This window comes from Natator depressus, chromosome 8 (assembly GCF_965152275.1).
Source record: "Natator depressus isolate rNatDep1 chromosome 8, rNatDep2.hap1, whole genome shotgun sequence".
Classification (NCBI taxonomy): Eukaryota; Metazoa; Chordata; order Testudines; family Cheloniidae; genus Natator; species Natator depressus.
In genome coordinates, this window is record NC_134241.1 from 6,147,672 (window position 1) to 6,267,691 (window position 120,020).

General features: G+C 48.6%; 2 protein-coding genes across 2 annotated transcripts; both read left to right on the forward strand.

Annotated features, from left to right (window-relative positions):
• Nucleotides 1-10,621: 10,621 nt before the first annotated feature.
• FAT2 (FAT atypical cadherin 2) lies at nucleotides 10,622-92,366 on the forward strand. Its single transcript, XM_074960267.1, has 24 exons — nucleotides 10,622-10,830; nucleotides 25,516-28,810; nucleotides 29,560-29,874; nucleotides 42,771-42,832; nucleotides 45,133-45,444; nucleotides 46,213-46,423; nucleotides 49,632-49,771; nucleotides 51,535-51,810; nucleotides 52,280-52,490; nucleotides 54,330-58,382; nucleotides 61,321-61,517; nucleotides 62,615-62,768; nucleotides 63,614-63,847; nucleotides 64,656-65,045; nucleotides 66,870-67,084; nucleotides 68,047-68,184; nucleotides 68,808-68,951; nucleotides 72,509-72,706; nucleotides 75,222-76,029; nucleotides 78,026-78,171; nucleotides 84,316-84,757; nucleotides 87,012-87,165; nucleotides 90,030-90,622; nucleotides 91,744-92,366. Exons 2-24 carry the CDS (start codon nucleotides 25,546-25,548, stop codon nucleotides 92,271-92,273), a joined length of 13,188 nt encoding a protein of 4,395 aa, XP_074816368.1. The 5' UTR covers nucleotides 10,622-10,830; nucleotides 25,516-25,545; the 3' UTR covers nucleotides 92,274-92,366.
• An 8,529-nt stretch (nucleotides 92,367-100,895) lies between these two features.
• LOC141992728 (melatonin receptor type 1A-like) lies at nucleotides 100,896-105,771 on the forward strand. The gene is made up of 2 exons (XM_074962069.1): nucleotides 100,896-101,079; nucleotides 104,615-105,771. The coding sequence occupies exons 1-2, from the start codon at nucleotides 100,896-100,898 to the stop codon at nucleotides 105,397-105,399; spliced, it is 969 nt and encodes a 322-aa protein (XP_074818170.1). The 3' UTR covers nucleotides 105,400-105,771.
• Nucleotides 105,772-120,020: the final 14,249 nt, after the last annotated feature.

Genomic DNA, 120,020 nt, shown 5'->3' on the forward strand with positions numbered 1-120,020 from the left:
AGCTGGAAGGGTCTTTTCACCTTCCTCTGGAGTATTCAGGTGAGACCATCACTAGGACCAGGTGGGCATATTGCTTGTGACCATTTCCCTGAGACTCAGGGAGCTGGTGATCCCTTGCCCTTCCCACTCCTTTCTCCTGCGCGCCGAGGGAACGCCCGCCAGAAACCGCAGCAAGAGAACACTCTGTTTTCAGTGACAATGACAGGAGCCAAAGATGACATAAGTGTTCCGGCAATGGATGGAAACCGATTGGCTGAAGGTGAGGTAATGGCTTATGAAGGAAGACTGATGATGGAGAAACATGCTGACTAGCCAACCCGTCCCACAGTGATGTCCACAGTCAGGCTGCGTCCTACCTGCTCCCACCTGGGAGAACGGTGGTCGGGGTCCATCGTCCTGACACATCTTTGCTTTGAATGGAGGATGAAAATGAGACTGTAATGCACCCAGATGCCCAGTGCCGGCAGGTCTGCTGTGTGTTTGATTGCATTCCCCACAGAGTCCCGCCTTCTCCTGGGCTAAATTGTGGCATCTCTCTTTCTCTCATCAGGGTCCCATCTGTTTGCAGGAGTGATGACATCCCCCTCAGCATGCTGACATCCCAACCTGCACTAAACCTTCTGTTTCTCTGAGTTCCTGAAGCCGTCGTGGTGCCAGATGGCTTTGTCTGAAGATGACTTCATCTCCTTGAAAAGCACAGCATTCCCTTCTGCAGTGCATTGTGGTACCTACGAAGAATCGTGGGTTGGATTTAAACTCCTTGCTCATTACACCATCCACAAAGTCTATGACCTGGCAAGGCAGAAGCTGAGCTTAGGAAACATGGTCTAGCGGTTAGGACATTGGACTGGGGCTAAAAACTGGGGTTTATTCCCAGCTCTGCCAGTGACCTGCCATGTGATCTTAGACAAGTCATTTCCCCTGCCTCGTCTATTTAGGCTGTAAACTCTCTGGAGCAGGAGCTGTTGCTCGTTATGTGTTTGTATAGCACCTACCACAGTGGGTCCCGATCTCAGCTGGGCCCTCTTGATGCTTCTGCAATATAAATAATAAAAATAAGAGAAGAGAAGATCAATGCACTGAGTTTAGTACCAGGGACCAAATTTATCTCAGTGGAACCAGGCTTGGCCAGGGGCAAATTTGGGAGAGTCTGGTTTGCCTCCCATCTATTTCCTCTCCCAAATCATTATTATTCACTTGTATATACTTACCTCGTACCCAACACCTGAGCAGATGTTCCCCAAATTAACCATCTGCTTCCAGAAATCAATTAGCACTAATCAAACTCGTCCCCAACCACTAATGAGATGATTCCTGCTGGATCCCAGCCTACGGTAAGAATGAACAAAGGCGCTTAAATGAACAAAGGAGTCTTGCTCTGCATCCTAAGGCATCCCCAAACCTGACGTGGGTTGAGGGAAAATTGCAGGAGATGAATCTCAGAGCATGCCCCCCAGACTGGGCCCTATGAACAATTTAGAGGTCACCTTTATAGGGGAAAAAATGTGTCCGTGCCCACTTTTGCTCTTCGTAATGAATAAGGAGGCACCACAAGTTATCATTTTCTGCTAGTCTTTTATATTAGGAATTTAAGTCTTATCTGCCCCACTTTTCCTGGAAGACTCTATGGAGCACAGGGGAACCAGTAGGTTTATGGTTTCAGAGACACCCATACAACTGAAACCTGATCAATTGAGAAGGAAACTAAGAGTCAGGGAGCCTCTGCTTTTTGTTTGTCTTTGCACTCAGCACTTAGCAGGGTCAGGCCCATGGACAGTGAAACCTCTCTGCCTACAATATATGGGGAGAAGTTTCCATCAGAGCCTACTCCCCAAAGCCCAGGGGCAGGAGCTCCACAAGGAGTGATAGATACTAAGTTCAACCCAGGGCTACTCTAGCTGCACCTCAGGAGGTAAGCGACAGTTTTAGCCTTGGGATGTGAGCAGGAAGTAATGTTATCCTGACTTGAAGCTGTAGAAAAGGGAGGATACATGAGCGACAGAAGCTCTGTTTTTGGAAAACAACCCCCCCCCCCCCGTTCCCCTCCTTCTCCGGCTCCCCCAAAGCTAATCTGTTCCTATTGTTTCACTCAGGCAATGCCCCCTGCCCTGCATGTTCCTGCAGGTTCACACACTGCCTTACGTACAGAGCAGGAAAGTACCCCAGAGGCTGAGGCTGGTAGGCCAATCCGGTAGAAATTATGTACAGCAACAAAGAAAACAAGTTGTCTGTCCCTGAGAGGTAAAGATCTCCCTGTCTGGTTGGTCTCAGCCTGTCTCTGTTCTCCCTAAATGCTTATCAGACAACTGACTGCACCTCCACATGGGTTGTACTATCACAGAAGACATATCCCGTGGGTTTCAGGTCTAGCCGACAGATCAGCCTTGCTGAAGTAAGACACCTTTAAAAAACAAGAGGACACAGTACTGCTCCACAACTGATCCGTTACAGGCAGATCATGGGTTAAGAAACCAGTTCTTACTTACAGAGACAGGCCAAGATTGTAAAACAGTCAGACTCTGAAGTTTTCATTTAAGCAGCTAAATAAGTGGCCTGATTTTTAAAAGTGCCGAGCCCCTCCACGAGGACATCGGCCTCTAGCTGTAGGTGCACCCAGTTTCGAAAAACTCAGCCACACTGACGACAGTCATGAGATATTGGAAATGCCCACAATGCGCTACGTGCTTTCTGAACATCAATGAAAGGACCCTCTCGGCCATGACCTGGATTCTCATGGGTGTCCTACCAGCACTGAATGAGAAATGCACCCATCTGGAGGAGGATAGGAGTTACAACCCTCAATGAAAGACGTGTGGACAGCAGCAGGGTCCCTATAGCAGTCAGTGCAGTGGGGGTACTGGTGATTTCCAAAGCCCTGTTGGAACACTCTGTTGCTCTTTAAAAATGCTTTGCAGGAATCAAACTTGCAAGACTGTATCCTGAATGTATCAAATGGAAACCCTGGAGAGGAGCCAGGAAAGGCAATAGCTACCAGTAATTAAATCTTCTAATTGTCAGAGAAGTGACAAAACCTAGGACATTCTCCATGCGCTGCGAAAGGCTCCATTGGGTCCAAGGTTGGGTTTGCATCACGGGATTTGGATGGGGGTGAGGGAAATGTCGGCACCAGCTAAAGATGGTCAGTTTTGGTTTGTTTGTTTTATCAGCTTAAAAAAGTCAGAGGGCAAGTGTGGGTTGGATAGCCCCTGTCAGAATCAGACAGGATGGGCAGACTCTGTTTAATCTTCACACACACAGCCCTGCTAATGCCCTTTGCTTGCAGTCACTGGTAACTTTGCAACCTGCATGTTTCTGCAGAGAAAGGAAGACAGAACTATGGGTTCATTTATCTAACCAGAGCCAATGGGTCTCACTTTGATTCAGTACTGGTCTGGATGTAGCCAGGGAGAGGAGAAGGTAGAGCCAGATAATTGCAACAGGTACCATACTCCCACCTGCCACAAAAGGTCAGTGTAACAACCAGAACTCACTAAAGCCTTTGATTCTCTATACAGAATTTCTCCTTCTCTCCAACAACTCCTGTCCCTGCCTTGAGGACTGGGATATCAACGCAGGGAGTCACTAAGGACTGGGGTCCCCCTTACCCCAAGGGCAGTCTCCAGTCCAAACCATCCATATCTTTGAATCTTGGTTGCCTTTTCATTAGGAATTTCTCTGAGCTAGTCCCCTCATCCTTGTCTGGTGGATACAAGTGTTACTGTCTCTGTTCCCTTTTCACTTGGAGAGAGGAGAGGAGTGGCTGACACTGGTGTTTGCACTGACATTCTTTGCCTGTGTTGGCTAAGTCAGACAAGGCCCCATCAGTAGATGTGAAGCTCAGGCCTGGTCTACAGTACAGGATTATGTCGAATTTAGCCCCGTTAGGTCGAATTAAAACGAAATCCGTCCATACAACCAACCCGATTTTGTCGACTTAAAGGGCTCTTCAAACCGGTTTCTGTACTCCACCTCGGCAAGAGGAGTAGTGCTAAAATCGACATCACTGTTCCGGATTTGAGGTACTGTGGACGCAATTTGCCGGTATTGGCCTCTGGGAGCTATCCCAGAATGCTCCATTGTGACTGCTCTGGACAACACTTTCGACTTAGATGCACTAGCCAGGTAGTCAGGAAAAGCCCCAGGAGCTTGTTGAATTTCATTTCCTGTTTGGCCAGTGTGGCGAGCTCATCAGCATGGACGGAACGGAAGGTACTGGATCTGATTGCTGTATGGGGAGAAGAATCCATGCAGGCAGAACTCCGTTCCAAAAGACGAAATGCCAATATATACGCCAAAATCTCCAAAGGCATGGATGGAACTCTGGGCTGGGCTAAGCGGGGCCGCCGGCCGGGACTCCAGCTGGCAGGAGCCGGCGGCCAGAACCCCAGACCGGCAGCAGGCTGAGCCTCTGAGCCCGCTGCCGGTCTGGGGTTCCAGCCGCCGGCCCCGCTCAGCCCGCTGCCGGCCTGCATTAAATGTGCCGCAGGTTGCCGACCCATGCGTTAAATGAGCGCAATGAGAGGAGGCAGGAGCGCGATGAGAGGAGGCAGGATGGAAAGCTGAGGCTAATGGGGGAGCAAACTGACATGCTGAGGGGTCTGGGGGAGCTGCAGGAAAGGCAGCAGGAGCACAGACCGCTGCTGCAGCCCCTGTATAACCGCCTGCCCTCCTCCCCAAGTTCCACATCCTCCTCACCCAGACGCCCAAGAACGCAGGGGGGAGGCTCTGGGCACCCAGCCACTCCACCCCAGAGGATTGCCCAAGCAACAGAAGGCTGGCATTCAATAAGTTTTGAACTGTAGTGTGGCCTTGTCCTTCCCTCCTCCCCTCATCCACCACCCCACCCGGTGCTTCCCTCCTCCCCCACCCCTCCCAGGCTACCTTGCGAGTTTCCTCCCTATTTGTGTGATGAATTAATAAAGAATGCATGATTTTGAAACAACAATGACTTTATTGCCTCTGAAAGCGGTGATCGAAGGGGGGAGGGCAGTTGGCTTACAGGGAAGTAGAGTCAACCAAGGGGGCGGGTTTTCATCAAGGAGAAACAAACAGAACTGTCACACTGTTGCCTGGCCAGTCATGAAACTGGTTTTCAAAGCTTCTCTGATGCGCAGCGCACCCAGCTGTGCTCTTCTAACCGCCCTGGTGTCTGGCTGTGCGTAATCGGCCGCTGGGCGATTTGCCTCAACCTCCCACCCCACCTTAAACGTCTCCCCCTTACTCTCATAGACACTGTGGAGCACACAGCAAGCAGCAATAACAATGGGAATATTGGTTTCGCTGACTTTTCCTTTCACTTTTTAACCACGTCCTTGTATGATTCTTACAGAGAGTAAGAGATGGGGAAAAGGGAAGTTAAGAAAGTGGGGGAAGGGGACAAAGGGGAAAAAGGAGTGGGAAAACACCTGCAGCTTCTTGTATAGCACTAGGGGCTCAGAGTGAAAATTTCCCAGGAGTGGAGGGCTCTCAACCTGCCCCTGCTGAATCCTTGGTCTAGGACTTGCTATAACAATATCCAGCTCTCTGAGACCTAGTCAGGAAAGACAACTCTTTCTGCAGCCCCTGAGATTGGAGATTGGGATTCCTGCAGGCTTTAGAACCTGCTCTGCTCTCCTCTGATCACTGCTACACCATCCCCAGCTTCTCTGAAAAACTTTTTCACCAAGAGGGTGGTGAAACACTGGAATGTGTTACCTAGGGAGGTGGTAGAATCTCCTTCCTTAGAAGTTTTTAAGGTCAGGCTTGACAAAGCCCTGGCTGGGATGATTTAGTTGGGGTTGGTCCTGCTTTGAGCAGGGGGTTGGACTAGATGACCTCCTGAGGTCCCTTCCAACCCTGATATTCTATGATTCTATGATTCTATGATTTTCATATTGAACAGCTGCTGGGTCCGTGCTTCGAGAGAAGCCTGTGTCCATGTCCTCATCACTATTGTGCTCACGCTATCCTCGCCTCCTCGCCTGCTTTTGCAGGTTCTGCACGTACTGCAGGATAATGCGTGAGGTGTTTACAATGCTCACAACTGCAGCGGTGATCTGAGCAGGCTCCATGCTTGCCGTGCTAGGGCGTCTGCTCGGGCAATCCAGGAAAAAGGGCGCGAAATGATTGTCTGCCGTTGCTTTCATGGAGGGAGCGAGGGGCGACTGACGACATGTACCCAGAACCACCCGCAACAATGTTTTTGCCCCATCAGGCATTGGGAGCTCAACCCAGAATTCCAATGGGCAGCGGAGACTGCGGGAACTGTGGGATAGCTACCCACAGTGCACCGCTCCGAAAGTCGACACTAGCCACGGTACTGTGGACGCACTCCGCCGACTTAATGCGCTTAGTGGGGACACACACAATCGGCTGTACAAAATCACTTCCTAAAAATCGACTTCGATAAAATCCACCTAATTTCGTAGCAGGGGAGATAAGACAGGCTACTCTTTGAAACCTGAGACTAAACCCACCAGCTGCCCAACTGGGAGCACATGGCACTAGCAACTTGCTCTGTCTGGGAGCCACTGTTTAAGAGTGAGCGGGGGATTCTTGCTCCCTGATCTAGTGGAAACTGGCTGGGTGTCTCCGTGACTTTTTTGCTTGCCGTCAAGGAAGTCTGGGTGTGCATGTGTGTTTGTGTGAGCATGTGTTTGTATGTGAGAGCACTTGGTGCCAACCTGCGTTTGCCCATGTTGCAGCATGGGAACCTCATTCGTGGGACTATTATGCCCAGCGCTTGCTGAAATGGTATTTTAACACAGAAACCTGGCAAAGAAAAAGGACTGAAATAGGGAGACTGACAATCTAGGGTAGCAAATATACTACACAGGTGTTAGAGTTGGGGGTGGGGGTGTCTCGCAGATGGCGCTGTATTGTCCAGAATGGTGTTTCCAGCTGTTCTGGCTGAGAGCATATGATTTGCTATACTAGATCAGACCATTTACCCATCAGCTCTAGTATCCTGTCTCTGCAGTGGCCTGTCTTGATGCTTCAAAGGACGGTGAAATAAAACAATGCACCTGGCCAATTGTGCAAGGCTTTAAATGTGGGAAAATTACTTTCCAACTCTTGTGGCAATCAGCTGATGCCCTGAGGCCAGAGATTTGATTGTTTGTACCTTAGCCCGTCGAAATACAATGTCAGTATTGTTCATAAAGTGAGCTAACCTCTTTGAAATCTAGGCACCAACCCCTGATTCTCTCACCTTATGTGGCTGTGAGGGTCACAGCTGTGTGAAGTAACCTGGCCTTCCATTTGTTTTTAGTATACCTACCCTTATTGTTATTGCGTGAACCCTTGTTTTCTTCTTATGAGACATCCCAGAAATGAGGGGCTGATTGCTTTTTTACTACACCCTTCATTAATCCTAAATACCTCATTTAAGTCCCCTCTAAATAATCGTATTGTCTGTATATGTAAACCCTGTCATGTTTGTAACCCTTCTTGGGACTTATTCAGTCCAGGGCATGATCAACTTGAAATCCAAGTCAGTTTCAAAAACTGAGCCAGATAAGTAAGTTGCAGGCCTCACACCATCCTCCGTCATTTTTTGTGGCTCTCCACTCACATTTTCCTATTCCCATGGTTCTGTGAGAACCTCCCACACAAACAGCAAAGGTTAAGGTCCTGGTCTGGAACTCTTGAGTTCAATTCTCAGCTTTGATGCTCTCCTGTTGTGACCTTGGGCACAATACTTAATCTCACCATGACTCAGGATCCCATGGGGATAATAATACATACTTCCCTGCCTCACCGGGGTGTTGTGAGGATAAACCTATAACTACTTGGGAGGTGCTCAGACATGGCAGTGCTGGGGGCTATATGAGCAGACAGAGAGAATTAAAGGTTGGGATCTCCATGGAGGGACCCTTATGGCTCTGTGGAGTCTCATCGACTTCCTTGGGACTCTGTGTGTGGATAAGAGTCTCCGCTTGTAGGATAGACCCTTATCTGATTATACGGGGGAAACAGTGAAACTGGCTATACACAAATGTACCGCCAACCGCATGTGTTCGGAAATCATGAGTCATGCCCCCGAAATCATGAGACTGTCTTAAAAATCGAGGGATTAAAAAAAATTACGTTGATGTTCTTTTTATTTGCCTCCTGGCGTTGGCTCATTTTCAAGCTTTTCTCCACATCCATGAAGGCCAGAAGTTTCCTTTTTGTTTTAAATGAAAGCTCAGCTTCTCAGGTAATACCCGGATTCCAGCAGCCGAAGCTTTAAGAAAAACACCAAGTATCATGGGATTCGGATAAAATCACAAGAGCTGGCAACGAGGATGGGGTTTTCAAAAGCCCTTACTTAGCACTGGCCGAGTTGTGCCCCCGCTGAAGTCCCTGAGAGCTTTATGACGGACTTCAGGGAGAGCAGAAGACTCCAGTACTGATTGAGGGCCTTGAAAAATCCCATCCAAAGTGCTGATAAAAGAGAGACCTATTTTCTCTCTTACCTCATTAGTCTGTAGGGCTGTTTGTGCAGAAAAAAGAAGGGAAAATATCTTCAGACCGGTTTAGACCTCCGCTGCTGGAATGCTGTTTGTGCTCAGCGGTACGTGCAGCTAAGCCGCGATCAGCATTGTTTGAGCTGCATCTGCCACCACCTTAGAGCTGGTCAGAAAGCGGTGATGACTTTTCACAACATTTTGAAATTGTTCACAGGCTGCAGACTAGGCGAAAGAGGTTTTTTTCACCCGTTCAGAATTGTTATCAACATTTGCTGGTTTTCATGGGCCAAATTTCAGGGCTTTCCCTACAGCTGGTCAGAAAATGGGTTTGTTTTTCTGCGGAAAATGTAGATGTTTCATTAAAAAAAAAAAAATCCAAAAAACCAGAAAGGGTTTGGTCAACCCCGGAACAGTGTTCAGGTGCTTGATGAAAAGGAAATTTTCCGAGGAAAGGAGGCGCCGTCAGTGAAGATTTTGTTGAAAACCGAGGTTTCCACTGAAAACCAGCTTCAAGCGAAAATGTTCATCAAGTCCGTAGTTCCCCCCCTTTTCCGTTTTCCCTGTAAAAGTGACTGAAAAGGGGAATGAAAGGGGGGGGAAAGAGGGAGGAAGTGGAATCCAAACATCAACAAAAATTCAGTTGTGGGTTCGTACAAATAATTGAAAATTTTAAAACAAAAATACTTTTTTCACCAAAAACCCTCCTTTTTTTTTAAACAGCCATTTTCCGACAACAACAAATTCACTGAAAACTGCCAGCCAGCTCTCCCTGGCATGTAGCATAGTCAAAAGCATAAGTCAGGCATGTGACTCTAGGTTAGGGGTGGGCAAACTTTTTAGCCCCAGGGCCACATTGGCGTTGCGAAACTGTATGGAAGGCCAGGTAGGGAAGGCTGTGCCTCCCCAAACAGCCTGGGCACCGCCCCCTATCCGCCCCCTCCCACTTCCCGCCCCCCTCAGAATCCCTGACCCATCCAACGATCCTTGTCCCCTGACCACCCCCTCCTGGGACTCCGGCCCCTAACCACCCCCCAGGACCTTACCCCCTATCCAACCCCCACTTCTCCCTGTCCCCTGACTGCCCTGACCCCTATCCACACCCCTGCCCCCAGACAGGCCCCCCTGGGACTCCCACGCCTATCCAAACCCCCCAGTTCCCTGTCCCCTGATTCCCCCCCCCAAACCTCCACCCCATCCAACTGCCCGCTGCTCCCTGTCCCTTAGGACTCCTTGCCCCTTATCCAACCCCCGCTTTACCATGCTGCTCAGAGCAGCAAAGCTCTGCCGCCTGGCCAGAGCCAGCCACGCTGCCGCTGTGCTGCCCGATAGGAGCAGCGAGCCAGAGCGCTGGTGTCGAGTCGCGCTGAGGCTCCGTGGGAGTGGGGAGAGCGCGGGAGGGGCCGGGGGCGAGCCTCCCCGGCTGGGAGCTCAGGGGCCAGGCAGGACGGTCCCGCGGGCCGGATGTGGCCCAAGGGCTGTAGTTTGCCCACCTCTGGGCTAAGATCTGCCCTTAGGTGCACCTGTGCAAGCCCCTGACATCTAGGGGGATGTCTGGGGGTAAACGAAAAGCCTTGGGAGCTAGAACGATGTAGCGTACTTTTTAGCCTCTGTACAGCAAAGACTCATCAGAAGTTCCAAAAGGCTGCCGTTTGTCTCACTGTTTCCTTGTACTCCTCTTCCACCTGTTGTATCCGCCTGTTGTTTCTTATCTTATACTTAGATTGTAAGCTCCTTGGGGCAGGGACTGTCTTTTTGTTCTGTGTTTGTACAGCACCCAGCATAATGGGGCTCTGGTTCATGCCCGGGCTCCTAGGGGCTACCACAATACAACCCATCAATAACAGTAACATCCCAGGAGGCTTTTCAGCCTTCAGCTCCTCCGTGATCAGAACAGGATTCTCCCCCCTTACCCCATCCCTGACCCCGGCACCTACCTGGCTCCTAGTCAAAAACAACCACTGGTCTTTTAAGCTGCAGTTCTGGATTTCATGGCAATGCTGGCTAATCTAACAGTAAAAATCTCTGCCATTATTTGGCTCTGAGGCTTGGGAGTCTGCCAAACTCTGACACTGACACACACACACACACACACACACACACACACGTGTTCCTTTCTCCAGAGTGAGAGCAATGCCTCTCCTCCTCCCCTAGTTGGTCAGGGAGGGCTGGAACGTCAGGGAAACGAGTTACACCTACTGCACCGTTCTTGCTAGCTGCTTTCAACCTGTGCTGCAGGGATTTCAGCCAGCAAAATCTCCCCTTGCCGGAACTTCTCTGAGCGTCTCCACAGCCACCATGGATCTCCTGCAGCTTGTGGGGTGCTGCACCCTGACTGAGGATTCGGCTGAAGGGGCAGCAAGACGATAAATTTCAGGAGAGGTCTCTCCTGCGGCAACAGGTAAGGGCACGCTGCTGCTCGCTGCTTTTGCAAACTCTAAATGACTCAGGGAGCCCTGTGCAGCGTGGTCTGGGGAAAGCCCAGGGAGGATGGACAGACCTAAGATCGTCAGAGGCGACTTCATGAAACGGTGCTTGTATGTGAGTAAAAAGATGTAACCTTCAATTTGAAACAAACAGCCCAAGCCTGAAGATTTATACTTTGAGCAAAAAAAAAAAAATCCCCAACGCAACCAACAGCCTTTTGTTATTCTTTCATTCTTTCCCTTGGTCTTGTCAGTCCTAGTACGAGGCATTGTGAACTGGGCCAGGGAAAGCTGGTGTACGTTTGTATTTGTTGCCCCGGGTTCGAGCAGGGTAATAGCCTTTTCAGTTCACTCCTGTAAACTTTACCAAGAGTTAGGGGCAGACTGTCACATCCAGTGAATGGACTCTGTACAGCACCTCAGACTGAACCCACCAGGGAATGCAAGCAAAACTGAAATGATGTTAACGATGCATTGTGTGCAGGCTGTATCTACACCGTGCTTTTCCTTATTATTTCCTTGTTCCACTACCACCAGGGCCAGCTCTGTTGCAGCGTGCACAGGACGAGCCCTAGTGTAGGCAAGACACTGGCATTTTTACTACCCCGATGGCTAACCGCGCTCAGAGTGAATCTAGACAGCAAGGTGGTGAAGACGCCAGGGTGCCTCGCACCTTGCCTACCCTGGCGCTCCCACCACTGTTGCAGGTAGGGCTGCAAAGGTGGGAAACTAAGGAAAAAGCTCAGCAGAAACAAGGCCTCAGTGTTTGCTCTGCATTCACGTAGGCGTGGGCATATATAATGTGTGTGTGTGTTTGTGTCAATGTATGTATGATTCTTTGGGCATTTATGGAGGCCTGACAGCAATCTACACCTAAATCCCTTCGTAAATGCAGATCAATGGACATGCAGCTGTTCTTCCCCCAGCACACATGTTGCACTGCAGAAAAGAGAAAAAGGGGCACTCATGCACTTGCAGCATGGAGATAATATATGAAAGCCCTTAGCAGCAGCAGGAATCAGGTAATTAACCTCCTGAGGGAATTAAAAGCAGACCAGGTGGAATGCAAGAATCCATAAGGACAAAGATCACCTCTCAAATGACATCTGTTGCTTGGGAGCGTTAGCAAAAACCTGGCTCGGTGGAGCTTTCTTCTAAAGAAAAGGCTATAACATTTACAAACGTTTGAAAAGCCTGACTTCTCCTGGCCACTGATAGATCCAGGGACCTTCCATGCTGCAGAGGGGAAGGTGTCCAGATGACTGGGCTCTCCAGATTGCTAGCTAGCGGAGGCAGGTCCCGCTGCGAGGCTGAGAATGAAAAGCAAACACTTTGTATCCCAGCTTTGAGGAAAGCTGGGCAGTATCAGCATTTAGTGATGCTGAAATCATTTGACTTCTTGTTGGGCTACCTTATCATCTCGTAATATCCAGCACTCTCTGGATTATCTGAAATAGTTCAAGGACATCAGACTTTGAGATAAATGAAGTTGGGGGTAATTGGGGGATTTATTGTGTGAGAGAACCAGTTTAGGATTTTGTTCTGTAGTTACAGTCTTGATCTATATACTGCCCTTGTTTGCATCACCTACACACGCACACAACCCCTTCTTATAATCCAGAACGTCTTTTTTAAAATGATCCCAACCTGCACTCTCTGCAGGGGCCATTCTTTGCCTAAGCGCTTGCCGCTTGCTCATATTTTTACTCTGAGTGAACTTTAAAGAGGAAGCTTTTGCAGAAGCTGCTCGGTCTCCTGGCCCTTTAAACAAATAAGCATCACTCTTATGGGGGGGAGGGGGGGAAGGAGTAACTAAATCACACCTGGAATAAAACATCTACTAGAAACCAATTCATTTTGCATTATGCTTGGTGGACAACAGCTCTTGGCTCCGGTGCAAGTCACACAGGATCATCATGCCAGCCCGTTGCAACCAAAATGGTATTTTTGTTGTGTGCATGTGTTTATTTGTGTGCACCCCTGTGCATATGTATATGTGTGTGTGTGTGTGTCTGTGCATATATCAGTGCACATTTGTACAACTCCACCAGTGCAAACACATAATAGGATTAAGAAGCATCAGACCTTTTTTGGAAAAGCCAGTGCCTCATTGTCCTGCTAGAAATCTGATTAGCTGAACAAGCAGTTTGTCCTCTCTGCTGCGGTTTTCCTTGGCAGGCGGGCAAGTTTGTTGCAACAAACTTTCCTTCCTGGTTCTTGGAAGAAAGAGCTGGGCGGTGTTTGAAGAGTGCAGAGCAGATTGTGGGGTATTTTTAGGAAGCAGAAAGGTTTGCAGCTAGGAAATATTATGGACTGATCATGCTTTTGATAGAAACTGAAAATAAATTCTTCAGCTAGAGACACTGTAGGTATAGTATAAAGAACAGGAGGACTTGTGGCACCTTGGAGACTAACAAATTTATTTGAGCATAAGCTTTCGTGAGCTACAGCTCACTTCACTGGATGCATTCATCCGATGAAGTGAGCTGTAGCTCACGAAAGCTTATGCTCAAATAAATTGGTTAGTCTCTAAGGTGCCACAAGTCCTCCTTTTCTTTTTGCCAATACAGACTAAGACGGCTGCTACTCTGAAACCTGTCATTATGTAGGTATAGTATGTATGTCACACTTAACAGGTAGGCAGAGATCGCATTATAGCTTTCGCTATCTAAGATACTTATATCTATTGCTAAGCAATAGGTAGATGTAGAGAGAGAGTGAATAGATACCTACTACTCCATATCGATCTACTCAGATAAATAGTGTAGGGAGATGGATACAATTTAGAAGCAGATCTTCAGTAGACAGTGTAGAGAGAAGTTCCGAGGACACACATTTTGCTATTGTAAATCCAGTTGATAAGATCTCATTAAGACAAAGTGTGACTGTGACAAGCAGCCCACTGTGACTATCTGCAAACATGCTAGCTTGCCATCCCCACCACATTTGTCACCGATCACACACTGTCACATACCCAGATGGTGAGCTCTCTGGGTCAGGGACTGTCTGTGTTGCTTGTACAGCATCTAGAAATAATTAGTGAGAACGATAGTTTTACGGCACTGCTTGGGGAGACGATCTCCCTGCATTTACTAACGGCATGCAGGACTGGTATTTTTATAGGCTATCTGGGCAGCTAGTCCATTGACTGAAACATCTGCCCCTGTGGAATTTGACAGCACACATCTCTGTAGAACAGCTCCCCAGTGATCGGCCTGTGGATCTTTTGCAGCACGCAGCTGAATTTGTTGACTCATCCCCATTACCCTACTTTACACACACACTCTGAATGCAAGGAAGCGTCTGGAAGAACCAGTGCAGAGGAGCCAAAGCTGCTGTAAACCGAGCAGAAAATTGGCTTGATGGGGCCCATGTGCCCTGGGACCAGAACTAACAACCAGCAGGTGAATTGGGTTGCTGACGAAGAAAGTCGGCAACGGAGATGGGTCATATAAATGATATCAGTCAAATGATATCCCTGGGAGAGAATCAGAATTCTCTTGGGAGTCTGGTTGGGGAAGAGAGGCTAGGAAGGACGCGTAAGTGCTAGCAGTATGCCTGCACAGCAATCGGGAGGTGCAAATACAGCGCATACGACGCTAGCTACCTAAGCTCGCTGGGATCAAGTTAGCAGTGTAGCTGTGGCAGCCTGGGCTAGCCCCCCTCGTGCATGCTGGGGGTCCCTGGAGGGACTGCACTCCCATCGCTCTCCATGCCACCCCTGCTCTGGCTGCCACGACTAACCTGCTACCCTGCATGGTCAAAGCTAGCTCAGGTATGTCCACACACACTGCATTCACACCTCCCAACTGCAGTGCAGACAGACATACCCGGGGTTACAGATCCCTTTTCTGGGGCCAGTCCTGCAGGCGGATGGCAGCTCTGGGCATAGAGGGTTGGCAGGAGTGACTCCCAAAAGATTCTGGACAAGTGGCTTTTAAATAAAAATAAATATGAAATAACGTGTTAGCAGCCGGAGCACAGAGAGACAATGATTGATACACAAGGAGTTCTCTCCCGGCCTGAGACTTGCAGGGGCTCACTAGCGCCTCCTACAGCTTTGTATTGGCTTGGTTTGAATTTGTGGCACTTTGTGGCTGAGGTGCAGGCAGGCCCTAGTAAATTGCCAGGGGCAGGCAGCCCCTCTTCCCCGCCGTGTCGTCCAGCTTAAGGGAAGGAGCCACTGGACGCAGGCGTCAAAAAGAGTTTGGGGGCAACAAATGATAAAACAGGAACGGGAGTGAGGTCAGAGGGTCAAAAGCAGGGATCCAGAGCGGGACACCGAGCAGAGAACCCCGGACAGTGCTCACTGCTCCTCGAAGGCATCCAGGGAGCCAGTGGATGTGGCCCAAAGGAACGTGCCCAGAGACATGACCCAAGGGAGGATCAAAAGCAGGCCCCACATTCGCAGAGCACCTCCCTGTTCAGCTTCCTTCTCCTGGTGTGGTGGACGGCTACCTTGGAGGAGGTTGACGAGAAGGTCTCGTGACTTTGTGGGGCCACAGATGGCGTGTGCAAGGAGCGGGAGGTACAGGGGAGAAGTGGAGCCAGAACCTGAGGAGAAGGTTCGGTAGGAGCCAGAAAAGGGGCTGCAACCTGGTGCACTCAAGGCAGGTGTGCGCCAGGGCCTCCCTCACACCACAGAAGGGGCAAGTGTTGGGGAGGGGGATGAAAAGTGCAGGAAGTATTTGCAGGAGCAGAGCGGCTGTTGTGGACGAGTTCGTCCTGCACGTCAGAAATGGAGAATCCTGAAAATCAGACTTTTCCAGCCCTTGCCAAAACTAGGAGTACCATCAACGTCCCAGCGCAATGGGATTCCCATCCTGTCCTGTTACAGGCTATTCCACAGCCAAACCTCTCTCACTCCCACGGAGTGTTCCCTAATATTCAGCCTACCGGTCGCCTTTCTGAATTTCTTCCTGTGTCTCCTAAGTATACCCGTGTGCACTGTACTCAATAACTCCTCCCCATGCTTGGTATTTACATGCTGCACATATGAATAGGTTCCCATGTCTAGGGGCAGTCATCATTTGGCTGCGCTAACCACAGTGACTCCCTCCATATTCCTTAGCCATTTACATTGCCCATCTCCAAAACCACATTCCAAGTTCTCTACCTTTTGGGCAATGAAGTGCCCATGACTGACCCCAATACTCCAGGTGCGGTCCCACGGGAGCCATAAAGAGCCACCCTGCTCCCTGCCGGAATAAAGCTATTACTCACCTCCCTCTGTGAACTTGCTTTCCAGGCATGCTCTGTCTCAAGCTCTCATGGCTGCTGTCCTCAGCATCACCCATTCGAGGTTGCACCTCGCAGGTACCTCCCAGGCTCCACCGTGGTATCTAACTGCTGGAATAGGAAGGATCACTGGCTCTGGAACCCAGTAGAACAGGGGATAGGTTGCAAAAGCTGCAGATTGCAGACTATGATCAGTGAGGAGGAGGAGCTGGGAGATGAAGGAAATCAGGCCTCTAGGAGGGAGAGAGAGCAAGGGGGAAGGGGTTTAGACTAACACACCTGCCCACCGACTTATGTGGCACAGACTCAGAGTGCATTGTTGCATTCACACTGCTAACCACCCACTCAAAACCAGATGGCATTCCTGGGAGTAACACCAAGCAGCGCAGCTGCTGATGCTGGCCAGTGCTCAGTAGCCCAGCCGCGGAGTCTCTACTGCATGGGGAGGCTCCCACCCTCCTTGCCCTGTGTGATGAAATGATTGATGTCAAGACTGGCTGGCTAGACCTAGGCTGGTTGCTCTGTGGGGTTTGCGTCATTCCGTCTTGCTGGCTGGGCTGGAAGAAGCTGGAAAGGCTGCAGAGGGGCCAGGTCACTTAATTGCTTGATGCCTCCATTTCCCTGTCTGTGAAATGGGGGCAGTGATGTTCACCTTCCTCCAAGGGGTGTTGTGAGACTTCATCAGATATCATTTATAAAGTGCTCTGAAGGCCTCATGAGAATGGAACCAGATCAGTGCCAAGCAGCATTAACCAGTATTCACCTGGGCTGTTGTTGCTGAGGTTCACTGACCCACCCAGCGATACTCCAAACTCAAGCCTCCTGACCTTCTCCTATGGATAGCAGACCAGCTCACAGAGGGGGTATAAGAACAGTGACATCTCTGCAGGCAATCATCTTCTCTCTACTCCAGGCATTTATACAGGACTCACTGCCACGGCAGTGCCCTGTAGCTGGTGGTCTTATCGGTCTCTTTCCTTAGCTGGACTCCTTCAGGACCATGCGCTCTTACAAACAGCATTAGATCAAACTGTCCCGGTGCTGATGGCATGCTGGTACTAGAAAGCCTCCTGAGTGGTGCATGTGTTATTCACAGATAAAGGAGACAAGTAGCTTATGTTTGATGCAACAGAGAAAGGGGAGCCACTAGCAGGTTGCAAACAGCGGGGTGACATAGTCAAAGTGATCAGCTAAGAAAGTTATCTTTGCAGCAGCAATTTGAATGGACATGAGTGGGGTGAGATTGCATTTGTTAAGGCTAGAGGATGTAGTAGTGATAGACACAAATTCTGAGAGTTTTAGCGGTGTGGACGGATCAGAAAGGCCATATCTTAGAGCTCTTATGCAGGAAGAATCAGCAAGTTTTAGACACAACCTGGATGTGAGGATCTAACCAAGGGTGTGCTGTCACCCCAACAAATTCTAATAGGACTGAGGAAGGCCCTCTGGAGAATAAGAAGGCCGTTGCTTAAATTAAATACCTCCCTAGCGGGGAGTCATTCATCCACCTGCAGGATGTTCAGCCTAGCTGGAACAATTATTTAATGGGTCATTCCAAGCCAGGGCATACCTCGGTCATAAAATGCCCATGCACCGGGTTTTAAATGACCAGCCATGCTGTTCCTGGATGCTTAGCAATCAGGAAATGATTTTCAGTGCTCTGGCCAAGCTGTTTGAAACACACTGCTCGTCATTGAAAGGCTGTAGAGGGTAGCGGCATTGCTGCGTTGTTGTGAAATCAGCTATGCTATTTCTTTAACGGGATACTATCCAGTCAAATCTGCCCCCAAACAAGCTTTCACTTCACATACAGCATTGCCAACCCCAAATGTTCAAAAATCATGAGTCAGCTCCCCGCCCCCCATCACAAGATTGGCTTAAAAATCGTGAGATTTTAAAAATAATAAAACAGGGGTTCTTTTTATTTGTCGTCTGGTGGTGGTGTGCTTAGGGTTCGCATTTTCAAGTTTTACTTCACAACTCTGAGGGCTAGAAACTTTCTTTTCTTTTCAAAATGAAAACAGAGATTCTCAGGTCAGCACGTGAATCCAGGAGCTGGTGCTTTAAGAAAAGCCCCAAATGTCAGGAGACTACAGTCACGATAAGGTGGTGCGAGTTGGCAACACTGACACCTAAGCCGAATGGAAATGGTTCCCTCACATTGTTTTTATTTTTTAAAGTCCAGTGGAACCCTTTTATTGAGCAGCCACAACATGGCTCTTTCGTCCTGGTAACTCCGACATTGCAGGGTTATGCTTGTGCATGAGCACACAGCAGTGAAACTGACTAGAAACCATCTCCATACAAGATAAAACTGACCTGCCTTTTTAACACGGACCAAGCAGAGAAAATGGCAAATTGTAAACAAACGGCATGAACTGTGAAAAGCAAATAAGATTTTTTTCAAGAGGGTTCAGTGTTCATCCAAGGTGTTATTAGCGACATGGATAAATGTCCTCTTTAAAAATATATATACTTTTTAATCCTACATTTTCTATACTGAACAACGTTAATTATTTTCTGATTGATTTAATTTTGCAATGTTTGGCCCTAAATGAATTTCTCATGCTGTGTCCCTCCTGTTCAGGTACACACTGAGCCAGGAGAAGGTGCATTCCTGGAGTCCTTCCCCCCTCAGGCTTTGCTCCCACCTTGCTAAATAATTTGCTCCCTTAGCTCCCTCCCTTCTTCCTTTGTGACCCTTGCACTTTAAAACCACAGTAAAACTGACCCTGTCATATGTAATTTGAGCAGCTACAGGGCTTTTTCCCCCCCTAACAACCTTTGGCAAAGAGGTAGGCGTGTATTTACCTGTTCGTCCTGTGAGAACTATTCTGGCAGGGCTTTGTGCAAAGTTTTAAACAGGTGATTGGGAAATGAAGGGGAGGAGTAGGGCAGGAAATATATGACAAAGGGTGGGTAGATCTCTTGCAAGAAATAAAAACGGCAGGGGGTGGGGTACTGAGAATGGGAATCCCAAATCCAGTCTTTCCTCCAGGTGTCATGGAAAAAGGACATTTCTAGGAGCAGAGTGCAGGTTGCATTTCTAGGAACAGAATGCATCCCTGGAGTTCCCCAAGGGATGAATTCACTTCAACAGCTATGTTCAGAGTTAACTTGCTTGGGGTGTTTTTTCCTGCTTCCCTTGGAGGGGATAGAACTCAGGGAGGTACCTGGCCCTTACCCCACCTCCTTTCTGCAAGGCTGTCCCCACTTTTCGGAGGCACTCCCAAAAACCATTCAAGCTCTGTACACTGCATTATGCCGTCCCTTGCTACTGCCGTATCACAAGCTAGCATCATTCTGGGAAATCACGAGAGGCAGTTCACAACTTTTCTTTATGTCAAATGCTTGCTGTGAGTCACACAGGGTAACGGGGCCTGGACTTTATCATGCAGTTATTAGTTATCATTTAGTTTCTGCATATCAAAAGGATTTCCCCCTCTGAGCCTCATCACCGCGCCAGTCTTTTTGTTTCAATTTGCCAGACTTCTTGGACACACTTTTAATATAGATTCACCAAGAGCGTTCCTCAGTTAAAATGTAGCCTGACTAAAAGCATAATAGAAGGGTTTACTAGGTATTTGAGTCTATAAGACTCAACCCTTCCAGAAATTCTGATCCCCTTTTGGTGCTCATGAACAAAGCTTGAATAACCGAGGAATGATCTCCTGGCATTTGGCTACTGGCACTTTAACAGGGAGCAATGTATAGAACTGTAGAATCCCTTCAACTGTATGTGCAGGGAGGATTGCGGAAGCAGAACACAGCAGTGAAGACTGTAGCGTTGTCAGGTCTTCTGCAGCCAGAGAGCAGAAATACACCCACCTCCCATGTGCGCCCCGGTACCAGAAGGTAAAGGCCTCAGGAGGTGAATGGATCCTGAGAAGGGAAGTAGGTGAAGGAGAGAGGATGTGAGTTATGTCTGCTGGGCAGTAAACAGCTTCCCTGAAACTGAACGCGAAGTGTCCTCTGAATGTCTGGGGCTGCAAATCATGGTACAGGGCATGTGATTTAACCCCCATAGACAACTTTTGCCAGAGACAGGTGTATAGCCCAGGTCACAGGGTTCCTGTGTCTCTTCTTGAGTCACTGCTCCAAAAGACATGGAAGGGATTTGTTTTTCTTGCTTCCTGTAGAAAATAACCTGCTGAAAAGCTTGTCCATTTTGAATATTAACATTTAATAGAGAATAATGTCACTCCTATAGAATCCTACAGGGTAATCAAATCACAGAAAGGATTTCATTCTCTATTAATCTATCGGCAAAACACAGACCCTATGCAGCACACTACACCTAAATCTTGATTCAGGGATCCTTGAACTAGGCAGCAGAAACCTCAGAGTTATGAACTGCCCCTCACCTTAAAGTCTCTTCTCCCTTAATGCCCTACTCCCTCACCAGGCCAGTGCAGTACACCCTGCACACGATTTCCTGTTTATTGTGATATTAAATTCAGTCTATTTTACACCCTTCACATACACAGCCTCATCTGTAGGGTTTCAAAGTCATAGAAACCTACTACGGTTCTGCAGAACCTTATTGGTTCCATTGCTGTAAAATTCTATTGGCCTTTTCCTAAAGGATTTTCCCTTGAGTCCTAGGATAGGCCATAACGGACCAGTTTTGCTCCCGTGGGCAATTCATTTTCCCCAGCTTTCTGGCTGAGCTTTGTCACTGCTTTCTCAGGTGTTCTGGTTCCTCTCTGAACCTTTTTTCTTGTGAGCTTAGTCCATGTGAAAGATATCAGGTTAACAGTTCCAGGGACAGAAGTCATGCAGGAGCAGCAGCAGTGTTGTGGAAGCAATCCTTTTGCTTCCTGTCGCATGTGTCTAACGCTGATCTGTAGAAACCTGCCCTGTGGGAGTGAGGGTAATCCCAGCTGTGAACACACTGACCTCTGCTGACACTAGGGTGCCAACAGTGGTGGTGGTTCTTCAAATGTTCTGCTGCGACCTGGCGACTGGGGAGCTACCAGATTCATTGCACATAAGATACCAAACAGCTAATAGCTAATGGTAACTTTTGGTCATTACCAGCCTGGGCTTGATTTAAAGCAGCAACAAAGAAGCCAAATGCTCTGTTTCCCGTTACCAACGGCCTGTGAAGACCTGCCACTTCTTCAGGAATGAGAAAGAAGGGGAAGCAGGGAAAACCATAACAGAGGTTAAATATGAAAGGGAAGGAAATGCAGCCTAGAGAAATCAGATGCAAAATGGCCACCTTAGGGCTGCCGCTGCTTGTTTCCAACTACCAGAAGAGCATGTGTAACCCACACACCTTCTGGGTGTGGTGGTCTGTCCCATCTAGTGGCACTGAGACCACTTAGAGAGAGAGATAAAATGAGTCTTCTCTACAGCCTTAGCTACTAGGCAGTTGGCTTTGAGCTCATTAGAGGCTCATGCACTAAGCTCCCGAGGTTGCTGGTTCAATCCTGCCCGCTCATGACCGGGATCTGTCGGCGTTACACATGCTGGGAAAGGCTCCTATAAAAGGGTGAACCTACACTAGGGAGTTTAGTAGCCATGGGACAAACACAGTGACTACAGCTCCTAGGAAAGAGCTGAAGCTAGAGATCTGAGTGGAGGCATCTTAAGATCTTAGAGCCAGATTCCGAGATAGTTAAGGTTTTTTTGTGTTCAGATTTGTTTAAAAAATCTGCTGCTTCCTATGCTTGAAGTTTGGCACCAGTGGACGGACCCCTAGAACACATAGTCTCTTCACATCAGAACCTTTCTCTTAAGAAGGAGGAAGTGAACTTGGACGGACTGCAGCACACCCTATCTTAAGGAGCACCATATTCTATTCTATTCTAGTGTATTCTATTCCATGCTCCGCTCTGCAGTAGCTGAGCACCATCCAGTAATGCATTAACCAACATGTCTACACATCTGTCACCTGTTTTTTTTTTCTCATCCTCTTTTCCTATTCCCACCTACCGAAAAAAAGATCCCCAGCTAGTTCCACCTCATAAGCTCTGGGGAGATCTTTACTGCCTGAATTATATGAAAGCTTTGTCAGAGAAACAGAGCCCTCCCAGGATGTCCCTGGTTCCTTTCCCTTCCATCACCTTACCTAAGTAAAGGCTGACCTCACCCTTGGAAGCTCCAGAAACCATTTGTCTGAATCTACCAATTTGGCTAAAGCCTAAACCTAAAGCCTACCCAGCACTGAGGAAGCCAAGGTACTCTGCCACACCTGAAGGGAGAACAGAATAAATGGAAACTCCATTGAGTCATCTCCTTGCACTGGAAAGTAAGAGTTCTGGTGAAAGCGAAAGGATGGCCTCATAACACTTCACTGGAAGAGGCTGTTTTTTTAATAGCATTGACACCATCCGCTCTTTAAATTCTATGTGTCTCGTTACTCCTGCCCAAGGATAAACTAAAAGACAACGTGAGGGTGTGACTAGGTTAGGGATTCACACTATGATTTTCCTGCATGCTCAGCTTCAGAGCTTCCCCTTTTGGAGAAGTCCAATCAAATTTAATAAGGAAGACACCAATGGGTGCCATAGATATTTAGTAGGGGTTATAGAAATTACTCTGCAAACCTATTGAATTTGACACAGGATGTTCTCTTTTCTATAGATGTCTTACGTCATCCAATAGAAGAGATAGATTCTCCATTACATTCTATAGAATGGATAAAAAAAACCCCAGAAAGATTACTGTTTTCTATTAAATTCTATAGGGCTTTGTCCCAAATGAACCTTAGCTTGGTAGTTCTCACAGTGTGGTCCGTGGATGCCTTCCTTGTAATCTGCAGAAAGGAATTTTCAGGAGGATAAAGCAGTGGGAGCGTGGGGTGTTGGAAAGGCAGGTGAGTCCATGAGCAGCTCTCTTAGGAAGTGGTCAGTAGAATGAAAATGTTAGAGAACCTCTGGCTTCAGTGACTGTGCTTCCCTTGGGCGCACAGGTGGGAGAGTTTGAAAACCGGGATTATTGTCCACTTACAAAATGAAAAGGTGGAAAAAAATCTATAGGAATTTAATTGCTATTTCAGGAGAGTAAGAAGGGAAGGGAACGTTCTAGTATTGGCTAAGTGCAAAATTCTGCTTCTATGTTTGCAAACACAGCTCCTATTGACTTTAATGGGAATTGCAGAAACACACACGTGGGGTTAGAATTCGGCCATGGTTATGTATGTAAACATAATATCAGTAGTTGTGCATGCTGAGATAAGGGTAATTAAATTGAATGCTTTAGGGCATAGGTTAATAACGGCGGGAGTCAGGAGGAATGTTCTGCCATATGCTAAAGCATTCAGCATTGGCCCTGCTAGAGAAAAGATACCAGACATGAAGGTTAATGGTGTGATGCCATTTGGAAAATCCTGCCTTCTTAAGTGATGTCCGTCTCTTTCACTCTTTTTAAAAAATGCTGGCTTACTCTCCTCACATGGATTGTATGAGACAAGAAACTCTTCCTGCTTTGCAGACCTATAGGACACACACACACTCAAACACACCCACATGTCCTCCTTCTAGCTTCCGCCATGACAATGTTGTAAAGGAGCAGCTTCAGACAAGTCCCTACACGCTGCCAGACTCTTTCGCTCTCTTAAGTAACAAGCAGCTCTTTTACCACAGCTCTCAGGCTTAGAAGAAACTGCACGTCTCTCTTGATAGATTGGCCTTGTCCTATGAGGGTTTTTTAAGCACACGTGTGTTGCATCGTTTGCTCAGGACTCAGTGAGTGTCGAGTTTTATAGCAGTAAAGACTTTGCCAGCTCTGTACCAAATCCACATGACATTGGCTTTTGCTTCTCATTCTGATATTTGCACTTCCCTGTGACCCAAGCCACATATCTGAGTTACCCAGGAAAGAATTTTCTGTAGTATCTGGCTGATGAATCTTGCCCATATGCTCAGGGTTTAGCTGATCGCCATATTTGGGGTCGGGAAGGAATTTTCCTCCAGGGCAGATTGGAAGAGGCCCTGGAGGTTTTTCGCCTTCCTCTGTAGCATGGGGCACGGGTCACTTGCTGGAGGATTCTCTGCTCCTTGAAGTCTTTAAACCACGATTTGAGAACTTCAGTAGCACAGACATAGGTGAGAGGTTTTTCGCAGGAGCGGGTGGGTGGGATTCTGTGGCCTGCGTTGTGCAGGAGGTCAGACTAGATGATCGTAATGGTCCCTTCTGACCTAAATATCTATGAATCTATATGCAAAAGCTAAACTTCAGTTGTCTTGTTCCAGTCAGTCAGACTGCTGGATGACAGGCTTTTACTTATTCATGAAGGCTGGGTGTGAATGATAGTGTCTAGTGTATAGCTCTTTACTGGCCATCTCAGCAAGAGAAGCTGACACACATGCGCACAAACTTGGGTTCAGATCATTTGTTCCGAATGTTTGGTTTAACTAGGAAATTGAACCAGTCCCGTCTTTTAAAGAGATGAATCTTGAAAAAGCATCTGGAAAAACAAGTCCTTCTTGTTTAAATTAGTAAGGTGCCGAACAACTGGCAGGTATTGGTACTTGATATGCAATTTGAATTTAAAAGAGGAAGGAACAGTCCCAGATTGTGATCTCCTGGGATATCCAAGGGAAATAGAGGCGCCTATAAATAGCTTGAATTATCAGTGAATATCCCCAGTTTCATCCCTTAATGCAAAAAGACAAGCATTCATCTAGCTTCATAAAAAATACCCTGGCCATTTAAAAACCGTTGTCACCCTCACTAATAACATTTCTCCATATTAATGACACATCTGCCGCCCCATTCCTTCAGTGACGTCACAGTCACGTCTTTGTGAGAGTTACATTCATGATGATAGCGTTATTACTCCACAGACCTGGGTGCAATGCTAGTGAAGGAACCTGGCAGCAGGGGCACTAGGATTGTAGCGACTGCAGAAACACTCGTGTCTTGGTATTCAGCAAGAGGAAGCACACAACAGCTCAGCAAGGTTTCAGTAAAATACGGGACATTGCCTCAGCAGGGTTCAAAGAAGGACTTTGAACGTTTATAGGAAGAAAAAGGTGACCCTGAGTTATAATAGCTACTGCTGAAAAAGACAGTTTTGGAAGGGACAGAAAACCTCATGCACCAAGGTTTAATGCAATCTCTAGCTATTAGGGATTAGGATGAGATTAGGGCAGATTGTCCCACATCTCCCAACGGTGGGGTTTCCCTGAGGCACCTGGTGCTGGCCACTGTCAGAGGCAGGACACTGGACTAGATAGACCAGGGTTCTGATCCAGTCTGGTAATTCCTGTGTTCCTATTTTGTGACATTTCCTGGAGAGTGATCATGGTTCTTTAAATCAGGTCCTGCTGGATGTGAGCATAATGCATAGTTCAATCACATCCTTAGTTTTTGTTGCATCTTCTCTCATGCTGCAACATGCGAGATTTAATATAACTGCCCCCATCCATGTTAGCTAACACACTAATTGTTTGTTCTTTGCCTCGCTTCAGGGCCCAAGGAGACATCCCGCCTCACACACCATGGATGTTGCTACAAAGAAGCGTGTCCTGAGCTCTGCTTGTTTTCTGATGCATTGTCTGGCCTGCTTGGGGAGCTCTGAGAAAGGCAACTCCTCCCCCTTACATTTTACTCATCCCTTTTATAACGCCACAATCTATGAGAATTCTGCCCCCAAGACCTATATAGAGAGCTATGTCAAAATGGGCATTTACATGACAGACCCAGAGTGGGCCGTCAGATACACAATAGCTTCCGGGGACAGCGATGGTCTCTTTAAAACCGAGGAGCACACGGTCGGGGATTTCTGCTTCTTGAGGATCAGAATGAGGAGCGGGAACACGGCGCTTTTAAACAGGGAGGTCAAAGACAATTACATGTTGATAATTCAAGCCACAGAGAAAGCCTTTGCCTATGAAGCGTGGGCCAAAGTGCTGATCCACATTCTGGACAGGAATGACTTGAAACCACTCTTTTCACCCCCCTCGTACAAAGTCACCATCAGAGAAGACACACCTCCGAAAACTGCCATCAGCGTGGTCAGTGCCACGGATGCTGACCTGGGTCAGAATGCAGAGTTCTATTACGCCCTCCACACCCGCTCACACTTGTTCACAGTGCACCCCTCCAGCGGAGTAGTGATGACGGCCGGGAGGCTGAATGGTACATACCGAGGGAAACACCAGCTGCAGGTCCTGGCTGTGGACCGAATGCGAAAAATCTCCGAGGGCAATGGATTCGGAAACCTAGCTAATCTGGTGGTCCAAGTGGAGCCATCTGCCAGGAAGCCCCCGGCTATTGCCTCAGTGACGGTGACACCAGCTGACTCAGCTGAGGACCTCCTCTATGCTACATTGTTTGTGGAAGCTAGTGGTTCAGAACCCGGGATCGATTCAGTTGATATTGTAGCCGGAGATCCAGGAAGGCATTTCAAAGCCATGAAATCCTTTGTTGGGAGCAATGAGTTCATGATTGTGTCAACCAAAGAGATCAATTGGTTGGCTAACCCCTCTGGTTTCAATCTAAGTCTGCAGGCCAAGGACAAGAGCAAACCACCTCTGTGCTCACAGATTAGAATTATCCACATACCTCCTTCCAAGTATGTCTCTGCCAGATTTCAGCAGAAAGTGTACAGAGTCCAGCTCAGTGAATTTTCCCCACCTGGGAGCCAAGTTGCTATGGCTAAAATCACCCCAGTCTTTCCAAATCTGAAGTATATTTTGAGACCCACTCCTGACAGCACAGGGTTTAAAATCAACCCTCAGACTGGGCTCATAACTACAGTCAGAACGATGGACTTCCAAGACCAGTCTCACTTTGAACTTGAAGTTACAACGGCCAACAGCCAGGCCTACACCACTGTTGCCATTGATATCATTGATTGCAACAACCATGCTCCAACTTTTACTCAGTCTTCCTATCATGGCACCTTTGATGAAAACGTCCCACCTGGCACCAGTGTTTTAACAGTGATGGCTACAGACCATGACCATGGGGAGAACGGCTTTGTCACCTACACCATAGCCAACAAGAAAGAAGTTCCATTTGTCATTGACCCATACTCAGGCATCATCTCCACCTCCAAGCTAATGGACTATGAACTGATGCAGAGATGGTACCATCTGCGTGTGTGGGCATCAGACTGGGGATCCCCCTTCCGCCACGAGACTGAGGTTTACGTTTCCCTCATTCTGAGCAACCTGAACGACAATGCCCCAGTGTTCGAGAAGGCAAACTGCAATGGAAGCATCCCATGGGACTTATCTATTGGGCACCCCGTGGTCACAGTATCTGCCATTGATGTAGATGAACTGCAGCACGTAAGATACCAAATCACGTCTGGCAATGAGCTTCAGCATTTTGACCTGAATCCTGTCTCTGGAGTCATTTCCCTTAGAACCTCTCTCAGAGATCTTCCTGCTTGGCAGTCACCCCTCTACTCTCTGAAAATAACTGCAACAGATGGAGAGAACTATGCTTCACCTACATCTGTTAACATCACTGTGGTCAGCCCTGGCTTCCCAGTCCACATGCAGTGCGAGGAGACGGGGGTGTTGCAGCAGCTGACGGAGAATATAATCCACTCCATCAAGTCTCTGTCTAAGGACCAAGGCTTGGAGGAGGAAACCTTTGTGAACCAGTATCATGTGAATCATCATTCACCTCAGTTTGATGACAACTTTCCAAGGTCTATCGATATCATGGAGACTGCCCTAGTCAACTCAACCATTGTTGACCTTGCAGCTGTTGACCCCGACACTGGCTTTAACGGCAAACTGGTCTATGTGATCACTGATGGAAATGAGGACAGTTGTTTTACAATTGACATGGAGATGGGTCTCCTCCAAGTTCTCTCACCTTTAGACCATGAACGAACCAGTTTCTACATCCTTAACATTACTGTGTATGACCTTGGCACTCCTCAGAGGTCATCATGGAAACTCTTGGCGGTAAATGTGTTGGATGCCAACGACAATGCTCCTAAATTCCCACCAGGTGCATATGGGGTGGTGATACCAGAAGATGTAACAACAGGGACAATTATAGCACAGGTGAAAGCAGAAGATGCTGATATGGATGACAATGGGAAGGTAAAATATTCCCTCCTCACCCCCACTGATAAATTTGTCATTAACAGTGTCACTGGGGAGGTGACAGTGACTGGCCTCCTGGACAGAGAATTGTGGCCTCGCTATGTGCTAAAAATAGAAGCCAGGGACCAGCCTAGAATGGGCCACCAGCTGTTTTCAGCCGCTGATCTGGTTGTGACTTTGGAAGATGTAAATGACAACTCCCCACACTGCATCCCAGCCCTGAACCATGTGAAGGTCCCTGAGGACCTGCCCCTGGGGACCATTCTGCTCTTCCTGGAAGCCTTTGATCCTGATGCTGGCTCTGGGGGAGAGCTAAAATACAGTCTTATCAACAATGAGGAGAGGACATTCCACATGGAGAGGCTGACCGGGGCTCTCTGGCTGGAGAAAGAGCTGGACTATGAGATGAGGAACTTTTACAATCTGACCATACAAGTCAGCGATGGCGGGAGGCCCATCTCTCGCTCTTCATTCTGCCACGTGGCGGTTGATGTCCTTGACGTCAACGAGAACCTACACCCTCCTCACTTTGCCTTCTTTGTGTTCAGCGGTGGGGTGCAAGAGAACAGTCCCGAGGGTACATCGGTGATGATGGTAACAGCTCAGGATGGAGATAAGGGGCAGGATGGAGAACTCCAATACTTCATCCGAGAGGGCACTGGCCTGGCTGTCTTCCGCATTGAAGAGGACACAGGTAATGACAGGCCAGTGTAAGGGTATGTCAAGGGGCACCGTGAAGGTTGGCTTAAATGACATCCTGTGATTGGTCTGAATTTTGACCCACTGGAACCTTTCCGTATTCTGTTTGCAAAGTCCAAAAGCTCAAATCACCCTTGCTTGCGCAGGGAAGTGCAACATGCAACCCCATGCGCTAGCAGGGGCAGCTGCTCCCAATGGGAATTCACCAATGTGTGGACCTCCTGCCTCCCTAAGGGGCTCTGCAAGGGGAAGATACCTTGCAAGAGCAGCCAAAGTCCCATAACAGCCCCGCTACCTGAAGCTGCTCAGGGATACTTGGGATTGGTATATGTCCCAGACACACTTTCCCTGCCCCCGTCCTGGTTTTCATTGCCCACATCTAGGGCTGCCTGGGCCAGCCATAGGCCCCACAGCAGAGTGAGGTTTGCATGCACCTTGTTCACCTGGACTGATAGAGTATTAAATCATGACTCACTTCAGTCATCAGGGTCTACTGCTGCAGCATTTCAACCCTTTTTCTCCCCCTCCACCACCCTAGAACCCCAAGGTATGCAAGCTTCATCTCCGAGATAAGCCTGACCTCATGCACCAGATCCAGTGCTGAGACTCAGATCTCCTGCATGGTAACACAGAACTGCTAGTGGACCACACACAAATTCCAGCCCAGAGTTTTTAAGGGGATTGTTGTGCAAGTTTATTGGAGTTCTTGGAATCCATTGAAAGAGCTTTTGGTAATTCTCCTAGGTACAATTCAGACTGTGGGACCACTGGACCGAGAATCTACATCTCACTATTGGCTGACAGTGTTAGCTGTTGACAGAGGTTCAGTTCCTCTGTCCTCTGTGACCGAAGTTTATATTGAAGTCACCGACATCAATGACAACCCGCCCCAGATGTCGAGACCAGTCTTTTATGCCTCTGTCATGGAGAACTCCCCAGTGAATACCTCTGTCCTTCAACTTGATGCCAGGGACCCAGACAGCAGCTCCACAGGGAAGCTGACTTTCCATATCGTAAATGGAAATCCTCAAGGCTTCTTCACCATTAATCCTGTCACAGGTAAGGATTAAACAGCCTCAGTGTCTCCATAGCACACATGGAGTGTTGCACAGAGCATACTCAGTTCAGGAGAGTGCACAGCTGCTAAATTACAGCTGGCCTCTGATGAAGTAGGGCAGTTTAATGGTGACTTCTTTCAAATATCCAAATCCCCAGATACAGTGTCTGCTAAGAGGCCGATTGTCTGTCACTGGCACTCCCACAAGCTGTAACAATCTTTATCTGCAGCCAAATGGCTCTCAGAAAGAAACAAGATTGTTTTACCTCTTTGAGAGCATCAAAGAGACACAAAGAATTTGTTTTTAATATTTACAATCAACTGCCCCACTGAGCAGCGTAAGCCAGTGGCAAGTGTATCGGCACCAGCAGGAAGTGTCCTTTTGGAAGGTACTCTTTGGTTGTAGAACAGAAGGATCACCATACGACAGGCTCAGTAAAAACAAATTCTGTTATACCTGGGGGCTCCTCTGGTTCGCCAGTGCTATTAGTGCAGTATTGACTCAGCCTCTTTCTGCCATCACTCCAGACTACATCTTTCATCTCAGCATTAATTGCCAGATCTGTGAGAGCCTTCCAAAGCCCACCGATGCTTAGTGTAAACAGCTTCCCCAAATTATAATAGTCTGACATGGGGCCGGTCTGAAAATGAAAGCTCTGCCAGGCCTCTCACTATATCAGCTCTTGGGAACTGGAGCAAGGAGGGCAAAGAATCTGACTATGGTATGGGGTTGATTAAATGAGTCTGGCATGGCAGTACCAGGATAGTGCAACAGGTTAAAGTTCCTTGCTCTCGGTATGCTACGGCAGCTGGATGTACTGAAGAGGCAAGTGAAACTAACTTGGCTCTTGGCAATGTGTGTTGCTCATCAGTCTCTAGTAACCCCTTCCCTGGCTTGTTAAGATGTTGAGCTATTGTAGGGTTGACCGTGTAGGGGAGGCAGGTATAGTATAGTAAATGGTAAGAACCTCCAGGTTTCAGTAGAGACTCTTTTTGTACTCCCTGTAAGATGGTACTGTATGTTGGCCACAAATGGCGACATGCTAGATAATATCACGGAGTCCTCCCAACCATCTGTCTTCTTCAGCAACTGCAGCTCTACATTCCTCTGCACCCCCGGTAACTATGCACTCTGCTAGAGAGTTGCAGCATCCATGTAAAAACAATATTCTAATTTTACGTTAGAACAACCAGGCTAAAATGCAAATGAGCCGACTCACCTAAAAGGGAAATGTCTGTACACAAACAAAAAATGCGTGACTCACATATAAGCCATCTCCTATCCCTCTCTCTGTATTCTCCATCTCAGGGGTTGTGTGCATCTGATGAGAGGTGACCTTATCACTTGGTGGGAGGACTCTTCTTTAAACTCAGAGCTTGGGAGCAGTGAGAGGACGTGCTTCCAAACTTGATCTAGCTTCCTTTCTCTTCCCCGTTACTTGCATGTCATCCAAAACGAAAACGATTGCCTGGAAACATTGGTATGCACCCCTAGGTTTACATGCAAGTATATACAGAATTTAAAAAGAAGACATTGATTGCTGTTGCCAGATAAAGTCACAGCTTGTCTAAATTTCTGGGCTGTAGACAGTTTACACAATGCTGATTTCACGATGAGGAAGGGAACGTGTTGGTTGCCCCACTAAAGTGGCTACAAATACAATCTTCTTGTGTCTCATCCTGAGGCTACCGATGGCTGGAAAGTGGTGGAAGGCGGAATCCTGATCTTTGTCGTCAGTGATGATTTATAGTGTGTTTGACATGGGGATCTACTTGACCCTTTCCGGACAGTGAAAGGCATCATAGTTGTGCAAGAAACAACCACAAAAAATTCACTGCAAAATGGGTGACTTTACCTACATTTTAAGAGAGGGGAAAAGGGCCCAGAGAAGTTTCTGGCACCATGAATCCTCTAGAGCTTTTAACACACTCTGAAGAGGTTTTTCCAATATTCTAGCTCTTTATTCTACATGCTTTTTCAAAGGCAAAAAACGCCTCTCTCTCTCTCTTTACTAAATGGAGGAAAGACCATGAAAGGTTCTAGAAGGGTTTACATTCCAAAACCAGTGATCGCTTCCAAATTCTACCACACTTACTCTGAGATCACTCCAACATTCAAAGACAGAAGAATATTTTGAGTGATTGAATTTGCTGAGGCAAAAGTGTCTGTGACTGGACATGACTGGGAGTCTTTACTTTCTTTATGTTCTCCAGTTACGAGCTATGAGTAATTTCAAGCGGAAGCCACAGAGCCTATTGTTGTTAGTCATGCAATTTGAGCAAATACTGAAGAGATGAGAGTCGGCACAAAGGTTTCAGAGTCATGAGCCAACAGCACACTTAGAAGGAAACTTCTTAAACTTGAAGAACACCACAGTCTAGGTCTCCAGAAATACATAGCCCATCATCTCCCTAGTAAAATGCTTTTGTTCAATGGACAAATACGAGTTTATGTTACAGTGGCACTGGAAACAAATCAGAAAGATTCAGTCTCAAGGATCAACTAGGCTGAAATGCCCCCACATCTCATAGAGAGGGAATGACCACCTGAGTACGGAATGCACCCTAAAGGTCCCTGCCCCACATCAGTCCATAATTCACCCTCTCCCCATTTCTGGTTAAGACCCTCCCATAGCTGCACTCAGGCACCAGCCAGACACCGTTCTGAAAATCAACCAGCAGGAGGGCCTGGTAGATTGAGGCCCATCAAAACAGTCCTCCCCCACAAGCCCAGCTTCACCTTGTCAGCAATGCCCATGCATTCTGGCAGCTAGCGGGAGAGAGCCAGGCATACTGGGGCTTTGGCTTGCACTGCGAGGTTAGTGCTGGGTCAGACTGAGAGCTCTGTGTACTGAAGGCATCTTCTGACCCACACAACAGACAGCAACCTCTCCTTAGCCGCACTGCACTCACAAGCCCTCTGTGTTACCTCCCCCAGCCAGGAGGGCCCCCTCCTCCAAAGGCTAGGTGGTGTTTCAGACTCCATGCCCATTCAGTCCTTATCTGCTGGGAATGCCAAGAAGGGCACCAGTATAGCCCAACCCCAATCCAACCCCTTCTTGCTAGCGTACCAGGCCTAGCCCCGGAAAGGTTTTGTAACCATCTGGCATTTGAATTCCCTCACCTTTACTGATAACGTTGTCTATAAAGAAAGGTTAATTTACTCTCTGCCCTCAGCAAGAACCCCATCACCTGTAACAACCAATCAGCTTCTAACCCTCACCCCATGCTATGAGATGTGGCAGCAGGAGATAACATGTTCAAGCAAGCCCGTCCACCACAGGGCACTACAGATCTTAAGAGTGCAGGTGCCTTGCCTGGGAAAGAGAATTGCTGCTTTCATTTACTATATTCTTATTTGCTCTTTTCTTGATAAGTTTTCCTGTGCCCTCCTGAGCTGAGATGGGCAGGTCTCAGTATAGTTCCCTGTGGACAGAGGGCCCCCTCCCCACAGTTGTCATTTTGCTGGTGGTCTCAGAGAAGCCAAGAATTGCAGGGGCCACAGAGGTTACGCTCCACCTCTCAGTCCTAGAGGGAGGTTCCTCCTGTTTGGAGTTGAGACACACTAGCAGACGCAACCCACACTGGAGCTGTTCTGTGGAGGGATAGTCCCCTTTAAGTCATTCTCTCAGAGCTACAAGGTTTACAGGGAACAGAAAGGGCCCCCCTAAGAATGACCCCTTAACAAGGGGCTTTCCCAGACAGCATAGAGCAAGTATAAAGGATTCAACCCTGTCCCCCTTCTCGGATACCTGAGAGAGGGTGGAGAAGAGGGGTAATAAACGAAGGTTAATAAGAAGAGGGAATAAACACAGTGAAGATGAGAGCTTCCTGCCTCTGGCAATGGAATATCCCCAGCCCAGCCTAGCAGATGGTGCAGTGGAGTTTTTGTGGGTCATAGTTTTAGCTGGAAACTTTTGCAGACATCTACATTGGATATGCCTAGAATTCAGAAGTCATTCTTTGATGTAAATTGTGTTCTAGTGGATGGGGAGTTTGCAAGTGGAGAGGGGGTGCTATGGAGGGAATGAGGATGTCGGTGTTACAGAGTGGTTTTGGTCACTTGTCCTGAAGACAAGCAAATGTAGAATACGTGGTATTCACTTTGCCTCAGAAAACTGGTATCTTCTTCCCTTCCCCAACTACTCACTCAGCCAGTATCTCTTCATCGGAAACACCCTCCATCTCTGAGCTCTCTGCTACTACTGGGTTCCTGTATCCGGAGGGGCTACTGCTTCCAGAAACCAATTTCTTTCCCTGTGTGTTTCTTACCATGGAGGGAACCAGAAAGACTTGCAGACATTGCTCCCCTCCCTCTTTAAACCTGAGTTCCTCCTTTCAGGAGACCAGGGCTGGGGAACATGCCTGTCTCTGAATGCATTCTCCTTATCCGCTACCTATCAGCTGGGCTCCCAGCCCATTCCCTCTGTGCAGATCTAAGGGTGCTTTGAGACATATGGGCACCTTATTCTCAGGGAGGAAAAGGTCACTTTCTGCTTTACTGCTGTGAGCTCGAATGGTGTGTGGTCTTGTAAGTTAGCTACATTGGCTATAAAAATCCCCTGAACAGGAGGCAGCTGGGAGCCTAGTACCTGAGGATCACTGTGGTTTATGCTTACAGGTAGGCATAATTTTCTCCAGCTCTGCCTTTTCAGAGGACAGCCGATATTCTCTATGACTTGCAGTAGCTGTGTGCCCTCAGATATGTATATCTTTGTCTTGGAGGAGGCGAGGCTGAAAGTCTGGCCTGTGAAGCCGCCTGTAATGACCCTGCAGCAAGCAGCACCTGCCAATCATGCTCAGCATGTTGTCTTCTGTGACATCCTCCTACAGACACAGTAATCAACGTCATTTGTGGGTCTCCAGACTTTGATTTTAAGAAGGACATCTGAGCAACAACGCATTTGCTCATGGGCTGCTTTGGCGTATAACATCCCCAGTCTTTCCCCCTTGATTTTGGGCTTTGTTTTAACCCAGATCTAATACACCTGTTTTCGGCTCGGTCCCACTGAGCACACGTTGCCCATCTGACTGCGAAAGGTTTAGGAAACTGCTGACTGTTGTAACATCAATAGCGCAGTGTCGTTACATGATGCTGGCAATACTCGTGGGGTGGATTTTTCTTTGTCACCTCTAAACAGAGGGCTGCATACAGCACTGACTTGCAGATGAGACTGGATTTAAAGTCCTTGTATAAGCTGAAGCCAGAATAAGTCTTGGGTTTCTATCCCCATGCTCCTGTGACAAGCCTTTACATGCGCGGGTTTGTTCCAGCTGCAAATCCTCCGGCTTTTATTACCAAATCTCACATTCCTGGATTTGACTCTTGGAATTAGGAGCTGGAGACAAGCCAAAGAGGTGTTTGTGAAACCACCCCTCGCTCGGATCACCTTTGCAGTGACCTTGGTTGACCCGAGCACAGGAGGTCCCTCTCTTCAAAGACAAACCATGGTTCTAAAGAGCCCTGGAAAGCATTTGCTTCTTTCCAAATGAATTACAGCCGTGAAGACCGTGTTCACTCCTAATCAGCAATATGCAGGGCAGATCTGATGGTGTCAGAAATGACCCTGATACCAAGGAAACCCTTCTCATCATGGAAAGCACTCACTGCTGACTTCACTCAAAATGCTGAAATTCAGTGCAATCATCATCTCACTTGGCATCCTTAAAGGAACAGCACTTGGAGCAATAGGTCATCTCCACACACTTCTTCCACTCACTGCATAATCAGTTTGTGGAACTCACTGTCACAAGACATCTCTGAGGCCAAGAGCTAAGCATGATTTAAAAAAAAAAAAGGGCTGGATATTTATATGGAGAACGAGAGCATCCACTGTCACCTTAGATGGAATCATCTTACATTGGATAAGGGATATACATTCTCATGCTTTGGGGAATAAGCGAACCATGAACAGGTTAGGAAGAAGTGTCCCCTGTATAAGGGACTGGCAGCTAGAACCCAGGTGTGCAGAGCCTGGAGCAGCTGATATTCCCACAGTGCCGCTTGGCGGCCACAGAGAAGTACAGCCAGGGGACAGGATGGAGGATAGGTGCCACAGGAAGTACAGCCAAAGAGATCCAGAGTGACAGTGTCTGGTTGGCCCAGTGCCCCTACTTAACCCCAGGAAGTTGTCTGGGCAACCACACAGACCTTGGCCTGCTGTAATGCCAGACTTCACCTGGTCTCTGTCTCCATCCTGACTTCGACCCCGATTCCTGCCTCTCGATTCTAACCCAGTACTGCCTCTGATCTCCAGTCTGACTCTGATTCTTGCAGACCTCAGCCCAGCTGTGACTGCTAGGCCAGACTTCCTGCACCCCCCGTCCCTTATACCTGCTGGCGAGCTTTGTCCAGAATTGTCCACTTAGGGGTGGTTCTTGAAGCTTCCTTTCATGCGTGTGTTACTGGCCACTGTTAGAGACAGGATGCTGGAATGTATGGACCCCTGGTTACTTCCAATGTCCCCATGTTCCTACTGGGCTAATGTCATCCCAGGTGTAACTTTTTAAGGACCAGTTGCACAGCCCTTACTCACCCTGGTGAAGATATGTGTTTTCCCCCTTCTGGGATATCACAGTCTTTCCACATGAACTGTCTCAGGCAGCCTTCCCATTCACTGCCCAGGCTGTGCCGCTTCCCCAGAGGCTGACAGGGGAACCTAGGCCTGCCCACTACTCTGGGTTCCAGCTCAGGGACCCTCTAATCACCAGCCAAAGTCTGCAACATCCCAAACATTGCTGCCGTTTCCCTGAGCCTTTTCCTACTCCATCCCTATCAGGCTTCTGCTCGACCACCCTTCTAGGTAAACTCTTCCTTCAGGGCCAGGATCCCAGTTCTTTCTCTCTCCCCCTGGGTCTCCTCCTTTCCCTCTCTAAGCCCAGAGAATGACTGCAGGCTTCCACACTGCATCCCCTTTCTGCTGTAAACTTCCTTGCTTTATACTAGCCCCACCTGCTCCTACTCAGCTGGTCTCCATCCTTAATCAGGGCTTGCTCATCAAGGCTCATTCTCCCTCAGATGTGGCCTATTGGATTACTTAACCCCACCTGGGCCACATTAACCCTTTGTTGTCTAGTGTGGGGTGAGCATTCCATCACAGGGCGATATAAGGAAAGAGGGGACCGTTAGATTGTCTAGTCAGACCTCCTGTATGTCACAGGCCATTAACTTTCACCCAGTTGTCCCTTTAATGAGCCCAATAACTTGTGTGTGGCTAAAACATATCTTCCAGAAAGGCATCTAGTCTGGATCTGAAGACACCAAGAGATGGAGAATCCACCATTGCCCTTGACTGTTCGTTTCAATGGTTGCCGTTAACAATTTGTGCCAAGAGAAAGAAAGAGGGAGAAGGGTCTAATGAGGGGGTAAAATGGGAGAGCAGAATAAGAGAAAGAGGGTGAGGTAGAGTAAGAAAGCACATGAGAGGGGGGGAAATGAAAGAGGGAAGGGGACAACAGAAGGGAGAAAGAGGATTTTAGTCAAACTACCTTCTCCTTTTTCAGGGCCTTGTGGTGAAAAGCTCAGGTGCCCTTGACCTTGGAGCTCCCTGTGTTAACTCTTTGGGTTCTGCTCTTGCCCGAGCTGGGCATGAGGTCAGGACCCTATCCCCAGCTCTGCCAGCAGAAGCTGTTGTTTTCTGTTGGCTGATACCAACGCACTGTTGCTTGCTGCTCCTGTTCCAGCATGCCTGGCTTTCTTTCCCCTTATTCTGACAATGAGCAGGAGGCATTCTGTCACCGCAGGCAGAAATGATCTGTTTCCATTGTCAGCACGTGGGCTCGGACAGGCTGCAAGCACAGGGCTTGTGCATTCCTGGCCTTGCAAACTTTTCTTCCAGCTGGAAAAGAACTGTAAAGCCGATACAGGACCTCAGTTAGTTTGCAAGTGATCTTCAGGACCAGCCTGGAGGAGGAGACAACCAAGGAGTAAACATGTTTGTGATGGTTCTTGTCTGGGATTTTGTAAAAAGGCCACCCCGCTCAATGATTAACCCAGGCAGTAAGAGCTCGACTCCAGTGGCATCTAACCTCCATGTTGTGTGTAGGAGCTGAGTTGGCCTCTGGAGCTCCAGCCTCCTGGCTAGTCATTGTGCCTTTCCAAACCGTGACAAGGTACCTTAACCATTATTGTGCACTGGGGCACAGACAAGGAAATCAGCCAAAAAACCCAGAGTGGATTTCAAATCCCATTAGAAAGCCTGCTCAGCGTTGGCCAAATCAGAAAGGAAAACAACAATTATCTGGGGGGAGTGGGGGAGGGGGTGCTTTTTTCCAGCGCCTAGGAGGAAGTGGTTCAAACAGCTGTGTGTAAACATCTCTTCAGAGCACAAAAGCTAATGGAAGTTTCCCTTCCATAATGGTTTTGCCTTCCACTCTAGCCCTCTGATTTCAGAGTGTGCCTAACAGAATGGCAACAAAGAAAAAATTCCACCTGGCTTCCCCTGAACTTCGTGTCCAGTCTCAGCCTCTGGGGCTCCGAGTGCTCAGCTGCCAGAGTTGTGTGAACACACTTTGCATTTGTGTGTCTTGGCAGGCATGCAGCACTATAGCTCTGTTTGGGAATAAGAACAATTAACTGTTAACCACACGTGCTTTCTGGGCTCAGGACAGGCTGGTTAACAAACCATGGAGAGGCATCACTAGCTGTGACTGGGCACGGGGTGGGGGGCACAGAAACATGTTTGCCCTAGTGGAGCTTGCCCTGGGGTCAGAAAGAGAAGCCAATGGAAGAGAGACCCCCCATTGTACCCAGGAGTTATGGACATAAAGCAAAATCAGCCCGTGCTGGTGAGCAGGGTCCTCCATTATCCACAGAGAAGGTTTAGTCTGGGCCGTGATACATCTGTCATAGAATAATGATGATCAGTAGGACCCAGTCCACCCACCCTCTAGTCCTTCATTTCTCTGTTACTGTGATGCTTAGCTAGAACCTGGTTTGTTTTCAGTTCCACCACCATCTCTGTCTGGCCTCCTTTTTGTGACTAACCTTCTACCAGTGTGACGAGGTGAGGGAATATCTTTTATTGGACCAACTTCTGTCGGTGAGAGAGACAAGCTTTCAAGCCACACGTTGCTCTTCTTCAGGGCTCGAAAGCCTGTCTCTCTCACCAACGGAAGTTGGTCCAATAAAAGATGTGACCTCCCCCACCTTGTCTCTCTAATATCCTGGGACCAACATGGCTACAACTACACTGCACCCATTTCACCCATGTTCCCCCTTTCACATCCACTCACCAACCTTGCGTCCACCTACCTATCCCATCTCATCAGACGTAAGCCATGGCTACGGGATTCAGCAGTCTCACCAGGCACCATTGCTTATGACTCAGCATTTAGGCCCTGATTCAGCAAAGCACTTAAGCATGCGCCGAAGTGTTTTGCTAAATCAGAGCCTTACTTGTTCTCCTAGACCTGTTTGTTCCTGTCTCAGCGTGGGGGGAGGCTTTGATGATTTCTCGAGGTCCCTTCTAGCGCTACATTCTGTGACAAGGGGCGGATTCAAAGACTCCTTGATTGCTGTATTATTGCTTCTTGCTCTTCTACCTCTGCTCAGATGTAGAAATGATGACTGGGGGAGGGGAGGGGGAATCCATCACATGTATCCAAACATAGTCCGTTAAGCTATGGCTTAAGGCAAAAGACCTATCTGGCTTCAAGATTAAACTCGATATGTTTATGGAGGAGATGGTATGATGGGATAACATGATTTTGGCAATTAATTGATCTTTAACTATTCATGGTAAATAGGCCCAATGGCCTGTGATGGGATGTTAGGTGGGGTGGGATCTGAGTTACTACAGAGAATTCTTTGCTGGGTATCTGGCTGGTGAATCTTGCCCATATGCTCAGGGTTTAGCTGATCGCCATATTTGGGGTCGGGAAGGAATTTTCCTCCAGGGCAGATTGGAAGAGGCCCTGGGGTTTTTTTGCCTTCCTCTGTAGCATGGGGCATGGGTCACTTGCTGGAGGATTCTCTGCTCCTTGAAGTCTTTAAACCACGATTTGAGGACTTCAATAGCTCAGACATAGGTGAGAGGTTGATTGCAGGAGTGGGTGGGTGAGATTCTGTGGCCTGCGTTGTGCAGGAGGTCAGACTAGATGATCATAATGGTCCCTTCTGACCTTAATATCTATGAGTCTATGAAAGCTACTCTTGTTATAAGATACATTAAGGAGACCAGGTTTACTGTTTTAAATGCATCGCATAAATGTTTACCGTGGCGGCTGCCACAGCTGCAGGGTGTTTCTCGCAGCCGCACGCGATTTTCCACTGCCTGTGGCACTTAGACACTTGTACACAAAGGTAACTGTGACCAAATTTAAAACAACAGTATCTATCCAGTAACTGTGTTAACCCTTGGATCAGAAACAGGATATAAAAACATTTGTGTTGTCAGTTTTGACACCCCTGCAAATGGCATTTGACGCATTCCACTCTCTTTTTAAAGGCAATCCAACTGACCACAGGTGGTAGAATGAAAGAAGGGGTGATGTAAGCACAGCTTTGCCAATGAGAATGACATATCCCTTAGACAGACTGCTACAGGCACACACATGCTGACAAATATACACACCTACTACCACCCAGGCACACTATTCAACAATTCGTGTTCCAAAGTCCGAGGTCAAGCCTCAAAAATCATGAGATTAACTTAAAAATCACAAGTGTTTTTAACTATATATGTGGGGTTTACTTTAATTTGCCTTCTGGTTCCTGAGCCTTTGGGGTACACGCAGTTGCATTTTCAAGCTTTTATCCCTAACTGTGAGGGCTAAAAACATACTTTTTAAAAAAAATGAAAGCTGAGATTCTCACATCATCATTCAACTCCAGGAGTTGGGTCTTAAAGCACCATGTGTCTCAAAATCACAGGAGTTAGCAACACTGCATCACACACACACATTCAGTAGTATATGAAAAATATACAAGGTCTGTTCCCATATGGGATCTGGAATATGCAAGGTAAAGTCTAATCTTTCCCCATTTATTTTCAAAGGTACTTTTCTCATATGGAGATATTTCACCAGGAATTGGCATTTGTGTAGCAGACAATGGGTGAGATTCAGGGAGGCCAGCCAGTGGACACAGCTGCTTACTGAGGGCAGGCAACCCCGTGAAACAATCTGGTTTTAAAAAGGTGCCTTTGTGGTTGTTAAGCCAAACATGCACTTTAGCAATGGCCTCGTCTGGAATCTCTCATACCCTGTGCTCTCCCCACTCTGCAGAGCAGTCATGCCAATAAAGAGAGACAAGGAGTAGAGAACATTTTTGTCATGCTTATTATAAATAATAATAAATAATAATACCTAGCTTTGCAATGGCAGATCTCAAAGTGCTTTTCAAAAGAGGGCAGTATCATTATCCTCACTTTATAGATGGGAAAACTGAGGCACAGAGAGGGGAAGTGACATCCAACAGGCCCAATAGCAGAGCTGGGACTAGAACCCAGGTCTCCTGAGCCCTAGTCCAGGCTACTAGGCCACATTGCCTTGTAACAGGGTGTCTGGTCTTAAAGCAGGGGACTGTCAGACAGGCTCCCTGAATTCTATTCACAGTTCTGCCACTGACTTACTCTGACCTTGTGCATGGTCCTCAACCTTCCCTGCTTCCATTTGTCCATCTGGAATAAGGACATAATAATATCTACATTGCAGAGATATTAAAGGTGCCAAAGCACCTTCATGAATGCCTGGAAAGCTGTTTGGGATTCTCAGATGGAAAGTGCAATAGATTGTAATTACACTTACTATGATAGTTCATTATCATAGAATCATAGGACTGGAAGGGACCTTGAGAGGTCATCTAGTCCAGTCCCCTGCACTCACGGCAGGACTAAGTACTATCTAGACCATTCCTGACAGGTATTTCTCTAACCTGCTCTTAAAAAATCTCCAGTGATGGAGATTCCACAAACTCCCTAGGCATTATGATTGGTTATTGTAAGTACTATTATCGGTCCAAATCTGAGGTCCTCGCTCAGTGTTCACACAAATTCCCATTGACTTCAGTCGGAGTTTGCGTGAGTAAGGGCCCTCAGGATTTGACCCATAATGAATACATAGTAAACCAAGCAGTGACTGCTGGCCGTGGCAGACCCAGGGCTGTGACACAGAGATCTCACAGGCAGGAGGCTGTTCATTGTCAGAAAGTCATGCATTATATATAACATTTCCATCAGCTGGAAGAGCTGGTTTTGAAAACAATGCAGAGCTGGCAGCCCTTCTGAACAGGATCACTGTTAAGACAGGAGAGGAGTCACCACCAGGATCCAGCTCTCCTTGGCTAGCTGCTTGTGAATATCATCGATTTAAAGGCCAGGAGGGACCATTATGATCACCTGGTTTGACCTCCTGCATAACACAGACCAGAGAATTTCACCCACTAATCCCTGCAACAAGCCCATGCTAGACTATATTTTTTAGAAAGCCATCGACTCTAGATCTAAAGACTTCAAATGATGGAGAATCCACCATGTCCCTTGGAAAGCTGATCCAATGGTTAATTACTGTCACTGTTAAAAATGTGTACGTTATAGCCTGGATTTATCTAGCTTCAGCTTCCAGCTGCTGGCTGGGAGAGATATTCTTCCCCTCCATAAAAGGGAACTTCAGACTTTTGCCCAAAATACTGTAACATTTAGAGATCAACGTTCAAAACGGAGAAACAGGAGGGAACATTTCCACATTGTAAAACCACTTCTACTCGCAAGCATGGGAAGTTTGCTAGTTTGGGGCCAGGAAATGTTCTCTTCCCACAGTCCTCTTGCTTTTTCATCCATTTACTTAAGGGGTAACATTGGCACTGGAATCTCTGGCTCTGGCTGGCGAGTTGGAAGAGCGATTTGTGCCATCCACTCCTATGAGGCTTGGAACTCAAAGATTATCTCTCTCTTGGCAGGTCTGATTTCCACCACTTCTCGGCAGCTGGATCGAGAACACAAGGCTGAACATATCCTAGAGGTGGGTAATGACGAAGCTGTAATTAGTTTTATTTACCTGAAGTGTTTCAAGTCCTCAAAGAACATTGCCTTGCAAGTTGGCACACAGAGAAAGAGGCTCGTACCATCAGCTCCCAAGCGCTGGGAAAGATAATTAAATGTTGGCTTTTTTTTCCTGTGTTGCCCCAAGTGCCAGCTGCACAATGTTTTTGAAAAATGCCTCAAGATTTCCTAACGGAAGAGCGGAGGAACACGAGGCCTGTTGCCAAACCATGGGGAACAAAGGGTGGGAATTGCAATTCTAGCCTCTAACAAGATGGACAATGATTCATTTGTAAGAGACCAAGGCAGAGAAATTCACCCTTATTTATCTTAGTGTACGACGTTATCTGAGCCCAGTCCTCAGGTGCACTGAGCTCATGCTGGGTGCCCTTGGATTGGAGGGAAGGGAAGGGGCCTCGCCAATCCTGGAACTCTGCTGGGGCCAAACTAACACCCAGTACAAGTTAGAGAAGGCACAGGAACCCTATGGACCATTCCACCAGCCCAGGATTGCCAGAGCGTTAACTTGGCCCCTATGCAGAAAGGAAAGCAAGGGTGGTACAGAGCAAGCTATGCTGCCTTTACATCACCAGGAGATTCCCCTACAGTAGAGTGATTTCCATAAAGCTGAAGGAATCCCCAGTTGCGCTGAGGAACCAGCCCTCTCCTCCCTAATAATAATGTTTAGTAATTCTGGAACACTCTACACACACATACCTTTTCAGTCTCACAGCATGCCCAACAGATCTGTTTATCCCCATTTAACAGAGGGATAAACTGAGGCACAGAGAGGTTAAGTGACTTGCCCCAAGCCTCGGGGTGAGTCAGTATTAGAACTCAGAAGCTCTTATCTCCAGCGCCTGTGCTCAGTCACTTCAGTACATTTGTCAATGTCTTCCTTGTTTCTAAACACTCAATAGTTCCAGGCAAGGGTGAATTTTCCTGCCCCTTTTCTATATTTCTGTGGATTCCATGATCATTTGGAAGATATTTCAGCACACTACTTATTTTACAGTTTCAGGACTTTTCTGTTCCTTTTCTCCCACCCTCCAAGAATTTCACAAACACATCAGTGAAAATGGCCAAATCCTAAACGAAGACAAAGAACCTCCATCCCATTTGTTTCATAGATTCATAGATACTAAGGTTAGAAGGGACCATTATGATCATCTAGTCTGACCTCCTGCACAATGCAGGCCACAGACTCTCACCCACCCACTCCTGCAATCAACCTCTCACCTATGTCTGAGCTACTGAAGTCCTCAAATCATGGTTTAAAGACTTCAAGGTGCAGAGAATCCTCCAGCAAGTGACCCATGCCCCATGCTACAGAGGAAGGCAAAAAAACCCCAGGGCCTCTTCCAATCTGCCCTGGAGGAAAATTCCTTCCCGACCCCAAATATGGCGATCAGCAGAACCCTGAGCATGTGGGCAAGATTCACCAGCCAGATACCCAGGAAAGAATTCACTGTAGTAACTCAGATCCCACCCCATCTAACATCCCATCACAGGCCATTGGGCCTATTTACCATGAATAGTTAAAGATCAATTAATTGCCAAAATCATGTTATCCCATCATACCATCTCCTCCATAAACTTATACAGTCCCTGTATACAAAACATTATCAATAACTTGTCACACAAAGATCACAGGTCAGATCTGGGACCTTGTGCTCAGTCTAGGGTGTCAGCTTTTTAATGACTTTTGGCACAGAGCTCACACACACCATGGGGAGGTCATGACTGCCTGTTCATGCATCCAGAACCCTGGAATAATGTATATATTTGTGTAGCAAGAATAGGACCGGATTCAAGCACATCCGTTTTACTCCACTGATTTCAATGGAATTACTCCTGATTTATATCAGTGTAAATGAGAGGAGAATCAGGTTCTTAGAGTTTATATCTATAATGACCCATGGCCTGGACTATTAGAATCTGGGACCTTCAGTTCTAAGAGCAGGTATCTCTAGCCCTTCAGCACAAGGTGTAATTGTAAATGCATCTCCTCTTATGTGGACCAGCCCTAGACAATACCGCGTAGTGTGACACAAAACTTCTGCAAGCTGCAAACGCCAGAGAATAACTTGGTCACATGCAGTTGGATAGGTTTGAAATTTCATCCAGGTGGCGGAAGTGACATTCAAATCGTGGTGGCGGACAAATACACACACACAAAACAACCACCGTATATTTTTACAACTGCCATGATGAGGGTTGGCTGTTGTGTTCTGGCTCATGACAAGATGCTCCTTTACCAGTCCCCTGGTTTGCTTGCAGGTTGCTGTTTCGGACAACGGAGATCCAACCCTGAAGTCCACTGCCAGAGTCGTGATCCAGGTCCTGGATGCCAATGACAATCCTCCCAGCTTCCCCCACAAACTCTTCATGGTTCAGCTCCAGGAGAGAGCGGCTTCTGAGGCTCCACTGCCAGTTTGCAGGCTGATTGCCGCAGACCGTGATGTGGGGCAGAATGGACAGGTCACCTATAGCATGGAGGAGCACGAGGAGGGGATATTCACGATCAACCCTGCAACAGGCACGGTGCTCTCCAGAAAGGCTTTCCCTGCCTCGGAATACAACATACTAACGGTGAGAGAGGCAGAGAGAGAGAATGCACATGAAGGGAGACGGGTAGGGGGAAAGCGGAGAGGGAAACACAGAAGTAGGAGGGAGGGAGAAAATCAGAGAGGAGAGAAAGAAGATGGATAAGATGAGAGGGACACATGGAAGAGAGAGAGAGTGGGGAGGGGGAGATGGGCACAGATGGAGGGACAAAGAGAACCAGCAAAAGTGAGATGGAGGTATGAAAAACGGAGGAAAAGTCTGAGGTGGAATGCACCACATTCTTCCAGGGAGAATATCATGTTCCACATGATGTCACCTGGGCTTGGATCTGCGTCTGAGCTTTCCCATAGATGTAGAGGTGTTTAGATTTGGGGTTCTGGTTCAGATCCATTGCAGAGAGGAGCCGGAACCCAACTTACAAAGTTTCAATTCAGGTTCAAACTCCTGCCAACTTCAGGGGCTTTTGGATCCAGGCTCCTGGCCCAGGTCCCTCTCTGCTTTGACACAAGCATGGGTCTGATTTGGAGTGAGCCTGGGAAAGTATAAGGGTTTGCTTTGTGACCAATAGGAATTTGGTTGCATGACGTCTCTGTGAAAGCAGGTCAAACTTTGCCCATATGAGTGAGGTTTGCTTTGTGGTTTATGGGCGCATTCAGGCTTAAAACTCAAAGAGAAACTGCAGGGAAGTATCATGTAGAGCCGGGCCCTGAGAACTTCAGCCCAACCTGGTTAGTGTGCAAGATTGCTAAACCAGACTTCTCTCTGAAACCCAGCCTGTGTATTCATTGGCAGGTCAAGGCGACAGACGGTGGCAGCCCCCCACTTTCCTCCAGCGTGCGGCTTCACATCAGTTGGGTCTCTAGCCCAGGCCCTTCCTCAGAGCCACTAGCTTTTGACGAGCCGCATTTTAACTTTGCTGTGATGGAAACGGACCCTGTGAACCACATGGTGGGAGTGATCAGCGTCGAGATGGGACCCAGCCAGCTCTGGTTTAACATCACAGGTGAGGCACCAGTGGGAAACTAGTGCTATGGTGTCTAAGAGCTGGAAAAATTTTGCCCCAGTTCTCTTGGCATTCAGCACATACATGCCCTGAGCAAACAAAGCAGTTTACTTACGATTATAGGAGAAGCCTTCATGTAGGCACTGAATGACATTCAGGCTGACTACACAGTAAATATAGCTGCCCCACTAAAAGAGTCGGTGCCCAAGAACAACTACCCATCATATTTTACAGTGACATTTTTGGCACTTGCCCATCTATAATGAAATCTCCTGCTTTGGAAGATGCTGCGCGTGAGACAGACTCACATGGCTCATGGGAAATATGTGGCAGTCATGGCCCTGCAGCCTGGTAAAACACCTTTTGAGCTTTCTGTTTGGCTGACTTGGTTACCAGGCTTGCTTTGCTCAGGGCATTGTATGATTCCTCTGGAAAACAGTTCTTTCTGGATTCCTCCTCTTCTTCCTCCCCTGAGTCTGCTCTTAAATAGCCTACGATTTCCATGAGATCAGGTTTGATATAGACCGTGTGTCTTTCCCGTACTTCTGATGGAAGTGCTTACTCAGGACAGTTCTCCTTTTTAGGACTCCCCTCTGGGACAACTTTGTGGGAAGGCAGCCTGTGAAGTTGGGGTGAATTTGTCCATGGATCACACTGGGCAGAGATAGTGATTCAGAACTGTCATGCTGTTCAGTGCTCAGTATGCGCCTGGTACCATGGGGAGATTATGTCACGTGCCTATTTGGCCTAGTCCCGGCTGGGGTCCAGTCTGCAGGGATTGTCCTTCACAGGCAGAGCTTTAAGTGTGTGAGTAAATCCTTCTCCCGCCTCTCTTGCATTTGGGCCAGGATAATGAAGTACAAATACAATTAACAATGAGAGTCGACCTTGTATAGCACTGACAATGCCAACCCAACGTTTCTCTGGCTTTATTACCACTTGCCTGGATTTTATAGCCCCCAGGATATTTACCTCTGAATTTCATCACAGCGTTTATCTTCCCTTATAGTTTGGGCCCTTTCTGATCTCCTGCATGCCAAATTCAGAAAAGGCAGTTGTGAATGCATTGGCTGTTAGTCGGCACTTTGTGAAGTGCTGCATCACCATGCATCTGAATCCGTATTGTTTAATTTATTTTACGCGGCTGGTGAAGTTGTGATTTGCAGCAGAATGCTGTACTACTCATGCTGCAGAAATCAGGAAGCCTTGGTGCGGAATTTGGGACTAGCCTTTCCCTGATATCAGGGTTTTTCTTACTGGAGGCAGGGTTTGACAACTGAGAGGGTGGGAGCCTAGACTGAGCCACCTTCAAGGGGGTAGCAGCTGAAGAGAGGGGAGGGATTTCACATTTTCCTTGGGGGGCTCTGAGCATCTTCTTTCCTCTTCTACTTGGGGTCTTTACTTACCTGGTTTTCTCCTCTCCTCTGGCGCCATTTCCCCATGGAAGTGAGGTTAGAGTGCTGATCGCTTATGCTGGTGGAAGGGAAGCCATTTCTTTTCCTCAGCCTCGGCTTCTTTTGTCTGTCTTGCACTGTATCAATCAGGATTTTCCCACACACCCTGATAGCTGCACCATTGGATGCTCATAGGAAAATATGCCTGATTCAGAATATTGGGGAATCTGGCTGCTGTCTGGCAGAGGTGTTGGGGCACATGATAAATAGCCCAAACAGCCTCTAACCGTCTATAAACCAGCTTATTCCAATGGCATTTTGCATGTCATATGTGAATAACAAGCAAATAGAGTGTGAGACACAGTGCAGGGGCGGTCATCCTTGGGCTGCCTAGCAATAGCATGAGGAATGAGTCTTCCACTGAGTTCCTCGAGTCTGTGCTATGTGGCCATCTGGGCTGAAGGAAACGGCCTTTGCTCACACTGGGAGTGCCGTCTGCTTCTGCAGCTGCTCAGCGTTGGGCTTCTCCGAGAGCTTGCAGGCTCCCTGCCATGACAGGGAAGGACACCACTAACTTACTGTCAGTGCGACCCTGGAGTTTGAAATCCACTGCAGCTTTCCCTTGTGCAAAGTCACCCCCTTTCCCCTAGGTGATAAGCCTGTAGCTCTAGAAATCTGGAGAGCGGATGCAAATGAGGTAATGCCCTAATTTTCAAATTTGAACATCCATGGCATCATTCACATAAAATCAGTCTTCTTCCCTCCCGCCCTCCTCTCTGTCTCACATCTGAGATTTTCCTCAAACCCCTTTGTTTCTGTTCAGCTCCCTATTTCACAGCTAGAGTTTCCCCCTGGCCACTCCTCTGGCCTAGCTTCTCCCATCTCCATCTCCTTTCTGGTTCCTCTCTTTGTCCCTCAAATTTCCCACTGCTCACCCACAATGGGATGTCCTGACCATAGAAACCCTGCCTAGAGTGTAGCCTCCAAACCGCCCATGGCCACAGAAGTTCAGCTAGAGCAACTGCCTACATAGTACCATTCTATTCACTACCAGTCCTCTAGCCATCTCTGTGGCTGTGAGTGAGCTGAGGGGTATGGTCCTCAAGGCCAGATCTCCATGGTTACCAGTCTCGAGGGCTCCAAGGGGTCTGCATGGTTTAGATCCCTAATGCTTCCATCCAGGGCTCTTACTATAGAGATGCGGCCTAGAGCTCCTTCCTCCAAACCATTCCCCTGTCCTCCCAATGAGTGCAAGAACTAAGAGCCGGTGCCCAGGGATGGGTGCCCAAACTTGGGAGTCTCTAGCCAATCTGGGAGACTTAGCAGCTCTGCCTTCCCCCACCCAGCTCTTGCAGTGACTACACTGAGGGCTAGAGGCAATCCGTGGAACACAGGGCTCCCCTTGGGGACTGGGATGGGGGTAAAGGGAGGAAAATTCCCGCCCAATGTGAAGCCAGCACATTCTGTCTCCCTTGACAATTCTAGGCCTGGGTCACCTTCCTAGTCCTTCTCTTCAGCTGGAGATGCCCCGGTGTTCCCTCTGCCTCCGATCAGGCCTTTTAGATTCTTTACCAAACAACAAGAAAAAGGCTTTCACTGTCTCATCCTCCCCATGGGACCTCCCTCCTGTCCTATCTACATACTTCCCTCCATGTCCTGGCGGTGGGACATTTAGAATGCCTGCCGGCTGCCAAGCTTTAATTCACACACACCCCAGCTTCCTTGGAGCAAAATTCTTCTTTTATTATATTGCTTCCCCCCCCCCCCATCCACACACACACACCCCTCCGTTTTATTTCTCTTCCCTATCCCAGGTGGTGACGATGACATGGATTTTGATATTGAAAAGAGCACAGGCAGCATGGTCATTGCGAGAGCCCTAGATGCAAAGAAGAAGCCAACCTATAACCTTACAGTAGAAGTCACTGATGGGTCGAGTTTCATCAGGACCCAGGTAAGTTCCCACCCTTCCTGAAGGCGGTTAAAGTTGCTAATCTTTCCATTGCCTTCAACAGGCTTTGGATCGGGCCCTAGTGATGCAAGTCTCATTGCATTGTGCCTATTTGGGGTTGCTGTAAATTCCTCTTACGCTCCCCAGGCTCAGGGTTTAGGAAGATGAGGCCTGCGCCCCAAGGACTGTACACTCTAATTTAAACTCTTGCACTCAATCCCTTAGTCATTTATATCAGAAGAGTAGAAGCAGAAGAGTGCCACAGGAAATCAACCTAAGTGAAAGAAGGGAGTTGGGGGGGATGAGTAAGGAGGAGGCTGTTTAATCCTTTATCAAGGTCCTTTGCTCAGCTCTTACGGCTGGAGGAGCGAGAGTGAGAGGTCAGAGAGGACATGTAGCAGCGGAGGATCAGTATGAGTACAGCACTGTACACAGCGGAGACACAAGGCCCTGAGAACCGAAAGGGCAGCAGTGACCGATTTAGGGGGAATACACCTATTCAAATGTTATCCCCATTTCTTCCCTGTTTGGCACTGCAGCGACCTCTCTCGTTCTCAGCACAAAGGGGACTACTCTCAGGCTGGTGACGTGGAGAGAAGGCTGGGGAACAGAAAGGAGGAGACATGGGATCTCTGCTCTACCCCTTCCTCAATTCTGTATCCAAAAGCACATCCCCTCTCCACTTGTGTAGGTTGAGGATGCTCCACCCTGAGAGGGATTGCTCGCTCTCAGACCATTACCCTGCAGAGACAAGGAGAAGTCAAAAATCAACAAGCATTTTACAACGGGATTCTCACCTTGACTGACCCATCAGTGCTCCTTGTGATGACTCGTTGTGGGAAATTCACTGGGGTGGTATGTAGGGGGAGGTTAGCAAGGATGTTAGACAGGCAGAGGCTGCCATTCCACCAAAATTCACTGGTGACCACCTGCTATCTTCAATGTCACAAACTATCGTTCCAAATAAAAAACAAACACCACTTTGGCTGATGCGCATTTGCGGCCTCCCACAATCTCATCATCGGTTTATTTTGGCACCAGTGGCCACTGCGGGATGTCAGCAAACTTGCTGTTGCAAAACACTATGGCATGTTTGATTTTGTTAAAAAGGAAGCAAATCATTACAGCGGGCTGGGCAAGATGTGGTCAAAAGGTGCAGAGGTGGGGGTGTAATGGGGAGGGCAAGGGAGGGATTCAGGGGTATTGGATAATGGAAGGAACCAGCCAACCTCCGCAGCAGAAATAGGGTTTGCGGTTTGCAGGTTTTGCCATAAAATATGCAAGGGGGTTATTCTTTTTTAAATATTTTCACACTGCTCCTGATATGTACAAGCTCCTCCCACCCACCATTTCCGCTCCCTCAGTTTCCCAGTGTGAAATTAACAAGCAACAGCATCACATTAGTCAGCAAAGCCCAGACCAGTGGCTGCATTCATGTTTTCAGGGCAAAAGGTGAGCGTTTCTGCATACACCAGCAGCAGACACTTTCAGGCTTTTTAGACTGAGAGATCAACAAAATTACAGTGAGCAAAGATAAAGTCTCAATGAAAAGAGCACAGTGGGCATCTTCTTGGACAGCCTGCACGGAAATGAGCACAGAATGGCTGCATTCAGAAAACAAAGGCACAACAGTTGCGTACCTAACTTTACCACACACTATTTACTGGTCAGTCTGTGTTTTGAATTTTTCCTGCAACCCTTCGATTAGTGAATAGGATTGGCCCCCGGAACAGGCTCCCCTGAATAATGCACTACTTCCTCTGCAGGCCTACATCCATGTGATTGACATTAACCAGCACCGCCCCCAGTTCCAGGAGAGCCATTATGAGCTGACGATTCCTGAGGACACTCCCCCTGGGACAGAAATCCTTCGGGTCAGTGCAACAGATGAGGACAAAGGGAAGGGTTTGATCTACACCCTCCATGGCAGCGTGGATCCCAGAAGCACCCAGCTTTTCCAGCTGGATCCGAGCAGCGGCGCCATCATGACAGCAGAGGGGCTCAGTTCTCAATCCATGCTGCAGCACATCTTAACAGTGATGGTATGTTAGAGCCAAAGCATCAGCCTGCTGAGCTGGAACATGCTTTGGGGTCCATTTGTCCATCAGAAATATGGCTGGGTGACTTGAGAAGTTTAAACTGGGGCCAACTCTTTTAGAGGGGAGGGAAAGGCAGGCCTTTAGCTTTTACCATGTAACACACCAGATAAATGTGCTAATGGCTGATCCACATTGAGGTTAAGAGCCTATTACTGCTGCCAGCAAACAAAATTACTCCTTCAACTCAATTGGTCTCTACCTGTGCTTCAACTCAATTGGTCTCTACCTGTGCTTCGGCTCTTAAGGGCATAGGTTCAGTCCCTGCTGAGGACTACCCATAGTACAGGGTTATTACAATCAAAACATCTCAGTCTTGATGAGCATTTGGAAGAGTAACTGAGAAGCATTACCCAGTAATGGCCCTCCCCTCACTGAGCATAACGTTAACCTGCTCTTCCTCTCTGACATTCAGGTGAGGGATCAGGAAGTCCCCATCAAACGGAACTTTGCCAGGGTTGTCATCCACGTGGAGAACTGCAACATTCACCCTCCCCAGTTCGTCAGCGTCCACTATGAAGCAGAGGCACTGGACTCAGTGGCAGTAGGCACAGAGGTTGTACAAGTCAGAGCCCTGGATCAGGACCAAGGAGCCAATGCTGAAATCCACTACTCTCTTCAGGCAGGTGAGGGACATGAGGCAGGGCAGTGTTAGTAAAGAACATGCTTGCAACATGGATCCAGACACTGGAGCAATCTTGTCCAGTTAGTGGGATCCACCATTCGGTGGCTGGTCCTGTTTCTGTGTACCCTCAATATTACCACTGTTGAGCTCTTGTGATCTGCAGAGCAGAAACAGAGCTATCTCCGTGGCTGAGGCAACAGGAACATGCTGAGTTTCTTTCATTGGGAAGCTGCTTTTGCATCCCCCCTTGTAGAAACAGACCCCTTGACCTCTCCTGATGTGCACAGACTCAGCCTCACCCGATGTAGAAAGTGTCATTAGGAACCCTATACAGTTGTGGTTGGTCATCCAATCTCATTCCCCTCTGGGTTCTGGTAGAAGGAGACAGGCAGCTCCTAAAAAATGGAGAAGGTGCCTGGAAAATCAGCACTGTTGGTGAACTGCAGGAGAAGGCTTGCTAGGAATAATACCTCCTGGTGTTTCTTCCTTGTGCCCAGTCCCCCGGCTCTGACTTCAGTTCTGCACAAACTCACACTGTTCCCTATCGCCTCATATCTTCAAGCCACCAGAGCCTAGTTGCTGCATGAACATTCTTCCAGGGCACATTTAACATCTCTAATTGACGTACAGCCTGACTGCACAGGGTCAGCAGAGCTGAACGAGCTCCGGATTCCTGGATACCTTAAAAAGGGCCCCAGCCTGTTGGACAATCACAGCACATTGTGCCCTTTCTAATGGCTATATCTATCCCCAGCCTGGGTTGGAAATGGGAGCAGTACGTGGATGCACATTTAGAAATTGTTCATTCCTCTATCATGTTACAGAATATTAACATATTTTTTTTAGAGAAGATCATTTCACCCCTGGGTCACAAGTTCAAGTCTAAGCTAAGACGTTAGTGATTGAAACACGGGGACCAGCTGCAGCAGCCTCCAGACTGCTGTTTGATGGCCTATGTGAAATAAGTGGATGGTCTCCATCTAGCTGCTAATGATCCCCAAACTTATCACCACCTTTCTTGTTGGCTGTCTCTGTAGAGGCACCAAGGAATTAATTGCTATAGCAACTGAAGTACCTCTTTTCAACTCCTAGTGATGGTCCCTCCAGTGCAAAGGTGCCCACAGACTGCAATGGTCATGTATTTTATCACTCTAACAGTACAACCCAAACACTTAAGGATGTGCCACATTGGCTGCTTAGATTGTCAGCGCTTTGGGCAGGGCCTGCCTTTTTGTTCTGTATTAGTACAGCACCTAGCGCGTTCGGATGCTGGGCCATGACTGGAGCTCATAGGTTCTACTGAAATACACATATTATTATAATAATGATAAGTTATGGCAGGGTAGGGCAGGGGGATATGGCACAGCCCACGCTGTACCTGTTCAATCCAAAAACAGAAAACTTCAAGTGCACATTTCACCAGCATTAAATTCACCTGAATTAAAGAATAATTTTTCTAATAATCTTTATCCTTTACTTACAAGTTTGCCTATAGTTTACTGCAGGATCATTATGTTTAGAGGAAGACCAGCCCATAGGTGCGGGAACTAGGAGGTGCGGGAGGTGCTGCCGCACCCCCTGGCTTGAAGCGGTTTCCATTATATGTGGGGTTTATAGTTTGGCTCAATGGCTCTCAGCACCCCCCCCCACTATACAAATTGTTCCAGCACCCCAGACCAATCTATACATTAATATAGATTGTTATTTCCCAATGAAAGAAACAGACAATGGTTAGCACAAGTCATTTGATATGATACCAGGAACGTCCCTGGAAACAATCCAAGAGGACACGGCCAAAGAGTGAGTTAATCTCTTGATTTTGCCATTTCTTTTATTTCAGGTAACAGTGAAGGGTTCTTCAGCATTGACTCACTGTCTGGAATTATTACAGTTGCCCAGAAACTTGACCAATCCAAACAAGAGCGGTTAACGCTCATTGTAAAGGCAGAAGATCAAGGGTTCCCCCAACTTAAGGACTCCACTGCAGTCCACATTCACATTAAACCCTCCGACAGCACCCCTCCTAAATTTCCAGAGGTGGAATACATCGCAGAGATCAGCGAATCTATTGCTGCTGGCTCTCCTCTTATCCTGGTTTCAGCCACAAGTGTGTCACCTGTCAGCTATGAAATCAAAGAAGGAAATGGGGATGGTGTATTTTCTATGAATTATCAATCAGGCCTTATTTCCACTCAGAAGAACTTAGATTTTGAGCAGGTCTCATCTTACCAGCTGAAAGTCCGAGGCACCAACATGGGAGGAGCATTTACGGATGTAACAGTGCTTATCTACGTCATGGACGAGAATGACAATGCACCTGCCTTTGTTAAGCCTTCCTTCGTCGGCTGGATCAGCGAGAATGCTCCATTGGAAAGCATGGTTATGGATGGAAACAATGCCCCACTGGTAGCACGTGCAACAGATGCTGACCAAGATTCGAATGCCTTGCTGGTCTATGAAATTTTAGAACAGGAGGCACTGAAATATTTTAATATAGATCCGAGCATGGGAACGCTGACCACTCGTGCTGACATCAATTATGAGCTCATCCCGGTTTTCTACTTCAGCATACATGTCCATGACAGGGGTAATCCCTGTTTATTTGCATCCACGCCTGCCAAGGTCATAGTCCATGTCAAAGATGTGAATGACTCTCCTCCAGTATTTTTAAATGACACTTACGAACTTTCTGTCTTGCTGCCTGCCCACCCAGGCATGGAGCTTTTGGAAGTGCAAGCAGAAGACGCAGATTCGGAGGTGACGTATAGCATAGCGGACGGCAACCTTGACAACGCTTTATACATTCACCCACTCACAGGTCTCATCTCCGTGCTTAATGCTACCCTCCTGGGAAGTTATCGTGAGCTCACAGTCAGAGCTGGTGATGGCTTATATAAGAGTACGGCTCTGGTCAGGATAAATTTAACCAAAGCCCAAGTTACTGCCTTAAAATTTGATCAGGACTTGTATACAGCAACAGTGCTGGAGAATTCTACGGATCAAGAGACTCTGATTGTTCTTGGAGTCAGGGGGAATCAGCTAAATGAGCCACTCTTTTTTTCCCTCTTAAATGGCACGGAGAGGTTCAAAATGATCCAGGCGTCAGGAGTGCTGCAGACCAAGCATGTGGAGTTTGACCGTGAAACACAGGACATGTACGAGGTTGCTGTGGAAGTAAAGGACAGTAGAAACCCACCCAGGGTATCTCAGGCTACAGTCAAGGTTTATGTGGAGGATGTCAATGACAATCCACCGCAGTTTGAGGACATTCCATATTACACATCAGTTCAGGATGGTACGGAACCGGGTGATGTTGTTTTCCAGGTATCTGCCACTGACAGAGACATAGGAGACAATGGAGCCATTACGTATTCATTAGCAGAGTTCTATGAGTACTTCTGGATTGACCCCTACCTGGGGGACATCTCGCTCAAGAAACCCCTCGATTATCAAGCTTTAAATAAATACACCCTTAAAGTTATTGCTAGAGATGGTGGCGAGCCTCCCTTGCATGCTGAAGAAGAGGTTTTAATCACTGTGAGGAACAAATCCAATCCTTTGTTCCAAAGCCTTTACTATACAGTGAAAGTGCCGGAAAATATCCCCCTGTACACACCTATTCTCCACACACAGGCTCGTAGTCCTGAAGGCTTGCGGCTCATCTACAACATCATGGAAGAAGAGTCCCTTAAACTGTTCAACACTGACTTCAAGACCGGTGTCCTTACTGTCACTGGGCAGCTGGACTACGAATCAGAGACAAAACATACATTTACGGTGAGAGCCACGGACACAGCGTTGGGGTCCTTTTCGGAAGCCACGGTGGAAGTGGAGGTGGAGGATATTAACGATAACCCACCTGTATTTTCTCAGATGCTTTACACAGCATCTGTCTCAGAAGGCTTGCCAGCTCAGACCCTCGTTGTCCAGCTCTTTGCTTCTGATAAGGATTCAGGACGAAACAAAGTAATTTCCTATCAGATCTTGGACGACAGTTCAGATGCTACCAAGTCCTTTGATATTGACCCTAACACGGGACAAATCACAACGGCCCACGTGCTGGATCATGAAACAAACCACCAGTTTCTCATGAAAGTAAGAGCTACAGATCACGGAATTCCCCCACTTAGCAGCGAAGCCCTGGTAATCATTGACGTGGCAGACATAAATGACAACCCCCCTGAGTTCAGCCAACCTCAGTATGAAGCCAAGGTGAGCGAAATGGCCACCTGTGGCCATACTGTGATAAAGGTCCAGGCCCTGGACCCTGACAGTGGAGACATCACGAGACTGGAATATGTAATACTCTCAGGCAATGACAAAAGACATTTCACCATCAACAGCACTTCTGGAATAATTTCCATGCTCAACCGCTGTAGAAAGGACCTGGAGTCATCTTACAACCTCAAGGTCTCTGCTTCAGATGGGGTTTTCAAGACCACTGTGCCCGTGTACATCAATACCACCAATGCAAATAAATACAGCCCATCTTTTTGGCAGAATGTGTATGAAGCAGAGCTGGCTGAAAATGCTGAGGTAGGAACCAAGGTGATTGAGCTTCTGGCTATTGACCCAGACGACGGCCCATATGGCACTATAGATTATACTATCATAAACAAACTTGCCCAGGAGAAGTTCTCCATAGACAATAAAGGCCACATTGCCACGCTGCAGAAGCTGGACCGGGAAAATCCCACCGAGAGAGTCATTGCTATTAAAGTCATGGCAAAGGATGGGGGCGGGAAGGTGGCTTTCTGCACAGTCAAGATAATCCTTACAGATGAGAATGACAACCCGCCTCAGTTCAAAGCCTCCGAGTACACCTTGTCCATTCAGTCCAATGTAAGCAAAGGCTCCCCAGTCATTCAGGTCCTGGCTTATGATGCTGATGAAGGCGTGAATGCAGACGTCACCTACTCTGTTGATTCAGTGGAAGGCATTGCGGAGGATCTTGTTGAGATCAGTGCTGCCACTGGGGTTGTTAAAGTCAAAGAGAGCCTCGTTGGGTTAGAAAATAGAGCATTTAACTTCAACGTCAAAGCTGAAGACAGCAGACCCCCTCACTGGAACTCTCATGTCCCAGTGAATCTTCAGATTGTCCCCAGAGAAGTGTCCTTGCCAAGATTTTCTGAGCCACTGTATACATTCTCAGCATCTGAGGACCTTCCAGAAGGATCAGAAATAGGATCAGTTAAAGCTGTGGCAGAGGAGCCCATCATATACAGCCTGGTGAAGGGAACCACCGCTGAAAGCAATAAGGATGAGGTATTCACACTGGACAAGCAAACGGGGGCTTTAAAAATCAAGAAGGCCGTGGATCATGAGAAGACCAAATGGTACCAGATTGACATAATGGCTCTCTGCTCACACCAGGGGACCGAGCTGGTCTCATTGGTCTCAGTAAGTATCCAAGTGAAAGATGTCAATGATAATAAACCGGTTTTTGAGGCGGATCCCTATCAGGCTTTTGTCACAGAGAACATGCCACCAGGAACCACAGTAATTCAAGTTACCGCTAATGACCAGGACACAGGGAGCGACGGACAGGTGACCTACAGCCTGGAAGCAGAATCTGGCAACATCAGAGGACTCTTCACCATTGATAGTGAGAGTGGGTGGATCACGACATTGAAAGGGCTGGATTGTGAAGTTCAGGAGACCTATCGTTTTTATGTGGTAGCCACAGACCATGGCAGGAAAGTCCAGCTGTCTTCCCAAACTTTGGTGGAGGTCACCATCTCCGATGAAAACGATAATGCTCCACAGTTCACCTCAGAGGTCTACAAAGGTTCAGTGACTGAGAATGCTGAGCCTGGGCAGGTCATTGCCACGCTCAGAACCACAGATGCTGATATCTCAGAGCAGAACAGACGCGTCACATGTTACATAACTGGTGAGCTGCTATTAATTTTAACTCTTGAGCTGGCAAGAATAATAAGCGTATAATCTTAGGGCCACATTCTGCTACCATTAGTCACACCGACTAGTACCTTATTCTGCAAACGCTCCCATTGCAATACTTATTGCATGCATCATATTAAGTGTTTTCCACCAGGGGTGTTGCATCAGTCTCAGAGTGAGTCGTAATATTTTGTTTCACATGGAGGCTGCAATATGTATTTAATTTCTTTAGTCTTGCTTTTCTCTTATAAGCCAGTCTAGCCAGCATACAAACCTGCATATGTACATATACTCTGAATGTATATGTAAAGATACTGTATGTGTGTGTGTGTGTATGTGTGTGCGCGCTTGATATTTTGGTACTGAACACGTTCAGGATGAAGTCAATGAGATCTGTGGGCACTCAGCACTTCCGAGAATCAGTCCTTATATGTCTGTAATTGCATACGCTTACCCAGTGGTGTAGTTAGCCCATTGTCTGTATCAAATAATGTCCAATATTGTAGTTTCAAACATACTAAAGTTTTTCACTATTAAGAAACAATAAGGAGGTTATTGCACACCCAGAATGGAAGCCAGGCCAATCAAAATTAACCACAGCCTATTATAAAAAAAAAAAAAAAAAGAGGATTAAAAACTAAAATGTCCATACTTTATTTCGACAAGTAATTGCATGATTTTGTAGTATGTTTTGACTACAAAGGGTCTTTCTCAACAGTGAAACAAATGCCTAAAATTAAAATGTTTGTTCCAGCTCAGATAAAGACCCTTCAGGGTCAAAGCATTTAGCCAGATCATGCTGTAGCCTGTGATCTGTTACAATCTTTTAAAACAGGAGTGTGTCTGTGTTTTCAATCTCTTTTTAGCTGGTTTTTTGAATGCCTGGTTATTTTTAACTCATCTGGCTGAGTATGTTTGGCTGTTTTTGTCAGAACATTTCTGGCTGCTTTAAGATCTGGCTTCAGATTACTTTATGCCCTGGAAAATGCACTTTGATGTTGTTTGGGCTTTATTTATGTTTTCTCTATTTTGGGTTAGGCAGTTCCATATGTAGTTAAAATTCTAAGAAACACATGTATTGCCCCAGGGCCTAGCAAAACAACACAGAATGCAATCAAGAAGCGCTTATCCTTTAGGGTCCATAGAAAAGAAACCATTCTGATCATTATTTTAGGGGGAGTCCTCTCATGCACTCTTTCCCCCTTCCCCCTTTAACTGAGCCGCCTGTTTTTCAGCTAATGGGGGATGTGCATCAGAAGGAAAAGTAGGGGGTAACAGGAGGCAGGGTGTAAGCGGACGCCCATCAAGTGCTGATGAACTGGATCATGTCACGCAGCACATGCTATTTTGAAGTAAACGTATAGAAGGGGTTCATCATAAATATGGTAACAAATCTGGGGCCTCCTCGGTCTTGGTGGGTGTCACTCTTCTGTAGGCCCAGGCCACTTTGAACTTCTTAGGGTCGGTGGTGATAGAACTCCGAGCCCACAGCACAAGGCTCTGTGCTGCCTAAGGTCATGGTGAGTTTCACACTGGGAGGCCTGTGGTTTTGTAGCAAGAGGATCTGAGCTCTGTGCCCCCTGCCGTCACAAAGTTCTCAGTGGCCTAGTGAACAACAACATGACAGCTGAGGAGGCCTAGGTGGCCACTAGATATTTTAAAACACAGAGCAAGTTAAAAATAAAAATACTAGGGCTTGATTCTCCTGGGGTGCAATGGAGAGAGCCAGTTTGGCTCCCTGCTTCTCAGCCCCCCAACCCCAGTGTAAATGAAAGTTGCAAGGAGGCAACTTGAACTTGTGCCGCTGGCGTACGGTGCTTCATGGCCTGATGTAAGTGAGGAACCTGGTGTAGCTGCGCCTATGCCACTCCCCCCCCCACCCCCACATTGCCTCCCCTCACCAGATACACCCTGTGCCTACACTGGCACAGTTCCAGTGCAGGCCATCAGTTCTTTGCCACCGGAGATTCCCACAATATGGGTGAATTCTCCCAGAGTAGTCATAGGTGCTGGAACTAGGGGTAGTACGGCATCCCCTGACTTGAAGTGGTTTCTATCATATGCAGAGTTTGCAGTTTGGTTCAATGGCTCTCAGCACCCCCATTATACAAACTGTTCCCGCACCCCTGGGGGTAGTTTCTGGCCACTTTAAAGTTCACTTTCTATCACGTTAGCCGCACAAAGCAAACTTGGCAGACTGGAGAATCTGGCCCGCTAGCCGTTACGCAACCGCCTCTGGATTCACTTATTACATCATTAAAGGTAGCTACGGGAGATCAGTTGCAATGCATCCAACGAAGCGGGTATTCACCCGCGAAAGCTCATGCTCCAATACGTCTGTTAGTCTATAAGGTGCCACAGGACTCTTTGCCGCTTTTACAGTTGCAATAGTACATTTAAAAAAAAAATCTTTTCTTGCACTGCAATAATGAACAATCAGTGTTTGCATTTCAGTGTGTATGTAGCTTCCAGATCTCTTTAGCCACATATAATTCTATTGTGTTTGGAGATAGAGAAAGAGATGGACAGACTTTAGGAAATGGGATACACTGTGTGCTTTCGTGCTGGCTCATATGTACATCACTGGGACATTTCAAAGCTGTTGAAAACAACCTTTTGAAAACAACTTGTTCCCCCCCGGTAGCTCATGTAATATTTAAGCAACCAATGACTGAAGCATAAGTGGTATTTCCTGGGGCTTAAAGTGCAGCGGGGAGGAGTCAGGGGTCTCAGATGGAGCCAATAGGACATTCCTGCCCATTTCTCCTTACAGCTGCTGCTAACACATGCAAGTTCTGCAGCAGGTTGCATGGAGTGGGTGAGGTGGTACAGGAGAGAAGCAGCATATCCATCCCCAACCCCTGTCCCTTCACACTTTCAGTGCTCGCTGTACACTGTGTTTCCTCACTCTGTCTTCTGTATCTTTCCAGAAGGAGACATGATAGGACAGTTCAGTGTTAAACAGGTTAAGGAAGACTGGAAAATCGTTTCCAAGAAGCCTCTTGACAGGGAAGATATAGAGAAATATCTCCTCAAGGTCACAGCCTCCGATGGGAAATTTCAGGCTGTCACAGAAGTGGAGATTTTTGTCCTCGATATCAATGACAACAACCCCGAATGCAAGCAGGTGAGGCAAGGGGGAAAGGCAGCGGAAGTGGAACTGATGACAGAGCTGGCACAAGTTAACGTGGTGTGGTCTTGTTGTAACTCTTGTACAGAGCTATCTCCTTATTACTTTGACCGTACTCACCATCTTTTAATTAAGCAACATGGTAACGAGAGGGTCAGACCCAGACTCCAGATGTGTAAAGTAGCTGTGGCTTATGACACAAACAGTATGACGGATAACATATAGAGGCAAAGGGTGGGGGAAGCTTTCTGGGTAGGGGCATGAAAATGGGCAAGCCATGTATCCCATTAGGCTAAAGGATTTCCATCACAGGGGATAGCTAAGGGGTTTGGCAATAGGACAGAGAGCTTTTCACCTCCAGGTCACTGGTATGAATCAAGCTCACGTTGGGAGTGACCAAAAGTTGTTGCTCTCCAAGCAATGTTCAATGGCCTCTGTGAAATGAGTTTGCTGACCTCAGCCCAGTTTCCAATGGGCAGGTTTCCTCATCACAAAAGACACAGAGGCTAATTAACAACCTTGAGGCACTCTCAGCAAAGAGACCAAGGAGCAGACATTGAATTAGCCTCTCCCACCAGAGGTGGTCCCCCTGGCACAGAAACACTGACCGGCCACATGGAGGCACATTGATCTGTGCATAGTGGATTGAGTCCCCAGGCCTATCATTCTACCACTGGTTATGAGCACTGTACTACCCACACCCACACATATGTCATAAAATAGATTTCCCTTTATATCAAATGGAAGCAGCAGTGAGACCTGAAGGGGACTGCTGAAGCTGCAGGACCCAATTCACTGGCAAGCCTGATAGCCTCGTGTTTCAGAAAACTCTGCTAAAGGGTCACAAAGACAATAATAACCCACTCAAATCGCCATAGACATGGCTTCCCCATTTCCATCTGCTTGGAGGAGAGGTGGGAGAAAAGCAGGAGGAGCCTGGACAATGTCAGCCTTCTTCTTACCAGCTCCCCACTCCTTTATTTGAAATCACAACATCTGGCAGTAAAGTTTTGTTATGTTGGCTTGAGCATACACGTCCTGCACACAGAATGATGCCAAGCATGTCTGAGGGCAGTAACTTCTCTCCTTTCCAGATTCTCTACACAGGAAAAGTCTCTGAAGATGCACTCCCTGGTCTTTTCATTTTGAAAATATCAGCCACTGACTCTGATGTTGGCCGCAACGCGCAGATAACGTATAGTCTGCATGGTCCTGGTGCCGAGGAGTTCAGACTGGATCCACAGACAGGTAAGAGCTGCACCTGCCACATGGCAGTTTGCAGAGACCTGCGGGTTATGTTCTCTTCCCCACCCACTCAGTCTGGAGATCAGTTGCAGTTGCAAAGTTGGCTCCCTGGAGCTGTCTGCCCCTTATCTCTTGTTGAATAAACAGAAAAGCCTTTAATTTCAGCTCTGTCAAGGTAGCAGCGAGGGCAAACAGGGAGCCTCCTTCATTTATTGCAGTATCTTTAGAATACTGGTTCTTTTCTGGAATTAACTAAGCGCTCTCTCCACTGACTTCCTTTAAAAATGTTTGGAGTTACCCTGGTGAGGTTTTAGTGCTTGGGGAAGGGGAAGGACTGATATTACAGTCTACAGCCGGGCATAAGAGGAGAAGGTGGGTTTTAGGGGGCAGGGCTGAATCAAGAGACCTGGGTTCCATTCTAAGCTCTAGCAAGGCCTTTCTGCATGACCTTAGGCAAGATTTCATCTCCGTGGGTCTCAGTTTCCCCATCTCTAAAAGAGAGATAATACTTATCTACCTGGGGGTGATTAACTCAATGTTTGCAAAGACGTCTGAGATCCTGCTAGCGAAGTGCAATTTATTACAGCTGAGACACATCATGTGCAAACTTCCCTTGCATAGCGTTCCCTTGCACAGGGCCACTCCTGTGCAAAGGCTGACAGTGATATTGGAATAGCTTGTAGCACTGAGATATGGGCTTTTTCTCGCTGCTAACTGGGCTGGAGCTATTTTTTTAACCCAAGTTTGCTGTCTCCCAAGGCTAGTGCATTGACATAGTGTGGCATATAGCCCTCTTTACCAAAATTCTCTTAGATTGCAGCCATTGCTGTCTCTTATTATTTCACTAGGGGAGCTGACCACTTCTGCACCTCTAGACCGGGAGCAGAAACCTACGTACCATCTTGTCGCCAAGGCAACAGATGGTGGAGGCCGTTCCTGCCAGGCAGATATAACCCTAGTCATAGAGGATGCGAATGACAATGCTCCAAGGTTCTTTCCCAGTCATTGTGCAGTAGCTGTCTTTGATAACACCACAATGAAGACACCCATTGCAGTGGTCTCTGCCAGGGATCTCGATGAAGGTGAGTCAGAACGGGATTTCTAGCCTGAGTTCTTTTACATCATAGATAGAAATTCTCAAAATACAGGGAAGGAATGCAGCAAAGGGCATAGACGGCTGTGACTTGGTGCAAAGGTATCTGGATCTTTGATCCAATCTTCTCGTTGCCGACACATTCTTGAAGACCTTGAAGACCCTGTAGGAAACTGGATACATGTGTAAACTTCAGAAGATACCAGCTGAGGGCATCTTAGTAGCTTAGAAGTAGCATTATGCACAAACAAGTAAAAGACTGAAGATCCAGTCTCGACTGGCCTCTTTCTCATTGGGCCAGTATTTGTGGGAGCACCGCAGAGCTGCTGAATGCAAATATCACCACTGATGGAGAATGGGAGCCAATGACAGTAGTGATGAAGGTTTATAAATGGGGCGGGAGGAAGAGAAAGCGAGGGAAGAGAAATGAAAATAGTCTTTGGGAAGTTGTTTGGATTTTTCTTGTGACCCTGGGTTTCCTGAGCCCTGGATAAGGCTCCTGGAAGAGCTCCTCTGTGAAGGTTTTATTTACAATGGTAGATATGGGAGACTGTGCAATTATGAGGGTGAAAATAAAAATAATTAATTAAAAAACAGAGATCAACAGCATATCAGAGACAAATATCTGATGGATGGCTGCAGGGATGGATAAAAGGTTGGATCCATATTGGAATGGTGCACACATGAACTGGGACTTAAATGCAACCAAAAGTCTTTCTCTTGGGTTTAAGTTCATTTGGGTATCCATAAACTACGAAGTCCCGTGATTAATCCAGTCTGCCCCGTTATCCTTCCAGGCTGCAATGCAGAAGTGATCTATTCTCTCACTGACTCAGCTGATGGACACTTTTCAATCGAGGAGACTACTGGGGTAATCCGGCTAGAGAAGCCCCTAAAGGACACTCAGATTTCAGCATTTGAGCTGACGGTTTGCGCAACAGACCGGGGCTCCCCGCGCCCCCTCTCTGCTCTCACCACCGTCACTGTCTCTGTGGTGGATCTGACCGAATACCTGCCAGTTTTCCTGAGCACCGAATATGTGGCCACAGTAACGGAAGACGTGGCTGTGGGCACTGAGGTCCTCAACCTGTCCACGCTGACGAGGGACGGCGCTGAGAACACGGAGATCAAGTACGAAATCGTGAATGGGAATGATCAAGGGAAATTCCAAATCAACTCAAACACAGGTAGAAGGTCTAGTTCCACGGCACGTCCTGGCTGGACTGGCAAGGAGACCATCCTAGTCAGTGCCCGTTTTCCTGTTTTGTCTCTGTCTGCCTCATGCTGCTTCTCCCTTTCTCCTCCGTATTGTAATTCATATTTTTTGCATTCCATATGCTCTTTACCTGACTTCCCTCTTTTATTCTAGCCCCTTCTCATGATCCTGAAAACTTTCTTCCCCTCCTCATCCTCCCTTCCACCACCACCCTTATCTTCCTCTGGAGGTCTTTTATTATCGTCTTTCATTCCCATCTCTCTCTCCCCTTCTCTCTCCTTTGATCTTTCTCTCTCTCCTCTCTTATCTTCCCTGCCTTTGTTTAACTTTTTTCCTCCCTCTCTCCCCAAGTGTTTTTTTTAAAATCATGTTTCATATTTTAAAATAGCTTCTCTCTTCTTTCCCAGTTTGACAGCTCCCCACCCCTATTCCCCATCCCCTACCTTCAGCCCTGTGCTCTTTCTTGCCCAGATACGGAGTATGATTTGTGAGGAGGGAGGGATATGTAATACTCCACTACCCTAAATACAGACACCAGATTCTCTTAGGGAACAATCCAAAGTCCATTGAAGTCAACAAAAAGACCCCTATTGACTTCAGTGGGCTTTGGATCAGGCTTCTGAGGGATGATGCATGAACAGAAAACAGAGTGTGGAGATTTTTCCACTGTGAATGCTCAGGATGGTTTTGTTCCCTTGTTGTTTGGTTCTGGAGGAAAAACACTCCACCCTGACCCGACAAGGAATCTGCCAGGGCAGAGAGTGCTACAATAGGTGATTTTATTAGGTAGCTATTCAACAAGCATGGATAAAAATGGAATTATTACTCACGGAGCAGATGCTGAGTCAGCCCTGATGAGCTAGCGTAATGTGCCATATTATTTACTCAAAGAGATGATAAAGGCTGCCTATTGCAAGAACAATGTCAGATTCCCTGAGATAGCCGCTTTGATGTGACAATGGAGGCCTTCAGCCCTTCACTAGATCATCCCAATCCAAGATGCTGTCTTTATCATCCCAGCCCCAACAGTCTCGCTAACTTTTCCACAAAGATCACTTCTTCAGAACGTCCATCCTAATAGAATTGGAGCAGAGTAATTCCCAGAGAAAGGCTAACATGGTATTTTAGTCATAATCTCATGATGATTTGATTCGAGTACATGGCAACATTCTGTCTCCCTCTTTGCTTTCATGTAGACCTCAGTTTCTCGCCAATACCCTGAGATATACCCTACCCTTCTGCTTATATACCCACAGACAAACCCAGACACTCATGCCACCACTTTCAAAGGAGACAGCTAGTGATCTCCAGCTGATACCTATCTGCTGATTGTCTCTCATACGTCCACATAGGCTTCGACAAGAACCTTTCTTTCCTGCACTTGGCACTTTTGATTGAATACCTATCTTATTCTGGTTTCACCATAACCTAACTCATCACCTTATGTATCTTTCTACTTTACTGCAAGATGCTATTGGTTTATATTGTCCCCGATTTGGTCTTTTCCACATATGAATCCAGACGCTGTTACGCAGTGAAAGGATATTTTACTTCTTCAAGCATTCGACAGCAGAGTTGGGCTAGTTATAAAAAGAGTCTGTCTGATTAGAGCTTGTTTTATGTGAAGTCACAATGTTTAGTGGCCTGGTTTGATGGAATATTGCTGTAGCCACCATGGCTTTATCTGCTGCTGGTTTGCCAATTTCCTCCTTGATTGATCTGGGGGTCTCTGTAAGACTTTACATGTCCTGCGTTCAAAGCGTCTCCTGTCTTTGCTGTCTGTACACATATACAGGTATCTTGTATGTTAGCGGGAGCCTGGATTTTGAAGTGAGCCACGAGTATTACTTATCTGTTGAAGGCACAAGGAAGGGTTCTGCGTCTCTCAGTGACATCACCATGGTGGTGATTAATATCACCGACATAAATGATCATATGCCAAAGTTCACCCAGGATCCTTATGTCACCGAAATCCGCGAGGATGCAGCTGTTGGGGAAACTATCCTTACGGTAAGACAGAATGGAACGACTCTTACTTAGCAGCCTAAAGGATGGCTCCTGGCTGAAGCCAGGTATCCACCCACATTCTCATTCACATTGTGGTAGAGACTGGAGGCCTCAGTCAGGGATTGATGCTGCACACAGAATGATTAGAGGATCCCCGCCCCACAGAGCTTACAGGCTAAATGTATTACCAGAGACAATAGGTGGATCCAGAAAGTGGGGGGCCAGCGGTGGAAAGAACAAGGCAACAGTGAAACTGTTACAACAGGGTGAAAAGCAATGGTCCCGGCACGCCAGCTGCCAGGTCATTGTTGAGTGTTTTGTAGGCACCATGGCAGTGAGTTTTAAGGAGGGACTTACGAGGAGAGGGTGAGGGAGCTAGACTTATTTAGTCTGCAGAAGAGAAGAGTGAGGGGGGATTTGATAGCAGCCTTCAACTACCTGAAGGGGGTTCGAAAGAGGATGGAGCTAGGCTGTTCTCAGTGGTGGCAGACTACAGAACAAGGAGCAATGGTCTCAAGTTGCAGTGGGGGAGGTCAAGGTTGGATATTAGGAAACACTATTTCACTCGGAGGGTGGTGAAGCACTGGAATGCGTTACCTAGGGAGGTGTTGGAATCTCCATCCTGAGAGGTTTTTAAGGCCCGGCTTGACAAAGCCCTGGCTGGGATGATTTAGTTGGTGTTGGTCCTGCTTTGAGCAGGGGGTTGGACTAGATGACCCCCCTGAGGTCTCTTCCAACCCTAATCATCTATGTTTCTATGATTTGAAGGAAGACAGCAGAATGGCCTTGCAGAGTTTTCTCTGTTCCTACCCTGGGCTTCTGCGAGGTACTCTCAAAAGCAACAGCCCGTCTTCCCCTGTCATGCCTTAGTTCAGAACCTCCCACCCTCAAACAACCAGCAAGACATTGCCTCTTAGACAGGAGACATTTGTTCAGGAGCCCCCCTCTTATCGCTCCCCCAATAGGTGTCAGCTGATGACCTGGATGGGGCAATGAACAATCAGATCACATACTCTATTGTGGGAGGGAACCTACTGGAACACTTCACCATCCATCCCAAGAGCGGACAGATCTGTATTGCCAAGCACCTGGACCGGGAGGAGGTGAGTTGCAGTCCCAAGATAAGGTCCACCTAAGACTTGATGCTGCAGATGGGCGAGTTAGAAAACAATGTTACGTCACACCTCCAGGAGAAGGCTGAAAATGACTGGGGAAGCGCACAGTGCTCATCTCTCTGCCGGGTTTTGAAGGATCCATTTAAAACATTGCACTCAGCAGGCCAGGGTAATCAGCTGCCATGCACACGAATCCTTTGGACCCACAGATATTGCTGAAGGGTCAGGAACACATGCTTTGGGGTCTGGACTAGAGCAGAGATACTGTGGTGTAATGGTTAGAGCACTGGACTGGGAGTCAGGAGATCAGGATTCTCTTCCTGGCGAGGCCAATAGCTTCCTGTGCGATCCTTGGTCAGTCAGTTCCCATCTCTGTGACTCAGTTTGTCCACTTGCAAACAGGTGACAATGATATTTACTTTCTTGGTGAAGCACTTTGAGACATATGGATGGAAAGCTCCAGAGAAGGGCTAAGTGTGATTATCATTATACTGCCCATTACCTTGTGCTCTTTAAGAAGCCTGCATGTGGGGAGAATAAAACATCTGGACACGAATCCCAGGCTTCCTTCCACTTCTCCCAATAGTCAATGCGTGCTGAACACCTTCTAGGTTCCCAGCTATTCCCTGACGGTCCGAGCCACAGACAGCGGCCAGCCTGCACTGTTCAGCGACGTCGCAGTGCGCGTCCAGGTGACGGATGTCAACGACAACCCGCCCAGGTTCTTCCAGCTCAATTACAGCGTGGTGGTGCAGGTAAGGCAGAGCCTCTGCGCAGCGGAGACACTGTGTTGCCTCTCTTTCATAGATTCAGAGATATTAAGGTCAGAAGGGACCATTATGATCATCTAGTCTGACCTCCTGCACAATCCAGGCCACAGAATCTCACCCACCCACTCCTGCGATAAACCTCTCACCTATGTCTGAGCTATTGAAGTCCTCAAATCATGGTTTAAAGACTTCAAGGAGCAGAGAATCCTCCAGCAAGTGACCCATGCCCCATGCTACAGAGGAAGGCAAAAAAAAACCCCAGGGCCTCTTCCAATCTGCCCTGGAGGAAAATTCCTTCCCAACCCCAAATATGGCGATCAGCTGAACCCTGAGCATATGGGCAAGATTCACCAGCCAGATACCCAGGAAAGAATTCTCTGTAGTAACTCAGATCCCACCCCATCTAACATCCCATCACAGGCCATTGGGCCTATTTACCATGAATAGTTAAAGATTAATTAATTGCCAAAATCATGTTATCCCATCATACTATCTCCTCCGTAAACTTATCGAGTTTAATCTTAAAGCCAGATAGGTCTTTTTCCCCCACTGCTTCCCTTGGAAGGCTATTCCAGAACTTCACTCCTCCGGTGGTTAGAAACCTTCGTCTAATTTCAAGTCTAAACTTCCCGATGGCCAGTTTATATTCATTTGTTCTTGTGTCCACATTGGTACTGAGCTTAAATAATTCCTCTCCCTCTCCGGTATTTATCCCTCTGATATATTTATAGAGAGCAATCATATCTCCCCTCAACCTTCTTTTGGTTAGGCTAAACAAGCCAAGCTCCTTGAGTCTCCTTTCATAAGACAGGTTTTCCATTCCTTCAATCATCCTAGTAGCCCTTCTCTGTACCTGTTCCAGTTTGAATTCATCCTTCTTAAACATAGGAGACCAGAACTGCACACAGTATTCCAGGTGAGGTCTCCCCAGTGCCTTGTATAATGGTACTAACACCTCCTTATCCCTACTGGAAATACCTCGCCTGATGCATCCCAAGACCGCATTAGCTTTTTTCACGGCCACATCACATTGGCGGCTCATAGTCATCCTGTGATCCACCAATATTCCAAGGTCCTTCTCCTCCTCCATTACTTCTAATTGATGCATCCCCAGTTTATAACTAAAATTCTTGTTATTAATCCCTAAATGCATGACCTTACACTTTTCACTATTAAATTTCATCCTATTAGTATTACTCCAGTTTACAAGGTCATCCAGATCCTCCTGTATGATATCCCGGTCTCTCTCTAAATTGGCAATACCTCCCAGCTTTCTATCATCCGCAAACTTTATTAGCACACTCCCACTTTTTGTGCCGAGGTCAGTAATAAAAAGATTAAATAAGATTGGTCCCAAAACCGATCCCTGAGGAACTCCACTGATAACCTCCCTCCAGCCTGACAGTTCACTTTTCAGTATGACCCACTGTAGTCTCCCTTCTAACCAATTCCTTATCCACCTTTCAATTTTCATATTGATCCCCATCTTTTCCAATTTAACTAATAATTCCTCATGTGGCACGGTATCAAACACCTTACTGAAATCTAGGTAAATTAGATCCACTGTGTTTCCTTTGTCTAAAAAATCTGTTACGTTCTTAAAGAAGGAGATCAGGTTGGTTTGGCACGATCTACCTTTTGTAAAACCATGTTGTATTTCATTTCAGGATACCCAAGGGAACCCCCATGAATTACACCAGGGTTGGGAGCGGGCGGTTAGCTGTGAAGGGAGATTCTGCTTTGTGTTTGTGACAAGCAGTGAACTAATGGCACTGTCTAGAGGCAGATATGTTACCAGCAGGTGCTATTCACCACCCCCCTCCCACTACACCTGCAAGCACCTTGTGCCCTGTCAGTACTGAGCCTCAAAGCCCTGGGGTCCTGACCTGCAGCACCCTCCTCCCTGCCCTCTTTGGTGTACATGGCATCTCCAGGGACATAGGAAGGGACCAGTCCCTGCACTTCTTCCTGGTCCTCCTGCAGGCTGTGCCCTCCCGCGCTACTACACCCACAATCTGGTCACATATAATGATGAAGGCAGCTTCTTGCCATAGGTAACCTGGATTCCCTGGTTAAAAACTGTCCAGGGCTTTGGGTAATTTGGGGTGTTTGGTGACGGGTGTAATAGGAACAGTTTAAGAGCTACAAGCATGATTTGTGGTCTGGCGAACCAGCCTTACAATAAGGGATGTAAAGAAGCTCAGTCTATTTAGTTATCAAAGAGAAGGTTAAGAGGCAATTTAATCATGGCTTATAAATACCTACTCAGGCACAAGACATCGGATAGTAGAGGGCTCCTTAATCTTTCCGACAAAGGCACCGCAAAAGCCAATGGCTGGAAGTTGTAGCTATAGATTATTAATTAATTATTTTGATTACTTAAGAATTCCCAGTTATCATTTTGAGGTTTGACAGGTTCTTGTTCTACGATCAGGCTCATTATTCATTCATTCTCTCTTTCTCTCTCTCTCTCGTTACTGCAGTTGCAAACACTCCAACTCAGTAAAGTAGATAGAGGTACTACAAAGTTGAAGTCAGTAAAGTTCAAACAGGAAATACGATGTACATTTTTTAACAGTGAGGGTAATTAACCATTGGACCCTTACCGAGAGATGCCGTAAATGCTCCGTTACTTGGAGTCTTTAAATCAAGAAGGTAGTTTTAGCCATTGGTAGTTGGGCTAGATGCAGGAATGCCTGGGGTGAAATCTATGGCCTGGGTTATGCGGGAGGACAGAGTCAATGAGCACAGTGGTCCCTGAAGGCTCTACAGCAGTGGTGGGCAACCTGCGGCCCATCAGGGTAATCCACTGGCGGGCCATGAGACAGTTTGCTTCCACTGAGCGTCCGCAGGCACGGCCGCCTGCAGCTCCCAGGGGCCGGGAACGGTGAACCGCGGCCACTGCGAGCTGTGGACGGCCATGCCTGCGGACAGTCAATGTAAACCGACTGTCTTGCGGCCCACCAGCGGATTACCCTGATGTGCTGCGCGTGGGCTGCAGGTTGCCCACCACTGCTTTACAGTCTATTAAAGCTACCCAACTGACTCCATGAAAACCTTGAGAGCTGCCCAACCCTGGGCTGTCGGAGAGGCTAAGAGAGCCAACGCTGAGTGAGAAGATTCACACAAAGGGCCAAACCAGTGAAAGCCCAGGGAAAGTTTTAATTCCTCAGGAGGCAGGGGAGGTTTCTACCTCCTCCCAAAGTTGCAAGGAACAACAGCAAGTCGGAGAGTTAAATGGATTTTCAGCAGTTAGCTGCAGCCTTGTGTCCAGCCCTGCTCACTGTTCTTCCCATAGGACAAGTGGAGTTGTAGTTACAGGAGTTGCAGTAACAGTTATTTGGAATGGTAACAAAACCATGCCCGAGCTGCTGGCTGTTTCCCCTTATGTTTCCATAGGCATCTGCTGACGTCAGCACAACCACCCTGTGCCTTTTCGGTGCCATGATCAAACTGCAGCCCTAGAGGCAGAGAAATTCCACCCTTATCTGGGCCAGGTGTCTTCCCTCGCTTTGCTCAACCCTTTTTCTCCCATATTTCAGGAGATAGCCCCAGTTGGCACAAGTGTCCTGCAGCTGATCATGAGCGACAGAGACTCCCCTGAGAACGGGCCGCCATATTCATTCCAGATCACCGAGGGAAACGACGGGAAAGCCTTTGATGTCACCCAGGACGGTCTGCTGGTGACCTCATCTGTTCTGGATAGAAGAACAAAAGAGCAGTACCTCCTACAGGTCCAGGTAGATCCTGCCTTACCCCGTTGGGATATGAATTCACCGAGGCCAGTACAGTAACAATGGAGGAAATGGAAGTTATACCCAAAAGCCCAGACAGAAGCAACTCCAGTCTTTGGGAAGTTTGGATCCAGATCCAAATTTTGAAGCCTGGATCCATCTGTAGAGCTCACTTCCCAAGAGCTGTGTCTGCACAAAACTGGGGCCAGCTTTTCCAGCAATAAAACCTGCTGGTATAGTCATGGGAACCTCTGCGGCGCAATTGACCCTGTATGATGCTTTCCCCAATATAGTTCTAGTGACCTTCCACTTCAGGAGAGACTAGCGTCTGTTCCTGAAAGCTTCACCTAAACACTCCAACAAGGAGCTCTTTCCTTTTATTCATGCTCGCATCAGGTCAACAAATTAGGGCAAAATAGCTTGTTTTCAGCCTGAACTGGTTTTCCTGAGGGAACAAATCAACAGGGTCAGGACATTATTTTTTTATTGGAAAGTTAAAACGCCGGAGCAGGCCTTACCCCCACAGCTCTGCCAGTGCACCTCAGCCCTGTGCTGCAATGCTCACGCTGTTCTAACGCTGGGCTCCACACCCAGCTCCCCCAGTGCCTCCTGCCATTCTACTTCTGGAGCTCTGCTGAGCCCAAACTGACAGTTTTTCCAAACTACATGGAGGTGTTGTGATGCGCACAAATTTAGGGATTCAGATGAGATCCGTCAAAATCATATTGCTTGGTAAATAATGAAGAATATAAGCCACAGTCTCCAGAGATGCACTAATCTGCTGTTCCACCCGTAGAATGAGAAGAGGTAAAAAGATCAGAGAGCGTAATCAGGCTCCTACTGAAATCAGTAGCAAAGATCTCATTGGCTCAGTGGTGAAGAACCAGAGCCTAGGACTATATATAGCGTGACGAAAGGAGGATTTAGAGGTGACATGAGAAAGAAATATGAAGTATTGTAGCCGTGTTGGTCCCAGGATATTGGAGACACAGTCCTGGACTGTAGAGGAGCTCTGTGTCGCTCAAACGCTTGTCTCTTTCACCGACAGAAGTTGGTCCAATATAAGACATTACCTCACCCACCTTCTCTCTCTAAAGAAATATGACAGAATGGATGCTTCAGAGACAGTAACTCAGAACCTCCTATTTACTAGGTGTAGGGATCACCCAAAGAAAGCAAAAGAAACTAAATTTAACAGGGATGAAAGAAAATGCTATTTTTTTACACAATGAATAATTAAACACTAGGACTCACCGCCTTCAGGTAGCACTGAGGCAAAACAAAGACAAGATTCAGAAAAGAATTAGACATTGATATGACTAAGTCATCCACAAGTATAGTCAATGGGCTAAAAACAAAGAAGGGATCTAAATCTTCCATAATAATGGATACCTAAAGAGATAAGTATTATTATTAATAACATAAGGCCCAACCACTAACTGCCTGAGGTTAGAAAGAAACATGTCCTATGATACAGTTGTGCACTTAATATGGACATACCATGGCTGCAGTTGCGCAGACAATCGCAGTGATTTTGCCCAGAACTTAGGCACTCAAAAGCACACATGTTTCTGCATGCACAGTTCTAAAAATCTGGATTGGCATTTAGATTTGTTGGAAGATTGGTAGCCATACCTGCTTTATTCTGCGATAATGGTGGACTCAGGAACCTGGCAAATGACTTAGAATATCAAGAGTTGGAAGGGACCTCAGGAGGTCATCTAGTCCAACCCCCTGCTCAAAGCAGGGCCAATCCCCAATTTTTGCCCCAGATCTCTAAATGGCCCCCTCAAGGATGGAGCTCACAACCCGGGGTTTAGCAGGCCAATGCTCAAACCACTGAGCTATCCCTCCTTCACAGGAAGGAGGCTACAGGAGTGAGTACAGGATTGCTTTTGTGAAAATGGAGCAGCTGCAAGTCTGCCTCTGGGGCTGCTGCATTCCCACACATTCCAGCAGCATTATTTTGGAGACCCTATTAGGCGGTGACTTGCAGTCAGTGTTCCTGTAGGGAATTTTTTTCCTGGCCTTCGAAAGCCAGGCTGCTGCACCATCCCCTTCTCCAAAGAACCATCACTGAAGAGCCAATTAAACCCCAAGGAATCAGAATCACCTAGGCATGTTCTCTGCCGACGAGTTCCACTCTGAATGCGAATGAATGCACCATGTTAACGCTGTTAGTGATCCACCTCCCTCAGCAACCTGCAGGCTCCTGGTTTTTTCATGGGGAGGCCTGGTCTGAGTCTCTCTCTTGGAGGGCACTGTTTCAATCCTACCTGTCCACCTTCCCGAGAGCTGCAATCACAAAGGCCATCTCCTGGCACTGCCCTGCCATTGCTGCCCCGCGGCTCTTCCTCCTCCTTCATCCCACAGCCACAGCTCGTGCTCTCCCAGCTCCCGCACGCAGGAAGTGAGAGGTGCTCTACCCCAATGCGTCCTTCTGCGCCCATCTGCTGGGGAGCGGGGATGAGACGCTCTTCCCACACGTGGCTGTAACAGGTCCTTTTGTTTTCCTTGACAGGTCTGGGACAGCGGCATCCCTCCTCTTTCGTCCTCTGCCTTTGTAAACATCCAGGTGAGCGAGCCCAGCCAATATGCTCCCTCGGCGTTGCCCCTGGAGGTATTCATCACTACTAATGAGAGCACCTTCCGAGGCGGTGTTCTCGGCAAGATCCATGCCACAGATCGAGACCCCCATGACACCCTGGTGTACACCTTGGCAGCAGAAGTGCCCCAAGAGGGGCACTTCTCAGTGGGGGCAATGGATGGCAAAATCATCGCTGGTGAAAAGCTTCCCCATGGCCACTACGCCCTGAATGTGACGGTCAGCGACGGCACATTCAAAACCACCACCACCGTCAACGTCCATGTGTGGTGCTTCAGCCAGGAGGCCCTGGACAAGGCCGTGGTGTTACACTTCCAGCACCTCTCCCCCGAGGAGTTTGTGGGTGACCACTGGCGCAACTTGCAAAGGTTTCTGGGAAACATCTTGGTCATAAGACGTCAGAACATCCACATGGCCAGCCTACAGCCCGCGGTAGCCTCTAACGGCGTGGAGCTCCTCTTGGCCGTCGGAGAGTCCCCTGGTGCCTTCTACGAGCCCCGCGTCCTAGCAAACAAGATTTCTCTGTCGGCTGGGGAGATGGACCAGCAGGTGGGGCTCCAGCTGAAGAAGGCCATTCATGTGCCATGTCATGGGCCAGCTTGTGCCCGGCGTGTCTGCAAGGAGACAATTCAGCTGGACCCGGGCATGGTGTCCACCTACAGCACTGCCCGACTCAGCGTTCTCACACCCCGGCACAGCTTGGAGCAAATCTGTTCTTGCAACGGTGAGAAATCCTCCTTATTGCTCTTGAATTCTCCCCCTTGGGAAAGCCATGCCGGTCTCTAGTGTGTGGGATTATCCCTTCAGTACATCGCGAAACTCAGGGAGTTCTCATGCAATTACACTGTTCCAGTAACTGGCCATTCTGGCTTCGCTTTCAGAGCCAGACCTAGCGTCCTTGAGCTTTAGATTCCATCTGGCCTGTAGGAAGAATTCCACTGGATAATGCTAAGCTCCTATCCTGTGTCATTAAATAATAACTGGATCTCTGTTGCCCATGATGAGAGTAAAGTCACTCATACGTGGAGCAAAATGGTCTGGGCTCTTCGGGTAGAGCTTCGATCCTTGGGTTCCCGTGCTTTGGTCCTGTGCCCAGCAAAACACAGACGAGTTAAAAGTGGTGAATTCAAATCAAGCCAAAGAATTTGTATTCATATTTTAAGTACAGTAGCTTCCACTTAACAGCAACCCGGCTGTGGTAGGAAGAGGGCCTGCAACATGAGGCCTTGTATTAGAGGCCTGGTATGAGGTCTGAGGCTAAAGTAATGATCAAAACATCTACATTCATCATGCTGTCATCCTGACCTATCTTTAGGATGGGTCAGTGTGTTCCTGTTCTGTTTGGGCCGGTATCGAGCTGTTCTGGTACCACCTTTCTGGAATGTATTTGCATATATGTTCTTATCCCTCGCATTACTTAGGAATGTGTGTTTCTGCAATATCAACCCTGTTCTTGCCAGATAGTGTGAGCAGGGCCTGCCTCTTGCTCACAACTTAACTTTGCTTTATATTAGCAAGTTTTGACCATGACTTTCGCCCAGGCCTCAGGCCTCATACCAGGCCTCTAATGCAAGGCCTTATGTTTCAGGCCCTCTTCCTACTACACCGGCTATTGACAACTTCCTGTTAACAGCAACATTTTGCCAGGCTCCAATCCCGTCCCACTGACTTTCATGTTAATGGGACTCAGGTACTTGCCGCTTATTACCAACGGTTTTCAGAAGCACGGTCCCAGCGGCAGCCCCGGGTTGGGAGGGAAGCTGCAGCCGGGGAATGAAGTGCTGGGACCTGCCTTCTCTGGCGGCAACCCTGCAAACCTGCCTGTGGATGGTGCTCAGCCCGTCCCGTTGCTTCCTTCTGGGACGGCAGCCCGGCAAACCTGCTGGCACAGGGGCTTTGGGCTGGGAGGGAGGCTGTTGGCAGGGTAGATGCCTCTCCGGGCTGTGCCCTGTTGGGGAACTACACACAGGGAGAGAAGTGCTGGGGCATGCTGAACCCCAAAGAGTGCAGGGAGAGGCACTGTACAGTCCCAGGGGTCCCCAGCACCTCAGTTCCCCATAGAAAGGCCCAGCATCTGGGCTGCAGCCAGGGAAGGCATGTCCCAGTGCTTCTGTCCTCGCTGCAGCCCTGCAAACCTGCCTTCTGCTTATTAGTAACTGCTGGGTAATAGCACTTTCTGCTGGTGACCGAAGGGTTTCTAATAAGTGGAATCTTCTGTATTTCCACATTGCCCAAGGAAGAGCAGCGGCTGGCAGGTTGGGAATGAGCTGTCCTGGCAAAGCTGTTTGCAGCCCCCTAACAGGAACGTCCGGGATGCTGCAGGACAGGATTGAGCTGCATAGGCAGAGCCACATGTTGTAGGTCAGGAATATCAAGAGATGCCGCAGATCAGGACTGAAGTGCATTGGTAGCGTTAGTGAACACTCAGGACAGGAATAGGAGGGCTGCTGCAGATCAGGACTGGGCTGCAGGGTCATTATGGTGGAAGAGCCGTTGGGGAGACTCAAAATGTGAATAGCCAGGGGGCATTGCAGGTCCTCACGAGCTTCACTGGCAGAGCTATGTAGAGCCTCGGGGCAGCAAGGACTCCTGCAGGTCAGGCTGGAATTACAGTGGCTGAAATGTGGGAAAACACGGGGCTGAGGAAAGCACTGGATGCCGTAGGTTAAACACAATCCAGAATTTCAGACTGTTTTCAGATGACCTGGTTATATTTCTAGGCACTGCTGTGAGATTCAGTGGACACAGCTACATCTGGTACCATCACCAGGAGAGAGGGGACTGGCAGATGCAGTTCCGCCTGAAAACCCACCAGCTGCATGGTGTTCTGCTCTTCATCAATGGGACCAACACTGCTGTTCTGGAGGTAGGGTTTGCAAGAGCTAAGGATGTATTTCTGCATTAAGGAACAATTCCGCTGATTGTGCACTGGGAAATATAGCCAAAGGAAGGAACAGACTGAACAAAGAAATACCCACCTATGTGTAGGTGTAAGCCATTCTAAAATACCATGTGGGGAAGACCTGTTGGTAACCTGGGTACTGTGCAACTTGGTATGTTCACCTAGGCGGGTGACATGTGATTACAGCATGACGCGTTGTGAATACAGCATGACTGCTAGAGAGGGGCTTTTTGCACCCACGGATTGTGCACGCAGCCAGTCTGTACTAAAGCAGCCTAGTGCTACTACATCTCTTCCTTTACCCCTCCTGGTTTGTCTCATCCTTGTGTTACATCATGTCCATTTGACTGCAGGCTCATTGGAGCAAGGGCTGTTACGTACTGGGTGGGGTTTTCAAAAACGCTCTGTCCCTGTTGAGCCAATGGGAAAATTCCCACCGACTTGAACAAAAGCAAAAGTTAAGCTGATGCTGAGTATCTGTGGAAATGTCACCTGAGATGTTCGTACAGCACCAGGTACAGCGCGGTCCCGACCTCAAGGGTACCGCGCTACCTGGTAATAGTCTTAGCAGCGCAGGAGACAATTGAGGGATGCCAGACGATAGAGTTCCCATATACACACAGGAGTCACTCAGGGAGCACCAGGAGCCAGATTCCCAGCTGGTACAAACGGACATGGCTCTGCTGACTTCAGCGGAGCTGAATGGACTCATACCCGCGGAGGATCTGGCCCATGGTACCTACAGCCTCACAAGGACCCGTGAACATGGTGTTTCCACCGACCCACAAGCTTGTTAGTGAGCAACCCAACCCCATTTACCCACCAGGGAATTAGTCAGCAACCCCTAAACATGGTGTTACTCATTAACTTACCACAGGAAACAACAGCGGCTGCTTCTACTTTCCTCAGCGGCTGAGCTGGGCTGAGCATGGATCCAGTGGCCACCCAAAAAGATACAGAGAAGGTGTCCGGATGGACACCAGTGGATTAAAGGCTCTTTGTTTTCATGGAGGGCGGGGAGAAGGTGGGGACAGAAGTCTTATAAAATGGCAACTCACATCACTTACTATTTCATGAACGATCCAGGCAACTTTAGCCAGTGAGATGCGGGAGAACCAGTTCAAGCTTAAACTTGCAGCCTCTTAGCTTATGTTTCCTGCAGTGGGTTTCGTCACTCCAGACAGCTGCCAGAACCAGGAACATCTTCATCTGATCTCTCCCCTTTCTTTGGCTGCACTCGCTGAATCTATAAAGAATTCAAAAGAGCATGTGTCTGCTCCCTTCCACCTTGGCAGCAGAAGGAAACCGAGAGCCCTCCAGAAAAGGGTTTTATTGTCTGTTCCTCATTAATTATCAAACTTAAATTAGGCCCATTATATCTTATAACTCACTTATTGACTTACTGGGTTTTTTCCCTGAACCCATCTCTGTGTAGTCTAGACTTAAGACATAAATTAAATACAGCATCATGCTCATTTAAAGGGACACGATCAATTTTTTAAACTGAGTTTAACAATACTTTCAAGTGCTTCTCCAGCCCCTGAATCCCCTGCCTCTTTCTGTGGCGTTTTCTGATTTTTAAAAGTTTTTCTTTCCGTTGTTATGGCATAAAAGACCCCCACAGACAACAAGAGAAATGGTCTAGCAGGGGAATCAGTGGAGCTGCCAATACACCAAGTGCTGTCAAAGGAACAAACTGAAAAAATACAGAGAAATAGGTTTTTTCTTCTCTAATTTCTTGCAGCTACAGCAATCATAGGGGATGGCTGGAACAGTAGTGGGTGAATAATATTCACACAGGAGGATGGTTTTTAAGACGGCAGTGTCCATTTCAAACTGCTCAGAAGAGGCAGCTCACGCAGTCCCCATCCCTGAGCCCCATGGCGGTGTTAAGCCATTGGCCATGCAGCGTGGGGGGAGATGGCGAAAGGGTCTGCTGACCAGAAGGAATTTTCTCAGCCAGAATTCTGCGTGACCTTGCATAGCAGCTCAGATCTGCTGGCCCCTCTGGCTGGGATGCACCAATTGCTGAGCACAGCGAACGCAGGGACTGCGATTGTACCTGCCCATTGCCCCTGCCCATTGCCCAGGGGCATGAAAGCTGCGGAAGACTCTTGCACCCTCTTCTGCACCTTGCACAGCCCCGGAGCGCCCCTCTACTGCCCCAACAAACCATTCAGGGAGGGGCCATTGTCAAACCCACATCGGATCTAAAAGGGGTGCCTCAGACTTCACCCTGAAGGCTGGCAGAGTTAGGCTCCAGCAGGCCCTTGGAGCAAGAAAGTCACATAACCAGGGATGCTCCACTGGAAGCACCTTGTCTCCAAGTCTTAGAGCAACTCAGAGACTGGTCAATAAAATCACCTCAACTGATCTTAGCGCTCAGGAAGGTGCACAGGGAAAGAGGAGGAGGCGTGCATAGCAGCCAAGAGACAACTTATTAGCCAACCCCGACACATAGGACCTGGTGACAAAGGCTAATTAATGACTGAGTTCAAGACGGCCACCTACCAAACCCCCAGTCTTTTTGGCTATGTCAAGGTTCCTGCCCCACTCTGAACTCTAGGGTACAGATGTGGGGACCTGCATGAAAACCCCCTAAGCTTATTTTTACCATCGTAGGTTAAAACTTCCCCAAGGTACAAACTATTTTACCTTTTGCCCTTGGACTTTATTGCTGCCACCACCAAGCGTCTAACAAATATATAACAGGGAAAGAGCCCACTTGGAAACGTCTTCCCCCCAAAATCCTCCCAAACCCTACACCCCCTTTCCTGGGGAAGGCTTGATAAAAATCCTCACCAATTTGCATAGGTGAACATAGACCCAAACCCTTGGATCTTAAGAACAATGAAAAAGCAATCAGGTTCGTAAAAGAAGAATTTTAATTGAAGAAAAAGTAAAAGAATCACCTCTGTAAAATCAGGATGGTAAATACCTTACAGGGTAATTAGATTCAAAACATAGAGAATCCCTCTCGGCAAAACCTTAAGTTACAAAAAGTCACAAAAACCGGAATATACATTCCATTCAGCACAGCTTATTTTATCAGCCATTTAAACAAAACAGAATCTAACGCATATCTAACTAGATTACTTACTAAGTTCTAAGACTCCATTCCTTTCCTGTTCCCGGCAAAAGCATCACACAGACAGAGAGACCCTTTGTTTCTCCCCCCCCTCCAGCTTTGAAAGTATCTTGTCTCCTCATTGGTCATTTTGGTCAGGTGCCAGCGAGGTTATCCTAGCTTCTTAACCCTTTACAGGTGAAAGGGTTTTTCCTCTGGCTAGGAGGGATTTAAAGGTGTTTACCCTTCCCTTTATATTTATGACAGGCTATAAATAGACAGCTGTGCCTGTCCAGTGGGTAATATTAATAGATATTCTGCCCTTCAGCTGGAGGGGCGGCAGTGCCTTTGACTCATTTCTTTGTCACACTGTTTGTGAAGTGCATCAGAGGGACCAAAACATTGCCAGGACATGTTGCCTAGATAAACTCTGGGTGCCCTCAAGTTTTTAGTTTTGCAAAAATAGGCAAATAAGCACAAGTCAGTAGCATTTGTTATTTATTTGCTTATGGTTTTGAGTTTGTAGTTCCAGTGTTTTGAACAAATTCCTCCCAGAGTGAACACACCTGCCTTATCCTCATGATCTCCAAACACTGCACCCATGCTGAAACGGCATTGTGCACCACAAGGAGGAAAAAGACAGGCTAGCTGGAGAGACTCACAAAGGAGTTTCTTTTTGCTTCAGGGGAATTGAATCCTAACTTGTCCCCAGAATCTGAGCAAGCCAGTTACTGATGCTCAGCTTGTGTTTAAAACAGAAGGGAAACTGCAAAACCTTCTCTGATATTCTCATCCCACTGTGCAGAGATCCATGCGCACAGCTCCCCCAAGGGTCACCCAGTGAAGATCATCCACCAGTTTCTACGAGTCCTTCCAAAACAGGTTTCCCCTTGTCATATATATACATATATATGGGCAGAGGAGACAGCCATACATATATATTAGAGAGAGAGAGAGAAACAAATGTTTGAAATTCCACTTGTGCATTCTCCCTATTCATGGCCCCCTGGGTTCTATAGAAGACGCTCCCTTATGAATCAGTGCGGTAGGGGAAAAGAGGGGTTTTCACCTGAATTCACCCTGAAACCACATTTACTTGCTTCTTTCTCTTTTCCTCTGTCCCACCAAAGTTTTTAAGAGGAGTCACAGGCAATGGACAGCATTTTTTCCGCATTGCCCCTCCATTACAATGCAGAGGGCGTTTGTGTGGTTAGTTATTAGAAGCTCAATGATCTGATTGTGTCAGTCCCAGCCCCTGGTGCTGGAGCGGGAGTATTGGATTGCAGTGGGTATTAGCAGCTTTGGCCCTGGTTTCCAGTGTGCTGATAAAAAACTGGGTACTACAGCAGGTCTCTTTCTTTCTTCTTGGCCCCCTTTACCTGCTCCTACAATGTAGCCCTGCCAGCTGCTTGTGCTTGCCTAGATTCTTTCGGCACTTCTCGTTAATGCCAACAGAGAAGCTCCAGCATGGGCAGCTTCCACACCAGTAACAAGATACCAAGAAATCACTTGGGAAATGGAGTTCACTTGTGCACAGGCATCCTGAATGCCAGCCCTACGGTGATCCAAATTAAACCCCGGTGCAGCAGGTAGGGGCTGCAAGCAGCTGGAAAGTAAAGTCATGCAACTTCTGCATGCTGCCACGTGGCAGTGTGGTCTGGGGCACGGAGCGTGGAACTGGGAGACAGAAGATCGTTAGCTCCTTAGGGTGGCAGTTGTCTCACTGGGCCTATGTACAGCACCCAGCGGGGCCCTGATCTCTTGCTACCATAATCTGAATCATACTTCTTATAGCATGATGAATCACAGCACAGAGATGATTCCCTCCCACCTCCCAGCTCTTTACAAAGGGAGGCAGGAGGGACTAAATCCCGCCTGTCCTAGCATGCACTCTGAACCCACAGGGTGATGCATTCAGTAAGTTAGAGCAGAATTTGGCCGTACATATTACAGGAGTCCCAGGGGCAGCTAACAACGTATCTTTGGCTGACTGGAAAAGTGACAGGAGCTGGGTTTTGGTTCACAGCCATTCCTAGAGAGAACGAAAAACAAAAGGAAATAATAAAATGCTGTTTGGTTTGTTCACATTAAGAATGGTTTTTTCCTGCCCTGCCCTCTTCCTCCCCATTGTAAGGATTCTGAGGATTGGAATGGTCCAGCAGTTAGAAGGAGGTGATCCTAGAGCAGCCCATAGCGCAGTCCTCTAGAGACCTCACACTTTCCGGGTCACCCAGGTGGCCCAGCATGGCCACAGGCCCACGGCACAATCATTTCTAGAAGCAGTTCCCGTCTAGCTGCTGGGGAATGCATTGAGTCCATCCGTGCACTGTCCCAGCTATGCTGATTACTGCATGATCTGCTTGAAACACCTGCTAAAAATAGGGCAGAGCAGCTCCTGGCTTTATAGGCCATCTCATGAGCAGCCATCTCCACCTACTAGTCAAGGGCTGCAGGAGAGGACAGGGACTGAGCTGCGTGAGCAAGATGAGACGGACTAGTTGGTTTCCAAAATAGCAGCGCAAACCTAGTTTTAAAGTAGGTTTGACTTCTTGGGTGTGAAGTTTAGCGCTGGCGAGAGGCAGCTGCCTTCTCCAGGCCAGCACCTACCGACTCCGGCTCCCCCCCGAGACCACCCTGCCAGTAGGCAACAGCTTGGGGAGCAAGAGGAGACTGTCGGTTGCAAGGCTCGTGCAATCTTTCAGCTTCCTGCTGAGGCTGCCAGCAGAGTTAATGGTGAAGGTGTTCGCTCAGTCCACCAGGAACTGCGGTGAGACACACTGCAATGTCAAAGATGTACACAGTTGTCCCCCACCGTGGACAGTCCCATGGGCGTTTCATTTCTAACGCAAGGCAAAGCCTCAGGAGGTCTGGCTGGTGGAACAGTCCTATTGGCTGAAGATTCTTGGGGTCCTGGAAATCTCAGCTGCTCCCCTCTTGCCTTGCACAGAAGGGGAAGGAGGGGAGCAGGGAGTGTTGAAAGCCTCGCAGCACAATGGTGCTTGCATTGCTGCTAATTCTGGCTGTTTGGGCGTGTTTTGCAGCTCGTTAACGGGGTGCCTCATCTCGGACACCGATGCCGTGGCAATATCAATGGCAACCTCTCCTCCCTGGGTTTTGTGAGCGACGGAGAGTGGCACTCGGTCCTTCTGGAAGTGAAAAGCACGTCCCTCCGCTTGCTCATCGACAGCTTGGGAAATACGTCTCTCCGGCTGCCCGTGGCCTGCAGCATCTCCCCTTCCAGGAGAGATCTGCTCTTCGGGGGGATTGTCCAGTCCCGACAGCCCCAGCGGGTCACTCGGGGGTTTAGAGGTTGCCTGGATGCTGTCAGAATTGACAGCGAAGACGTGAGGCTCCTGCCTGGGGACAGCCAGGCGAAGGGGATTGTGGAGGAGGTGGGGATAAAGCAGTGCTGCTCTCACACCGGCGCCTGCAGCAGCAGCCCCTGCCTCAATGAGGGGATGTGCATCGAGACTCACGGAGGAGGTACGTGAATGTCCTGCCATTACTTTCTGGGCAATAAGAAATCAATAGTCTGGAGGCGAGCGTGGCAAACAGATGATCTGAATGGCAAATTTAAGGGGGCTGCCCCAGAGGAGGGGAAGTTCTGGCTTTTCACAGCGCTGCATCTCCCAGCAGGCTGTCAGGGGGCAATGTCCTCAATCAGTGAAACACCACATTGGAAGCATGACTCCGCAGTCCTTGGCACATCAGACCGGGTGCACCGCTGTTTCTGGGTGGAGTGGGCCCAGGGCCTGGTGTCTTTGCAGTGTTTGGATTCACTTGTATTTTCATTCAGGCTTTTACAAAGCCTCAAGGAGCCGTTAGTGGGGCTGGAATAACGTGAGGTCTGGTCATCCCATGACATTTCAGCTCCCGGAAGGTGGAAACACTGTGGGAAGACGAGATGTGGATTTGTTCCCATCCTGTAAGTGACTCCTGGGGGTGGGGGAGGGAACTTGTGAAAGTCATTAACACAAGCTCATGCCTGCAATTCTTGGGTTCATCTGAACCTGGCTGCCCAGTTATTTGTACAGGATTTCATCAATGTCACAAACATGGGTGTATCTATCTGTGCACCTCATCAACCTCCCAACTCCCCTGTGAGGCAGGTCAGTGCTATCATCCCGATTTCACAGTTGGGGCACGGAGACACAGAGCGACTTGACCAAGGCCTCACAGGAAGCCTGTAGCAGAGTTGGGGATCAACGTTGGGTCTCCCAATCCCAGGCTAGTACCCTAACCACTACACCATCCTTCCTCTCCAGAACATCTTGCTCTGATTTCTGTGGGTGAACATAGTGGGAGGGACTCATGTGGACAGCGTAACATTGCAACACTGAGCCTCTTGAGCCAACCACTGCCCATGCTTGGGCTTTCTTGCTCTGACTTCCATTCCCCTTTCTTGGGGGCATCTGGAGGTGGCTCTGATACAGCTACATGGTGATGGGAGACATGCACAGGGGAATCCTTTGAACTGCTGTCTGTGCTTATTGATGCTTTTGTCTTTCTGCCTGAGGTCTGTTGCAGGGTCCCACGCCCTGTTGGGCTAGCAGCAATCAAAGGGCTGAGAGCATACCTCCCTCCCTTCCTCCTTCCCTCCCTGCCTGCATCCTCGGGCAACAGGATTTAGAATCCTGTCGGCTAGGCAGCTGTTTAGCTCAGGTGAACTTGTTCGAGGTAAAGCGTACAGACATGGTGTGCAAGTGTGCAAACCTGCAAAAGGGTGCATGTGTGTCCAGGTGAATGTGTGCACATGTTCACATATGTGCAAATGTGCTTGTGCAAGTGTGTGTGTGTGTGTGTATGCTGGAGTGCAAGGGCATGTGTGTTTGTGCAAGAAAGTGTTTGTGTAAATATGCTTGGATCTCATGCTAATGTCACAATAAGGCCAACCAGCCAGTGACAGGATCATGCTCAGGGATACAGTGTGTGAGCATATGTATGCATTTGTGTAGGATTGAACATACATGTCTCTGTGTTTGCATGGCTGGCTGCTTGTGCCTGCCATGTGCATGAGTGTGTGCACAGGTCTCTACTAGTGATGCAGAAGTGAGCCTGAACTTGCCTGAGTTACTTGATGCACGGAGGATGGAGATGTTTATTTTGGGGTCATAACCAGGCACTTTTCTAGGATGCTCCAAGGTGGAGGGGCTTCGCTTCCCCAGCGCAGCTTGCTCTTGCATGGTGCAAAAGAGCTCAGCAGAGCAGTTGAAATTCCTGGGATCAGAATTTGATTTGGCAGATACCAGAAGAATAGAATCCCAGCCACCCACCACATTGGGTTTTCTCTCCTGCTGTTGATATGACAACTCCCACGGGGAAGTGGAACAAAGTGTGTCCGGACAGGAGCTGCCTGGCACATGGCCTTTTGCTGGGCACTTGGCGGGCTAAAGACTGGCGAGAACGGAAAACAATGGGTTACTTGGCATCATGTCTAAAAGAGTCATAGAAATCTGCAGCCGATGGATCAGCTTTGCCCTCCCGGGAGGGAGGGGGCCACCAGCTACATTTAGGACCTCACTTGAGCTGTACCCGGGGTTACAAGACACATTCAGGAGAGGTTCAGCACTGGGCGGTTGTGGTGTGTCTTATTATGCAGCCTCAACCCCAAGTTCACCCCCGTTGCTATTTCCCAACGTGTCAGATTGTTCTTGCACTCTGGGCCAGAAACCACCTCCAACACCAGTTCCCTGCTAGCTGGTGTAGCAATCTCACAGCTCTCTATTGCCCCCTCTAGGTTACACTTGCATCTGCCCAGTGCTGTTTTCCGGCAACCGCTGCGAGCTGGGGGACAGCCCGTGTGAATCCAAGCCCTGTTTGCATGGGGGCACCTGCCTCCTCTCCAAAACAGGCTACACCTGCCGCTGCCCAGATTGGTATCTGGGGGAAAGGTAAGAGCAAGGAATGGCTTTGGGACTGCGTGTTCCCCTTTGCGGAGCCCTCAGGTTACAAGACACGGTTAACCTTGGGCGCCGTTTCTCATGGCTGGGGTGAATACCCAGGAACTGCATGTTCCTGCAGTTTACCTGGTCACAAACCTTAATACCCTGGCCAGCCACTCCAAGATTGATCATCCCATTACATGCACTGTTTGGGTTGCATTCTCAGACTCTAGAAGGCATAAAGAACCAGACAACGAATCAATCCCCCTGCGATGGCATTGTCACTAGCTGAGCTATGTACCACAGTTCTTAGAGCCTGGGAAAATAATCTCCTTTAGTCAGCATTTTGCTGGGTGTCAGTGAATGTTTTCTTTGGTGCTGATTCAAAGTGTCTTCTTGTGACAGGGCTGTTCCCAGAACTGCTCTTGTAACAAGTAGACACTTAGCTCGGCTGTGTTACAAATTACCCCTGACATGTCAGGGCTCCTTCGCGGAACTGAGAGGACGAGCACAGAGGATGCATTGTTCTGGGGGAGATTGATGACGGCTCTGTATCTGACACATGTCGAGTTTTACAGCTGAAAAGCAAGTTGGTTAATATCAGCCAAGAGTCAGATCCTTACAGTTACCAAGTCACTGCTGGTGGGGATATTCTAGGGACCACATCTGTCAGACACCAGATCTGCAGTGCTAAGGAACATACTGGAATCAGACCCAAGGTCCCTCCAGCCCAGTATCCTGTCTCTGATAGTTGCCAGCACCAGATCCTTCAGGGAAAAGTGTAAGAACCTATAGCAGGCAGATATAGGATAATCTGCCCCTACAGTGGGATGAGACCCAGGGCTCATCCTAGTCTCTGCAGAGACTGGCTTAAGCCCTGAAGCACAAGGTTTAATGTGCCTTCCCAAATTATTGTTGTCATTAATTCTGATATTTCTGGATATTCTTCATATCCACATTAGTGCATGTTCAGAATGCGCATTCAGCGCTGACAGCACTGAAAGAGTTAACTTGGCTCCCGAAGTAGATTTCATGATCCATGTCACCGTGGGTCTTCAGTTACACCTGCTGTAACCACATGTCCCTCTCTGGGCTCCTCGCTCCTGCCTGCCCCACAACATGGCCGAAAAGAGCCCAGCTCAAGTTGAATGTGAAGTGGATCTAGCACATCTCTGCTGCCTTTGAATTAAAGCTGCCCGGCATATGCCCGGCCTCTTGGGTGAATATTAAGGTTGAAATTACCCACCCGATTTTGGGGAAAATACGCAACTGCTCACCAGGTGGCACTGCTGCACCTGAAACAAGCTGCACCCTCTAGTCAGACAAGGTGGGGGAGGTGATATCTTCTATTGGACCAACTTCTGTTGGTGAGAGAGACAAGCTTTCCAGCTTCCCGGAGCACTTCTGCAGGTCTGGGAAAGGTGCTCCAAGTGTCACAGCTAAACGCAAGATGGAACAGATTGTTTAGCATAAGGAGGTAACCTTAAAGGGCGTGCGAGTGTCTCCCTTAAATAAATCGTTATGCACGAGAAGGTATTGAGAGGAAGCTGAAAAAGAAATGTGATTAAAAAGGGGCCAGTTCAGGGTGGGAGGGGTGTTGCTACTGGGTGGGAGGATCCCAAATCCAGCTTTTCGAGCTCTGAAGGAGTTCAGAGCTCTAGAATCATTTTGAAGTTGATGGGATTCCTATTCTATTCAGGGATGGGAGAGTGTCAGGTTTTTTAATGGGGGTGGAAAAGAGAAATCAGTATTTTGGTCTTGATTCCTCGGACTTTTCATAAAATCTCTTAAGTGCCTAAAGGCCAGCTGGTCTTTACTAGAGCTTCTAGAAATTCATGCATTTGTCAGAGCTACTCTGGACTCTCCCCAGATGTTTGCTCCAGGCTGCAAACACCTGTAACTTCCCTTGGGAAGACTGGCTAGGGTAAACTACATCTGAGGAGGTTTCTTAAAGATGAATGCAGTTCAGAGTGTCTCTGGATTCCCTAGCTTGATTTATCAGAGACTTCAAGAGTGGAGAGGTTCCAAGCACCCAGTTCTCCCCAGCAAAGGAGAGGGGTGTACTGGAGAAGAATCTTCCTCTGAAATTTGGAAAGAGGAGTTTTGTCCCGTAGTCTTTGGCATTGCAATCATCTGTTTTACGTCTCTGCGGTGTGGCGAAATGTACCAAATGGCTGAGGGGAGCAGTGGCATTTTCAGGGTTGCTTGGGTGGCATGACAGGGGTAGTGCACCACCCTACAGAAAACCAGGGAGAAGGAACTTTAGGGTAGCCAGTGCTACCATGAAAGGGCTACAAATGGGGATAAAGCAGCTGCTCCAGACCAAACGAACCGCAAATATGGGTATAAAATAAACAAAGGTGGCTGGGGTCCAAGTTTGCCTTTACAAGCTGGCCATTCCTCTGCCCCACCCCACAATTCTCCCGCTACGTGGCAGAACTGGAGAAAAGGCAACTTTGCTCCTGTTCCCTGAAAACTATCCTTTAACTTATTGCCAGGGACACTTCCCTGTGGGCCCCTCCTCACCTCAACACTAGAGGAATAACACACCACATTCCAGAGAAAGGCCCATTCAGAAATCGACCTCACAGGCTCCCCAGCCTGGCCCCACCTCCCTCCAAGCTAGAGAACTTGGGAGCCCAATGGACAGAAAAGTCCCACAGAATCCCCTGGTGGCGGTCCAGCATCTCCTAAACCGAAGGGCTGGTTCTTGGCAGGCAAGCAACCGAGGCCGGGCATAATTTTGTGCTAGCGGGTGCTGGGGCTCTGAGAACAGTTGTGTGGAGCAGCCTCACTGCTTCAACTGGTTAGAGCTTCTAGCAGGTGTCCCCAGCTCTGATGGCCGGTGTCTCCCTTCCCCTTCCCCGCTGCAGGTGTGAGCAGGTGGCTGAGGAATGCCAGGACAACCCCTGCCGGAACGCGGGGCGCTGCGTGAACGCCGGTGGCTCTGTCCGCTGCATCTGCACCGGGGAGTACCAGGGGGCATTCTGCACGCAGAGACTCGTTACCCCCGACATCACGCCTGCCAAGTGGGGGATGGGTCCCGTGGAGATCGGCGAGATCGTCGCTGGGGTGCTGGGCGTCGCCATCCTGGTGGCGGCCTTCGCCTTCGTCCGCAGGCGTTACTGCCACCCCGCCAAGGCCCACAAGCCTGTGGCCAGCGAGGACCCAGACCTGCTCTCCAAAAGCGAGTTCTCCAAGAGCGTGGGGGTGGCCACGCACGCCCCGCCACCCATCGAGCTCAACATCCTCAGCAACGGCCCGCACAACAACCTGGACAGGGGCACGCCGGAGCCGCGCAAGCCCATCCCTACGCCAGAGTTTGTCACCTTCAGCTCGGGCAACGCCCAGAAACCCCGGGGCACCATCGTGTGCAGCGTGGCCCCCAACCTCCCATCTGCCGCGCCCTCCTCCAACTCCGACAACGAGTCCTTCATCAAGAGCTCCTGGGCCAGGGAGCAGATGGGTCAGTGCTCCCCCTCCACGCGCCCCTTCCTCCTGCTAGAGATGACTCCTCAATGCATTCGGGCTGCAGGCTTGTGAAGGGCCAATGGCACTGACCAGAGCCAGCGTAGTGTGGGCAGATGCTGTCCAAGCCTATGCCACAGCCCTCCCCATGCAGTCTAGTCCCTACTGCTACACCCGGCTATTCCCCCCACAACCCCACAGCCCCGCCAACACCCCTCACACCTGACTAGCTACACCCAGCTATTCACACACATACACACACACACAGCCCTGCCAACATCCATCACTCCTGACCTGCTACATCCCTCACACCTGACCAGCTACACCCAGCTATTCACACACACAGCCCTGCCAACACCCCTCAATCCTGACCTGCTACACCCAGCTATTCCCCCCCAGAGCCCTGCCAACACCCCTCAATCCTGACCCGCTAAACCCAGCTATTCCCCTGCACAGCCCTGCCAACACCCCTCACACCTGACCAGCTACACCCAGCTATTCACACATATACACACACACACACACACACAGAGCTCTGCCAACACCCCTCACACCTGACCACCTACACCCAGCTATTCACACACATACACACATGCACACACACAGCTCTGCCAACACCCATCACTCCTGACCTGCTACATCCATCACACCTGACCAGCTACACCCGGCTATTCACACACACAGCCCTGCCAACACCCCTCAATCCTGACCTGCTACACCCAGCTATTCCCCCCCAGAGCCCTGCCAACACCCCTCAATCCTGACCTGCTAAACCCAGCTATTCCCCCGCACAGCCCTGCCAACACCCCTCAATCCTGACCTGCTAAACCCAGATATCCCCCCCCAGCCCTGCCAACACCCCTCACACCTGACCCACTACACCCCTCTTTTCTACTTGTTCTCTCTTCCTTTCTCTCCAATATACCCAGATTTGGATGGATGAAGAGAGAGAGAGAGAGCTATTGGATAACTAGATGTATACTTATGTATACTTAATTCTGTCTCAGCACGGGGGATAGACTAGATGGCCTCTTGAGGCCCCTTCCAGCCATACCTTGCTCTGATTCCAAGTAGGAATGGCTATGGACAGCTGTTAACCTGGTTCTGATTTTATTCCAGTATATCCAGCAGAAACCACCTACTGGCCGCCCAGGTACCAACCATCGGATGTCCAGGACCATCCCCACTACGACGTTATTCAAGGCCCTCTTCTGCCATCTGCCCATCCTCCTCCTCTTCCTCCTCCTCCCCAAGTAGACCCTGAACCACCTGGTCTTTACGGTGGCTTTCCCTTCCCACTAGACCAGAGCAATAAGCGGGCCCCCATCCCGCCACGCTACAGCAACCAGAACCTGGAGGACTTTCTGCCACCCGACCCCATGGAACTGCCCGCCTCCCAGTGCCAGAACGAATACACCGCCATCAGCTACTACCCTTCCCAGCTGCTGCAGGGCGAGGGGACCCCCTACCCTCCGGACCCTGGCTACAAGAGGGTGAGCATGCGCCTCAGCGTGGCCCAGCCGTCCTATGCAGACTGCGAGGTGGGGCCCCAGCCCAGCACCAGGGCCCAGCCAATGCCACCCCCAAACTACGAGGGCTCTGACATGGTGGAAAGTGACTATGGAAGCTGCGAGGAGGTGATGTTTTAATGGGGCTGCATGTTCAAAACGAGAAGGAAGCAGCGTGAGCTGTGACTGGAACGTGTATGGAGGGAGAAGTAACCTGGTCTTGGTCCTCTCTCTCCTGGGACGTACAACTCTCCCCATCCCCCGTTAACAGCTTCCCCGTGTGCAGTCGGGCTGTAATATAGCGTGGACTCTTGTCCCTGGCGTTCTTTAAATTGCTCCTGTTGCTGCTCCAAAATGGATCTCACTCAGCTGGGCAAAAAACCAGAAAGGCCAGTGCCAGGGAACACAAAGGAAATTCCTCAGATGCCAACAGGCGCTGATGGCAAGTCATTCTTCATGCCAAGAGCTTCCTTAGACATGGAGGCCCCACCTCTCCCTGCCCTGGGCATGGAGCCTGGCAGCAGGAGAGAGGACCACAGACCTTTGGGACAGTCCGTTGCCAGGGTAGCAGAAGGTGGGACTGACTTGGTGCCTCACTGTAGTCCAGGGAGATGAGCTATGTCTCTGAGGGGTGGCATGGAGAGGTCTCTTGTGCCTGGTTCCAAGGGTTTAAGGTGGGCCAAGCAGAACTGTGGAGTTTTGAGGACAGCCTGCCCCCAATGCCGTCCATCCTCTGGGCTGGCGCCCCTCATGGCCATGAGAAGGGGGAATTTAGCCACTACATTAGTTCATTCCTGGGCTTGTCTCCCTGCACCTGTAAAGAGCCCAGAAAAATGTCCATTTCTACAGGAGAAACTGAGCAAAGAATCCTGCCTCCCTAACCCACATCATGAGGTACCACAAGGTTGCTGGCAGGAGAAGGCACAAGATATACAGGCAGGCCTGAATTCAAAGTAGGTAGGTGTTTGACTGGACAATTACTTCAGCACCTTCCCATCTGGAAATGTGCCAGGCTACATCTGCACCGCAAGTGTTACCGGTCGTCTGTCTACATCTGCAGCATCCCTCGTGCCGGGGACATGGCTCCATTGTCATTATAGAAAGTGGGATTCTTCATAAAGGCTGCTGGGTACAGAGGGGACCCTGGGGTTCTCGCTGGCTCACTCATGCCCAGACTCCACACAGCCTGTGCGGCTGAGCATCTCCACTCAGGGTCTGCCCAAGTTCTGGCTCGGGGATCAAGGCCCTAGAAAGAACTGCTGACTGCACTCCAGCAGCTCACTGTGTGCAATGACCCACAGACATGTGAAAGCACGTCCTGTGCGTGTGCGAGTGTGTGCGCGCGTGTCAAGGTATGTATGTGCAGCCGTGAATATACTCACGTCAGCGGGGGAGGAGACGGTGCGCTGGCTCCTCCCAGGGCCCCCCCCGCCCCCGCCGGCGAGAGAGGTGGGATTCGCCTGGATCGCCTTGTGCTTGGTAACGTATTGTTTCTCTGAGAGAGTTTATCTTTGTTTGTTTGGTCGCTTTTTGAAAGCAATTAAAAAAAGAGGCAGTTTTGTATTCCTATTTTACTTGAAAACTAACGGGGGCTCCTTTGTAAGCGTCAGGCAGCTGCCTAGCTCGGAGGAAAGACAGGTGTGGGGTGCAAAATTTGGATCTGGATGCCCTACCTGTCAGGTGCAATCAGATTCTGGCTGCTGATTGAACCCATTCTACAGACGGAGGCCACCTGCAAATTTTGGCTCTGGATCCGTCTCAGATTTCAAACACCCGCAAAGTCTGGAGGCCTTTGGGTCCGTGGATTTGGGCCCCAGCTCTAGAGCCGAGACGACGAGGGTGGGGAAAGTGTGAGCAGCTTGTGCTGGGGTCACACATGACCAGGAACAAAACTCCAGCTTCCCTACATGTTTTCCTAGCAATGGGCCCGAGAGCCCCCAGTGTTACCCGGGAAGTGGTCAGGACTCACGCCCTTAGTAAACATCCCCACTTCAGTCAGAGGAGAGCGATTTTTGCAGGAAACGGGACGTTTCACACAAGGCTCCCTTTTCATTTCATTCATCAGTCAGCTTGAAGCCCTTGCATGTCGGACATGGGGGGCATGATGCAAGCAACATGACCCCCACGAGCACCCCCAAGTTGCAAACCCAAACTCTTGCACCACTAGACAGTAGGTCACAAACCTGAGATGCAGCAAGGCCAAAGAGAGCCACAAAGCAGGACATACACAGCCCCCAAGCAAAGAAACATTCATTCTCTCCCACGCAGAAACCAGATAACTGGGCAAGGGGAGAGAAAGGTTGTCCAGGGTGCTCACTGGCTGGCATTACTAGAACCTATCGAGTCCTGAATTGATACATAAATGATCTTGTATTAGGAAGGCAAGTGACGATGACCCTACCCGTTCTCAGACTCACATAGGGTCAGTACTGCCCTTATAGGAACCAGTTGTCCCCACGGGGGCAGAAAAGTTTGTTTGGACAAGAGATGCACTCAAAGAAATGCAAACAGCACCCTGTCGTCCTCTGACGACACTGGAGACCTGAGTGCATCCAGGATTAATGATGTTCTAGGAGTGCATCATGCCCACACAAGGGCACGGGGAGGTAGAATTATAGCTGCATACATAGCTCAGGGACATAGGTCCCTGGAAAGAGAAGGCCATGGCAGGATCAGGGAGTGGAGCAATAGGTAGGCTGGTCCAAAGGATGTGTCTGACCCACAGGTATTAGGGCTGGAGCAGGCCTGGCAGAGCGTGCCAGGATCAGGAAAAAGACAGCTCTGGAAAGGCAGCTGAGGGAGCAGACACCCCCAAGGACACAATGATGCACTAGGCTTTGCTTGCAATACCAGGGCACAATGCAGAAAAACAGCACCCTAAGTCAGCATCACCCCATAAACCACTGAGCACTGGATCGCAGGCAGCGGTACTGCGGTCTCAGCTCACAAGCCACTAGATCATGTTCAAGTCGAACAGGAAATACGGGACATGTCTCGGCTTGGTCCAGTGCCCCAGTTCCAGTTGACAGTGTTATGCCACAGGGGTACTTGGGACATGTTTGCCATCAGGTCGATTGTTAACTGAGGGAGGATATGCAAGATGTCAAGATGGCAATCCAAGAGCTTTCCTCTGGCACAAGTCTCCATCTGCGCAGCAGTCACGAGTATCCGGATGACTTGTGCTTTCCTTGTGTAAAACACCCCCATGTGTACAGATTCAGGGGAGCGAAGGCCCAGAGCTGGCCATACTCATCAGAGCAGATTTGCCTTTTTATTGGAACCAATACTGGTGGATACTTGTTTGCACTATTCAGCCAGCTCCTCCCGGTGCCCGTCCAGGTGAGCAGGGAACTCCCCCTCTGCCAGCCATGCCAGCCTGTTGGGCTGCAGAGACAGCGCCATGATTGGGTATTAACCCCTTCCATGCTGCATGAAACAGGGCTCTCCAGCACAGATGGCTATGCTGGGTGCTCTGTGGGCGCAAATGAGCATCCCAGGGATACAAAGGTGGGGATGTGAAGGCCCTGAGCAATAGCCAGGCATCGGAAGGTTTCACACAGAGATAAGGGCAAAAAGCAGAACCATCTATCCAGTACCCTCCCCTTGCTGCTCTCCTGGATAGAATCATAGAAGATTAGGGTTGGAAGAGACCTCAGGAGGTCATCTAGTCCAACCCCCTGCTCAAAGCAGGGCCAACCCCAACTAAATCATCCCAGCCAGGGCCTTGTCAAGCTGGGCCTTAAAAACCTCTAAGGATGGAGATTCCACCACCTCCCTAGGAAACCCATTCCAGTGCTTCACCACCCTCCACATCTGAACTCCAGGGCCTGATTCTGCTCTCTCCACATACCCTAGTGTAAGTAACCCCATTAGAGTCCAGGGAAACCTCACAGTGTAAGTGAGTGGACAGGCAGGCTCTTGGAGTTCAGACAGCATTCACCACAGCATCTGAGCACTGGCCCGCGGCACATTAAGTAACATGACTAACATGCATCCCGTGTGGTTGGTTCTCTCTCTGTCAGCTCTGTGTTCACAGTAAGCCTCCCCATCAAATAAAACACAGTGCATTCTAACAGGGACAACTTGTCGCAAGCAACATGAGTTACTAAATCTTTATTGCAACAGCATACAAACGTTCGGACTAGAGACACCAGTGGTAAGGCGCTCACCCCACAGCAATGGCATTGGGACGGTCCCTCGAACAAGCCAGGCAAGCATTAAGTGTCTGCATAGCAACGCTTTAATGGTGCATCTGCACCGTACCCCTTGCAGACCGCACGTCTCCGCAAGCAAAGACGGGAACATGATTTCACATACCAGTCTCAGTTTGGATCCCCTGAAGAGTTAGAGGGTGCCAGGCCCTCCCTTGGGTATACATGGACGGATCGAGACCATTTTGGCCCACATCATGGCAATAGTTAGATCTCTAGTGCCATGCAAATAAAACAAAACCCACCTAAAGCCTTTCCTCTATACGTCCCGAGGCAACACAAGAGGCTCTGGGAGGTTCAGCTCAGTGGGATGGTCTCAGCTGAATGAGAACACCCCATGAGGAGGATACAGCCTGAAACAGCAGCTCTGAGACCTACAAACTGCTTCACTCAGCTCAGTCGGTGTGCCCATCCCCGCTCCTGAGTGCTTTAGAGCCTGTGATGTGTCTGAAGCATGCCTGTTCTCAGCTCCCCACCCAAAGGGGCAGGACTTCCCAGAACCTGGCTCACATGGGGGCTAGGGAGCGGGCCTCAGACCCTCCCAGAAAGAACAAATGCGCCCAGAACCCGACTCACATGAGTGGGAGGTAGGAAGGGGGACCCAGGCCCCTCGTATCCTAGAACACACATGAGGACAGCAAGAGGGGCTCAGACAGCCCCAGAAGGGTAAGGGGGCCCATATCCCAGCCCCTAGGAGTGGGACAGGGAAGTGAGCTCAAAATACCCCAGGGGGGCAAGAGCCCCCCAGATCTGGGCACACACATGGGAGGGGAGAACATGGGGCTGAGAGATGCCCCTGCCCCTACTCTCCCCCAGTTACTCTGCCACTCACCCCTTCCCTGTGTCCCACCTCTCCACTCCCTCACCTGAACCCCCCAAAATCCCTCTCCCCTCTCCCCTGTACTAGTCATTCCCATTTATCCCCCTTCCCATAACCCTGTCCCCTCACTGCAGGCCCAAGCCCTCCGCCTCCTATTCCCCTCTCCTCTGCCCCCTGATACCTCTCCTCTCCCAGGAAGCAGCCATGTGTCTAATTTCCACCCAAATACTTGGATTACTTTCCCCCCATGCATGGCTCACATATCGTAGCACTCCCCAGCTACTCACTCCCAAATTCCTTTTGTCTCAGATTGGGGCTTGTGATTAATTTATCCTTAGTTATGTTAATTCAAGGGTGGATTCACAGCAGCTATCAATCTCAATGAGGTCTGACTCATCCAATCATTACTATATATCAAACTATTGATATGATGCCATTCAAAATGGTCTCAAGCTGTTGAGTTTTACCAAAGGGCTGCGTGTGCATAACTGGTTGGAAAACCACTCCCAGAGAGTAGTTATCAGTGGTTCACAGTCAAGCTGGAAGGGCACAACGAGTGGAATCCCGCAGGGATCAGTTCTGGGTCCAGTTCGTTCAATATCTTCATCAGTGATTTAGATAATGGCATACAGAGTACACTTTGAAGACGATACCAAGCTGGGAGGGGTTGCAAGTGCTTTGGAGAAGGACAGGATTAAAATTCAAAATGATCTGGACAAAACTGGAGAAATGGTCTGAAGTAAATAGGATGAAATTCAATAAGGACAAATGCCAAGTACTCCACTTAGGAAGGAACAATCAGTTGCACACACACAAAATGGGACATGACTGCCTAGGAAGGAGTGCTGCGGAAAGGGATCTGGGGGTCAGAGTGGATCACAAGTCAAATATGAGTCAACAGTGTAACGCTGATGCAAAAAAAAAGCGAACATCATTCTGGGATGTATTAGCAGGACTGTTGTAAGCAAGACACAAGAAGTAATTCATCCGCTCTACTCCGCGTTGATTAGGCCTCAACTGGAGTATTGTGTCCAGTTCTGGGTGCCACATTTCAGGAAAGATGTGGACAAACTGGAGAAAGTCCAGAGAAGAGCAACAAAAATGATTAAAAGTCTAGAAAACATGACCTGCAAGGGAAGATTGAAAAAACTGGGTTTGTTTAGTCTGGAGAAGAGAAGACAGAGAGGGGACACGGTAACAGTTTTCAAATATATAAAAGGCTGGTACAAGGAGGAGGTAGGTAAATTGTTCTTGTTAACCTCTCAGGATAGGACAAAAAGCAATGGGCTTAAATTGCAGCAAACTTCCTAACTGTCCTCGGGAGGTTGTGGAATCTCCATCATTGGAGATTTTTAAGAGCAGGTTGGACAAACACCTGTCAGGGATGGTCTTGATAATACTTAGTCCTGCTATGAGTGCAGGCGAATGGACTAGACCTCTTGAGGTCCCTTCCAGTCCTATGATTCTATGAAAACTGAGCCCTGGATGGCAAAGCCTGTCCCTCAAACTAAAACCTGCTGCCCTCAAACTAACACTCAGCGCTTTGTGCCTAGTGAAGGACGGAAGGCAATGCCTCTCCTCACCCCTTCTGGGAGCTACTCCCGCTGGAAGAGCACAGAGGCCAAACCGACATGGGGAGGGGACACTCAGGAAAGTGGAGGCAAATCAACTACTGATGTGAAGGCAACGCACATGAATTAAGGCCCCTTAAACCCTGGGTGGATGTTTTCAGTTCACTGTAACTTACTCTCCAGCGAGCGAAGGCCACTTCACTCCTGAAAGCGTCTGCACTGGGGGGCAATGGCGAGCCATGAGGTGTTTCGCCAGGCCTGCAATGCTACACTTGCATGCAAAATGGCCTCCTCCACGAGGCGAGACCTTGCACTTACGCTGCATGCTGTGTGGAGGAGGCCTCTCTTAGAAAATGGCATCCTCCAGGCACACGCCTGGGGGCTGGAGGGAATCATCCTGCAGGCAGAGCCAGTCCTGGGCCATGTGTTGCATACGCAGACAACACACCACTGCTGTGGGGGGAGGGAGTTAACAAATGTGCATTGACCATGCACCTTGGGTTGATTTCCCCTAACTTTCCTGAGCATCCCGCTGTAGCCGGGCCCCGAGACCAAGTGGAAAGTGGCTCATATAGCTGACCACCCCCCTCAGAGCAGCAGCATGCCATGACCACACCGTCCTCTCCAGGGGTCCCCGCCTGGCACCTGTAGGATGGAGAACACTGGTGCGCTGCTCCTGGGTGCTGCTTTGGCAGTTTGCTCTGCGAGGTTTGCCCTGGGTGGCCTCCCCCTGGCTGCAAGAGCACGGAGAGGGAGAAACGTGTGGGAGAACAAACTGGGAGTACCTGGAGCAGGGCTTCCCACAGCGACCAAGGCCACAATGCTGAGGCTATTACCAAGTGGCCAAAACAGAGGCAGAATTGAGGTCCCATTTCAGACATTGTGCACGGTGACTCCCTTTGCTAGTGGGCTCACTGTACCGGCTCGGACAGGGGGCACAGCTAGCCTCGCTGTAAGGGGTTGAGTGACTGTGACCAGCTGCCTGCAGGGCTCCTTGCCTTCCCCTCGCACCACACGGACCCGTTCCTCACCTGCGCGCATCCAGAGCTTGGATAACGCTGGTCTGAGCAGCCGCGGGCGTTCAGTGCGCCGCTGCTCTCCGCCCCGGGCAGGGAGGAGTTAACAGTCCCTGACCAGGAGCGAGCAGCGCACCAAGGGCCGGTTAGTCTATAAATGCGCGAAGGAGCCGGGCGCGGTGCGGCGACTGCGCCTCGGGAGCTGCTTCCGAGGGACTGGGGGGACACGGGGCTCTCCTGGCCCAGAGCCGCAGGTCAGGGGGGCTGGGAGAGGGGCCAAGGGCAAGGAGGAGACCGTGACCAAGCAGGCGACAGGGGGACTGGAAGCCGCAGGGCAGCGGCAGAGCTCAGCCCGCCGGGGCCCCGGGGGACGCGTGGCGCACGGGCAGCCTGGCGCACGGCTCCGCCGGGGTGTCCGCTTCTGCCGCAGGCTGCAAAGTTTCTCTCCGCCAAGGGGAACTTTTCCCGAGGAGTGCACGGGAGAGCGCAGAGCGCCGGCTGCCGAGGGAGCCCAGGGACGGGGCTGAATGGAGCCGACGGGATGAACGAGGTGGGAAGAGCATCAACGGGGCTGGAGAGGTCCCCGGAGCCCGGCGCTTGGCACCCAGAGCGCGGCACCGGGAAGGGAGCGCCCCCGGCAAGGGGCTGGCTGCGCTGAGCCGGGAGCTCGCTTGCTCCCTCCCCCCGGCTCCTAGCGCTGCCCGCGGGAGGGGGACTTCCCCAACCAGCGCCCCAGAGGCCACTTGACCCGTGGGGGGAGCGGCCCCCGTCCGCCCCCCAGGCACAGGGCTTTGGAGAGGGCGCCCCGCGGAGCAGCCACAGCGCCGGTCGGAGAGACGCGTGTGCGCAGCTCTTAGCTCCCCGCGGGTGCCCGAAGCGGTGATCGGCTGGGGAATCCCACCTCCCCGCAGGGCCTGCGGACAGGGACAAAGGCGAGACCCTGCCACGCCGGAGGGGGGGAGCGAGCCAAACTTCCAAGGAACCTCTCCGGGAGGGGCCCATGCGCCTCTCCTGGTGCTTTGAGGGGCGCACTGACCCTTGCCTTCCTTGAGCCCTGACCTCTTGGCTCAGGGCCACTGGAACCTGCTAGTCCTGACTGGCCGAGGACTCTGCTGTGCCCTGGGAGGCAGGTTAGATGACCGAGGATGGAGGAGGAAGGTTCTCTGCTGAAGAACCTGTCTGCTGGCTTGGGAAGGGAGGATGGTCTCTACCCCACCTGGGTGGTGATCACGCTGGCTGTCATCCTCATCGTCACCATCGCTGTGGACATCCTGGGCAACCTCCTGGTGATCATCTCGGTCTTCAAGAACAAGAACCTGAGAAAAGCAGGTAATGGCCTTGCTGGGACAGGGGGGCTTCGCTCTCCAGGCTCCCGAGGAGCAGCTCTGCCTCCCTCCGCTCTCCGCAGGGCTCAGGAGCAGTAAGCCAGCCTCCTGCTCTGCTAGTGCAGTGACACACCAGTGCTAGCAGAATCCACCTTTGTGTCTGTGTGTCCGTCCTTGTGTGTGTCTGTCTGTCCGTCCATCCAGCTGTGTGTGTAAACTTCTCCCACCCAGCACAGTCGGGATTCAGGGCAAATTTCTAGTAGTTGCAGAAAGCCTGGTGTTGGAAAGGCTAGTAAAACAGGCTATCAAAGCATGGGGGGGAAATTCCGTTGTCCATACTGACCCTGGCTTCCATGCCCGAGATACACTGCACTCATTTATTTACAATCTCAGCCAAGGGACTAGTGATTTTGGCTGCTCAACTTGGGACACCCTAAAAAAGGGCCCAATTTTTCAGAGGGTGGGTACTCAGTGCTTTCTGAAAGCCCTTTTTAAGGAGTCTCAGCTGGGGCACCCCAAAAACTGAAACATCCCAAATCACTCCTGAAAATCTTGACCCAGATTCCACCAGCTGGCTTCAATGCTCATCAGCACCCTCTCTGGGGGAACTCTGGTCAAGTTCCTTGTGGGATTCAGATTCTTAGCTCAATTAAGGGGTTTGGAGGACCTAAAGCTTCCCCCCTCCTAGCCTCGCGGATGATTTTGTAAGTGCATGGGTAGAATAGGACACAAAATGAATGGTAAGAATTGTTCCAGCCTTCACGCAGGGGAAAACAGCTATTTTCCATTTGCACCGCCTGATTCTGGGAACAGCTACACTTCAGCTGGCATTTAATAAATCAGGGTGTTTTGGTTTTTATCCCTCTTTATGCACTAAGAAAGTTACCAGGAACTCTCCAGGTTAGGTTGTTTCTGCTGCAATGAAGTGGAGAATTTTGCTGACCTCACGCTCTGCTTACAAGCTCCACATAGGTAGAAAGTTTTCTGTCTTCCCTTGCCTAGAATAAACCCAGGTTACAAGCCAAGGTCTTGGTCAGTAATAATTAGCCTGCGTCTCTGGAAAAGCCCATCCATCATTTCACGTAACAACACTTTGCCCTTCTGCAGCATTGGATCCTGAAGCATTTTACACTGAATCTGACTCTCAGCACCACTAGGAAATTATTGTAAGGGAGGAAACTGAGGCAGAAAGCTGGAGGCTTATATTGTCAAGGGTGTCCACCAGCTTTGGGTGTCTACATGGAGACAAATGGGGCCTGATTTTCAGTGACGCTGAGCATCCAAGAATCCCAAGTGACGTCAGTGGGAGCCAGGCAAATTCCATGCCTCTTCAAAGCAGGCTGTCTTTCTCCCCAGAATTGAATGACCTGAAGTCAGCGTACCTCTGAAAGCTCAGGTCTAAAAGACAAAGCCAGGAATGGAAGCCAGGCATCCTGATGCCTAGCCCTGTTCCGTAACTGCTAGACACTCCTACATTTCTAGTTGTAACCTCCTTATCTTTGAATGGGTTCTCTCCCTCGCCACGCAGTGACAATGGAACCCTTAGGACATCACAGTCTTTGCAATGGGAGTGGTAGCAATGCTATGCTCCAATACCACTGGACTTCATTGGCATGACTAGGTATACAAGCGTGGAGGGCTCTCAGGCCTGCCAGAGGTAGGTCCATGATGGCCAGGGTTGGGTTCCAGGCTGTGTTTGGGGTTTGATCCCCTGCGTCCCAGCATTCGGACTTCACCGCAGGGAAAAGCCAAAAGGCAGGAGGAGCTGGGAGAGCAGAGAAATAACTTTGCTAGGTGTGTGTGCACCTGCCTGTCCCGTACTGGGGAGCACCTAACCGCTGCTTCATTTATGCTACCTAGACTGTCGCTGACGAACCAAATTGGAAGTCAGTGGCTGGGGGTAGCCCGGGTGCGACTGGTGCAATCTAACGCTGGGATCAATCTGATCCTACGGAGCCGAGAAATGTCAACGGACGTTGAAAAGCACAAAGCCAGAACCAAATCTGTCATCCCAGTAGGACTGACTTTAACAGGCTCCCCCGTGTCAAAATCCAGAGCCTATCCCAAGCACCTGCGTATAACTAACCCCCCATGCATGGAGTGGCCGATTCCACGTCCCTGCTGGAGCGGAGCCATGGGTAGGGCAACTTTTAGTGCAGCCATTGAATGGACCCATTGCATTAAACTGAGTGGTTACCACCTGCTTTGGCTTCGGCTGCAAGTGCCACCCAGAAGAACACGTCTCAGCTGTATTGTCTCCAGGGAGAGCAGTGATTTAAACCCCTCGCCTGCTCTTTTCTTTTACTGCAAGCAGTATAGGGGTCAGGACAGGTACAGAATAAGCTAGGGAGGGGGAAGTGTGGGAGGGGATGGAGGGGGAAGAAGGGAGAATGACCTGTGACAGGGCCCCTCGCGGTAGGAATTTGGTTTATTGCAAACAGGAATTCGCTCCCCGTAGGGAGGGTGTTCGCACAAAAGTCAGTGTTGCAAGCTCTCTGCCTCTTCCATCACACAGTTCCATCTGAGTGGGGTCCTGCACTTTCCATGCAGCTGGGCTATGCCTTTCACCTACCACCGAATTCTCTACCCCACCCAGTGTGTCATTTCCCTAGAGCTGCTCCAAAGAGAGGAAAAACCCCACCTCTCTCCTGTCATGGTGAGGAAGAAGAAAGACCCTTGCGTGAAAAGCCACTGCCGGTGGCTCGGGAGTCCTCTTGCGGAAGAGGAGGTACAGATAGCTGTGGGCAGCATTATCCCCTTTGGGGCTTTAATTTTCAAATCAGCCCAGCAGAGAGCAAGCACGCTATTGTGGACCAGCACCCATTTGGCTTTCCTTGTCCAAGTGATAGAAGTGCAGCTCAGGAGATTCTGCAATCCAGTGATTAGGGCCTGACACCACGGGGGAGCCAGGTTCGATGCCTGGCTCTGCCACCAACATTCTGTGAGATTTTGGACAAGTCACTCACAGCCCAATTTTCAAAAGTGGGTTTCACTTTAGAAAAAAAATCTAGCCATTAGCTCATCTGTACCTCAGCTCCCCATCTGTACTAATAGCACTGCCCTGTCTCCCAAGGGCATATGAGGATAATATATTAGATGGATGGTCAATGTTATTTCAGTTGTGGTAGCACCTAAAGGCAATCACGGCCTCGTATAAAATGAATAAAACGGACAGTGTCTGCCCCAGGGAGCTAAAAATCTAGGATTGTGACAAGATGCAAAAAGGGGATGAACAGACAAACAGGGGTGGGGGTATGAGGTAGCGATAAAAGGAAAAGCAGTCATGGTAGTTAAAGTGGTAGTAAGTTAAGCTACTCTGTAGATGATGCATGAGCCAGAACAGAATCCAGCTCCCAGAGCCATCGCTGCCGTGCAAAGAGAAGTAGAAAGACAGTACGGCAAGCAGGTGTAATTTGGAGTAGGCGCAGGAAGCTGATTTGTTTAGCAAGGAGAAGGCGTTTTCCTGGCTGTTGCCGCTGCATTCCGACCATAGGGTCTAACTGGTTTTTTTTTTTTTTTTTTGGTGTTACCTTCCCCAGGCAATGCCTTCGTGGTGAGCTTGGCCATTGCAGACTTACTCGTGGCTTTTTACCCTTATCCCCTGGTCCTGATGGCTATTGTCCATGGCGGCTGGGTGATGGGGTACCTCCACTGCCAGGCCAGCGGTTTTCTGATGGGCATCAGCGTTATCGGCTCCGTCTTCAACATCACGGGCATCGCCATCAACCGCTACTATTACATCTGCCACAGCCTGAAGTACGACACGCTCTTCTCGGGCACCAACACCGTGTGCTACGTGGGGCTGGTTTGGGCACTCACCTTGCTGGCCATCGTGCCAAACTTCTTTGTGGAGTCCCTGCAGTACGACCCGCGAGTGTACTCCTGCACTTTCGCCCAGTCCGTCAGCGCCCTGTACACCATCTCCGTGGTGGTCATCCATTTCTTCTTACCCATCACCATCGTCAGCTACTGCTACCTGCGGATCTGGCTGCTGGTCCTCCAGGTGCGGCGCAGGGTGAAGCCGGAGACGCAGCCCAAAATCAAGCCCCATGATTTCTGGAACTTCCTGACCATGTTCGTGGTCTTCGTGCTCTTTGCTGTGTGCTGGGCACCGTTAAACTTCATCGGCTTCGTGGTGGCGGTCAAGCCCACACTGGGTTCCTTGATACCCGAGTGGCTCTTCACGGCTAGCTACTTCATGGCCTACTTCAACAGCTGTCTGAACGCTGTGGTTTATGGGGTGATGAACCAGAACTTTAGGAAAGAGTACAAGAGAATCATACTGACTGCATTGCAACTGGCTTACAGGACTGATGGAGACTAGCACCCATGGGCTGAGCCAGAAGGGAGGAGGTTTTACCATATTCACACTTATCCCCTGCTCCACTTTTAAGTGAAGTGCAAAGAGTGCAGCCAAAACAGCGAGAGGTCAGCAGAGGACACAGCTCCATATATAAGCTGTCTGCAGCAAGAACAATGCAGCCCACCCTGTTCTGCAACATAAGATCCTCTTTGGAATGCAATGAGCTTTGAAAACAGTCCCTCCTTGCTTACTTGCCCTGGCATAGTCTCCCCAGCCTCAGTCAGATAGGTATCCTGGAAACAGCTAGAGCCAAGTGATTCCTAGTAAATTTATTCAGTGAACTATCCACAAACATTTCACCATTTTCTCTAACTTCTCCATTATTCACCAACTAATTCTGTGTATCTCAAGAATGTTTGTGAACAGCTAGCTGAGTGTTGGACACCCAAAATTCAACTGGTTTCATTTGGACCGATGGAATAGTTACTGTTCCATGATTGGATGAGCATAAGTCCCAGCACTGAAGTTTTCTGTGTGAACACTCACCTCTATGTCTTGGGAATCTGTCTTCCCTAAGTATTCTCCAGTATTCACTGACTATTTGCTGTTCCTGCTAATACCCCTGCCAGCAAACTTGCACTGGCCACAAGGTTACCCCAGAGTGAAAGCAGAAAGGGGTGCAAACTCAGCCAAAGGGAATTCAATATTTTTATTGAATGGTGGGATTTTCCAGAAGCTCCCAAAGGAGACAGGTGCCTCTGAAAGCCCCACCTTACGTGAATATACACAAAAATGGTAACATTTGGTAAGTCATGCGATTCTCTTGAATGAGCTGAGGTGGTGAACCCTTTCCCTTCTCTTTGGAGCCAAGGGTGAACCCTTCAGGAAGGAAAACCCATCACCAGAAAACTGAATCCACTTCAGAAGAAGACAATCATCAGTGTGACTTGACTGCTCCTCTGATGAAAAACCATCACAATGGGAAGGGGAAACCATCACAATGAGGCTGAATCTAAGTCAGAAGATAATCCACAATGACGACAAGTCCTTTGCAAATGCCAGCGGCTTAAAGAGAGCATGTTACCTTTAAATGAGACCAGACCTGGAGGCTCTTGACAAGATATTTAGCGCACAAGTGTGAATACTGTTTCCCATGCTGAGAGGAGCTTATAGGAGAGAAGCCAATTTTTCTCTCGTTTGGTGTTTAATTCAAGAGATATTTTGGACTAGAGGAAAGGGAGTTGGGCCCAGATCCTTAAGGTATTTAGGATTCTAACTTCCATTGATTTCAGTGGAGGATCTGGGCCTTGGTCCCCAGTGGCCCCAAATGGCAACGGTTCACTGGGCTTGAATTTAACAGATTGTGGGACTGAGGTGAAGGGAATAAGGAAGACAGAGTCAAGATGGTTAGGTTTTCAACAAGTCTGACCAGCAGTAAGGAAATTATCCACTTGTCTTACTTGCATACGTAACAAGTTCCAGCGTGCAATGGGGTATGGCACCACAGAACATATTTTGCATGCAATTTTCCTTTGATCCCGGGAGATCTTCTGCTCTGGTTACCTCGGCATGTAAAGCATAAATCTGCTTTTGTGCACAGCCATCAAGGAAGACATGAAAATATGTTTTAAATCAGCGATACTCAGACTGAGGCTCATGAGCCACAAGTGGCTCTTTAATGGGTTTCCTGAGGCTCTTTGCAGCACATGCTATTAAAGCATTGTGTGATTTAATTATTAACCAATCAGGAGGCTTTTACTATGTTATTAACCAATTGTAGTTTATAAAATACTACTACTTGGTCAATCATTTTGCTGTGAGAATAATATATATGTTATTATATATATATATATATAAACAAAATATTTCCCATTGCACTGTTTAAATATGACTGTATAGTAAATGAAATAATGAAGTCACATGACCATGGCTCTTTTGGGTAATGCTGATCACCAGTTTGACTCCTGAACCACTGAGGTCTGAGTATCACTGTTTTAAATGCAAGTTTACAAGTGTGAGTATGTCTGTAATGTATTATGGGTGGGATTTTCAAATGAGCCTAAATTACTTATAAGTGTAAGTCCCATTCACTTTCAATGCAACTTTCAATGCAACAAAAGCACCTGTGTGTGTGTGTACACACCCCTACCTTGATTAAAAACATCTTGTCTTCCTTGATAGGCATGAAAGAGAAAAAAAAAATCAGTGTTTTTTCCCCAGATGCAGTCATTGGTTTAATGAGTTTATTTTCACCTGGGTTCAAAAAAGAACACAAATACCCAAGTGAAAAAGCTTTACTGTAGATTCAATCCGATCTGATTCACCTGCACTTCATCCGTTGCTCGGAAAGAGCAAAGGGATAACTAGTCTTACAACAGGTATGAAATCTCCCATTTGCTCTCCCTGCCCCCAAATAAAAATGATGTTTCCTGAATTGTGGTTACAGAATCTTTGTTGCAACAGCACTAGAAAGGCAACAAGAAAGATTTAAGAGATTTAAGTCGCACAGACCCCAGAATTGCTCTACGCCACCATAACATTATGATGAACTGGTGGGGAATGTCTTTGAACTATAGCCTCACGGCTGTGTACCTCACTACAGAACTCAGAGGCCATGCACACGCAAGGAAACAAACAAAAGGCAGCAGTGTCAGCATCTGCTCCAGGTCTGGCCAAGAGTTTTCCATCCCAGCTGTTTTGACAGAGCATTGGGGTGTTGACAGAACATTCATGCTTTCACAGAAGTCTCTGCTTTCCATAGAAAATTTTGACATATCATCAAAAATGCAAAAAGATCTTGGCTTGAAAACCAAAACTCTACGGGTTTTGAGTTTTTGACCAAAGGAAAAAAAACACACCAAATTTCCCACAACCCCCCTCTCTGAAAAATACGCTTTTCTCTGACTAGTTCTAATCAGCTCCATTAGAAACACCTGAGTGCAATAGAAATGTTACCCTGTGTGACAGATTCCCACGTGGACACAGCCATTCATTTCTTGGTGGGGACACCGGTGTGACCGAGCTCCTGGAGATTATTGTGCCTTCCATTTAGCACAGAAACCTCTAATTTGTGCTAAAAATAACCATGTTTGTGCACTTTATTTCAGCTGGCTTTGAGTGCTTTGTGCCATGGTTCCTCAGACCCTGATGGGAAGGCTCAAACAAGCCAAAAGGAGAATGAACAATGCTAATCTTTTATTCATGGTGACCCTTTCAGCCAGGAGGAACCCAAAGCACTTTACAAACTGATGCATGAACGATGCATAGGGATTGCTCCACCTGTCACTGTAACGCAGCCACCTGTAACAGTGTGCAGCATCACTACCCAGAGATGTGGGGCACGAGATACAAGAGACTACTGGGGCCAAGGAATCTGCAGCCAAAATATAATTCCAGAGATTGAGCCAGCTAGGACAATCCAAAGAGCATTATGGGCTCTCTAATGATCCCCAGTCACTCAGGCCATCAGGTTTACATCTCATTCTAGTTAACAGGGTTGAAGAAACGCTATCAGCTTCAGTGGTGTTACACCAGGGATAAGTTTGCCCCCCTGTCTCCAGTAACTTTTTATTTTCACTTACCCCAGCACTGAAGAGACAGTTTCTAATGGATTCTGTCTGAAGTGTAAAAATCCCATCAATAATGGAGCAATGAACAGCCTGCCCTGTCCTCACATTTAACATACACAGGCCCAGTCATCGCATCAGTGCTTTTCTCTAAGAAAGGCCCTTCGCTTCCACGTGCCTCAGCAACATGTTTAAATAGAAGACGCACTTTCTGCAAGGCCACTGGACTCTGGGCCTTGCGAGGAACAGTCGGGGTACTTTCGCCGCAGCTTCGGACGGTTTGATCAGCAGCTGCTGAAACCTGCTGTCAATCCACTGCTAAAGCCCAATTCCTGAATGAGTTGGTAGGAGCACAATCCACGATGACACAACCGAGAGCCGTGTTGATCTGGCCTGATTCCCAGATGCTGGAGGTGCTGCCGTGTGGTGTGCCTCCCGGTGGTCAGGACAGAAATAAGAAACTGAGCAGGTGAACTCAGGGGCACTGGAACAATTGGTATCGTGGGGGTGCTGAGAGCTATTGAGCCAAACGGTAAACCCTGTATATGATGGAAACCACTTCAGGCCAGGAGGTGCGGCAGCATCCCCCACACTCCTACTTCCAGCACCTATGGGTGAACTAATGTTACAGGGAGTGATTTGATCACAGCAAGGTTAGTGACGGATTCAGAAAAGCACTTTATTGAGGATCAGGTGAGTTGTCCAGAATCCCAGTCGCTGCCCTGGAGTCTGGTTGGTATTTTAGCTGTTTACGTAAATCAAAGAGGGATTTATGATATAAAATGATATAAAATCAATTTGAGTCATCGAATCCCTGTGCTCAAACGTAGTCACTCACATAACATGCAGTTAAAAAGCAAAACAGACTCGCTTAATTGATTTTATTTTTACCCAGCATCTCTTGTCTGGATTATATTAGTGCCCAGGGGCTCTCTCCCTGTCCGAGAGAATGAAGAGCAACCACACACTCAGCCACAAAATCAGTTCAGACTCCACCACGCAATATCATTTCTGACCAACTAAACAAACAAACAAACAATGGTGGAACCCCCCACAATGAATCAGTTGTGACTCCACCAAATTAAAAAACATTTCTAACCCGCATAGTCATTTCTGTCACCTTCACAAATACCAGTCCCCAAAACTGTCACACATAACCTTCCCCACCAAATCACTCCGGACACCTTCCCACGAACTCCCCCCAAACAAAAAGCACTTAACCCCCGCCCCACCCACACATGAAATCATTTCTGAGCAAAGGCCTAAATTGCTGACCAGCAAAACAGCTGGGGCTCCAACACACACCAAGTGAAATCCCAGCTGATCCCACACAATAAAACCATTTACAACCCACAGCGTAAAACCGTTCGTTACTGATCACATAAGCCCAGCTGCAATTCCACCCTGCATGCACACACATAAACCCACTTCTGGTCCACCCCCCAAAAAGCAGCTATTCCCCCAAACAGCAAAGGAGATCCAGTCTGAGCTAACCCTCATCGCAGCTCCCTGCCTGCCTCCTCAAGCTGCTTTCTCAACCCACTAGACCATGGAAAGCCCCCTGAGAAAAGACTATTCAATCCCCTTCCTCAACCCCTGAACGCCAAGGCCTGCCACTGAGCAAGGAGGACTCTCTGTGGACTATAAACCCCCTGCTGGGCAGAAGAGCCCTCCCCCATGGGCCAAAAGCATCCCCCAGAGGCCCCACTTCCTACCTGGTTCACTTGCTGCCTGGGATCTTCCAGTTCAAAGGGTTGTGCTGGCAAACTCCTCCACCTGGTGCTCTCCCATACAGCTCCAGCAAGGGGTGGGATGGCGCTCAGACACCTAGCTGCAAATCCTGTGCCCCGGAGGCGTAGAAGAAAGCAGCCTGGAAAGCCCTGCTCCATGTTTTCAGTGGAGGGAGGAGCTCTCTCGGGGGCTTGAAATCATCTGCCCTACCCAGCATGAGCTCCACAGGGCAGCGTCTCCCTCCCAGGCCTGCACTCAGAGAGCAGGAGAACACCTGTTCCCACCATCCTCCGTGATCCAGAATGCACTGGGGAAAGACATTGATCAGCAAGTGTGTTTCTGAAGAAGACAAACGTGGATCTGAGCCCCCTAGACCCTCATTCCTGGCTGCCCCTGGGTACTCTGCACTCGGTGACAGCGGCCAAGCGTGCCAGGGCATTCTGTGGTCTTCCGTGGGCATGTCACACGCTTACAACTGGGACGCACAGGCCTCGTGCATTAGCATCATTCTGGTGCAGCTGCCCTCTCTCTTTCCCCACCTTCATGCCGGCCTGAGGAAGGAAGGGTCCGCGTGACAGGCACTGGGAACAGGCAGGGTCAAATTCAGCAAAGGCCAAAGGTCAGAGAAATAAGGGGGGCTGCAGCAAACCCAGCACCTCACCCATAAGGGGCTCTGCTTGAGGTCGAAGGGGAAGGAGACTGAGGAGAAGAGTCTCCTGTAATTCCATGCTGCAATCAGGTGGAGAGTTAACAGAGCTGGGAACTGCCCCAGAGGGAGTTAACCCAGTTGCAGCACCACTCCTCTGCATATCCTGGATGTGGGGGAGAAAGGGCAGCTGTTCTCCAGGAGCATCTATGCAGATGGTGCCTGCCTCCCCGCAGCACTGACTGAGGCAGGGTTCGGCAAGGAAAACCAGTGCATGATCATGTCGGTCCAGACGGTATGATAATGCATATGCATAAGGGGGCAAAACGAAGGTTACACAAGCACCCTGAATTCTGACAGTTCCTAACTTTTTAGTGCTTGGCTTTGCGACCTTAATCCCCTTTTAATTCGGTTTTTGGATGTAATTTCCTATTTTTTTTAAAAAAAAACTTCTCATGGAAAAAACAAAATGTTCACCACATGGAGCCCACCCTGAGTCATTTGCAGGCTTGGGCTCTTTAGATTCACAGCATAGTCCTCTACCACTGCTTGAACCAACAGAGTAATTGGTAGCAGTAGAAAGTTATCTTCTATATTGACCTGCTACTGGAGGGGGATGGAGAAACACACGTAGCTATTTACTAGACAGGACAGGAATGCAGGCACTCCGGAATAATGGGTTCCACTCCAGGTTCTGTGGGAGTGTTCTCTAGTGGCAATAGATTCTTCTGCCCTGTTCCCTTATGCTTGTATCCCTCCTCCTCTCCTCTCACTACATTTTGCTCCTGTCTGCCTCCTTCCCTATCTCCCGCCCATGTTTCCCCCTCTTCTCATATCACGCCCCCATCCTCAGCTTCTGTCCCCAACCCCCTCCCTCCCTGTCCCTGTTCCATCTTCTGCCTCCCTCTGCTCCTGCCGTTATGTCCCCTTCCCCCACCCCTCTGCATTTGAGTCACTGTCTCCTCTTTTTCCACTACCTGCCAGGGCACCAGCACAGAGAGACAAGGTTCCCAGTAACACAGCAGCCCAGGAGGAGCTATTGCAAGGAGCCCTGCAGTCTGGGGTGGAGCATGCGCCGTCACTCTGGGAGGAGGGCCCATGAACAGTTCAGTCACCCCGTCAGAGTGTGCAAGGGCTGGAATGGGCCCAGGGCAGGTGGAAGGTTTGGAGATTTTAGCTGTGAAGCTTTAACAAGCCTTTAACAAGTGTGAGCAGATTATGCAAAGGCTCATAACTTGGCTGAATGTGGGCGTTTTCTTATGGGAACAGTAAAAGGCACCCCCCTGACACCCTGGTGACACACTCCTGCCCATTTTCAAGTCCCTGCTCTCAAGCGCAGCGGCGCAAGGGCTTCTCAACACGACAGTTAAGAATATTTTTTTTAACCTGGCAGAATGTATTTTTTACCCAGCCTCAATACAACTGGTGTGGTTGAAATTTTCAGAACACATCAGCCTTGAGGCTAACACCCAGCATGGAAAACTTCAGCCCCAGTGGGTAAAATTGGACAAAGTTATAAACCTCTGGAAACAGGGGCTTATGATGGGAAGTACCAGGAAACCCTAATTATGGGTGTCTCTACCTGCGCCACCTATAAATAAGACCCAGATCCTGCAATTCTCACATTGAGTACAGGCTTACTGCGGGAGCAGCCCACGGAAATCAAAGGGACTAAGTGTTAGGGAGGAGGACAAGGAGCGGAGGTAGAGACTAATAGGATTTAACAGGCATTGTTCTAGAGGTGTACACCCACGTATGCAGCGTAAGAGACACACACACCTGCTTCAGGAGAGAGCAGGAGTCAGCAGGCATCCACAGAGAATACCTGATCTTGGTTGATCTCTTTAAAAAAGGCTCCCCCCCATGATTGCTAACATGCTAATGCCCCAGAAATGGGGTGTTAGTGAGTTTTATTGCCATTTGCCAACTTCAAACAGCGGTGGCTGGCTGCCCTGTGAATTCCAAATGGCAAATAATAGTTAATCAAATGCGAGGATCAATTTCCAGCCTTTTATGACAGTCGACGTTCAAGAGTGCCTGAAGTGCTTTGGAAAATTCCAATTAAAACATAATGCCTGCACTTGGGGATGGTGATAGAAGGAGACGTGTTCCAGTAATGTATCCAACAGGCTCTCTCACAACCTTGAATTGTGAGGTGCAGTGTCACGAACCACAGGGAGGCCACATCTCCTCAGGGGTACTGTCACTCACCTTACAGTGTGTATGATAACACCCATTTTTTCATGTTCTGTGTGTATATAAATCTCCTCACTGTATTTTCCACTGAATGCATCCGATGAAGTGAGCGGTAGCTCACAAAAGCTTATGCTCAAATAAATTGGTTAGTCTCTAAGGTGCCGCAAGTCCTCCTTTTCTTTTTACAATTAGAAGTCTGACCTTCCTAAGAATTAAAAGTCAAGCTGCGACAAAACTCTACTTTGCCGCCCTCAAAGTGGCTGGAAAGAGAAGACCTAAGACCAAAATTTCCAACCCTGGATCAGACTTTAGTCACTGTTTGATGTCAGATGCTTAGAAAGAGACTGCAACCTGGAATGCATCTGGCAGATTATTGTACAATAGTGTATAAAAAATCCTTAATACCCATGCGCTAGCAATGATGGGAGCTATTGCCTGAGTGTATTTTGTAGGTGTCTTTAAATGACTTATTAAAGCTCGTGAAATAAAACTGACATTGCAAGCCATTGGAGAGAGGGCAAAGGCCCAAGGGGATAGCCTGTGAAAGGATCAAATTGGTAACAACTATGATCTGTAATAAAATTCCTTATTGAAGCTCAGGGAGATACCGGGAAGCAGAACCCAACTGCGGGGACGGTTTCCTCTTTCGAGATGCTCTGATCTTGAACTAATGAAGTCTTTGGAATTGCTATCATGGGGTAACATAATGGTGGAGTTTCCTTTGGAGCTGAACGAGACCCCTGTGTTTGCAGCTGGCCGTGACATTCTATTTTTGGGTCATGTGGGGGGGCTGATTGGCTAAAACCTATTACGATGAATTCCAGCCCTGAATACCTCACTGCAGTGTGGGAGCTCAGTTTTGTCAGATGTCTATTCCAGCCCTTTAGCATAGTCTGGAACTCACTCCAGCCTGGCATGTAACAGCTCGGCCACTTGGTCCAGCCTGGAAATTTAGCACAACTCAGGACCTTGCTCCAGTTCTGGGAGCCCATCCCAGTTTCAGAAGCTTAATTTGAGTTAGGAGCTCAGCTTAGATTAAGACCTAGAGCTCTAGATTTTAGCTAAGGGTTTCAATTAAAAGCCTTCTCACCTCAAGGTGGGGGGATTTATTTCTTAAGAAGCTGCTAGTGGAATATTGTGAATTAAATGAACAGATTTTGTGGGCTCTTATATTATAAATTCTTTATTTTGTAATGGACTCCTGGCTTTTTTCCTTGACCCACAGCACATTTGCAGTGACTCGTGTAAAGGTTGCCAGGTGTCCGGTTTTCAACCGGAACACCCGGTCGAAAAGGGACCCTCCTCAGCCTGGTGAAAATGAGCGAGCGAGGGTGGGGGAGAGCAAGCAACGGAGGGACAGGGGATGGAATGAGTGGGGCGGGGCCTTGGAGAAGGGGTGGGGCAAGGGTGTTCCGTTTTGTGCGATTCGGAAGTTGGCAACCCATTGCATGGGGGGGAAAAGATCAGCTCTCTCCTTAAACTTTCAATAAAGCACGTAGAGGTAACAAACAGAATGAAGCAAGCTCAGCTGAGCGACTGCAGTGCATGCTGTGGACACCCAGCACTTAAATGAAAAGGCCCTTAAATTAGTAAAATCAGAGAGAGTTAGAAGTGCTCTAGTACTGGTAAGTTGGCCTTGAAGAAAATGAGATGTATTAATTTGCCGTCAGTGTGAACCCGGCTCGGCCTAGGGTTGCACCTGCTTCACTAGATGCATGCTCAAACTACGAAGTAGTGGGAGAGAAGGACGTGTAATTGAAATCTGCTGGTGAGAGCCATGGCCATACTGTATACCAATGGTTCTCAACCTGCAGCCCAGTTAGCACACAGCTGGGCTGCAGCTGTGCACCAAAAAATATCCAAAATTTGCTGCTCCTGTCTGGCAGGGGGCAGGGCTGGCTGAGGGGCAGACGGTGTCAGACAGCCCTGCTGGAGCGCTCCTACCAGCAGCAGGGCTGGGCAGGCTGCAGGAGAGAGAGTCTCTGGGGAGGTTTTTTGGGGGGGAAGGGGGGTTTGCTGGGAAGTGGGGGATTTGGTGAGGGTGCTGGGAAGCATTGGTGCAGGAACTAGGGGGGTGGGGACATGCTGCAGCACCCCCAGGTTTTACGTAGGGCTCCACTCCTGGCCCCGCACCTGGGATCCCAGCTGCTGGCCCTGCTCGGTGGAGAGGTCTCTGGGCATTGGGGGAGGGATTAGCAGGGAGGGGTCGCTAGGCACAGGGAGTCGGCGGGGCAGGGGGGCACATGGTGCAGTTCTGCCCCTGAGGAGAAGGGGCGTGCTGGCAGCGTAGGGCTGGGCGGGCCAGTGGGTCTCAACCTACGTCCCACAATGGTAAATAGGTTGAGAAACACTGCTGTATGCACTTCGTGCCGGGGGCTGGCTTCAAACGGATTATCTGGCTCATGTAAACACTGGAGACTTATAATCGCTGCATTAATCCTGAGCTTGTTCAAGAGGGTAGCATCTTTGTCTTGCTCCAGTAAGTGGCACACAGGACAAGTCACTAGTGGACTCTCCTCCTTCACAATGCAGAATTCACTCTGTTGAACTTGGAGATTATCCCTCCCCTTTCCCCAAAGGCAAAACTGACCCCACTCTATTCAGGGATTTGGGTTGGGCACTCTGAACTTCATCAGCTAACTGAAGAGGTTATCCTCCAAATGCCAGGTTCACTCAATGCGATGCAAGGAGGTTCCCTCTTCTCCCACTACCCAAACAACTGCTGGATTCACAGGAATGGTGCCACCCATACAATGGATTGATTTGGAAAAGGCACAAAGGGCAGTTAGGTGCCCAAACTGCCAGTTATATCTTCGGAGAGCTCTTTTGTAGCACAGTTTCCCAGGCTGCATTCTTGTCTACCCCTTTTCCCCTTCCACCAGAGACGGTCACTGATGCAGGAGCTGTTGTTAGGGCAGGATGGGCTCTCAGAACTGCAGTAAGGTCCTGAGCTGCTCTAAACTTCCAGGCTGGAGCCACTTTGATCCTGTTCCTGGGGTCATACATTCCCAATGCTCAGGCCTTCCATCCATTATGGATGATTTCTTATGCTTAGAAGCCAAGCATCTTTCAAACGTAGAGACTCATTTCTTGAGAGTTGATTTTCCAAATGGCCCTGATAATGACATACAGCAGCAACATGAATTAGTATCATCATCATGATGAATTATTCAGCAGTACCTGAAGCTAATTCAAGTTACAACCTTGTTGCTGTACTTTCCAAATGAGTAACTATCAGAGAGTACAGGTTGAATATCAGTTACTCGGTGAGTCATATCACTCTGTTGGGTGGATCGGGTACAACTATGCATCCAGGTGGCCACAGACAGACTCATATATACAGGAGGTGGATCTACAGACCTTTCCTGATTATATTGATACTTTCTGAAAACCCGTAGCTCCATCTGCAGTTTAGAAAGAAAAGGCCCTGTCTGTACTGTAGAAAGGTTGATATGTCGCATACTTAGAGCCCTGCAGATATCTGCTTTATATGTGCAGACTGTTTCAGACAGCGGATGAATGCGGATAGGAGTTTTGTGTCCGCACAGTCTCTTCCGTCACTGATGGGAAGAGCAAATTAATTTCAATTGATAAGTCACAACCATTGGAGCCACAAGCTTGACCTGCTAATTGAAGATCAAACTTTTGCTTCTGCTTTGCACACAGGGACCAGCAGTAAAGATTCTGTAACAAGCATTTAGGCAGCAATTATGTTGATCATGCAGGAGGCTAACAGAACACAGCTGGCTTTCCTGCAGTCCTTGTAGGAAAACATTTTGACCAACACTAGACAGCGAAAGGAACAAACCCACGTCTTCCACACAGATGCAGAATTAAGGCATCATTTTAGTCACTGTTCTTACAAGGAGGTTATAAAGTGAGGTAATGGTCAGAACTTATTACAGTAGAAATAGAAAATGTAAAACTGAATACTAGTATGTTGGGCCGTTTACTAGAGAGGAAAAATCATTTTATGGTGCAGGCACAAAAGGAGGAGCCAGGACGCTTAAGTCCTAGTGACAGCTCTGCTGCAACTTCCTACATGACCTTGAGCAAATCACTTAATTTCTCCCTGCCTCAGTTTTCCCACCTGTAAAATGGGGATATATGAATTAACTGGCATGTTAGTTCATTGGTGTTTGGAAGGGGAAGTACTATACAAGTGCAAAATCAATTCACTGGGTGTACTGTGCAGCTTATCCTTCCAGCACAGACTGTTGAACCCTTTGCACTTCCCTCCTCTTTGGCTGAATGCTTGTCTACACTGGGAAGCGACATTGTGGAGTTATGGTAACAATGTTAAACACAACCTAGCATTCGGTGCTCACCACTCGCTGACAACGTCAAATGATAGTCCTTGCTTGCAATTCCCCAGCATAACAAGTCCCTTGGAAGAAAATAAAAAAGAAGGTCATGCCATATAAGGGCAAACAGGCTGGGGTATTTTAATAAAGTATTTGTTTAGCATACTGCCCAGTAAAATTAGCAGTTTCTGTTGCTCCCATTTGCATCTCTTGGGTGCACCAAGCTGCACCTGTTCAATAATCCACTCCCGACCATCTCCCATTGAGGGAGTATAATTTCTTGCAGATCAAGCCCTGTGAATTCTCCTGTGCCGTAGAAGTCGACACGTTTCGATACAGTGCTTGGAACTGAGGGATTACAGAGTCTGCATGCCCGCTGCAGACGGGCTGGCTTCGGTCTCTCTCAAAAGCAACATATTAGAAAGTGCTAGGAGGGAAGGGAGGAGAGAGGTAGGAGTTGTAGGCATCGATTTTCAAAGCTCATGGCAATCAGGTGTCTGGGTCAATGAGAAATACATGGGAGCTGGACAGCTATTTCCCCTGGTGGCTTTGAAACCCCTTCTCCCACAATACAGATTTATAGTCATCATGACCTCTCCTTTCCTGGTCAGGGAAGAAGTAAGCAATTTGCACAAATCTGGGATACTTTAGAACCAGTCAGACTTGTTCATTTTATGTTGCACCTGCAACCTCCATACCCTTATTCTCCTGCCAGCTGCCTTCTCTTTTGTTTTTCCCTTCCTGCATCATCGTCATGACCCACGTGTCTAAAACCCAGGCCCACAAGGTTCCTGAGGGTCAACGCTCCACCCAACAGCTTAACAGCATCAGCTAGAAGACTCCACCCCTGGGCCCTGATTGGTGGAACACCAGAGGTCTTGATTGGCCTTCTCCCCCGCCTCCTTAAGCCAGAAGAAGGAACAGGAAGTCATCTGTACAATTGGGCTCAACCCTGATCACCAAGTGCTAACTGCTCCTGTCCCCTGATCCTTAACAGGCCTGATTCCTGATAACCGACTCTCAGCTCCTGGACCTGACAGGCATTTCATCATTTACATGCCTAGCCCTTTGGGGCCGGGACCCATGGCTTAAGGTAACTGATAAAGCACCTTGCACATTTTGGGTGCCAAACAATATTTACCAGTGTTAAATAATTAAGAATAGCCTACTTGTTACATATAAATGATCACAGCTGGTAACTATGGACATTTAACCCAAAAGGGTAAAATTTATCCAACATCTAAAAAATAAAGTTTAGTATAAAAATCACATAATGGAAGCCTTTAATAAAATAAAAATAGACCTTATTTATTGAATAAAACAACAGAATACATGATCCGGGTACAACACCAAATACAAATAAGTTCTTTCACTGGGCAGATATACATACTGTGTGCTGGCAGTACACATATATGCTGGCACAAAAAAAATACATCGACAGATTAAATATATTTATACACACGCTTTTCCTGGTCACTGACCTGCTGACAACGTGGAAGTCAAATGGTAGGTCTCACTGATCATCCAGACCAATGCTGGCTGTGACTACCTTATGTTAAATTACATTTCGCTCCGCAATTATTCAGTCATTCCATGGATAAGTGTAACCCCAGCTAAATGCACCCTGTTCCCCACCCCTTTATTTTCATTTAAATATAGCTAAAAGGCCCAACATTTAGCTAGTCAAAATTTTTTGACTAATGTTGTCCTGATCATAAGAATCTACAAGCACCTCAAATGCGAGGACTTCAGCACTGATTACAGTCTAAATTCACAGTTACTTGAACTGCCATGCCAACCATTCATTCTAAACACCAGGGACCAAGTGTTGTTCTCATCAGGGGTAAATCCATTGACTATGAATGGAGTTACTCCTGTGTAATCTAAAGTGGAATTTTGTCCTGGGTTTCTTTACCATTGCAGATGGGCATGTCATGCATTCTTTCCCTCTACTCTGCCATGAAATGCCCTTTTCATTCCCTTGATTGGAGATGTGGTACCACACCAGAGCTAGAGGGACAGCATGATATGTATGTAAAATGCGACCAGGGGCTCCAAAAGTAGATGTGGCCACTTCTGTAATATCCCTCTAAACATGATCATATGGCCAAGACAGTTAGTACAAACAAAACTGTTTTCCCCCTCTTCTGAACCAGCAGCAAGCTGCTAATATTCAGAGAGCAAATAATCTCGTGTTAT

What these genes read in the sequence shown, in the direction of transcription:
- FAT2 (XM_074960267.1), top strand. Translation starts at nt 25,546, where the DNA reads ATGGATGTTGCTACAAAGAAGCGTGTCCTGAGCTCTGCTTGTTTTCTG. An exon ending in CACCATTAATCCTGTCACAG is followed by an intron (nt 29,875 to 42,770) that starts GTAAGGATTAAA and finishes CTCTCTTGGCAG; the next exon opens with GTCTGATTTCCACCACTTCT. An exon ending in ACAACCCCGAATGCAAGCAG is followed by an intron (nt 61,518 to 62,614) that starts GTGAGGCAAGGG and finishes TCTCCTTTCCAG; the next exon opens with ATTCTCTACACAGGAAAAGT.
- LOC141992728 (XM_074962069.1), top strand. Translation starts at nt 100,896, where the DNA reads ATGGAGGAGGAAGGTTCTCTGCTGAAGAACCTGTCTGCTGGCTTGGGA. An exon ending in CAAGAACCTGAGAAAAGCAG is followed by an intron (nt 101,080 to 104,614) that starts GTAATGGCCTTG and finishes TACCTTCCCCAG; the next exon opens with GCAATGCCTTCGTGGTGAGC.